Source organism: Mesoplodon bidens (assembly GCF_964165515.1).
Source record: "Mesoplodon bidens genome assembly, chromosome: 10".
NCBI classification, from domain to species: Eukaryota; Metazoa; Chordata; class Mammalia; order Artiodactyla; family Ziphiidae; genus Mesoplodon; species Mesoplodon bidens.
The window spans coordinates 82,157,510-82,279,405 of record NC_138172.1 but is presented as its reverse complement, the minus strand read 5'-3'; the positions used below and the strand labels follow the sequence as shown (position 1 = coordinate 82,279,405).

The window sequence follows — 121,896 nt, the reverse complement described above, 5'->3', positions numbered from 1 at the left end:
AGAGAGCTCTCTGGAGTCTCTTTTATAAGGGCGCTAATACCATCCATGAGGGCCTACCTTCAAGACCTAATCGTCTCCCAAATGCCCCATCATCACATTGGGGATTAGGCTTCAACAGATGAATTTTGGGAAAACACAAACATTCAGTCTGTAGCAAAGAAGCATCTGGCTACAAATGACGTCTGAGTTTGGAGTGGATGAGATTTTTTCAAGGGAAATTCTCAGAGAAGCGAAAAGAAATACAGATATAGATACTTAGGGCACAGGAGGTGAAAAAACAGGCCAGGAGAGAGGAGGAGGGATGACTTGAGGTGTGCGTATAGGTAGAGGGGGAGGAGATAACATGTCCCTGAACCTGGGAAAGTGGGGAATCCAGAGTCAAGGGACAAACATGGGAGGGTTCAGAGAGGCAGCGTACTGTGAAAATGCCATTGGTTTTGGCTCCTGGTAACTTTTGGTCATTGTGTACCGTTTGAAAGAACAATTTCAGTAGAGTTGGGAATGGAAGCGTATTTCAAAGGGTTAAGAAGCAGTGGGTATGAAAGAAAGATATTTCTGACAACAATACACCCTATTCAACAGGGGAAAAGTGAGTAGGTAGTGAGGAAGTGCAAGCTGCAGATGTCAGTTCTTTTTTCACGAAATTGGGTAAGGAAGGCACATGAAACCTGAAACATCCAAAGGAGAACCCATGATTTCCATACTCCATCCCATCCTCATCCCATGTCTCCTATCACAGTGCATGGCTTTCCTTCTTGATTATAAACTTCATGAGCTTCAGTGTTCACACCTGCTGTCTCAGACGATGTCTCAGCAGTATCCTGCATGGAATACAGGATAGGACCCTGTCCTGCAGGTGTACAACTGAAGATACCAAGTCCACCGCTTGTGCCTCCTCCCCCTCCCCAAGAGGTCTCCTGGTTGACCTCAGGATAGGAGAGAGCAACTAGCTCCAGGCAGACTTGAGAGGCTATGGACTTCCTCCCTGGCACTCAGCTTTGGTCAGAATGTTTGTGTGCCCTCCCCTCTCCCCCAGTACATATATTGAAATTCTAATGTGCAATACAATGGTATTAGGAGGTGAGGCCTTTGGGAGGTACTTAGGTCATGAGAGTAGAGCCCTCATGAGTGGGATTAGTGCTCTAATAAAAGAGACCCCACAGAGCTCCCTAGCCCTTTCGGCCAAGTGAGGATACAGTGAGAGGTCTACAACCTGGAAGAGGGCCTGCGCCTGATTGTGCTGGCACCCTGATCTCAGACTTGCAGTAAACTTCTGTTCTTTATGAGCCATCCAGTGATGGTATTTTTGTTATAGCAGCCCGACTCCCACAGCTCTTTGCTCCCTTTGCCTTCCCTACACTGGTACAACACACCAAGTAGGGCTAATCCAAGTTGTCTGCCACCCTTCAGCCTGCAAGCAGGAACAGCTGTGGGCAGCTGGCATCTTTTCCCTGCCCCATGCCACCCTATCCCTGGCCAACTTCTTCAGAATGGTCTGCCTTCTTTCCTCCTGACTTCCTGGAGTTCTGGGGATAGATCCCTGGGTCTGCTTGTAAATCTTCCCTCCTCTCCAAAGTCTTAAGCCCAGTCTGGTAGGGAGTGGAAAAGGTATGCTGGGTAAAGAAATCCCTACCAAGGATGGATCTCAAGGTCTTCCCCAGTAGGATTCCCAGGGAGGCCCCTTACCCCATATTTGTGTTTGTCTCTCTGGTGTCCTGGGAATCTGTCTCCTCTCACTTTTGTCTGTCAGTTTTCTTCTCCCACTTTCCCCACGCCCCCAGAAGGGGAGATGAGGGGAGGTGAAAGGGGAAACCAAAAAAGCAGGGTCTTTGCAAGGCTGCAGTCTTCGGAGTTGCATGTGATAAATCCACTTAATCTATTTAATATTGTCTTTCAGAAATTCACACACACACTCACACACAGATCAGAACAAGGTGAGGACTACCGAGGGGACGGGGAGGGACCGGCTCCCTCCGGACACCGGAAGGTTTGTACCCTAGGTTCCCTTCTGCCCGACCGCCCAGGAGTTGGGATAGGAGGAAGGGAGTATTTACAAAGAACGGGGACGTAATCTTCATCCCAGGGTGAAGGTTCTGAAACCGGTAACCTCCCAAATCTCATTCCAAAAAAATCAAAAGTAGACAGAGGTTCCGGGATTAGCAAGAAAGGAGGCGGGGATGAGGTGGAGGAGAAACGGAACTGTACTCGCAAAAATGGGAGTGAGCGTGGGGGCGTGGCTACCCTGGGGCTCGGCTCTCGCGCCGGGCAAAGGGGAGGGGAGGAGTCTGTCAGTAAGGGGGCGAGGCCTGGCGCCACAAACCCAATCACCGGACTGAATCACCCCGCGGGGAAGAAAAGAAGGCGGAGCCTGCCGACCTGGAGGCGGGGCTTTATCAGAGCCGGGGCGGAGCCTATACAGGAGGCGGGGCTTTAGGGACAAGTTTCCAGGCTGGGGAGCAGTGACCGAGGGAGCTCGGCCAGGGGCGCTGTATTTAGAGGGGGTGGGGGCCTGGAGCGACTGAGGGGCCCGGCATCTGGCCGGAATCCCAGGAAGCGGCGTCCCTGTTAGTGTGGGTTTTGGCGGGGTTCCTGAGGAACTGGATTCGGAGCGTGGCCGCAAGGCGAGAGTTTCCGTAGAGGCCTAGTTTAGGATGTAACCAAGTCCGGTGGCCCCAGAAGCGGGTGTGCAGGGGGCCCGCTGGATCCGCGGCTTGACGGCAAAACGCGCTTGGGAGGTCGAGGGGCGCAGAGTGGGGCCGGGCCGTAGGCGTCCTTACGGATCCCAGTAGTTCTCGTGGTGCTGTGCAGCAATGATGATGACTACGGTGAGGATGGTACAGAGCACCATGGCTGCTATGCCCACGGCCAGGGAGATGAAGGAGAAGTTCCGGGCCTCGCGTGAAGCGATCTCGGCTGACACCATGTCTCCGCGGGCCAAGGCCGTGCGCACCTGCGGGGGAGGGTGGGGGAGAGCAGATCAGAGAGCTGCTACCTCGGCCGCACGCCTCAGCCTCCCTCTAAGGTGCTCCCCAAAACGTCCAGCACTCCCTGGGACTAAGGAAGACCTCGCGAGCCCTACTCTCCATACTCCGCCTCCATTCCCTCCCCCCTCCCCCGCTCCACGCACCTGCACTGCCTTGAAGATGGCAATGATGCCCGTAGGCCAGAAGCAGCAGATGGTGGTCAGCACCGCGATGGGCATGTAGTCATGGGGCGGGCGCCTCGGCTCCAGCAGGGCCAGCCCTGGGCCTTGGGGCGGCGGGGGAAGCGTGGAGGTTACTCCCGTTCCCCCCGGGGTCCCGCCGGCATAGGGCTGTGGAAGGAAGGTTGTGGGGAGAGGACGTCACTCTTACCCTCCTTGAGCCCACCAGCTTTCCACGTCTGGCAGAGAAAGAGGGTTGTTTCCTTCTTTCAAACCTCCTCTGGACTTTTAGGCTGTTTCCCCTGCCAGGCCTTGATCTTGGACTCCAGCTGACCACCAGACCACTCCCTCCCCGCCCCGCCCCATCCCCAGGCTTTTCCTTAGTCTCTCCTCTCCCTTGGCCCCAGAACGCCGCCTGGTCCCCTGGCCCTGTTTCTCTATCCCACCAGCCCCCAGTGTATCCCCAATTCCAGGTCCTGTTCCATCCCCCCCTCCCCCCAGGCCCCTGTCCGCCCCGTACTCACCGCGCCCACCGGGTAGACTGGCACGTAGGCAGTACAAGGCTGCAGCTGTAAGGGGTAACCGGGGGCTACGTAGCCCCCCAGTGGCAGCGTGCCTACCGCTCCAGTGTGCGTGGGCACCACGAAGCCCGGGGCCTGGGCAGTGTGAGCGGGCGCCGGCGGGGGCGGGGCGGCGGCGGCGGGCGGCGGCGGGGGTAGTGGGCCCTCGAAGCGAGTCTCCTGCAGGTAAGGGTCGGGTGGCATGCGGGGCAAGGTAGCGCAGCCGGGTGGGGGTACCCCAGCGGCCGGGCCGGGCGGGACGTGATGCGGAGGCCTCGGCAAGGTGGCGGAGGATGAGGGACCGCGCTGAGCGGCGGCCCCGGAAGCCAGGCCCCCAGCCCCTAAGCGCGGGAGGGTGGCAGTGCCAGACTGGTGGTAGTGGTGGTGGTGGTGATGGTGCGAGGAAGGGGCTGTCTGTGGGGGCGGGGCGGGAGGTTCGGCCGGGGGCTGGGGGGCATTGTAGGGTGGTGGAGAGGTGTGAGGGACTGAGTCGGGGAGGCCTGGGGGCGGTGAGCAGAGGTGTGGGGAGAGATAAGACAGATGAGATAAGGAGGGGCAGGGGGAGACACAGAGGGCCAGGGATGGAGGAAGGTAACGGGAGAGACAGAGAGGAGATGGGTGAGAAGCCATCTCTCATTCTTGGGGCAGCAGAGAGGTTGTATCTAGGCCATCAGCTCCCCCCACCCTGGCCCCGCTTTTCAATCTAGTTTTGAGGTCATAACTCTCTTCCGCTCCTCTCCCTTCTTCAGCAATGGGCACACAGCTTTAACCTGCAGATCCAAACTCATATGCTCCTTGGCTTATGGCTGCCTTTGGGCTAGCCTATGCGAGCTACTCCTGTGTGTGCACGTGTGTAGACATGCAACACTCTGTTAACATGTGCTCAGTTCAACAGTTGTATAAACACATGTAGGATAACATGTTCCTCTCTGCCATTCCCTCAGTGGGGAGGGGGTGCCCTAGTCTCTTTGGGAGTCTCAGTACCACTTTTAGGACAGATTAAAGAAGGGTCCTCTGGATTTTACTCCCCTGGCAACCCCCATCTGATCATCTCTCCATATTTCCCCATTGGATGTCTCCATGCGAGCCAGTGTCATCTGTCCATCTGTCACTTGCAATGATGCTATCCACGCAGTACCTGGCTGATGCTAAGTCACTCTTGTACTTCCCTCACCCTCTCAACCTGCCCCCCTAACCCATGTTGTTGACAAGGGACTGAGGCTGAGACTGGCAGGAGGAAAGGAAGAGAAGGGAGGGATATAAAAAGAGGAGGGGGTTTGGGGGTCGGGGTGTGGAGAGCTGGATACAAGGGGAATGAAACAGAACCAACCGCTAGGGAGGGGTAAGGGAGGGGGTGGGGGGGGAAGAGTCAGGAGACACTGGAGAGGGCTGGAGGTTTTGTTGTTGTTTTCTACCTGACTTTTCGGATGACATGCCTGCTGTCTCGCTGGGACAGGATCCGTGCAACCGGAGTCTGGAGTCAGGGTCCCTGGCTAGCACCGGAGTCTGGGTGCGCAGATTGCGCAGCCGGCAGCAGTGCAGAGATGGAGAGATGAAGACTGTGGCGGCGGGGGGCGGAGGGAAAGCAGGGAGGGGGGGAGCTTAAAGGGACCGAGGCGAGGGAGGGGGAATCCTCCAGACGCATCCCCACTCGGTCTCCGCTTTTGGACTACGTCTCGCCTCCTCTCACCCCGGCATTCAAGCCCCCAGTTTGGGCTCCTTTGGAGTTGTCATGGAAACTGGGAGGCAAGCAAGACCAGGCAAGGCGGGTGGTACTAAGGGAAGGAAGGAGGGAGAAAGAACTCTCTAGAGTCTTCCCCTCCAAGACTGGCCGTAGTGATTATATTGTGGGAGGCAGCGAGCAGATTGAATACCCCAGTTCCCTCTGGATCTTTTTCACCCCAGTCAGGCCTCCCCTCCTCAGCTTCCCTCAGAGTCCCTGTAAGATCTCAGGATCTTCTCCCAAATCCTTTGCTCTTCGTTTTCCCCTCTGTAGGAGAGATGACTGTATGAGAGAGAACCATAAAAACAGAACCAAAAACAAACAAACAACAAAACAAAACAAAATAGAGAGAGAGAGAAAAAACTGTGTGCAGAGTTGAGGCCGGCCATGGCCTGAAAAGTTCCCAGGGTTATGACCTTGACCTGCCACCCTGGCCTGGGATGAATCGGGAGGTAAAGTGAGAGGCTCTGGTCTATAGCAGTTCAGAGGTAGGAGGCCTGTGGTGTGTTGGGGGCTGGGGGGTGCAGTGTAGGGCGAAGAGGAAGCTTGGGGGATATACAGATACATTTCCTCTCCAGGATGAAGGAGCTGAAGCCCGCTGGGAGGAGGGGATGGATCAACTACTCATTGCTGGCAGCTCGGTTTGGGAATACGTGCTTGGTCCTCCTTCCCCCCTTTACTTATCGGGCTTCTTAGAGTTTCCAGGGCCCTCAGTGCTCTCAGATCCATTCCTGAAATCTCACCCACCCACCACCCCCGCCAAGACGCAGCGCCATTGCCTGAGTCGACCTGGGGGCACAGCGGTAACTGCAGTCTTTTTATTTTGCTTATTGTATCTTGGGAGCTTGTACGTGGGGATGGGGGGTGAAGATCAGCAGTCAGCCAAGATTGACCAGAGTTGGGCTTTTTGCAAAAACGTAACTGGGAGTCATTATTACCCATCCCACCCTCCCCCTTTAGACTAGTACTTCTCGGCCCCCGTCTGAGGCAGTCGCTCTCCGGAGCTCTGTCCTTCCCCTCCGACTCCAGGCAGAAACTACAGAGCTGTAAGAGAGGCGCTTGCCAGGGCGATTCCCAGGCCCCAGAGATTTAGATCACAGCCCCATACCGCTCACTTGGCTTCTAAGGCGTTCGCGTTCGCGTGAGCCCCTAACCCCCTACGGCCACCCCATCCTCTACACAGCTCGGGGCGCAAGTTGGTTTTATTGGGAGAGACTTAGACTGGCAAAGACCTTGTGAACAGAGAGAGGAATTCAGAGAAGCTGTGATTTTTTTTTTTTAAATCAAGGGAAACGTCTTTAAATGCTAAGTAAAAGCCCTAACCCAGGCACCTGGGTATCAGTAGGGGTCACAGGTAGAGAGGTGCGGGACCCCTGGAGTTCAGAAGTCCAGACCGGGTGGGAAGGTCTGAGGAAGGAGCCGCCCACAAGGAGCTCCAAGTTCAGGACGGGGTTGTGGAGTCACTCTGGTGGAAAGACTCATCCGAAAGCAAAAGAGCCTGAGTCAGCGCTGCCCTAGGGGCCCTCCGCCCCTGGGGGGCGGGGGTGTGTCACAGATGGGCCCCGGAGTAGAGTAGGGCAGAAGAAACTGGGCCAAGCTGCACTTTTACCTCGAGGGGCCTCGAGGGCTCTCCGTGTCTCTGGAAACAAGGGCACTACAAGCACTTCAGGATGAAGAGTTGTAAGACGCAGATCCGGCGCGGGCGGGAGGGAATGGGTTAGGAGTAGGGTCCGCCTGGGCTACCTTCAGCCCTCTTCAGACGGACGACGAAATGCGAAGGACTGCCTTTCCCCAGTCTGTTCTCCCATCGCCTCCCTGGGGAAAGAGAACTCCGTGTTCCGTTGCGGAGCCGGACGCCTGAATTGGGAAGTAGGGCGAATCAAGGCCGGAAAATGGGACCCTTGGGTCGCTGCTGCCGCAGGGACTGAAGAGGCATTCTCTCAATTCCCAGGACATGTTTGCTGCTTCTGCCTCTCCCCGCCGGTCTAAGTGGATCGCTCCACCTATTTCCTCCCCCGCTCTTTGGGCGCAATGGATTGTTCCATTACCCCTCCAGTCTCGGGCCTGCGTTGCGGGGGACACTGGCACGGTTGGTAGGGAAAGCCCCGGACGTGACGGCTGAGTGCGACCCTGAGCAGCCTCCCCTCTCCCATCCGTCATTCCCCTGCGCGCGTTCTCCTTACACCCTTCCCCTCCCCCACGTGGGTTCCAAGCTGCAGGGAAGTAAACAGCGAGCAGAGCGAGGCTCACGGACCCAGGCCAGGTGGGACTTTGCACTCTCCCGGGGTCCTGCGCTGCTGCTCAGGGGTCTTTCTTGCAAAACCCCTGTCTTGCATGGCTGGGATGATGCATTAGGAAGATGCTGGCCTGGGGACAGAGTCCCCGCTGAGTTGGGGGCGGGGCTTGGGTGAGCGTCAGTGCGTCTACAATGTGGTTGGGGGGTGTGTTTGTGGGGAGAGGACTAGGGTAAAAGTAAAATATTTTGTGACAAGGACCTGGTGTGGGAACGGGCAGGGGAGGCTTGATTGCCGGCGATGTGTTCGGAAGGCAGGGGGTGTTGTCATCTCTCTCACAGGTCCTCATCGCCCCCTTCTCAGGCGGGAGCATGCTGGGGCTCCCGGGGCTGCGGCTCCCCCCGGCGGGGTTCCTGCTCCTGTTGCCATTACTGCTGCTGCTGCTGCTTCCCGCAACCCCCGCGCCCCATCGGGCTTCCTACAAGCCGGTCATCGTGGTGCATGGGCTCTTTGACAGCTCGTACAGCTTCCGCCACCTGCTGGAATACATCAACGAGGTCTGGCGGGGGACCGCCGGTTGTGGGGCGTTGGTGGCGTCTGCAGAGGCTGGGGAAGGAGAATGGGGAACTGAATGCTGGGCCTGCCAACTTCCTCGGGGAGCTGGTGCTGGTGTGGGGAAAGTCTGGGGACGAGAGATCCTTGGTTCTAGCAGGGCACAATAGGCATGTGGGCGCTGGCCAGGGGGCGGTGTGGAGGGGCTTCATCGTCCATCCCCGGTTGGGGCATTGCCCCCTTCCCACAGACACACCCTGGGACTGTGGTGACAGTGCTCGATCTCTTCGATGGGAGAGAGAGTTTGCGGCCCCTGTGGGAACAGGTGCAAGGGTTCCGAGAGGCTGTGGCCCCCATCATGGCAAAGGCCCCTCAAGGGGTGCATCTCATCTGCTACTCGCAGGGTAGGCAACTTCCCCCACCCCAGCTCCTAAGCCCTATCTGAGGCTTGATCCTTATCTGAGGGACACTGCCTAGTGTTCCATTTTTTGAGCCACATTGCTTCAGCCAGAGCCCTGATACTTGAGCCCTCCTTTTCTGACTTTCCTCAGTACCTGGGTCTTATCTCTGTGTGTGTCCTGAGTGGGAGGGAGGCTCCCTGCACTGCTGCCCCTTTCTTTGCCCATTACCCATGGTTCTTGGACAGAAAAGGTAGTGGGACAGTAAAAAGCACCCCACAGTTAGTCGGGACACCCAGTATCGAATTCTGGCTCTGTCACTTACATTACATGGATGTTTTGACACAGGGTGTGTGCCTTCTCTGGGCTTCAGTTTCCTTTAGGTACAGTGTGTGTGGGGGGGTGCGGACGGGGGGCAGTGTTGGCCCGGCTGTCCCTAAGTCCCTGCCCAATGTGGTGTTCTGCCTGCAGGGGGCCTGGTATGCCGGGCACTGCTGTCTGTGATGGATGAACAAAATGTAGATTCTTTCATCTCTCTCTCCTCTCCACAGATGGGACAGTATGGAGGTGAGTGGGCACTGTGGGCTCCATAGGGGGGGACCCTGAGTCTTGAGGGCACAAGCTTGGAGCCACCTGGCACTGCTGTTCTCTTGCCAGACACGGACTATTTGAAGTGGCTGTTCCCCACCTCCATGAGGTCTAACCTCTACCGCATCTGCTATAGCCCCTGGGGCCAGGAATTCTCCATCTGCAACTACTGGCATGGTGAGTAGGACATGCCAAACTGGGGCCTCCATGGAAAGGGCATCCTGGAGGATAGGGCCTGCTGCTCCCACCTCTACCATAACCAACAGCAATGATAATGATAACTTAACAGTTATTGAGCACTTACTATGTGAACAGGCACTGTTCAAAATGCTTTATGTGGATCACCTTATTTGCCTTAGAGAGTATAGCCTGCTGCAGGGGTTGGCCGACTGTATCCTTAAAGGGCCAGATAGTAAATATTTTGAGTTTTGCAGGCCGTACAGTCTCTGTCACAACCACTCAGTTCTGCCACAGTCATGTGAAAGCAGCCATATATCGTATGTAAATGAATGAGTGTGTCTGTGTTGGCAATAAAATTTATTTACAGAAACAAGCAGTGAACTGGGTTTGGCTAATGAGTCATAGTTTGCAAACGCCTGGTATAGTTTTTAAGACCATGGATGCTGCTGGGTCCAGACTGCTTGGGTTTGAAGCCTGGCCCTGCGGCATGACTTTGGGCAAGTTACTCAACCTTCCTGTGACTCAGTTTTCCTCATCTGTATAATGATACAGTACATACCTTATAGGGTGGTTATGAGGATTAAATAAATTAATGAATGTAAGGTACTTTGAACAGTATCTGGCTCATAGTGTTAGAAAAAGGTGTTTGCTATTATGTTTACAATTATCATGGCTACTATTATATTACTATTCACCTTGTCTATTACTTTAGCCTCCTGATTGGTCTTCCAGCCTCTGGTCTTTCCTCTTCTCCCTGCTTCTCTGACAACCTTTCTAACTGCTGTTTGTACCCAGACCCCCACCATGATGACTTGTACCTCAATGCCAGCAGCTTCCTGGCCCTGATCAATGGGGAAAGAGACCATCCCAATGCCACTGGTAAGACCCCAGGCTCCTACCCTGGTCCCATTTTCTGCTTCTCTGACCCGCCGTGTTCCCCTCTCCAACCTGGCCTGACCCCTGTGACTGACTCAGGCTCTCTTCTTCCCACCCTGCAGCTTGGCGGAAGAACTTTCTTCGTGTGGGCCGCCTGGTGCTGATTGGGGGCCCTGATGATGGTGTCATTACCCCCTGGCAGTCCAGGTAATAAGGGACTGTGTGGCCTGAAGATTGGCTAAGGACACCCCAGCCCCCACCAATCTTTATCTCATTTCTAAAACTGGCCTGCTCCTTCCACTGTTCAGTTAATACCCCTACCCTCCACTCATCTTGTCACCCAAGACCAAAACCTGGGAGTCATCTCCTAGCCTCTTATATGTAGCCAGTCACTAAGCCCTGCTGACTCTACTAGGTAGAATCTGCTTGCTCTCCCTCCCTACCAACCCCCCTTTGTAAAAACTTTTAACTTTGAAATATTTACAGATTTGTAGGAAGCTGCCAAGATACTTTAGAGAGGTCCCGTGTATCCTTCACCCAGTTCCCCTCAATGGTTGTATCCTATGTAACTATAGCACAATATCAAAACCAGGAATATGACATCGGTACGTCTGTATAGTTCCATGTGCCATGTCATCACATTTCCTACCACCTCTTTTACGTACCTGGACTTCTGTAATAGCCTCCAGCCTCGTCCCCTCTATCCTATTCCTCAGGAAAATCCATGGCTTCATGGCACTATGTGCCTGCCTTTGATCATCATAAGTGGTCTGAAATGTCACCTGATCTACTTTAGTCACTCAACAAATACTCTGTGTGCCTAGGCACCGTTCTGGGTCCTGGGGATGCAGTAGTAAATGAAAGAGAAGTCCATGGTGTTATGTAGCTTACATTCTTGTGGGGGAGACAGATAATAAATGTCAATCTGTATGCCAGGTGGTGATAAAATAAGGCAGGGGAAGGGATTACAGGATGGCCAGGGCCTATATTAGCTGGTGGCCAGAGAAGTCCTTCTGGAAGAGTTGCCATTTGAGCAGAGACTGAAGGAAGTGAGGGAAAGAGTTGTGCATCAAACTGGGGGAAGAACAACCCAGGGGAGAGGAGTAGCACCTGCAAAGGCCCTGGGGCAGGTCTGAGGAATAAGGAAGCCCATGTGGCTAGAGTGCAGGGAGCTATGGAGAGGGTGGGAGAGGAGGTGAAAGAGGTAGCAGGGAGCCAGTTACGGAGAGCCTTTGTGGGGCAAAGTAAGCACCACGCTTTTTTTCCTGAAATATACACTATATAAAATTTTACTTTTTTTTTTTTTTTTTTTTTTTTTTTGCGGTACGCGGGCCTCTCACTGCTGTGGACTCTCCCGTTGCGGAGCACAGGCTCCGGACGCGCAGACTCAGCGGCCATGGCTCACGGGCCCAGCCGCTCTGCGGCACGTGGGATCTTCCCAGACCGGGGCACGAACCCGTGTCCCCTGCATCAGCAGGCGGACTCTCAACCACTGCACCACCAGGAAAGCCCTTACCATTTTTGAATGTATAGTTCGGTGGCATCAAGTCCATTCACATTCTTGTGTAAGCATCACCACTATTTATCTCCAGAACCTTTTTTTCCTTCCCAAACTGAAACCCCAAACCCTTTACAGAATGGTAACTCCCTCATCCCTGCCGCTCCCTGGCCCCTGGCAACCATGGCCCTTGATTTTTGAAAATTCTGAGTGAGATGGGAACACATTGGAAGGTTTTAAGTGAATGAGTAACATGCCTTATAATAGTTAGAGGTTGGATTTATTTTTATCTCATGTCAAACAATCCTATGAAGATAATAATGGCTCAAGGTTATAGAGCGCCTTTGATGTCCCAAAGCATTATTCTAAGTACTTTTCAAATAAAGCTCATTTAATTCTCACGACAACCCTATAGGGTAATTACTATTATCCTCTTTTGACATATAAGGAAACTTAAGTACAAAGAGATTAAATAACCTGCCTACATTCATAGAGTTAGTAAGTGGTGAAGTCAGGCTGTCTGACTTAACCACAATGTTTTGCTTCCTCTCTACAAAGGAGGTATTCTTATACAGGGCAAAGAAGATAAGCAACATGATCAACCACACACAGTGGGGAGTGTGTGGCAAAGCTGAAGTTTAAATCCAGGTCTTTGTACCCCTACTGCTTTCCTACCCTGTGAAATCCAGCCCTTCAACAAGGCCTCCAGGCCTCCAACTCAGCACCCCCCCGCATCCAGCTGTGCCTTACCTCTGTGCTGCTCTTGCTGTTCCATTTGCCTGGGACAGCCTTCCTTAGTCCAGGGTAATCGCTGGGAAGCCTTTGTTGATGCTCTAAAACTAGGGTAGTAGCCTCTCCTCTTTGCTCCCATAGCCCATATTGGCATTTGTTCAGTTATTTATGGTCTGTGTCCACTCAGTGCCCATGCCAGTTAAATATTCTTAATTTTAAAAAATTTAAGAGCTTTTTTTTTGTTTTGTTTTTGCGGTACGCGGGCCTCTCACTGCTGCGGCCTCTCCCATTGCGGAGCACAGGCTCCGGACACGCAGGCTCAGCGGCCATGGCTCACGGGCCCAGCCGCTCCGTGGCACGTGGGATCTTCCCGGACCGGGGCACGAACCCGTGTCCCCTGCATTGGCAGGCGGACTCTCAACCACTGCGCCACCAGGGAAGCCCAAGAACTTTTTATTTTGAAATAATTTCATACTCAAGAAATTACCAAAGTAGGACAAAGCAATCTTGTATACTCTTCGCCTAGATTTCCCAAATGTTAACATCTTACCGAGCTTACCTTAGCATCCTCTCTCCCTCCCTCTCTCTCTCCATATATATATATATATATATATATATATATATATACACACACACATATATATGTACAGAGTATGTGTGTGAACCATATGAGAGCAGGTTGCATGATATCTCTTCACCCTTGAAAACTTCAGTATGTCAGTGTCTATTTTCTATGTACAGGACATTCTTTTACATATCCACAATACAATGATCAAAATCAGGAAATTAACATTGATACAGTACTCTGTAGACCTCATTCAAATTTTCCCAGTTGTCCTTATAGAAAAAAATCCAGTGCAAGATCCAACCCAGGATCCCGTGTTGCATTTAGTTGTCATGTCTCTTTGGTCTCTCTCTCTTTTTTTTTTTTTTTGCGGTCCGTGGGGCTCTCACTGCCGTGGCCTCTCCCGTTGCGGAGCACAGGCTCCGGACGCGCAGGCTCAGCGGCCATGGCTCACGGGCCCAGCCGCTCCGCGGCGTGTGGGATCTTGCCGGACCGGGCACGAACCCGTGTCCCCTGCATCGGCAGGCGGACTCTCAACCGCTGCGCCACCCGGGGAGCCCTCTTTAGTCTCTTCTAATCTGGAATACTTCCTTGGTCTTTGTACACGACGTTGATATTTTTGAAGCGTATGAGCCAGCTGTTTTATAGAATGTCCCTCAGTTTGGCTTTGTCGGCTATTTCCTCATGATTAGATTCAGATTATGCATTTTTGATGGGAATTCTGCAGAAGTGATGCTGTACCCTCGGTGCATCACCTCATGAGGTACATGATACCCAGTTAAATATTGGTATTTTGAGTGTCCTCCCTGCTGCTTGTGTCCTCGACAGGCCATGAGTTCCTGAAGGACCCTAGCCCACCTTGATTTTCTCCAGCTCTCCTGATAACCTCCCCCTTACCCCCCAATCTTTTTGTAGCTTCTTTGGATTCTATGATGCAAATGAGACGGTCTTGGAGATGGAGGAGCAACTGGTGAGTTCGTTGGAATTACTTGCCCTCTGTGCGCGCACTGTCCCAGCTGTCCGTGGCTCTCTCTGCCACTGACACGGGAGTTGAAAGGTTCACCCTGTGGGGAGGGGGTCTGGGACACCAGCAGGAACTTACTTTGTCCTCCCTATGTCTTTCTACCATGCCCCTTTGCCCACCTTGAAGGTTTATCTGCGGGATTCTTTTGGGTTGAAGACTCTCCTGGCGCGGGGGGCCATAGTGAGGTGTCCAATGGCTGGGATCTCCCACACGGCCTGGCACTCCAACCGTACCCTTTATGAGACCTGCATTGAACCTTGGCTCTCCTGAGGGATCCCTCAGGAACTCCCCAGCCCAGAGACCAAGTGGTAGCCTTGGATGTCAGGCCCTGGTGTGCCCGTCACCACCTCATCGCTCCCCCACTGCCCCCACCAACCAGGGCTCCCAGGGCCCCTTCCTCCGCTCCTCTGTGAAAGGCAAATCCTGGTTTCCGCCATCTCGTGTCCTCTCGTTTGGGGCTCGCTGCGAGCTCCCCCATCCTCTTAAGGCCAAGCTTGGGAAGTGGGAAGCCAGGTTTACTCGTGGCTGCTCCTCGACTCTGGCTGGAGACGCAGAACCCAGCCCCTGCCCACCACAGGGGTCTCCTTCCAGGCCACTCAGGACATTTTTAGCTTCTGTTTTCCCCATGTTCCCTGTTCGTCTGAACTCCCCTGTTGTGAGCCCTCCCAAACCCCAGGAAGGACCACCCATAGAGTGGGGTTCTGAGGCTCCCCTATGGGGACATTTCCGTTCTTGAAGTGTCAGTGTTGGGGAATATCTGTGGCCCATGAGGCCCATCTCAGGTTTGGGGATCCCCCAGTCCCTATGTTCAGTATTGGGGTGCCCTTGGGGAGCTCAGTTTCTTTGAGGCTCCAGCCCCTCTTTTAGCTACCCTTGAATGGGTGTTACCCCTGTATTTATGGAAATAAAGATCCATTTACTCAGTTTGGCTTGACTTATTTCCAGGTGAGGGAGACCTGGCTCCCCAAGGAGGGTGGGGATGGAGAGCCTGAGGCCCGGGGGCCCGGATGCCTGGTCTGGGGTGGGACCCCCTTGGTGTTTCCGCTCTCTCAATGCCCATTCTGTGTGGGTTCCTGATTCTCTGCGGGTTCTTTCCTGCTGAGGACAATTCTCTTCCTGTCCCAGCCTGTGATTGGGGGCTGAGCCCAGGGCTCTAGTGGTTTGGGCCCCAGCCTCATGGGTGGAATGCGCCAGCCACCCCCAGGCTAGACGAGGGGGCTAAGGGTCAGGGTAGGCATTTGTTGTGCCCCTTTTTGACCTTTGTAGGCCAGAGCTGGGTGAGGGGCTGGACAATGAGCCTCCTCTTCCTTGAAAGAAGGAATCTTGGTGGAGACAATAAGGCCCTGTCTGCTCTGGCATGGGGGGCGGTGGCTGACTCAACTTTGCATACCCCCCACCAGGCCCTAACAAATGTCATCAAGAAATGGGGGCAATTTTCCCTTTACTGCCCTGGGCAGTCCCCACCACACCCTTCTTTCTTTCCTCATCTGATCTTGCCTTTTCTCCCATGACTTGACCCCACTTTGTTCTCTGCCAGCTCTGCCTTTTCCTGCCCCTCAGTTCTTCCCTAGTCTGTGTTGGGTTGAAGGGTGGAGGGCAAGGGCCAGGGGTGCTGCTGGTGTTTAAAGCTAGTAGTCTCTGCTGATTTGGGGGAGTTCCAAAAACAGGGGGCCTCATAGGGTTGAGAAGAGACTTCTAAGGGGCCCTTTGCTTGGCTGCGGGGGTGAAGGTAGTGGGATCTGGACCCCACTGAACTGACCAAGCTCCAGCTGTGGAGGAGGCTTGTGGGAGGGGGCAGGAATGGGAGGGCTCTGTCTGGCCCGCCCCTCCTCTCCTTTGCAGCCCGCGCAGCCCGCCCACCAGTCTGAGCTGCTGCTTCTGAGGCTGGTGGCCTGAAGTCTCCAGGAGAGGGGGAAAGACAGGTGGGGAGAGAACGTCAATGGGGAAAGACTGGGGGTCACTCAGAGTCTTAGAGTTGAGTGTGAGTTGGGTGTGTTGTCTGAGTGAGGGGAGTGGGTCCAGGGTGTACGTGGTGGTGTGGGTGCGTGAGGGTAGCAGGAATGTGTTGAAGGTGGGGTTTCCAGGTGTGTGGGTGTGTACAAGGTGTAAAGGGGCGTAATGGTGCACATCTGATATTTTGAAGGTAGGAGGATTAGGATGGAAGAGGGCACGTCAGAGCCAGGAGGGTCATGAGGGGAGGTGGAGGGAGTGTGTCGGGCTGTGAGCTTGTAGGGTGCTGCATGGACCATGATGTGCTAAAGGAAGGGGGGTGTTAGTTAAATGTACCTGCAGGTGTAGACAATCCTGGTGGCTAGTGCAAGCGTGCAAATGAATGTCCTGCCCCACTTAAAGGGCACCAGCAGACTGCTCTTGGAAGGGTTGGAACTGGAGAAGTTAACAGGAGAGGGGAAGGGCCTCCACTAACCTCTTCTTGCCTGCAGCTGGCAGAGTCTGAAGTCAAGGAGAAACATGGGGTCCAGGGCTGAGCTGTGCACTGTCTTAGGCGGACTCTCATTCCTCCTGCTACTGATGACAGGCGAGGGGGCCAAGGGTGGATCCCTCAAAGAGAGGTGATAACAGAGGGGGCAGGGCCAGGGGTGAGGTCTTCATGAAACCTGCTGGGGCTGGGGCTTCACAGGTGGCAAAACAAAGTTTAGAATGGGGGGGAGGCTGTCATTTTTAGGGAGGGTGGGGCCTCAGTGGAGGCTGAAGGGAAGTGGGGCTCCTGGCTCCCCAGGGCCTGGCCCACTCAATGCCTCTCACTTTCCCCCGCATGGGTGCAGTCAGGGGGTCTGCTCCAAGCAGACGCTGGTGGTCCCGCTCCGTTACAACGAGTCCTACAGCCAACCCGTATATAAGCCCTACTTGACTCTCTGCTCTGGAAGGCGTGTCTGCAGCACCTACAGGTGAGGGGTGGGGAGCCTGGGCTCTGGGGTCTCCCAAGAGGAACGAACCCCCCAAACCGGGACCAGGACCCATATGCCAATGTCCAGAGCCCGGCGCTGTGTTCCAGGACCACGTACCATGTGGCTTGGCGGGAGGTGAGGAGGGAGGTGCAGCAGACCCACGCCGTGTGCTGCCAGGGCTGGAAAAAGCGGCATCCCGGGGCGCTCACCTGTGATGAAGGTGAGGCTGGGTCTTCCCAGGCCTCGGGGCAGGTGCGCCCCGCCGGGCTGGAGAGCCAGGCCTTCCGCTCGGTTCTGAACCCCGCTTCCTGCGCCCGCAGCCATCTGCGCCAAGCCCTGCCAGAACGGAGGCGTCTGCGTTCGGCCAGACCAGTGCGAGTGCGCCCCGGGCTGGGGTGGGAAGCACTGTCACGTGGGTGAGTTGCCTCGCCCTCCCTCGGGGTGGCGCCAGGACCTCCCTACCCGCTGTGGCACCCCCCTCCGCCCCGCCCCCCTCAGCCCCCTCCTCTTTCCGGTAACTAGACGTGGATGAATGCAGGGCTGGCGTCACTCTCTGTTCGCACGGATGCCTCAATACAGCCGGCAGCTTCACCTGTGGCTGCCCACAGGGCCTGGTGCTGGGCGCGGACGGGCGCACTTGCGCAGAAGGGGCCCCAGAGCCCCCAACCAGTGCCAGCATCCTCAGCGTGGCCGGTGAGTGGGTGGGTGCGTGGGGCATGCGGGGGGCCGGACCAGAGGCGGGGCCCGGGCAGTGGTCACGCTCGGCTTGGTCCTTTGTCCCAGTTCGGGAGGCTGGACACGGTGAGCGTGCCCTGAGGCGGGAGATTCGCGAGCTGCGAGGGCGCCTGGAGCGGCTGGAGCAGGTGAGTGGAGATGCCTGGGGCCCAGTCTGGGTGGCAGACCCCACCCCCAACACCCTGAGGTGTCTCTTCCTTTGTAGTGGGCCAGTCAGGCTGGGGCCTGGGTCCGAGCAGTGCTGCCCATGCCCCCAGAAGAGCTGCAGCCCGAACAGGTGGCAGAGCTGTGGGGCCGAGGCGACAGGATTGAGTCTCTCAGTGACCAGGTTCTGCTGCTGGAGGAGAGGCTGGGTGCCTGTGAGTCCCCATGCCCCTCGCTGTGGGGACCCCCATCTCCCAACAGCTGCCCTCAGCTCTTGCAGACACCTTTTCCCAACTCAGTTTTCTCTTGTCCAAAATCTCTTCTCCTCCACTCACTCACCCCATACCTTCCCCAGATTTGCGCACTTTACCACCCCTTCTCCCGGTCTGTCTCCAACTTGGTGGTTCCACTCACTGGTGAGTGGGACTGTCAGTCCTTCAGTGTCCAGGGCCCGCTCCAGGCATCCGAGAAGTCCACAGTCAATGTGTCTGCCTGTCTCCTTGTCATTAACCAGGCTCCTGTGAGGACAACAGCCTGGGCCCAGGCCTCAATCGGCGGAGCTAAGGAGCCTCTGCAGAGCCCCTGCCCCACTAATTTATACAGAAACTGGACCCACTAATCCTCTGGGATTGGCCGGCTGGGGAGCTGCAGTTAAGGCTATCTGCCACTAAGGAGCAATGCACAATGGAAACTTTGGAAAGCTGAAGAAAGGAGGAAGGCGGGTTGTCTTGCCTGCCCCTGGGTCTTCCGGCTGGGGCAGAGGCCTGGATGAGAACTGCTTTTTTAACTCCTTAACAAACGCAGCCAGAAAAGTGCCCAGATCTCTCTCAATCTTTATTCTCGGTTTCTTGCTGTTATCCAGATAATTAATAAAAATCAACCACGCAAAACTGGGTCCCACCCTCTCCTTTTGCTCCCAGCCCACCTCCGTGGTTGTGAGCACAGGTCTGGGGTGGGAGGCAGGAAGTGGCTAATGCCACAGGGAGGAAATGAAAACTGGCTCAGAGAGGGGAAGCCTCAAAAGAAAGAGAAATAAATTAAAAGCCCTCCCATCCCCTCCAGCCAGGGTTCAGTTCCTTTCCCCAACTCCCCAGGAGGAAGTGAGTACAGCACCTGATGTCTGCCTCTTCCCCTTGCGTCTGGTTAGAATGGTACAGCAGGGCTGTAGGGGGCTTGGTGGGGCCAGGACCACTGAACAACTATACCCAGGGGATGAGGGGAAGCAGAAATGTGGCACCCAAGAGTGTGCTCAACCCTGGGCACTTGGACAAGGGCAGGGATGAGACCTCTGAGTGACAGAGTCCAGCCCCCACTGACAGGAGGTTCCACGGGAAGGAGGGAGAAGGTGCTGAGGAATGTTTCCAGGATGAGCCTGGGAGAAGTGTTCCAGGCATCAGCTTCCAGCCACAGCGTGAGGAGTCGTCCTCACAAATGGATGAGTCCACTGAATCCGTGGACATGGGAGTGAGAAATTGTTCCACAGAATGGATGAATCCACTGGCCAATGTGGGGTGGAGAGGTAGAGAAGACCACAAAGGAAGAGGGTCCACTGGGGACAGAATGGAGTGTTCCTACCCTTGTGTAGGCTGAACCGCTGAAGATGAGGGGGAGGCAACTGTCCCACAGACAGGATGGCACAGAAGGTGGGGTTCAGAGTGGAGCCCGCACCTAGGCAAGAGACCGTTGGGGAGCGGTGCTGGGAAGGGGGCAGGGAGCGGTGCTGTAACCACATTCACTTCAGAAGTTGAAGATGCCAAAGAAGAGAACAAGTGGGGAGAGGGGAAATGAGGAAGAGGGCTTGGCCCAGCTTCAGGCCCACTGGGCTGGTAGGTGTGGAGACGGTGGGGGGTAGGTGGGAAGGGAGCTCAGAGCTGGGCCTCGCCCACCCCTCCAGGCTTCTTCAGATAGTCACCACCACCCCTGCCATCAGTGGAGATTTCCCGGAAAACGGTGAGCATGGAGTGTCGGACTGTGTCAGCCAGAGCTGGGACGTCATCTGGTGTCAGCCCTTCTGTGGGCACTGGGGGCAGCACCCGTACCTGACATCGCCCTGGGAGGGGGGTGAGCACCATCACGGCCTGGGTACCAGGACTCTGCCCACAGGTGGAGCCTGGTTTCCGAGCTCACCGGATACTTACTCCCCTCCTCAACCTTTCAGTTCTCTGCCGTGGACAGCTCCCCCTCAGCTTACCAGCTGCCACCTGTTCTCTGAGGCCCTCCCACACAAAGCCTTCCCCAGCCCCAGTCCAGACACCTCAGCACCCTGCCAGCCCCACTGTCTGGGTTTAGTGTTCACCGCCGAATGCTCTAACTGCACACACAGGCTTTATCTTTCCGGCTAGACAGTAATGGCCTCTCTTGGAGGGACCAAGTGTTACCCATCTAGCAGGGTATAGGGGGTGCTTAATAAATAATAAATACTTATTGGCTGATGTGGGGTCACATGAGATGATCCTGTGGACATCTCAGTGCTGACGCTGACTGAAGCTCCTGCCCCACGGGGATGTCCCGCTAGCCTCTCCCACAGCCCTTCTGGCCGCCCCCCAACCCCAGATCTGCACGGAGCCCTCACCTGAAGTGAAGCGGCGCTCCTTCTTGCAGTAGAAGTCTTGATAGGAGGACATGACTATGGGAACGATGGGAACCTGAGGGAGAGGAAAAGCGATCAGCCTTCTGAGGCCCCGGGGACCAGCCTCTGCCAGGAGAGGAAGGGGTGGTGGGGGCTTGAGGGTCAGCAGTAGACGGGAAGGAGTAATCACCTGGGCCTGCACTGCGAGGTGGAAGGCGCCACGTTTGAAGGGCAGCATGGAGCCATTGTGGTTTCTCGTGCCCTCGGGAAAAACCCAGACCCGCACCTGGGAAGGAAAGAGAGTCAAGGAAGACGCACATACAGAGGGATCAGAAAATGGCTGTGACGCTCCAATGGGACTTGTGAGGCCTGGTGGCCCTGCACGTCAGTTTGTTTACAACTGTTCTACTCCATAACCCCCGTTTCCCCAGGGTGACTCACATCCTGTGTGAGCAGGGTCTGGGCGACCTCAGACATGACACTGATGGCATCCCCAGTGCGCTTCCGGTCAATGAAGATGACTCCCGCCAGCCAGCAGGCCAGCCCGGCAGAGCCGGCCCACAGCAGCTCGCGCTTGGCAATGGGCACACAGCGGCCTGGCAGCACCTCCATCATCCCTAGGGCAGAGGTGGGGGTGGGGTGAGGATACCTCACCCAGGTCATCACCCAGGGACTAGAGCTAAAAGAAGAGGCAGACCTGGGGGCGAGGGGTAGGGGAAGCCCCAGAAAGTAAGAAAAGGTGACTAAAGGTATATGATCTTGCTTATGAGGGCAGCTCTACCCCAGGCAAAGAGGCCTGCAGAGGGAGCAAGGGGGCAACGCCCCAGATGAGGGAGGGTTGAGGACCTCTAGGGGGAGGAGATCCCAGGGGGGGACTGCAGGAGGATGGGCGTGGCTAGGGGAGGCTGCTCACCAAGCAGGTCGAGGGAGCTCTGGTGGTTGGAGACGACAACGTAGGGCTGTGAAGGAGGGAAGTGGTGCGCCCCTCGTACCTCCACTCGGATCCCGTACAGGTATTTGATGTGGAGCAGCATCAGACGCAAGATCCTGTGGAGGTTCCACATGGCAAGGGGTTCCTGTGGGACCTGCTGACGTCCACCTACAGGCCTCAGCCCCCCTCCCCCGGCCCCTGTCTTCCTGGGCATCTTTGCAGTCTTCTCCGCTTCCTTGTCCCTGGGCTCGCTCAGTGTCTCCTACACACTCAGTGCCCTCCCCAGCCACTGCCTGCTTCTGACCCTAAGGTTCCCTCATCACCCAAAACCCCTTGCCCCTCACTTCATGTTCTCCACGTTGCGTCCTCGCACGGCACACACAGGGATGGCGAGCACAGCCAGGAAGAGGATCCAGCCATTGTAGAAGGCCATCTTGAAGAAGTACTTGGCACTGGGGCTGCAGAACCACAGAGTGGGCAGCAGGAGGGAGAGCAGCAGCAGTAGAGTCCATACCCCTGGCCACAGCTCCATCCTGGTCACCTGCAGGGGACGGGGCGAAGGACAGTGGGCCTGGTTCCTGGACTGGGGGCGGGGCGGGCAAGGTGCAGAAGGGAGGGTTTGGGGGGGCTCTGGGGGCCAGGGCTCCCATTAAAACCTGTCCAGAAAGCCTCTCTCGGATGGGGGCGGTGGGGATGGGAGCTCAGGACTGCTCTCCCACCCCTCTCCCTGAAGGATCCAGATACATTCAGACATGAGACACAAGGTACGGACATCCACAACTCACAGACACATGACAACAACAGGACATTAATAATAGCTAACGCTTGTAGCTGGTAAGGATCTTATAATGGTCTATCCCTCTGCTGTCCAATATGGTAGCCACCAGCCACATATGGCAACTGAGCACTTGAAATGTGGCCTAGTCTGCATTGAGGGGTGCTTAGAGATATAAAATACACATCAGATTTCAAAGACTTTGAATGAAAAACAGAATGTAAAGTATCCCATTAATAATCTTTTATATTGATTACATTGTGAAATTATAACCTTTTGGATATACACTAAAATTAATTTCACCCTGCTACTTTTACCTTTTTTATGTAGCTACCAGAAAGTTAAAAATTACATATGTGGCTTGCATTACAGTTCTGTTGAACAGGGCTGGTCTATATACTATGTTAAGTCCTTAAACATGAAACACACGATTTACGTTTTAAAGGAGACAGACCCAGAAAGGTTAAAAAAACTTACTTGAGGTGATATGACTCCTAAGAGGCACTTCCTAGCTTAAAGCTAAGCAGCTTGTGCTCCTAACCACTTGGTTATGCTGCTGCCTGTACATATACACACAAGTGCACACACAGCACGCAGCAGATACAGTGGAAATGACAAAACACAGACATTCTCCAGGGGCTGACTGGCAAGAATAAAGGCTGTGTCACTAACGCAAACTCAGACACACACAGTCATACAAAGACTGACCTGTTCACACACATACGCAAATTTACAATCACACCCATGACCCATAAAGGATGGTAAATTCATACCCAGTAAAACCCCTCTCCACCCAGGCAGGCTCCCTGTTCCCAGATAAACCCATGCACATACCTCTATCTATTAATCCTGCCTCCACAAACAGGCAAACAAATTCCACCACCCACTTCCCTCCCTCCCAGCAACACTGCAGGCAATGTGGTCAGACATGCAGTGTGTAAGGCGTCACCAAGCGAAAAAAGGAGGGCAGAGAGTAAAAGGGTCATTACACCACCTGCCCTGGGAGAGGAAAGAGCTCAGGAGGAAGAGGCACAGGCATGCGGAATCTGCTCTTCAGGCTCTTCCTCCTTCCTCCACTCTGCCCCATGGTTTGGGGCAGGGTCACAGTTCACACAAATGGTGTTCAGGCAAATTATCTGTCACTTGTATCAAGGCCAAAGGCACGCCCTTCCAATGACAGAAGGGCTGTGCTCCAAGGTAAGTCCATTGCCAAGGGTGAATGTAACAGGTGGTAGAGGAAATGGGACTCTGCCAGCTCTAGGACAATAGGCTTTCTGAGTTGCTTCATCCTACTGCCCCCGCGAGGTGGAACAAGCGCGTCTCCCCTGGACTATCTGCAGCAGGCTCCTAACTCTTCCCCTTCAATCCATCTTCCACATGGCAACCACAGATGTTTCTGTGACACAAACTTGAGCATCCCTCTTGCCCAAAGGCCCTTCTTGACCAGTTAACTTCTGCCTACACCTTTGGCCACATCCCTGCAAACGCCTTTTCGCTCTAGTCAAACTGATTTACTTCAGTTCCTCAGACACACCATTATCTTTCACGCTTCTGTGCCATGAACATGCTGTTCTCTTTGGCTGCAATGTTCTTCACTTGCCTTATACAGCTCAGTGTCACTTTTTGGAGGTCTTCCGGAACCCCTCCAGGCCTGTGTTTTCATTACACTTTTACCTTGATCACTGATTCTCCAAGTGCAGAAAAATAAATTCTTGGACCTCACCCCAGATTATTGAATCAGAACTTCAGGCCGTTGGGCCCATGAACCTGTATACTATTTTAAACAAGCCATCCAGGTGAGTCTGATGTGCACATAAGTTTGAGAACCACCCATCTTGACACTAGACAGGGTGTAACCACTTGAGGTTATCTTTGTTTCCCTCCCTAACGTGTAAGCAGCTTGAGGACAGAGATTGTCTTATTCCCAATGCCCAGGACAGAAGGAAGCAGAGAAGATGCTCAGTAAACATTTGCTGAACAGATTATAAGGCTGTGTACATACCCACATAGCCATAATTAACGAGACAACAGTTCTGAACACCAATCAGATAGCTACCCTCTTGAGGACTATTAACTATGAAAAGAAAAGCCACCAAGAAAGCAATGAACACACCAGGCCTAACAGTAACCTACTCTGGATATACATACACAATACAGGGTCACGGTGAAGGCAGAGTGACATCAATCTAGACAAGATGGCACATACAATCTTGCACACACGAGAAACATACAGAAAGGGGATTAACATGCCACAGGGGAAAAAGATGCCGCTGTCATCAAATACATGCCAACAGTGCAAAGAGCGGGGGACAGATAATGTACATGGCAGAGCTGACGCTGTGCTATGCATTGAGCTCCATGGACACAGACTGTTCACAGGCACCGGATGTAACGTGTATGAAGAGACACAGGCCAGCGGGGTCAGCAAGGTAAGGCATATGGGGATGGTTCTTTAGGGACATGGAGGCCCAGTTACCTTTTTCTCTAATATGTGACATTAAGTGACTCTCTCCAGAGCAGGGATGTCCGAGGATTTATAACCATAATGGAGTGCCAAGTGAGTTAATGAGCATACTGCTCACAAAATATATTGGCAATAAAATTATAAAATAAACAGTATATGTAACCAGAAGCACACAAGCTGTGGACGTGTCACATCAGCACATCATGCGAAGGGGCACACATGTGTGCGGTGTGAACTGGGATTGGGAAAACACATGCAATAAACAGGCCAATCCCATCACAACATGAGTGTGCGCTAGTCGCTAAGCCACGAGATCCCACACACGAAGATGACTGCATATGGTGGGACTATGCACGTAACCTGTGAGCCCAAACAAAATAAGGTATGACCTCTACATGCTAAAGTAAACATGCAAAGTAAACATAAGATGTGCAAGAAACATGAAACCACATAACAGATGCAACAGATGAGAACACACACATGTGAACACATCAAGACTGGACATGAGACACGGACATAAGATATGAGAACAGGCAATTCTGATGGAAGATAACACATCATTTCTCCACAACCCATGGAGAGCACAGGACAAACTGGCGGCACACGAGCCATTAAACACATCAAAGGCACACCCACTCAATGTAGAAAACATGGCCCCCCACAAGGCATCTGTATGTCAGTAAGGGTCGAACACAGCATGGAAGGCCACTGAGAAACAAGAGGTCCTGTGCCTTGAGAGAAACAGGTGTCTCAGGGCATCCCTAGGAAGCAAATTCTGCTGGGGAAAGGAGGGCACTAAACTGCCTTCTGCCTGCCACTACCCCCCAAGGGTCACGTGGGGCCAAAGGGCAAGAAAAGGAACTGGGGAAGGTGTTGGGGCTTTCCTCTCCAAGATTCCCTGTCCACACCCCCATCTCAAGTTCACAGGGTCTCTCTCCATCTCTCCTCCCTCACGTCTCTTCCATCCTTCCTCCCTCTCAGGCCCCCTCTCCTTTCCCCAGCAACCCTCTCCCAAGTCGGCCCGTATCCTTTTCCCACCAAGCCTCTCCACAGCCCACCCTCCCAGACCCAATCTTTCCCCCTCCCCTCCTCCACATCCCTTTTAGCCCCCTCCTCCCTCCTCCTCCCATCCCTTTCCTGCCCCCACCTCAGTGGGGTGGGGGGCCTGGGGGGCTGGCCCCCTCCCCAGCCAGGCTGCGGCAGCGGTGGTGGCGGGTGGCTGTGTCTCTGCCTCAGTCGGGGTGTCGGTGCCAAGGGGGCGACAGGATTTGGGGGTGTCCTAGCCCCGGCCGATGGAGGGGAGGTGAGAGTGGGAGGCTGGGCCCATAGCGGTAGGAATGGTGGGGGGTTGTCCCCCCAGCTCCCTCCCTCCCTCCCTCCCTTTCTGCTGTCTCTCTGAGGGCTGGGGCTGCTGCTGCCGCTATCCCCCGCCACCCCTCCCCACGCCCGCTGGTTTCCGGGGCTGGCCAGGAAGTAGGGGGCGGTGATGGGCGCCCTGTTTCGCCAATCGCCTCCCGGGGACCCAGGCATCTCCTCCCCACATCTTTCAGTCTCCTCTTGCTAGCTCCACCCCACGGGAGCTCAGCTGGACTCCGTCTCGGTCTCTCTGGCCTTTTCTGGCTCCAGCTGCATCTTCTTTTCTCCAACTTCCTTTCAGCACACATGGCTTGCGTGTCCCTTGGTGCTGTATTCCTTCCTTGGCCCGTTCCTCCTCATTCTCCATCAGCTCTCCTCTTATTGTCAACTTGTTTCTTTTCTTCTCCTTAACTCCCACATCTGCTGCTTATTCCCTCCAACTCCAACCCTTTTCCATCTCCCTCTTCCTGTTCCCCCATTCAAGTCCAAATATGTATCAAGCACCTACTATATGCCAAGCTCTGAGTTCTTCACCTCTCTTCTTCTTCTCTCCAGGACTCCATCTCACCCCACCTCACCCTCCAGCCCTCTTGTCTGGTTTCTGCCCTTTGTCCCTGCCACTATCTCCCAGCAGTCCAGCTCCCTCCTCCACTGACCTCCTCCCACCCCCCACCCCTTCCTGGTCTTTGGAGAGACGGGACACTCTCAGGCCCTCTCCCTGCCCGTTTCCTTCTGTGATGTACTTTAACCTCAGTACCTTTTCTTTTCTAGTTTCTTCCTTCTTATCAGTCTCCTTACTCACCCAAGCTGAGACTACCCCTCTCCTCAACATAGAAAAAATGTACTCTTCTTCCAGTGGAATCTGGGCATTAGGGTTGCTTTCTTGAAAAAGATAAGTGAGGAAGAATGCTGATTCCTCTGGGATAAGCATGCCTCCTTAATTCTGTAGTATGTACCTAGCTCTCCCTCCAGCCCCTGCTGCCCTCTCCCCCATACTCCCATCATCCCCTTATCAGGATCATTCCATCACTCCTCCCTTCTTGGTCTCCACTTCTGCCTCTCAATAGGGTTTCCCCCTAAACCTCTACACGCTTCCCGAACACTAACCTCCCCTGCCGTAGGCAGCTCCTAACTTCTCACCGTTCCTCCCTGAGTCACGTGGGACCTTTTATCAGGATGTTGTTGAAGAACCCTCAGCTTGTGTCTGGCCACCAGCCCCACTGGACACCTTTGTCCAGAAAGAGTTTACACGCCCTGAGGAACAAGATGTAAAGAACACTGGTAACGGGAGGACTGTTACCTAGTTCTGCTCCTTGAGCCACAGTGAGGGCCACTGACTGTAGAAAAGGCCCAGACTCGTACGAAAGGCCCAAACTCTGAAGCAGCTTGCCCAAGTCCCAGGGGTCCAGCCCAGGAGGAAGACCCCAGTTCTGCGGGGCACAGTACAAGAAGGAAGGGGCGGGCCTAACCCCTTTCCGCCGCGGGTCGCCTAAAAGGGGGTGGGTCTTGCCTCTTCACCCACTCACAAAGGGGTGGAGCTAGACCTTTTCTGCTCTTAAGGTTTAAAACGGTGTCTAGGGCAACTCTGTTCTACTCTGTGTCACATTAAAAAGGGGATGGGCCTTTACTTCATTTCTGCTTTGTAAATCACCTAAAGAGGGGCGGGCTGAGTCGTCCAGCCGAGGGAGATGGGTTAACACCAGCGCCGCAGATCGATGTTCGCACCATCCAAACGTCGGGCTAATCCCAGTTCTGCTCCCTTCTTCACTAAGAGGGAGGGGCGGACCCAAGTTCTGCTCTTTACGTCACCGAAGGAGGCCGGAGCCATTTTGAACCCTGCGACCCTAGCATTTGTCCTCTTTTCCGAGCTCTTCGCCGTCTTTTCCGACCTCGGCCAATCAGGGGCGAAAAAAACGGCCCAATCAGTCGAGAGACACCGCAGTCGGAGGACCCGGATGAGGCCGAGACAAGGCTTTTGAACACCAAATCCCGCCAATTGTAGAGCAGTCACCATGGCGACAATATAGCGGTGAAGGGGTGGGACCAGAGAAAGCTCAACTCTCATAGGATTGGCCCACCCCTTCCCTCCGCCTACTGCGCACGCGCGCTTTACCTGGCCTCCATTTTCCGTCGAGTTCTAGCCAATTAGTTGCTTAGGAGCTATACGCTCCAAAGTCCAAAGGAATCCGGACGTTCTCTGAAAGGGGAAGTAAAAGAAAGACTGGGGCTTGTAGTGGGCGAGGTCTAAATAGTCTTGAGCCAATTGCTTCTGGCCTTTGGTTATGACTGGCAACTACTCAGACGAATAAAGCCCTCCCTGGCCGGGGCGACAGGACGTATGGAATATCTACCAATCCCATGGCACTGCAAACTGACTATGACTGTATTAGCCAATAGTCATTATGCAAGGGCGGGACCGCGTAAACCTCTTTCCTCCCCCGCCCTTTGGGCCAGTCCTTTCTTTCGATTCTGTGTGATTGGCAGGCACTGAGACCAATAGTGATTAGAAAACCTTGAAGCCTGCCAAAAGATCGTGGGCAGGAGGCGGTTTCTCGTTTGTTGCGGCGTCTGTATGTGTGTTTCGGGGGATTAAGGGGCACGCGGGGGGCAAAGTACCGGCCATGGCAGCAGCGGAGGAGGAGGACGGGGGCCCCGAAGGGCCAAATCGCGAGCGGGGCGGGGCGGGCGCGACCTTCGAATGTAATATATGTCTGGAGACTGCTCGGGAAGCTGTGGTCAGTGTGTGTGGCCACCTGTACTGGTGAGAATCTGAGAGGGGTGCGAAAAGGAGTGGGGCTCTGATTTATACTGGGGAGGCTGGGGGCGGGGGGACCATACAGTCATACAAATAATCGGAGGGCACATTCTCATAGGTGAGGCGTGAGGGGGGTTCTTACGTGTTTTGGGGTATGTGTGGGCGAGAGGGTCACGTCTGTACAGAGGAGAACTGTGGAAAGGAAAGTCAGCAACTAGGAGCCAACCTAGTTGTGTTAAGAGGTGCGTAAAGAGGAAGTGGGGGGCAGGGGGTGGGCACTGCACATCTGTGCAGGCGAGACGCGAGCCACCTTACCCCAGGGAAGGGAGGGGTCTTAGCTGTACAGGTGGGATCGGATTAGACTCAAAGGTTAGGGGAGGCACGCATCAGTTGAGTAGGGCGAGATCTAGGGAAGGTGGGATCACATGCAGGTGAGATATGGCAAGGGGTGGTATGAGAAACTTGGGGACAAGGGCACTGTGGAGGGGCAGCCCCCAAAGGTTAAGGAGTTGTGGAAATAGGGACTTTGTTGGGCATAGGAGAGAGGAAAAGGAGTAGCGGGAGAAGGTGCTGGTAAAGGGGGTTTGGTCTGGGAGTGATGGGGGCAAGGATAGTGCTGGGGCTGAAAGAGGAGACCTGGAAATGGGTGGTTGAACAGGACTGGAAATTAAGTTGAAAGGCAGAGAAGGGAGGGGTGAGGATTTGTGTGTGTGTGTGTGTGTGTGTGTGTGTGTGTGTTTGCTGGGGGAGAGGAGAGAGGAGAGGGTTGAGCATGTGAGGATGGATGTAGCTTTAGGTGTTGGAAGATCAGAGAAGCAGCAAGGCCAAGTTGGCTAGTATGGTGGGGGTTGTGGAAAATATGAAAAGAAACAGCAGGTAACACCTGGTAAGAGGGGGAAAGATGGGGCTCTGAGGTTGGATCTGTGTCTCTCTTTTGTGTAACTGGTTTGACCTTTCTCGTTCCCCTTCCAGTTGGCCCTGTCTCCATCAGGTGCGTACGCAGAGGAGATGAAGAGGGAGATGGGGAGGTCTGAGGAGCTGGAAGACCCTTCTGTGTACTGGAAACCACTACATTTTTTTCCCCCAGTGGCTGGAGGCACGGCCAGAGCGGCAAGAGTGCCCAGTGTGTAAAGCTGGGATCAGCAGAGAAAAGGTTGTCCCCCTTTACGGGCGAGGGAGCCAGAAGCCCCGGGATCCCAGGTGAGAGAGGGGAGGTGATGCTGAGGGAAGGTGGAAGGTTCTGCTTGGGGAGTGGGGTCTGGAAGATGAGGGGCTATTTCCTGCTGATAGTCCCTCTCCTCTTCCTCAGATTGAAAACCCCACCCCGCCCCCAGGGCCAGCGACCCGCTCCAGAGAGCAGAGGGGTGAGTCTTGTCTGATTGTATTCCTTCCTTGCCAAAGACTTGCCCCGTTCCCCACTGACTTTCTTCGTCTCCCTAGGGATTCCAGCCATTTGGCGATACTGGGGGCTTTCACTTCTCATTTGGTGTTGGCGCTTTTCCCTTTGGCTTTTTCACCACCGTCTTCAATACCCACGAGCCATTCCGTCGGGGTACAGGTAAGAGCCTTCCCTCAGCTACTACCAGCGAGCCCTCTGAATCTCCTCAGCCCCGCTTCCAGCCTACGAGTGGATACTTCTTCCACAGCTTTCTTCTCTTCCACAGGTGTGGATCTGGGACAGGGTCACCCGGCCTCCAGCTGGCAGGACTCCCTCTTCCTGTTTCTCGCCGTCTTCTTCTTTTTCTGGCTGCTCAGTATTTGAGCTGTGTCTCCTTCCTGCCCACCTCCAGCCAGAGGAAAATCAGTATTGGGGGTCCCTGCTGACCCTTCCTTACTCCCGGACCCTCCCCTGTAAGCCCTCCATTTTTGTTGGCTAAGGGCAACCCTGGCCACTTTCCAGGAGGGTGTGGGGAGGAGGAGTGACACCTGTGCATGGAACGGGAGAACCTTTGCTCTGAACTCGCTCAGTGGCATCGTAACTCCCAGCTCTGGGAGAGGAGGACGGACTGAAGACAAGGTCTGTCTCCCCTCTCTCCTGATCCTTTGCTTTCCCCCACATTTCTTGATTTGATGTTGAAAGGTGGGCAAGGCCCCTCTGACTCTCCCCCATATTCCCCTTGTTGATTTAATTTAATTTTTCTCTCCCCGCTGTCTAATGTGTGTCCTGACTCTTAAGTGCTTCCTTCCCCTCACTACCTCCTTTATTACAAATTCAATAAACAAGGTGAGATGTATTCACGGGAACTCTGCCTACCTTTGTCCATCCCTCCTTCCTTCCAAGACAGGAGCATTTCTCTCCAACTTCAGTAGATGTCGGTGTGGTGTGGCGAAGCATGGGGGTGAGACCCTCTCCTTCAGGGCTCTCAAGGGTGCAGGGGCTGAGGGCATCACACATACACAAGAGCAACTGTGTCAGGTGTTTACTCATCACTGTTTGTGAGAGGCTCTGGTTGTGGAAGAAAGTTTGGGGAGGTGGGGTAGAGATTATACAGTGGAGAACTGGTCTGGGGCCAGAAAAGAGGGTGGGGGAAAAAAAGGGAGCTGACGGATGGGGTCCGGCTGTGGGCTTCTCAAGGCCGTCCAGCACTGCTTTCTGCCGCCTCAGGCCCTTCGGGCTGATTCAGCTCTGTGCGCTCCTCCTCTTCCTCCTCCTGGTTTTCTGGGGCCTTCCTGGGGAGGAGGATTGGGGAGAATTCTGCACATGGTTCCCAGCACTCCGTCATTTCTCCCCCCACACCCCTCTTTGCTGCCTGGAAGCCCTTAGTCTGAGGTGTCTGGCTTCCTCCACTCACCTCTCCTCTCCTCTGCGTTGCCGCCTTTGCCACATGATGACCCCAATGAGCAGGACGGCTGTCCCCAGGCCTCCCAGGATCCCCAGGACCAGGGCTAGAGTTCCCAGCTCCAGCCCTTCCACAGAGCCTGTAGGGAGACAGGGAGAATTGAGGGCACAGCCCTCACAGTTCCTTTCTTGTTGACCATCCCCTCAGTCATGCTGAGGTCTGTCTGCTTCTCTCTCAGTTTATCCAACCCCTCACCTGCAGTTGGCCCCTCCTTGCCTGTTTCTGGAAAACAAAGAAGGGAAGGCTTCAGTTTGGGAGAAGGCTAGTGGGAGCCCTGGCGGAGCCTTTCCCTTTCTTCAGTTCAGAGGGGAGAGGGGACAGGCTGGGCTGCTCTCTTGGGTTGTGTGGGGCAGAGAAGGCCTGGGTGTGGCTGCACTGAGGGAAGCGTGGGGTGGCTCTCGGGGACAGTGTTAGCATAGGGTAGGGAATTGGAGCCTGCACTGTCCCTCAGCCGCCCCCAGGGTCCCTGGGATTTGGAGAGAGGTCTCCTCACCGATGATGCTGACGCTGACAGCATGGCTCTCCTGGGGCCCATGGCTGGGATGGGTGGCCACACAACTGTAGGTTCCCTGGTCCTCAGGCCCTACGTCAGGGAGGAGCAGCACGGAGCTGGGGGGAAGGGGCAGGGGCATGCCCTGGTGGGGAAAAGGGGACAGGAGACTTTTTTTTTTTTTTTTTTTTTTTGTGGTACGTGGGCCTCTCACCACTGCGGCCTCTCCCGTTGCGGAGCACAGGCTCCGGATGCGCAGGCTCAGCGGCCACGGCTCACGGGCCCAGCCGCTCCGCGGCATGTGGGATCCTCCCAGACTGGGGCACGAACCCGTGTCCCCTGCATCGGCAGGCGGACTCTCAACCACTGCGCCACCAGGGAAGCCCCAACAGGAGACTACTAAAACCCCTGCCAACGCATCCCATGCTGCTGTCTTTGCCTCCACATCATCAGATACCCTTGTACCGCCTCGCCTGCCTCACTCTCCACGAACCCCCTGCCCTCCTGGTTGCCAATGACGTTATCTCACTACCTGCCAGCCCCCTCTCCAGGTCACTCACATCCTTGATCCAGTGGATTTGAGGAGGGGGCTGGGCAGGGGCTTCACAGGTCAAGGTCACGGTACCACCAGGAGCTACTGCTCCACCTTCTGGCTCCACCACCAGCAGGACTTCCTCCAGTGGCACAGGCTCTGGGGGTGGGGAGGGGCATGAGGTTGAGAGTTACACCTGTCTATGGTCCCAGTGGCCACGGGCTTAACCCTCTCCTTCCTGAGGGTCATACCTTCCGACAGGTGCTCACCCAAGTTGGGGCCCTCCCCAGTTCTGCACTCACCCCAGACCCTGAGCTGGATGGGGGCTGTGTGCAGGGCTCGGCGCCGGGGAAGGCCAGGGCTGAAGCTACAGGAGAAGGTGGGGTGGGGAGCTCCTCCCCGGGCTGGGGTCACCATCAGCTCCGAACGGAGTGTGAAAAGCCCTGTCTCAGGGTGTCTCTTGGTCTCTTCCTTCACAGACACTCCTATGGTGGGGGGAGGACAAGGCAAGACATTCCAGGGTGGGTATGGGAGAGCGATCAGAAAGAAGGCAGCTAGGAGGGAAGACGCTGGGACTCACCTTTGCCATCAGGTATCAGGGTTTTCCCATCCAAGTGCCAGCTAAGAGTCCCTGCAGGGTAGCCCCCCTTGGACACACATGTTCCCACCTAGCGAAAAAGTGACCTCATCATCTTTGAAAATAAGAGAATCCATACACATACACAGAGCTACGCTCCCCTCCCATTCTCAGGACCCCTTTCCACATGTCGCCTTTTCTTCTACCTTATCGGGGACACCAGCCATGAGTTCAGAGGCAGGATCAACAATTTCTGGCTTCCCAGGAATCTCTGAAGGAGGGAAAATTCCAATCAGAGGCTGCAGCTTTGAAGATACACCCCGGCTGTGGGAACGGGGGCAGCTGAAGTCAAGTTCTCACATGCCAGGGCCCAGGAGTCAAGGGCTGGGGTAGAAGGCTTTTCCTTAGATGAGAGGTGGGCTGTGAACAAGGCCCTGGAACCCTTACGATAGACTCGGACTCGGTAGTTGGACTTGGTCTCCTTTCCATTACGGCTCATTGCCCGGCACCGGAAAGTCCCCTCATCCTGGATCCCAACGGCCGGCAGGAGGAGGGAGCCGTTGGGGAGGACACGAGCCACGCTATCCCAGGGGCCTCCCTCGGGAGATAGGACCTTCCAAGCTTCTGTCCGGCCTGTGTTCTGGGGACAGAGGAGAGGGGCCTCAACAGTGCAAGCCGTTTGGGAAAGGGCTGATGAGGTAGGGAGGTAGGGAGGTGGGGAGGAGGGGATGCGAAGCGTCATTGGTCTCTCCGGAAGTGGGGAGACAGGAGCCCCACTTACCAGTTTCCATTCCAGCTGCTGGGGTGGTTTCTTGGGGGCCCCCTTACAGTTCAGCACCAGTGGCTTCCCGATCCTGGCTGTGATGTTTTGATCCCCTACTGCTGCCCCTGGGGGACAGCACAATGGAGGGGCAGGAAGGGAGATGGGAGCTAAGAAACCCAGAGCAGGGCGGATGAGGGAGATTGAAAAGCAGTGCCCAGGCTCCTGGAAAGTTGTGGGGAGTTTCGGGGACGGGGCAGAGTGCTTTCTGCGGGGAGGATTGGTGTGGGGGGGGGCAGGGCTCACCCCACAGACTGAGGACCAGCACCCAGGCTCCAGCTGCTGCCCCTGCTGCCATCCTGCTTCCTTCCCAGGCTCCTGGCTGTGTCTGCCCCTTGCTGCTGTGGCCACCACCCTAGGTGGGGCTTGTACCCTCTCCCCTGCCCCCATCTCCCCCGTCTTGTCCCGTCACAGGGAATGCTAGGAATTCATGCCTCTCTCGGACAAGAGTCCTTCAGGTACTGGGAGCAACAGCTGTCACCCCACCCCTGGGCACTGCCAGCCTCTGGGTACAGCCACATCCATGGGGGTGGGGAGTGCATCTCCTAGGGTCTCTCATCCCCTCAGGACCCCCAACCTATTGCACCAGACCACCCAGGGCTACTGGACAACTAAGCGAGGTTGCCAGGCAACAGGGTTCAGGTCTGGCTGTTTCCCATGGAGAGGAGGCAAGGGTGAAACCTGGGGCCTGGGTGGTGAGGGCAAGGCTGGGGAACTCGGCGGGGGGTGGGGGGAACCCGTTTGGGGCTTTATGAGAGAAAAAAAGTTCTCATGTTTTTGAAAAGAATTCTCAACTAAACCCAGGGAAAAAAGAAATTTCTTTATTTAAAACTGCGTTTTTTTTTTCTGTGAAACTACAAGTTTACAAGTGAGGAGAGAACTGCCCCCGGCCCATGCCTCCCGCCCCCACCCATCACACTCCCAACCTGCCCCCCAGTCCTTCCTGGATCTTTGACGGGAGGGGTTCCCTACTGACAGTCTTGTGAAATCCTGAGGATATTTGAGGGGTTCAGATAGTAGGGTTCAGGGCCGAGGGTGGGACAGTGGTGATGTTACCTTCCCTCATACCTGGCTTTTTGCAGCCTCCCTCCTCTCTCTCCCCACCCTCTCGATTTTGGACTGAGAACAACAAAAAAAAAGATACCTCATTTCTGGGGAAACTGAGGGAGATACATACACAAACACCCCAACCCATATTTAACATATTTGGCAATAACCCCCCTCCCCATTCTTCCCCCTCCAATCTGCAAATAGTGGTTTAGAAGAAAGATTTTAGATGTGTCACTCACAGGGGAAGGTGACATTTGCTCAAAATTACTGAGTCTGGCCCTGCCCAAGGGTGGTGGGGAACAGGCTGGCAGAGCAAGCCCTGACTGCTTCCACACCAAACGCAGCAGAAAGCTGCCTGCACGAGCAAAGAACACCTCAGTGACCTTGGAAGCAAAGGAGGACACCTAAGTGATTTCAGGGGGGCAGGCTTGGTGTGCCCTGCTAAATGTACTTCCTGATGAACAGGAGTGGAGGCAGGCAGGCCTCTTCACCAGTTCTATTTGTTCCCCTTTCTCTTATCATGACCCCTTTGGCTATCACCCCTAATGTGGGAAAGCAAGAAATGAAAAAAAAAAAATCAACATATTTATAAAAACATCTACTTCCCCAAACTAAATTAAAAATTAAGAACCACCACCACCACCAAAAATCCCCGAAATAAAAATTAAAAAAAATACAGATGGATCCCAGGGTTAATTTTTCTTTCCTTAAAAAAAAAAGTTCAACCCCAAAGCCCAGTCAACAATTCCCTAAAGTAGCAGAAACTCCCTCCGAGGTAGATATCTGAGTCAGACACTCCCGTCCACCGAGCGATTCTATTGGTTTAAGATGAGCTGCGTATGAGGTAATAAAGCCGTCTGGAGGGGCAGGGGGTGGGGAGGCACAGGGGGCGTGGCCCATGTCCTCTGTCCAGAAGTCATGTCCCCATTTTTGGCATCTCTGGCTGGGCAGGGCTGGCATCTCCACAGATCCCAGAGCAGATAAGTGGGGTGAGGGAAGGAGAGTGGGGGAGCCCAGAGAGAGAGAGAGAGAGAGAAACAGAATAGCTGTATGTGCGTGTATGAGAGAGGAGGAGAGGAAAAATCTGAAAAATAGGATTCTGGGTGCGTGTGTTTCTATGTGAGAGCAAAAGGGGGAGAAAAAAAAAGAAGGAAAAAGGGAAAAAAGGAGGAGACAGACCCCACTCTCCCCTTAAGGGGCCCCATCTTCCCTGCCAAGTAGTCAGCACCCCCAGCACTGAGAGAGTCTGGCCAGGGAGGGGATGACCCCCGTTTGCCCTTCTCTATCTTGTGCTTCTCCTTTGTCTGGGTTTTGTCCTCTGGATGCCTGCGTCCTCTTCAAGAGGTGCCCTGTGAGCCCCTACCCCTGTGGCCCTGAGGGGCGAGATCAGTTGGAAGTGTCAGAATGAACGCTCCCTGGTCCCTCTGTTGGGGATGTCACTGAGGACGGGGTCACAGCCTCCTGCCAGCCACCGTTTGCCTGGAAAAAGAGGCAGACAGTTGGGGTAAGGCTTTAGGAAACCCAGCACAGGGGACAGCGCTGCCAGGGAAAAGGCCCTCCCATCCTGGTGAGAGGTGGAGAGAGGGGCTTCAGGTACTCACCCTCATTTCCCGAGGGCTATACATCTGGCCTCCCCCGAGGTTATCCCCGTAGCCCCCTGGCCCCATCGAGTGTCGGAGTGATTCCACCTGCAGGCAACAAAGGAGGACAGGACACAGTGAGAAGCCTCAAAAGACAAAAAGTCTCATATCCTCAAGTAGGGAAACTGAGTTTGGGAAAGCCCTACTCAAGGCGAGATGGACCACCTGACCTGGGAGGCAGAGTAGGAATCTCCGTTGAGCCCGGGCATCCCCAGAAACATGTCACCGGATCCTGAGAGATTGAAAGAGCCGCCAGAGCCTTGGGGGAGCAGAGGGGGAATTAGGGAGGAGTGGAACAGAGCCTGTGATGGCAGACGGAGACTCATCACAGCTCTCAGTTTTCAAAAAGCCCCCTGAACTAGCTCTCTGGGGGTGGGCCACCACACGCAAATTCTCCACCACACAACACTGCAACACTCGGAAGGAGCAGGCCGTTCCTGAGCCTCCCCTGGCCACTTGCTGGAAGAAAGGTAGAAGTAGCTTCACTAGAGTGGCCTCCGTCCCCTGATATCCCCACCCCATCTCAGCTTGGTCCCTCTCACCCCAGAAGGCCCCCTCTCTGCTATGATCCTGCCTAGATAGGAAGTTGGAACAAAAGCAGGAAGCGTGCAGAACAGCCAGCCAGGGTGGCAGCGGGATCCACCTGCGGAGGAAGGGGGCGTCGGGGAGCTGGTGCGGCTGTGGCCTCCCTGGGTGACTGACACAGCGGTCTTGACGGCATAGATGTTTGCCTCCTCTTGGAACTTTCCAATATTTTTCTTATAGCGAATCCGCTTGTTGCCAAACCAGTTGGAGACCTGTGGGGTGTGGGGCAGAAAGGAGGGTCAGGTGGGAACCTGTCCCTCTGTAAGCACCTTAGTCAACAGGATTGGAGAGCGCTGTGCCCCCAAAGCCCCTCCCCACGCCTCCCCAGGACCTGAGAGACAGTGATCCCGCACTTCTTGGCGAGCTCCTCCTTAGCCTCCTCACTAGGGTATGGGTTACTCAGGTGGGAGTAGAAATACTCATTCAGGACCTCAGTGGCCTGTTTGCTGAAGTTACGGCGTTTTCGTCTACAGAGGAGAGAAGGGGTGGTGAGGAGGATGCTGGTGTCCCGGCAGGGCCACCACGTTGATGAACTCCAGAGAGCACCACTGTCACGGAGTACATAGTGCTGTGCTGTGCAACCTGGCGGCCCAGAGGCTTGGAGAAGAACGTGAAGGGGCTGGGGGCTGGCCTGGGGCCCTGGGCCCCACCTGGCATCCAGGAAGCGGGAACGCAGGATCATGACGGCCTCGCAGGTGCTCTGCTTGAGCTGCATCTGGATGGCGCTGAACTTCCGGTGGATGATGCTCACCATACGCTCCATCTCCTTGGGCGCCACCGGCCGCGTGCGGCTCTGTTCCCTCAGCAGGTTCATGACGTGGGTTGTGAACTCGTTACACGCCTGCAGTGGGGGCCCGTGGCCCGGTGAGGAGGAGCCCCTCGGCCCTGGGATTCCCCTCCCCCTAAGGGCCTCTCCCTCCACCCACTCCAGCTTCCTCTCCTCACCTGCTCATACTTCTCCAGCTCTGAGTGGTAAATGTGGCGGATCTGGGCAAGTTTGCTGCGGTAGTCCGAGTGTTCGATGGAGTTGTCAGGGGACACGCCGCCTCCAGAGGCTGCGGCGGCCGCAGCTGCTGCCGCTGAGCCACCCCCTTTCTCAGGCCCAGCCACACCCTCTGCCAGAAGCATGTTGTCCAAGCGCATCAGCTGTGGGTCCACAGGCTCCTCCTCTTGGGAGCTTCGAATGCTGAGGCCTAGCGTGCAGGCGAGTGGACTTAGGGACTCAGGGACCCCACACCCAGCTCTCAGCCCTCCTGGTGCCTCCTGGAGACCCAAGTCTCCAGGCCTGGGTTCCCTCCCAGGCCCCCCTTAGCAATCTTCCTGACTCACACTTTCCTCAGGGCCCCAAGTTGTCAAACTTGTAGCTCCAGTTCTATAGTGAACAGGGTTCTGTCCCCAGAGTTGAGGAACCAGAAGGGGGGACCCACGTACCAGTTTTCTCCTTGATTTCACACAGGACGCTAAAGAGAGCAGGCTTCATTCGGTGGCAGTTTAGGGCGTGTTTCCTTGGGAGGAATGGGAGAGAAAAGTTGAGAGGCTACAGAAATGGGGGAGTGGGAAAGACAACCACAAAACAACACACCCATGAGGGTAAGAGAGGGGAGCCTGGGAATAAGGGAGGTGGTGGGTAAATCTGTGGCGGGAGAAAGCAGGATTGGAGGCCGAATGGAGTTGGGGGGTTCTTGGGAAGAGCTCAGCTCCCAGAGTGTGGAGACGTGGGGAAGCTGCTTGGCTTTGGCTGGACGGGTGCAGCAGGCTAAAGGCACCATGGCTGGGTGGAGGTTGTGGGAGATGGTCTAGAAGGGTACAGAGGGGATTGGGGGAATGGCTGCAGAAATGAGAGTGACTAGGTAAATTTCAGCGGAAGACAGAAGGAGGCTAGGGAGAAGAGTCAGAGTCTGAGGTGACAGAGGGGGCTAGGGGTGCTGAGCTGAAGTGGGGGTTCAGTATAGAGGTGTGTGAAGGGTCCTGGGACTGAGCAGGCTGGGAGGCTCTGATGCTCCTAGTGTCAGCTGAGCAGGGTCAAAGGGTGAGTGAGGACCCTTGGAGGCTGGGCCATGCATGGAGAGAAGGGGTCGCAGCCCTGGGAAGGGGTGTGGTGTGGAGGCCCCTAGGATGACGGCGGGCTGGAGAGTTAGGGGAGAAGACAGTATAGCTGTTTCTTAGTCTGGGAGCCAGAAGAGGGCTCTGGAGGTGGAAAGATGTTTCAGGGGAGAGTGTGTGTGTGTGTGTGTGGGGGTGTCAGTGAGAGACCGGGGTGGGGGGGGAGTGAGACCACCTAGTGTTCCCCTTTTTGAAGGTTTCAGGGACTGGGGGTGAAAGAAGGTTTGAGAGGGATCACTTATCCTGGGGCTCCTGGGAGTAAGGGGAGGAGAGAAGAGCTGTAGTATCCTGGGGAGGGTCCTGGAGTTGGGGGGCTCCCAGAAGATTCAGAGCTTGTGAATGGGGCTTCTGCTGGGTCTGTGTGGGGACCGGGTTGGGGGCACTCACTTGGCCTGGGCCTCGTCCAGGCTCTGGTCGGTGATGGTCATTATCTGCTGCAGAATGTCCCCGATGTCTTGCTTCCCTCGGCCTCCCGGGACCCCCCCGCTACTCCCACCGGGGTCTCCACCACCGGGAGGTTCGCCAGGGCCCCCAGGCTCCCCACCCACCAATCCAAGGCCCCCCCGGCCCCCGCCTGGAGGGGGCGGCCCCAGCAGCCGCTCGTCCATAGTTGGGGGGGGCCCTGAGGCCCCCTCCCTGCTCCGCCCCTCCCCCCCCGCGCCTGGTTACTTCCCCCCCAAACTCGCTGGGGCCGCTGCTCCCTCCGCCCCAACCCCCGCCCGTCTCCCCCACTCCCGGCTCTCCCGGGGGTTCACCCCGGCCCTGAAGGGAGACCTGGGGTACCGTCTGGGCCCCCCACGGGAGACCCCGGCCCCCGGCGGCGGAGAAAATGGAGCCGGAGAGGGAGAGAGAGAGAGAGAGAGAGAGAGAGCGAGGGAGAGGGGGAGAGAGAGAGAGAGAGAGAGAGAGAGAGAGAGAGAGAGAGAGAGAGAGAGAGGCCCAAGCGGGGGTGTGTGTGAGAGAGAGGGAGGAGGGAGAAGAGAGGAGAGAAGAGGGGGGGAGCGAGGGAGGGAGGCTGGGGGAGGGGAGCCGGAGAGGAAGAGGAGGGGAGAAGGGAGGAGGAGCAGGGAGGAGCTGGGGGCGGAGAGAGACACACAGAAACGGAGGAACGGAGACGACGGGAGGAGGGGAGAGGGGACGAGGGGAGGAGACTAGCCCATGGGGAAAATAAGGGAAGGTCCCAGGGGCTGGACTTCTGTGGCCTCGAAGCGGGGGTGTGTTGGAGGCTGGGGGGCCTTGCCTCTGGGTTCTGAATCCGGGATCTAGCTGATGAGGACTCTGGCCGCTGGAATGCCTGGGTTCACAGCTTAGTTCGTATTTCTTATCCTAATGACTCCCCTCCCTGTTCTACTTAATTAAAACCAGGAGAGGGGGGGCTGGGGGGATAATTAGGGAGGTCTCCAGCCGCTGCTTAATGAGCCAGCAATTAACCAGCCAGGGAGGGAAGCTGGCCTCTGGCCAGACTGGGGAGAGTGGTGGCCTCCGGCCTCACCCTCCTACCCTCCACCCCGCCACCCGAAACACCAGTCTTCAGTCCAGAGGGGAATTACATTTATTCATATAACCAAACATCAGACAGCTCAGAACAGCAGTGGGAAGGGAGGGTGGGCAGGGCTAAATGTCCATTCACAGCCTGTAGGCCCCTCAGTCCAGGGGCTGGGTGTGCCGGTGATGGTGGAAGAACAGTCTTTATGTCTTTGCTGTGCCCTCTCTTCCTTTCTTCTTACTGAGAAGGAGGGTGGAACTGTCTCTCAGGTGAAAACCTTGGGAGATTTGCCTTTCCTCTGGGAAATGAGCCCATTGAGCCTGCCTGGTGGCTTGACTACTGGGGGTGTCCCCACAGTTCAGGACCAAGACTCCCAGCCACTCCCTGAGATCAGAGGAGAGGGTGAGGTGTCCCACTGTGGCTGGGATCCTCTCATGGCCTCAAGCTCCTACATACTTGGTCACGGAGGGAGTTAAATGTCCATCCTACCTTGACTATTCCCAGGGTTTGAGGATTTCACCCGCTCCAGTTCCCAGGAAAGGTGGATGAGGGCGATGAATATTGAGATTTCTGCTGGGACTTCCAGTCTCTGGTGCCCCTGCCTGGCAGGGTTGAGGGCATGCAGTGGGCTGCCCAGCCTCTGAGCCCCAGGAGTGCAGAGGGGCTGGTGGGGCTCAAGTCTCAGCAGGTGTGTGTGGGGGGCTGGGACCTTTGCTCCTCCATTCGACCCCCACCCTGAACTCTCAGCAGCAACTCCAGGAGCTCCTGTCCCCCTGGGGGTAAGGGAGGCTCTGACCGCTGGGCTTCCATCCGCTGGCTCTGGAGGAGGGGAGGGAGGGGAGGTTGTTGGTGAGGTTCTAAGAGGAGCAGGGCTTGAAAGGAGCCAGGGCTGGTGTGAGGGGCATATAGGACACCTGTGATGGGGGTAGGGGGAGTAGGACCTGGTGGGGCGGGGGGGGGCAGGTGCCTGAGGAGAAGGAGGGGTAGGACCCCCAAAGAGAACAGGGGCCAAGAGATCAGGAAGCCTGGGTCTTGCCTCCTGGTGGGAAGGGGATGGGTGTCTCACCTGGTGACTGAGGATGGTGCTGTAGAGCTGTTCTCTGTCCTCAAGAGGCCGGGGCGGGGCTTGGCCTAGGCTTGGACGGTTCTGGGGGGGATGGAAGGTGGCCCTCTGCTCTTCTAGGCGGCGGGACTGGGCCTCAGCCACCAGGTCCAGAAGGAGCTCAGTCTGCAGGGAGAGCAGGGAGGCCGAGCGGGGCCCCAGGGCTGGGGAGAGGAGGGGGAGGGCTCAGAGACCCAGAGAATTTGGCAGACAGCAGTGGTGTGTGTGTGTGTGTGTGTATGGGTGTGTGTGTGGGGGTAAGGGGGTGTGATGGGGAGTCCGGAGGAGGTGGGGAGAGAGCCCATGATGGATTGGGCCTTGGTCATGGGATCAGGAAGGATGTGGGCACCAGGGTCAGGGAGCTCCTTGGGTGGGTGGGGGTACCTGTGTGGCGGGACCCTGGAGGAGGAGGGGACGGAGGAGCAGATCGCCAAGGCCGATTGCTGGTGTTCACAGGGGGCCAGCCATGCTCATCCTGATGGGGGCCCTGATCCTGAGAGACATCCGTTCCAGTCAAGTGGGGGTGGGGTGGGCAGAGGGCTAGGCCAGCAGCCCATTTCCTCTCTCTGCATCTCTGTTCCTGCCTCTGTGCCCAAGCCTGTCCAAGTCCCTTGAGTCCACCATTACTCAGTCTCTGCCTCAGGTCCTCTCACCTCCCTCTCTCCCAATGCCAGCCTCCCCAGCCCAGTGCCGAGCTCACCTGCTCACCATCCTCTTCTTCCTGGGGTCTCTCAGCCTCCATCCCCTGGAGGGGAGAAACCGATGGGGGAGGGGTAGCTGGGATTTGGGAGGAGGGCCGGAACCCTGAGTTCCTGAGGGGAGTAGGGGCTGGCTGAAAGGGGTGGGGGTGAGCCGGGGGCTGGATGCCTGGGTACTGAGCAGGAAGCTGGGTTCCTGGTCAGCACCCCCCCCCCCCGGGCCCCGCCCATCCCTGTCAACTTCCTCCAGTTCTCTTTTCCCACCCAACGGCTTGCTTGACCTCTCTCGCTCCGGGGGAGCACAGAGACTGGAAAAACTCCTCCAGCTGCAGTAGGGATGGGGGTTCAGAGGGGGAAGGACTTTTGGCTTTCTCATCTCCAGAGCCTCAGGAGCCCCCTAACCTCCTGCTCTGTTCCCTCCACCCCCCTCCTCCCCTTCAGTTCTGTCAACACAGGAACTAGCTACAGAGGAAGTGGTTTCACTCCTCAGAATCCCCCCACCCCCCAACTCCTTACCCCAGGTACCTTCCCTAAGAAGGACCTGCCCCCTGCTTCCCAGCTTCCCTCAGACTTATTGGGTCGGGGAGGGGCATGTTTCCAGTGGGAAGCAGAGAACTCAGATCCAAGGATGTCAGGCCCTCAAACGTACATATACCCGCAGTACTGTGTCTAACAAATACGTGCTGAATAGTTATCATTGCCCTATACGTGCTTAGAGTCTATTTAGGGCACAAAATATGCACCAAATGTAGGAGACGCAGGGGAAGATTTCCTCTCGTCATGAAATGGAAAAGGGAGAGGACCAAAACCTGGCTTGGTCTTTGATCAATGCCGGTCAGGCTGGCTGGCACCAAGGTGGGAACAGGACAGAGACATTTGGGACCTCTAAATGGCAGCCTGTCATGTTAGCTGAGTGACTTTGAGCCTGAAATATGATGAAGAGGTCAGGTTCTGCCACTTAATGCTTTGCAATCTTGGGCAAATACAATCTCTGTGCCTCAGTTTCTGAAAGAGTAAAATGGAGGTTTTTTTTAAAAAATAGCGTTGATATGAGGATCAAATATGATAAAGCATTTGGCCCATAGTGAATGCTCATAAATGGTAATTATTATTAGTTTTCAATATGCTTCATGTCTCCGTGTCTCAGGTCTATCGCCATGAAAGAGGTATAACCATATTGCTGAATGGTGGTTAAAGTTTCAGGTGCTCTCTCCACCTCCCTCTACATGAGGCCTCAGGAATCTCCCAAGTGGCTATAAAAAAAAATGCCCTTGGAAGAGGGACAAAGGGTATGCATGGTTTAGTGTGTGTGTGGTTTCTCATTGGGCTACTAGAGACTCTTGCCTTTAGATGATACCCTAAGTTAACATAGGACCCCAAATCTACTTATTCCTGCTCTTAAAAGTATACTCAAAGCTTCCATCCAAATGTTGAACCTAGGGCACAAAATTCTGAAAACACTCTGCAGTCAACCTCGTGTTTTTTCCATTCCCCAACCCCTCCAAAAGATGGTAACACTTCAAATCAGCCTTATTATGGGGTGACAGATTTGGAGTTCTTAGATATAGTGGTGGCTAGAAGAGTGGCACTTCATCCCTGCAGTGGTTTGTTTGGGGGTGGGGTGAGGTGGGGAGAATGCAAGGAGTCATCAGCTGGAGTGACCCTTGGCCCTGCCTTCTGTGCCTACACAGTGCCTGGCACACAGGAGGTGCTCAATAAATATCTGTCAGCCGTTTGTGGGTACTGGGGGTTACAGGCGATAGAGGCTCCCTTTGGGAACAATATACAGGAAAGAGCGTCTTACATTCTGTCTGCAGTTCTTGGTTCAGGGGTACTTCTCCCATCCTACCCCATCCTCCTGTAACACCTCATCCTTATTTTCTGTGAGAGAGGCTGGGCCTGCTTCATCCCAGCACCCCGAACCCTCTTTCCAGGGCTGCAGTTTCTCCACGTGGAAGACGATATGGCATACACCATTTTGGGAGAGACACTACACTCATGACCCCTCACTTTTGAGGCTCAAGGATCTTAAAATCTGGAGGCCTTCCATACCGTTTGTCATTTAATGAGTACTCACTTTTAGAATCCCTCCCTGACATGCAGCCTTTTATTTCTGACCCTCGCCTCCCGCATTTAAGGGTATTACTTGGTGGGCTGGGGGACCCCATGCAACTTGAGGGGATCCCCGCTCAGGGGACGGAGTAAGGCAAGGAGGCGGGATTGGAGTGTTGGAGGCGGGGCCGCAGGCTCCTAGAGCCACCCAATCGCAGGGCCAGTCTACAGCTGAGGCCGCACCCCCGCTCCCGGCCGCGACCCCGGATCCTCCTCGCACTATTGCAGGGTTGGACGGAGGCCCGCGCATGCCTGCAGAAAACCTACGGCCGCGGAGGGGCGGGCCTTCTCCTGCTCCTTTCGATAGGCTTCGGCAGTGCGAATAGGCCCCGCCCCCATGGGCGGCCAAGTCTACGGACAAAGTCCGGGCTTGAGGATAGGCTCCGGCTGACAGCGTCCGGCAGCGCGGCTGAGCCCCGCCCCCACGCGGGGGCACGCTTCCTGATGCAGTCCGCGCGCGCTGCAAGGCGCCGGCGCCGCGGCCCGGCGTGGCTTTGTGACGAGCCTCCGGTGGTCCCGCCCCTTCCAGCAGCGTCAGCAGATCCCAGTGGTTGCGCTGGCGGGCGATGTCCCCGGGCGCTAGCCCGGCTTGGTCCCGCAGCCCTCGGGCGGCTCCCAGCCCCAGCAGCAGCTGGGCTACCTCCATGGCTCCTTCTCGGGCCGCCAGGAACAGCGGCGTCTGCTCCTGCCCGGGAGGAAACAGACGGGGGGGCGGTCAGGGAAGGCCACGCCCACAGGACTGGCCCTCCTACTTGACCGGTGGTCCCTCCCCCTTCAGGTTTTTCGGAGTTCCGGCGCTTTGCACCTCTCCCGCGTCAGCTTAATTGTGGGGGGGCCCGCTACCCGGTCTAACCCTGCCGTCCAGTGCGTCTTTATCGGCTCCGGCCTGGAGAAGGGAGCGGGCGGCCCGGGCGTTGTTCACGGCGGCGGCCCAGTGCAGCGCGGTTTTTCCTAGGGCACCACGTGAGAGGTTGTTACCCCGAGGCTGGGGGCCCGACGCCTGGGTTCCTGTTTCCCACGGATTCTGGACTTGGGGGAAGGGCTCTTCAGCCCGCCGGGTCCCTCAAAGGCGGAAGCGTTGCCCGGGTGACCGCCGGCTTGCAGGAAGCGTTGCCCCAGTGACGTCACCGGCGCGCGGGAGGGACAATGGGGCATTGTTCTGGGGTCGGTGGGACCGGCAGACCACGTCCCTCCCACGAGACCCCCTCCCTTCTCACACTCTTCCCCCATCCTAGTTCCCAGTGGACTAGGGTAGTGTGTGTGTGTGTGTGTGTGTGTGTGTGTGTGTGTGTGTTTGAGGATGATGAGGGAAGACTCACTTGCTGCCTACTGCTACCGCACTGCAGATTTACCGCCTTGACAGCAGGGTGGGAGGGAATGCCCCAGCTTCCAGTTGGTCCCTCTGCTGACCCCCCTTTTTTGCATCTTATCTCACACCCCATTTGCTCACCTTCTTGGATAGCACAACATCAACTTCCCCAGATCCATACCCCATTTATCTCTGGCCCCCACATCTGCTTGGGCTGCAATCAGTTCTTCAACCAGGTCCTCAACAGCTAGCCTGGCGGCCAGCATCAGGGCTGTGGTCCCATCCTCTGTCCGCGCATCTACTGCAGTCTGTCTGCTGCGGAGTAAGAGCTGGGGCGGGGTGGGGTGGGGCGGCAGAGAGGGCCAGTGACCCCTGGTATATCTGGACTGCTAGCTAAGGTCCCTCACACTGTTAACCACCTCCGAATCCATATTCATCATCTGTTCTTGTTTCTCTTTCAGTCCCCAGTCTCACATCACCTTCCTCTCTGCCAAACCCAGAGGATGCTATTGCCCAGCCTCACTTGTAAGTTTGCCTCGTTTCCTTTAGCAACCCCAGTGTGCACTGACCTGGCAAACCTCCCGAGCATCAGCAGCCACAGCGGTGTGAAGGGGGGTGCGCCCTGCCCGGTCTGGCTGGTTGGGGTTGGCTCCTGCCTCAAGGAGGCGGCGGGCAGCGGTTGGCCGGGAGAATCGAGCAGCCAGGTGCAGGGGGGTCTCCCCAGTGCCGACGGTGTGAACCTGGGGACAGGCCCCTCCACCCAGCAGAGGTTCCCAGGGCTCAGGGCTTCCCAGCCATGTCTCCTGATAGGTCCTGGACTCCACTCCCCCACAGCAGACTGCTGACATCAGGGGTGTCACCCCATCTGTGGGTGAGAGACATGAAGAATGGGAGACAACTGGGGAAAGGGGAGAACATGGAGGCTCAGGGAGAATCACAGCTTGAGGTGTCAGGAAGCCCAGCTTGGGTTCTTGATTTTGTGTGGCTTTAGTCAAGTGACTTTCTACTTTATTTTTCTCTGGGCTTTGGTGTCCTCATCTGTAAAAGGAAGCATCAGGCCTTAATACTCTAACGTTCTAGGGCAGTGATTCTCACACTTGAGTCCTGGATCAGACTCACCTGCAGGGCTTGTTAAAACACAGATTCCCCAATATTTTGAATTTCTGAATCAGTAGCTCTGGAGTGGAACCTGAGAATTTATATTTCTAACAATTTCCCTGGTGATGCTGATTCTTCTGTCCTGGGACCACACTTTGAGAATGGCTGTTTGAAGCACTCACTCTAATATTAGTTTCTCCAGTTCTGATATCAAAGGACTTTCTGATTCTAAAAGGGTCAAAGGGAGTTTTCATTTTCTTGGTCTGGGTTGGCTCACGTACCAGGTCCACGGGTGTCCACATCAGGGACATCCATCTCAGAATCCTGGGGAGGAGTCAGCATGGCTGCCTGGGGGAGTTCCTGGCAGTCACTACTCAGAGGCCAGAGCTGGCACTTGGAGGGTGAGGCCATTTCTTCAGCCTTGGGGATCAGAAGAAGGATCAGTGAAGGATGGTTGACTTGTCCCTTCAACCCCTCCATCACTTTAGGACCATTCCTGCCCCAGTGCTTTCACCTGGTCTGCCTCTTCTCCTTCCTTGGGGCCTGAGCACATCACAACTCCATCCTCATCAACTTCTGCCTCTGGTTTCAGTGCCCTGGAAGGGGGTGGGTGGGTAGAAGACCTTCAGCGTCCCTAAGATTTCCAGCAGTCTTCCCACCCCTCTCCCCTTCCCATGTCTTCAACTTCTGCATAGCATCTCTTATTGCTTCTGGTCATAAATATCTCCACAGGAAAGAGTCCCTTCCCTGAGCCCCAGTTCTTTCTCACTCTCACTTGAGGCCGATGCTGTCCTCGCCCAGGGGGGGCCGGCGTCGGCGGGGAACTGGCTGAGTCTGAGACCTTCGAGTGAACCCAGGGGGCAGCCAGAGGGCCCCATGCTCTCGGCGCTTCCGGCGGATGAGCTGGAGGACGAGAAGAGCCCCGAGGGCCAGGAGAAGCACCCCGGCCACGGGCGAGCACAGTACAGGCCAGGGAAGCTGGTTGGCGGGGGGCTCTGGTGGAAGAGACACAGTCAGAAAAAGAGGCCATTCCTGGTGAGGCTGGGTACTCTGGTGAGACCTTTGGACAAGTGCAGTAACCTCTTTTTGCCTCAGTTTCCTCAACTGTAAAATGGGAATAATAACAGTACTTGCCTCGTAGGGGTCGTTGGGAGGATTAAATAAGTTAATACGGTAAAATGCTTAGAGCAAGGCCTGGCACATAGTAAGTGGTATATAAGAGCTATTATTCTTTCATGTGCTATGAATTGTTTGATACGGGGATGGTTGGATACTCTCGGCTTAGTAGAACAGACCAGAACCCAAGGTTTGTGAGTGGCCTGTGATAGAGGTTAGAATAAAGTACCGAGGGAAGTAAAGGAGATTGCAGAGCAAATGGGCCATGAGGAGATCTAGCTGGAGATGAACGTTAACAAAGGTAAGTCTCCACAGAGAACATTTGGGGTTCCAGCGCTTCTGTTTCATTTGACTTCATTGCTGGTTGCTGGCATGAAAGCTGGCCTGGGAGCAAAGTCAGGGGGAATGACGGGGCCACCTACCGGTGCCTGCACGAGGGTGGGCAGCCAGCAGGGGTCCTGGCAGTAGGGGCTCCAGGGCCCCCACTGCGGCCATCGCAGCAAGAAAGCGGAGCAGGAGCCCAGGGTCCCAGGGACAGCGGGATGCAGGATGGTCGGGGCCACAGCGGGACAAGTCCACATCCATCACCACCACAAACCTGCGGGGAAGGCACCTCAGAGACCCCTCAGTTGGTCCCTGGTTCCCTTCCCTCTGCTGGTTAAAAAACTAATGTCTGCCCCCTCTCCCCCGCCTCCCAGCCTTCTTACCCAGTGCTGAGGGAGTCCGTCTCCTTGCCTGTAGGCTGTGTTTGAGGGGCTGCTCTCTCATGGTGAGAGGGATCTGGGGCTCCTCCTAGCTCCTCTTCGGCCTGGGCTCCAGGATAGGGGTACACCATGTTCCTGCCATCACTATCCTTCCTTACCCAGAGCCCTACCCTCAGAGTCAGGGACAGCACCCGGGCCAGGGCAAGCAGCTGCTGGTCCAGGGTTGAGGGGCTCAGCACCACCAACAGGGCCAGGGAGGGCCCCCACTCCGAATCCCCATCTTCGGGCCTGCAGTCGCCCCCATCCCAGCCACATTCTGCAGTGTTGCAGCCCTTCTCACAGTGTCCATTGTGGAAGTGATCACGGCAGTACTGGTCATAGGCTGGACTGTGGGTTGAGGAGACGGGGACTCAGGACCCCAAAAGAAACCTGACTTCCTCATCCCAGAGAGAATTCCTGATATTCCACAGCCTCTGGGGCTCTGGTTGCTAAGTGGGGGCAGCTCTGGAGTAATGGGCTTAGACCCTGGGCGGTAGGTAGTCCAGACACCCTAACGTCTACTGACACCTTTGTTTCCTAACACTGTCCCCACTCTCCACCCTCCCAAACTCCTGTCTCCCTGAAGGGAAGCCCTTTTTCCTCAGGGATGCTGGTTGCTAGGGGAGATACTCCATGGCAACAGGGCTTAGAGAGAGAAGCTTGAGGCCAGAGATCGCACAGCTCTCAGAGGGTAGCTCTGAAAGAGGCAGTGCCCTCTTTCTTGGTCCCCACATTAAATATTCATGCTGCCCCATTCCTCTGGGTTAGAGTCTAGCGTCTTACACCCCTAATTAGCAATGGTTATTAGGGTGGAAACTCCCTGAAGCTTGAGGCTGTGGTCATGCTGTAACTCGAGAGACATCTATGTCCTTCCTTCTGCCCTCACCCTGCCCCCGCCCAGACCGTCAGGGTTTCAGACTCACGTGCAGGCTGGAGGAGTCTCACAGTCATAGCCATCAAACAAACACTCTTCAGAGTCACACTGCGGATGGCACTGCCCATCCCGGAAGAGAAGCCAGCACCGAGAATGGGAGGGGCAGCCCTTCCAGGGGTCTGGGACCCCCAGGGAGCAGTCCCCACCATCCCAATTTCCTCCTGGGCCGCTGCAGCCAGCGTCGCAGGCCCCATCTCCACTTCTGCCCTCGCATCCCTTTGCTCCAGGCCTCTGGCACCGGGGCCCTGGAGAGCTGGGAGGGCAGGAGCATCGAAAGCCTGGGCGCCCCAGCCCAGGGGTCTCTGAGCAGCTGCCATTGTGTAGGCATGGAGAAGGAGGGCCACAGCCTGGAGGAACGGGTGGGGTCAGGCAGTCAGGGCCCCCATAGCCATTGAGGCAGGCACAGCGGGGTGGGAATCCAGGCTTGCGGGAGGGCAGACATAGGCCACCGTGGTGGCAGTGATGGAGACCGCAGGAGGGGGCTCTGTGGCTGCAGGTGGGGCCTTCAAAACCCTGCGGAGAGGAGGAGAGAGATTGTGGGAAGGACCTTGTATTATTCTCCCCACCTTCCCTTAAGATAACCCCTGCATTAAGATAACTCAGAGGGTCCTAGATTCTCATATCTGGAAGGGACCTCAGAGAACATCAAATTCATCATTTTACAGTAGTTGAAACCATGTCCCCCCCTTTTCACACAGTGACGTATTGCATAGTGGGGAGAATGGATGAACCACAGCTGTTCGCAAGAACGTGGGTGAAAGAATGAACATATGTACATGTATAACTGAATCACTTTGCTGTATACCTGAACACAGCATTGTAAATCAGCTATACACCAATTTAAAACAAAACAAAACAAAACATGTGTGAACTGTCATCATGATGTGAGTCCTGGAAGATGAAACTGTTAATAGAGTAATAGTAATTGAACTAATACTATATTATCTTGATCCTTGGAGATAGGATTATGTACTTTCTCTTCTTCTGGAAGGGGAACAGGATACAGGAGGACATAAGTACATGAAAGTTATTATTAATATTGTAATTCTTGTTTTAGGTTCATGGGTGTTAACTTGTAAGGATAATTAAAAGAAGGCAGTACATAAACTAATGTTAGTTTGTACGTTAGTGTATCATGAACCAAGGCTTAAGATTAACCCACTTTTATGCATCTGAGGTCTATAAACAAATACACACATGGAGTTAAAAGAACTTATCCAAGCTCACCCAGCTGGCCTTGGGGACCTTCCCTTAGGCAATGCCCATGATTTCTGAAAGTTCCATTCATGCTCCCACCTGATCCTGCCTTTCCCCATGACTGCTGCTGAGAGCCACTTACCACTGTGGACATGAGATGGCTTTCTCCAATAATTCCCACTCCAGTGCTCCCCCAGGTTCCCGGCTCAGGCATTCTCACCTTACGTCAGCGTTGGGGGCAACAGAGAAAGCAGCTTTGTGGTCACTCACCTGGGGGCAGTGGCAGGTGAATCCTGGGGGTGGTCCTGCTGTGGCCTCACAAGACCCTCCGTGGGAGCAGGGCTGGCTCTGGCACGGGTCTAGCTCCACTTCACACCACTGGCCTGTGGCAGGGGTGGGGTTAAACATAACACTCTGTTTCAGTCGCTGCCTCCTTCCTAGCTCATTTCTGGGAGATGGCCCAGCACTAGCCGCACAGGCAAAGGGGTGGTGGGCATGTTCTCTGGCGTGGGGCGTAGAGGCAGGGGGATGGACCAGGTGACTAGGCTGCCTCATGGGTGGGGGTTGTCTGGGTTTCCATGGTCAATTCAGCTGTGCCCAGAAATGCCCATACCCCCTCTCTCAGACCTTACCTGTGTGTCCAGGCAGACACTGGCAGTAGAAGGCATTGGCCAGAGAGTGGCAGGCTGCAGTGCCTGTGGGGTGACAGGGCTGGTCCAGACACTCATCCACATCCCCCTCACAGCGCAGCCCCACAAAGCCTGGAGGGCAGGCACAGTGGAAGCCTCCAGGTTTGGGGATGCACGTTCCATGGTTGTGACAGGGCTGGGATTGACAAGCATCAGTTTCCTTTGAGCAGTTCTGTCCACTGTAGCCTGGTGTACACTTGTAGGCAAAGAGGGTCAGACAGGGAACCAGTAAATGAGCCCATCCTGGCACTCCAGGGGACCCAGCTCCAGGTAGTCTGCCAGCACCCCACCTTCCAACTCAAAGCATCACTCAGCTCACCATCCATCACAGCCACGTGTAGCTTAACCCTTTTACCTCAACTCCACACGATACACAATTATTTGATAATACGCAACTTAACCACTTCCCAGTCCCAAACAATCTCTTTGATTCATTGCCACTAGATATAGCTCCGTTTTTGAAAAATCCTTCTTCCCCCAGCCACACACCCACTGGGTTCTCTCACGCTTAATTAATTTATAATCATTTATTGAACACCTGCTTTGTGCCAGGCACCTTTTCAGGCTCTAGGAATACAGAGAAAATTAGAACTCATCCCTGCTTCCATGAAATTCTCAGTCAACCAGAGGAGAGACAGCTGGCATTGATTGCATGATTTATATACATAACCTCATAAAACCCTCCTAACAACCCTCTATATGGATCATCTCATTTGAGTCTCACTTTGCAGAAAAGGAAACTGATTCCTTGAAAGATGAGTGACTTGCACAAGCCACACAGCTGGTAGGTGGCAGGGCCGGGATTCGATGCAAGTCTATGACTCCATAACTGATGACCTTAACCATTTTCTAATTATTTCATATCATTTTGCTAGTGAGAGAAGAGTCATTGATGAGGTCTGTATCATGTGCCAAGTTCTCGCAGGAGGAAGGAGCGTATGCAAGAATGGAGTACCAGGAAGTCTTCAGAAAAATGGAGGAAGAGGGATTCACAAAGCATCCGAGGAATGGCCAGAGGGCTGGAAGAAGCAGACGAGGGGCATGTTTGGAAACTTCTGGAGGAGGGAGTTTCATGAAAGAGGAAATAGAGCTGAGTAAAGGGTACACGGGGGTTCACTACTAATCAGTACGCTGCTTTTGTGTATGTTTGAAAACGCTCATAACAAAAAGTTAAAAAATAAAATTTAAAAGTTAAAGAGGGTGGTTAAAGGATCACGCCTTCTATCCAAACTCGTGTTTGTGAGTACGGGGATCAGGCTGCTTGGACTTGAATCCCAGCTTTGCCTTCCTGTCCTGCTCAGTGACCTGAACCACCAAGGTAAGGCCCTGACCCAGTCTGGAGAGAAGTTAGGGACATTCCCCTGAGGCAGACGCCTCCTGGGCACCATCCAGTGGAAGAGGGGTGAGGAAAGCTCCCAGAGAGCCAGTCTGGGGTGTAGGGAAGTCAGCTGCAGTTTTGTGTTGCTGGAGCAGGGTTAGGGGTTGGCGGGGAGAGATGAGGCCTGAGAGGCAGGCAGGGCTGGGTCGCGCCGGGCTTGGGACTTCATTGTGAAAGAGGTGGGCAGCCACTGAAGGGTTTTAAGCAGGAGAGGGACAGGCCAGCTTAATATTTTCAACAGAGCACACTAGTGGTGGAGTAGAGGCTGAAGCTTTAGGAGGACAAGCGTGGAGGCAGGGGTGATAGTTAGGAGGCTGATGCAGGTGTCTGGGCAGAATGCAACGAAGCCCTGGACTAAGGCCGTGGGATGAGGGTGAAGGGGCAAGGACAGAGTTGAGAAATATTTAGGAGGTAAAATAACTTGACTTGGTGGTTGGTTGGATGTGTGGGGTAAATGAAAAGGAAATGCCCTCTCCCCCTCCCCTTTCTGCCCCATGACTGCTGTTTCCCACATCCAGCCCAACTTTGTCTTCCCCCACATCCTCTAGACCCTCTCACCTGGCAGAGATAACCATCAGGTTGGGCCGTGCAGGTGGCCCCGTGCTGGCAGGGCCTGGACTCACAGGGGTTCACCCTCTCCTGGCATATACTGCCTTGGAATCCAGGGGGACAGTGGCAGAAATGGGAGGGGCCGCTGTCGACGCAGATGCCTCCATTCTGGCACAGGGAAGAGATTTCTGTGCCTGGGAAGAGAGTCACACAGGGATTGATAAAGCTAGGTGGGGAGGAAGGATGCTCAGGGGCTCCAGACAATGAGCAGAGAGGTCCATGGAGGGGCCACTAACATTCCTGGGGTGGGTGGAGGCCACTCGGAGCCTGAGGAGTCAGTAACTCTTGACCCTGAAGAGATTAAAACATCAAGTTCCCGACATGGATGGACCTAGAGATTGTCATACTGAGTGAAGTAAGTCAGACAGAGAAAGACAAGTATTGTATGATATTGCTTATATGTGGAATGTAAAGAAAAGGGTACAAATGAACTTATCTACAAAACGGAAATAGATTTACAGATGTAGAAGACAAACTTATGGTTACGAGGGGGTAAGTGGGGGAGGGATAAACTGGGAGACTGGGACTGACATATACACACTACTCTATATAAAATAGATAACTAGGGCTTCCCTGGTGGCTCAGTGGTTAAGAATCCGCCTGCCAGTGCAGGGGACACGGGTTCGAGCCCTGATCCAGGAAGATCCCACATGCCATGGAGCAACTAAGCCTGTGGGCCGCAATTGCGGAGCCTGCGCTCTAGAGCCCACGAGCCACAACTACTGAGCCCACGTGCCACAACTACTGAAGCCCATGTGCCACAACTACTGAAGCCTGCGTGCCTAGAGCCCGTGCTCCACAACAAGAGAAGCCACCGCAATGAGAAGCCCGCTCACCGCAACGAAGAGCAGCCCCCACTCGCCGCAACTAGAGAAAGCCTGCGCGCAGCAACAAAGATTCAATGCAACCAAAAATAAATAATAAATAAATAAATTAATTTAAAAAAATCGATAACTAATAAGGACCTATTGTGTAGCACAGGGAGCTCTACTCAATACTCTGTAATGACCTATATGGGAAAAGAATCTAAAAAAGAGTGGATATATGTATATGTGTAACTGATTCACTTTGCTGTACACCTGAAACTAACACAACACTGTCAATCAACTATACCTCAACTAAAAAAAAAAAAAAAAAATCAAGTTCCTCCTCCTGCCTGTTTTGTCAGAATGGAGAGAAATACCTCTTCTTTGGCTTATCAGGGCATTAGAAGCAACTATATTCTTGGCTTTAAATGTCTCAAGCAAGAAAGAACTCAAGAGAAACTTCAGGTGGGGACACCTGAAGTGGCTTAACTAATGGTCTAAGTCCATCCCCTGGGTTTTGCATCCTCTGATGTTCTCTCACAGTGATTCCCATCAGCCATCCCCTAACCTCACAATAGTCTCTTTCGTAAGTTCTTCTCATAACAAAACTTATTTGAACAAGGAGGGTATTCTTTTACCCAGGGGTTGGTATAACATCCAAGTGAGTGGGGCATGGCGAAGTGTGTTGAGTGTAGTTGGTTAAGCGTGGTTCACTCTAGTTGAGTTATGACGGTAAAGACAGTGCTGAGTTGTTCCACACTGGATCACTGGGTTGTGTCCCTGGTGGTTGTGTTAAACTGGAGCCTGGTGGACTGGGCTGGGTGGTGGTGCTTGTGTTGTGTTGAACGTGGTGCTAGGAGTTGAGTTGTGTTAGGCTGTCCTGGGTGTTGAGCTGCAGCATCAATAACTGGTTGTCTGTGTTGCTTTGACTCTTGGTCCACTGTTTGTCCAAATGTTGTGTGTGGATGTCCTTAGGGGTGGGGTAGAGGAGGACAGTCTTTTGCTCTTCATCTGCTCCATAGTCCTTGGGTCAGTACCTTGGCTCAGAGCAGCCTTCTGGCAGGAGGACAGAGGTAGGTTGCAGAGAGGTCCAGTCCATCCCTGGAGGCACAGACACTGGAAAGAGGGCCCAGTCTGGAGGCAGTGGGAATTGTGTGGACAGGGCTTCTGAGCACATGAGTCCATCAGCGTCTGAGGGTTAGGAGGGAGTGTGAGGCAGGAAACAGCATCAGGTTCCCAGGCCTAGAGATGGTCCCCTGCCAGTGTCTCAAGATCCCTTACCCTGAAAACTCTCTCCTGAATGGTCTGGGACTAGGTCACCCTCCCTGGATTCCTTGCATACCCACATCCCAGAACAGTTGCTGGGATCAGAAATCCTTTCAGTGAACCATACAAATCTCAAGCTAGACCTCAACTCCTAGACTTCCAAACCTCCTTTCACGTGGATACCTCTCCTAAACTTCCTTGCTGCCACCTTTTAATACCGAGGCCCTCTCACTAGAGCTCTCCTGCCCCTCCCTCCTCAGCACACCTGGCTCAGTGCCCCTCACCTGGCAGCTGCCTCCTGTGTAGCCAGGGGGACAGAGGCAGCGGGGACCCTGAGGGCCATCTTGGCAGGTTGCCCTGTTCCTACAGGGGCTGGATAAGAAAGAGAGAGGGCACAGTAGGAGGAAGGCCAGGGCCACAAGGGGAGGGAGTGTGTGATGTGGTGGCAGGCAGCCACTGGGGAGATGGGAAAGTAGGAGGGACGGCAGAGTGAAAGGATGTGGGATGTGGGATGAGAGGCAGCATGGCGCCCCCGAGGAGATGGAGAGGAAGGGTGGGGAGGGCTCCCTCCCCCTCCCTCCCTCCCTCCAGGGGTCTTTGTGCCCTGCTCACCTGTCGGCACAGCTGGGACGGATCCTTCCCTCGCAGCGTGGGCCCTGGAAGCCCGTGGTGCAGAGGCAGGAGAAGGTGCTGGGCCTGTTCACACAGGTGCCCCCATTGAGGCACGGTGCTGGAGAGAGGAGGCTGTGAGGGGTTGGGTTCCTTGCCTGTAACCTGGCCTGTGGCCTCGGTCACCCCACACACGGGGCACCCCCCCCGCCCCCCGCAACTTCCCCACCCAAACAACGGCTCACTGTGTCCAGTTAATTTTTTTAAAAGTGTGGTACAAACATACCCTGACCAGTTTCTCCATCCTCCTGTGGCCCAGCCCCAGGACATGGTGGGCACTCACCAGAGGCACAGTGGTCAATGCTGGTCTGGCAGCGGAGCCCGGCGTGGCTCAGGGGGCAGGTGCAGGAGTAGCCCCCAGGGCTGGGGCTACAGGAACCACCGTTGAGACAGGGCCCTGAGTGACAAGCTGTCACCTCCTCGCTGCAAGTGGGCCCTGAGGGAAGCGGGTGGGTTCTGAGAAAGGGAAGCCTCCTTTTCTCTTCTTTTCCTCCTCTTCCCTTTCCTCCCCTTCCTCACCCCCATCCCCCAACCTCTTTTCTTTTCTCACCACCTCTTACGTCACCCGTGCCCTCTGTAGCCCGGGCCCAGTTCTTTTTTTTTTTTTTTTTTCCGCACCGTGGGGCATGTGGGGTCTGAGTTCCCTGACCAGGGATGGAACCTGCACCCCCTGCAGTGGAAGTGTGGAGTCTTAACCACTGGGCCACCAGGGAAGTCCCAGCCTGTGCCCAGTTCTTCTTGGTGGTGACTGAGACCCAGACCCCCTTGGACACATGTCTCCACTGGCCTTGGCCTTGATTTAGATGGTGGTCAGCCCAGGGTATATACGGTTTAGGGAGCACCTCACCTGTGTAACCTGTGGGGCAGGTGCAGTTGAAGCCAAAGGGCTGGGGGTGGCAGGTCCCTCCGTGGGCACAGGGTGTGGAGATGCAACCCCCCAGCTCTGTGTCACACTCTGGTCCTGTCCAACCCACATCACACACACACGAGGATCTGGTCATAAAAAGAAAGGGGGGTTTTCTCTTCTCCCCTCCCCATTGGTCAGACCCCTATGACTTCTTGTTTGGCCCTGAGACTCTGGCCCCTTTCTCAGCATCTTTGCTCTCAGCATTGTCCCCCTTCTGCCCTACCTGCCCCACTCATTTTCTCCAACTAGATCTATCTGTCTATTTATCTATCTATCGATCTATCTATCTATCTATCTATCGATCCATCCACCCCTTCTATAACTTGTTTATTGTCTATCTTTCCTCATTAGAACCAAAGCTCCATGAGAGTAGATACCTTGTCTCTTTTGTTCTGTGTTGCTCCCCCAATGCCTGGAAACGTATCCACACATAGTAGATGCTCAATAAATATTTGTCTAATGAATGATGAGATGAATTGGTCCTGGGATTTAATACTCTTCTTTCTGCTTTGACCTCCCTAGTCCTCTGTTTTCCCTCTTTATTTATGAACGCTCCCTTCATTGGATAACACTCACCAAACCCTCCCATTGGCTGTGATCTCAGAACTTTGCCATCTTCTTCCTATTCCCCATTGGTCATTTCCTACAGACTCACCCTTCACTGGCTCTTTTCTCCTGCCCTAGCTGAGGAGGACCCAGAGGAGACTATAAATGGAGAGGGCCTGGAAGATGTTACCTCTGGCAGTGCCCATGGTGGCAGGTGCAGTTGTCTTCAGCTGGGGCACAGCCAGGGCTTCCACTGGGGCAGAGGCAGTGGGCCTCTTCCTCCGGATCCTGGCATCTTTGCTTGGGCTGGCACAGGTTGGGGGCACACAGGGGAATTTCACAGAGATGACCTGGGGTGGGGAGGTTGGTCAGAGAGAAAACAGAGTCCCTCCCTGTCCTTGATGGGGCCAAAGGCCGCTTCTTATGCATGACTTGCTCCCTCCCCATGAACCTGTCCTTCAGTGGCTCCCTTATGCCTCAGGATACCAACTTCTTCAGAATGACACATGGGGTCCTGCATGTCATGGCCTTCCTACAATTGCTATGTTTCTGACCCTTGCCCCATTGTAGTCTAAGCTCTGGATGTCCTATACTCCCTTAAGCGGGGTGTGCTTTTCTTCCCTCCGTGCCTTTGCACATGCAGTTATCTTCAGTTAAAACACGCTGCCTAGCATTCTGTCTTGACAAACTCCTACTCAGTCTTTAAGACTCTGTTCAGCCATCCTTTCTCATCTCTAGTCTGGGTTGGCCAGTCCTTTGTGTTCCTACAGGATCCTGTGCATTCCTCTCTCAGAGCACGTCTCTGGGCCATAATCAACTTGTTGGTCTCTCTACAGTAGATTTTTCCTCTCCCGTTGCGGAGCACAGGCTCTGGACGCGCAGGCTCAGCGGCCACGGCTCACGGGCCCAGCCGCTCCGCGGCATGTGGGATCCTCCCGGACCGGGGCACGAACCCGTGTCCCCTGCATCGGCAGGCGGACTCTCAACCACTGCGCCACCAGGGAAGCCCTCTACAGTAGATTTAAATCCACTTGAGGATAGCAACTCTTACTCAACTTTGTGTCTGTGTCTGGCATAGTAGACACTTAATAAATGTTTGCTAAATAAGCAAACGAATGGCTTGCCTTTGAACCTCACCCTCTGCTCCTGTTCCCCAGTCATACCACTCATGTTGGGCCTGATGTGGGTCCTACAGTAACACTCACCCTCAGCTCCTGTACGGTTGTGCAGGTTTTGCACTGCATAAATTTAAGGAATTCCATTCTCATTCTGTTCTCACATCCCAATCCTCAAATGCCCATCAGTGACCTCTACTGTACCCCCAAATGGACTCAAATACCCCTCCAGTTCTTTCCAATGCCTCCCCTGCTGACCTGTGAAGCCAGATGGGCAGAGGCAAAGGAAAGCTCCTGGGAGGTCAAGGCAGCTGGCTCCAGTGGGGCATGGGCCACTCAGACACTCGTCCACCTCCGCCTGACAGCGTGGGCCTTCAAAGCCTATGGCACAGCAGGAGGGTCAGGGACCTGCACGGAAGTCTGCCCTTGCCCTCACTCTCGTCTCCAGTGTTTGAGCCCCAGTTTACCTGGGAGACACTTGCAATGGAATGATCCAGGCTGGTCCAGGCACTGCCCACCATTGGCACAGGGAGAGCTTCTGCACTCGTTGATGTCCTCCTCACACTGGGGGCCCGTGAATCCTGGTGGGGTTGGGAGTGAGAGTGGAGAGATGACCAAGGTCTTTTTTTTTTTTTTTTTCTTTTCTTGACTTTCTCTAGATTTATGAGGGAGTTTGTTACAAATGTTTGAGCTTTACAGGCATGATTTCATGGATTCAAACAAGAAATTAAGAGTTAACTCTGGTATTTAGCCTTCTCTTTACAAATACAGAAATAACATTGCTACAAATTGCAAGGGAGAGAATCTTGTTTCAAATGGTTTGGTTTGGGGTTTTGTCTAAATGTGTCGCTATATAATGAAGGCACCAATATGGGAGCTTCTCCAATAGTGATTTGGATTTCAGGACAAAATAGAGCATAACCTGGTAACTTTAGTCTTTATATAAATAAGGCATAACTGGATATGTGTACTAATGCTGAAAATACATTTTATCAAAAGAATAAATACAGGTCCTGGCCCTTTCCCTTGTTAGGAAAGGTGAACCTGGAGGACTTCCAGAGAAGACACCTGGGACAGGTGGAGATGACAGGAGGGTGATGCATAAAGGTGAAACAGCCACCTGCCAGCCGTGTGACTTTGGGCAAGCTACCCAACCTCTCTAGGCTCCATTTGATTCCCCTGTAAAAGGGAAATGATAATATAAACTACTCATGGTACCACTGAGAGAATTAAATGAGATAATGCCTGAAAAGTACATAGCCAGGTGCCTGGCTTAGAGTAAATATTCAATAAACATCAGTTATTATCATAACAGGGAATAGAGGGATGTCCCGTGAAGCTGGAGAAGGAAGGCCTGGGGCGACTTTCCCTGCATCCATGGTGAACAGTGCCAAGAGCAGCCCGGGATCCCCGGCATGCAGGGGGAGAGTACAGGGGACTCTGCAGGAGGGCTGGAGAGGAGGGATATTTGGGTGACTTGGCAGGACAGAGATGAGGGTGGGCGAGTAAGCAGGGGAAGATTTGGAGGACGTAACAGAAGAGAGTTTGGAGAACAGAGAAGGAGTTGGAGAAATGGGGCGCTCCTCGGTCTGGCCCGAGACAGCTTCAAGAGGCCACGGGCGATTGCCTGGCTGGAACCATGGAGTGGAATCTGCACTCACCGGGCTGGCAGATGCACTGGAAGCCATTGAGCAGGTCGTGGCAGTCAGCCTGGTTCAGGCAAGGGGCAGAGGCGCACTCGTCTGTCTCTACCTCACAGAGCTGCCCTTCTAAGCCTGAGGAGGGGTCAAGGGCGAGGCTCAGCCAGGCCAGCCTTGCCTTAGCTGCTCACCCCTTCTGCCCAGGAGGCCAGGGTTCTAGAACCAGCCCTGTCCCTGACCTGCCCTGTGTCCCAGCAGGCAGCCCCTCCCAGGGGGCCGTCTGCGTGTGGGTTGGAGAGATGAACCCGAGGCCCTGCTGCTCTGCTGTGTTTGGCTTTGCCCCCCTCAGGTGTGAAAGCTCAGGGAGCAGGGCACCTGCCAGGACATGTGGGAGGGCTCCGGGGAAGTGCCTTTTGGGGCCATTCCTCTGTGCACAGAAGGCAGGGCTCACCCGGGAGGGCTGATCAGCCTGGAGGTCCTCGAGGTACCAATGTGACAAATGCACATCTGCTTGGAGGTGATTCACTCCTCTTGTTCTACCTGGGCAGACCTCTGGGCCAGGGAGACCAGGGATCCCCAAGGTGGGGATTTGAAGGGTGTCTGGGGACCTGTGTCACTCGCATACTTGTCCTGCTTCTTTGACCTCCTCCTGGTCTCCACTGTCTCACCCTGAACTGAAGCTGGATCAGACTCTGGACCTCGGCTGCCTCCCTCTTCTTGCCTGGGGAACCTGCCTCTGAAGCTCCTTGAGATCTACAACCTTGTCCCTTGGATTAGTGGAGAGTTTTCTCAGCATTTTTCTTTGGATGCTTCTCAGCTTAGGAAGGCTGTGTAGTATAGTGGGTAAAACTATCAAAGCTTTGGGGTTGAATCCTGGCTCTGCCACTTACTAGCTGGGCAACCTTCAACAAGTCACTTAACCTCTCTGTGCCTCAGTGTCTTCATTTATAAAATGGGCATAGTAATGCTGACTTCATAGGGTTATTGTAAAGATTAGACAATGCATGTAAGACGCTCAGGCACAAAGTAAGCTGTTATTTTTCTGGTTTTATTCAGCTCCCTGATATTGGCTCTATCACTGTCTCCCTGGGGAGATGTTTACCCCCCTTAACACTAACTTGTAGGTAGGTGCAGCCTTGCAGCATTCCTTTCCCGTTGTACCAAATTCAAGCACACAGACCCTTTGGGATTTTAAAGGTTTACTCTCAGTCTCTACAGGGGAGAGATTCTGTAATTAGGAGGAACATTCTGGGTTGGCATAAGCAGAGGCTGCAGCATGAAAAGTTTATTAACTGCTGATCTGCTCTCCCTTGATGGGCCTCTGTGTACAGCGGACCCGTTTGTGTACCCTGCGGTGTCTATGAAATGAATGCAGAGTTGAGCAGTGCACAGCCTCACTACCGTCTCTGGCAGTCCTTCTCCCAGGGGCCGTCGGTTTCCCAGAGTTTTCATCTGGGCGGTGAGGAGAGGAGGAGAAGCGTTCTTTGCTATCTGACCCCAACCGGCCTGAGGCTATCTGTGCTCTAGAGGGGTCACGTCCAATGGATTCGGGATTAGTCTCCCGTCTCCTCTACTTGAGGGCCCACTCAGCTGGTACCTGGTGGGCAGAGGCACTGGAAGGTGGCGAGCAAGTCCAGGCAGGTGCTGCCAGGGTGGCAGGGCTGTGACAGGCACTCATTGTGATCGGCCTCGCAGCGGGATCCCGTGTAGCCAGGGGGACAGAGGCAGTCAAAGGAGCCGGGCGTGTTGAGGCAGGAGCCGCCGTGTTCACAGGGACTGGGGCCTTGCTGGGCTAGGAGGAGAGAAGATCTGGGAGTCCACAGGGGTCAGTGGTGGAAGGGCGAGGAGGCCAGAGTGGCAGGGAAGGTGTGGGGACCCTGTTTGTGGCTGAAGAGATCAAAGTGGGGAAAGGGATTGTGGCTTTAAAATGGAGGAGGACTAAATGGGGCCTCGAGGGCTGAGGATTGGTGAGAAGACCGTGTAAGGCAGAGATGCCAAAAATGGACAAATTCAGGAAAAAAAGATGTTTATTTATTTACGTGGCCACCGTGTGGCTTGCGGGATCTGTTTCCCAACCAGGGATCGAACCCAGGCCCTTGGCAGTGAAAGTGCGGAGTCTTAACCACTGGACCGCCAGGGAATCCCCAAGATGTTTACATTTTTAATTTGGAAAACAATTTGCCTGTTTCCCTCTTCAGTGTAGAGGCTGTCTGGGGGCTCAGAGAGGGTCTCATGTGGAGGTGCCTCACCCATCTGACACTCGTCCAGGTCCTGGTGGCAAGTGGGCCCTGTGTAGCCAGGCTGACACACGCAGAATGTGGAGCCCCTCAGGGGGTTGGTGTTGCACTGGGCTTCCCGGTGGCACGGCTGGCTCAGACACATGTCCTCCATGTGGCACAGGAGGCCTGGAGGGCAGGGTGGAGGCGAGGCTCTCAGAGGCCGCTTGAAGCTCCCAGCTGCCCTCCTGGTGCTTCTGTCACGTACCATCTCCACCTCCCACCTCCCGCCTCCCTGTACCCTGTGTCACACCTGTGCGGCCAGGTGGGCAGAGGCAGGAGAAGGAGCCCACACGGTCGATGCAGGTGGATCCTGGGGCACAGGTGGCGGCAACACAGTCATCCAGGTTCTCCTCGCAGCTCGTGCCCCCCCAGCCGCTCACACACACACAATGGAAGCTGCCAGCTGAGTTCTGGCAGGTACCCCCGTTTCTGCAGCGAGGGGGACCCTGAACCTCACATTCGTCCACATCTTCAGAGCAATCCCAGCCTGCCAAGGGGAAGGGGACAGGTGCTGGAGCTGGGGGCCCTGTGAGGGGTGGAGAACAGGGGCTGACCATCTGGGCCACTGGTGCCATCAACTTGGCTGAAACGACTCACCTGCCCAGGCCTCTGGGCAGAGGCAGGTGTAGGTGCCCAGCCCATCCTGACAGGTGCCCCCATTCTGACACTGGTGCCCGACACAGTCATCTGGATTCACTTCACAGCTTGGGCCTGTGAAACCTGACAGGGTCATGCAATCAGCTGAGGGAAGGGGACCCATGGGAGACAACCTCCGTGCCCAGAGAGAGGGGCTGCAGGAAGACCCCTGTGAGGACATACCTGGGGGACACAGGCAGAGGTGGAAGGTGGAGTCTCTCCCTGGAACCACTTGACAGGTGCCCCCATTGGGACAGCCCCTGGGGGGGCAGGGTCCTGGCCAGAGCTCACAGCGTGGACCCCCCCACCCAGCAGGGCAGAGGCACTGGAAGGACCCCAGGGTGTTATGGCAGGAGGTGCCCTTGGGACAGGGTCCTGGGTCCAGGAAACACTCGTTGACATCGCGTTCGCAGGTATGGCCCTCAAAGCCAGGTGGGCAGCGGCACTGGATCTGGGGGTATGTGGCCAGACACACCCCTCCGTTGACGCAGGGGTTGGCTGAGCAGAAGTCCCGGAGCTGGCAGTGCTCACCTGAGGCAGAGGACAGGGGGTGCATTTTCCTAGCACTGCACAAATTCCAGCTCCTCTGAGATGACCCAGCTCTCACTCTGGATTATCTCCGTGTCGAATTTCCATATTTTCTTCCCTTCCCTCCCATACCGTCTCTGCCCTATTCCGTCACCCTCACTTTTATCATTCTTTGGGAGGGTTGTATCTGGAGTGACCACGTTTTTCAAGCTGAAAGCTGAACATGTAGCTGTTGGTGGGAGTACTGTGAATCAGCCCTGCTTGGGAAAATCTGGGACCTAGGGTTCCTTTAGTGGTGACCTTGGTGGTGAATTAGAAAGCATGCAGCCTCTGCAAACAGGAGACTTAACCCCTTGCCTTGCCCCGGCCAGCTGTGTGCCCTCGGGCAGTCGTCTTGCCTCTCTTATCCTGATTTCCTGATCTTTAGTGGGTGTAATGGTCCGGATAACGGTAAAGAGACTCACTTCACAGCCGTGTGCACCAGTGGGAATGGTGGCGGTGGCGGCAGTGGTGCTGGTACTGAGCTAAGTAAGCACTCCCTGAGCATCACCCCCTTTCTTCCCCACAACAACCTTATGAAGTGCGGACATCGGCTGACAACCGAGCACCCAGACAGCTTAAATATCTTATGCAAGGTCACATGTCTAGTCAGTGGCAGAGCTGGCAATGGACCCGAGGAGGGGGCCGCCCAGAGCCCCTGCTCTGAAGCACAAGGCATGGCAAGTTGCCACTGACCATCCTTCTTGTTGTCACATACGCTGGTCTCTCACACCCAGTCTCAGGCCCAGTTTCCTCAGAATTTCATCAGTTAAAAAATCTCCATGTCCTGGGCCCACCCCAGATGCACTAGGGCATGCTCTGTGGGACAGGGCATTGGTACTTTTAAGGCTTCCCAGGTGACTGCTGTGCCTCCCCAAGTTTGAGAATCTTTGTCTCTAGTGCATCCCCTCCTGGATGCACCCACATCCCAAGCACTTTCTGACCTCATGGCTTTTGCTGCCTGGTCCAGCCCTCCCCATCCTGGCGAGGTGTTATGGAACCTTTCTCTCCAGGGCCTCGCAGCTCTGTCCAGGCACCCCGACCACTTCCTCATGGTAGCACACCCTGCCCATCACATGTCCTGCTCTGTCGCTCCAGGGCTGCACCCGCTCCCCGTCACACTGCCCACAAACTGCAGTCTTCCCAGGTGACAGTGTGGGTTTCCACCACTCAGAATAGAAGCCATTCAGGTGCTCAGAATGCAGAGTCTTGGAAGTCCCCTGCTGTGCTAGGCATTAACCCTCTAGCTAGTGGACCGAGGGGAGGTTGAGGGGCTGGGAAAGCGGTCAGGGTGGTGTGCGAAGGGGGCTGTGGCAGTAGCTATTTACCAGCTGGCTTGGAAGTACCTCAACATCTTAGCAATCAGTACTATCCTGTCGGTGAATGTCAATCTTGGGTAAATGGTTCACCAAGAATTGGCTTGTTGATTCCCTCGGCCTCTCTCCTCAAAGGGCTCGCAGTCTCTCAGGCTCTAGTTCCATCATTCCTACCCCACAGCCCAGCCCGTTGCTCCTGCCTGTCTCCCTTCCTCGCCGCCCCCAACAGGGCTCACCTGTCCATCCCGGCATGCAGGAGCACTGGGGGCGGCCCGAGGCCTGGATGTGGCAGCGGCCCATTTTGGAACAGAAGGAAGAACAGGGGTCCCTGAGCTGGGCCTGGCACCTCTCACCAGTGAAGCCAGAGGGGCAGGTGCAGAAGAAGCTGGGGGCCAAGGGAGAGGGAGGGCTGGGGGAGCTGGGAAGGGTGGGAAGCAGGGCTTGACAGCTGCCTCCATTCTGGCAGAGCTGGGCATCCTGGCAGGGGTCCGGAAACTGGCATGTCTCACCCAGGAAGCCAGGGGCACACCTGGGCAGGGGAGGAGACAGGAGAGCTTACTTCCTGGCCCTCTGCTTTCTCTCCTCCCTCCCTCCTTTGCCTTCATTTGTTTCCCTTCATCTGCTTCACCTCCTCCGTTTCTCCTTTCTTCCCATTTCTCCCCGTCCCCTCCCCTACTCCCCTTCCCAGTCTCCCACTCCCACAAGGTACACTCACTGGCAGGTGCCTTGCCCCTGAGATAGGCTCAGGCAGGTGCCTCCGTTGGCACAGGGTTCTGGGAAACTCCCGCACTGCAGCCCTAGAGATGGAGATGAGGATGAGATGGGAGCAGGGAGCATTACGCTCCACTTTTCCTCCCCTGGATGCTCCGGAGGGACCTGCCTGCAGCAGCCCCACACAGGTGCTCTGAACCACCATTGCCTTGATACTCCTGTTCCTAGTCCCCACGTGGTGCTCACTCCCCAGCCCCCTAGATCCCAGGCCTCTCAGTTACTAATCCCCACCCCTCCTTTCCTGTTTATTCTCTGGCCTCCCAAGTCCAGCTTCAGGCTCCATCCCTCGGAAGCAAGACAACAGGGATAAGGAGGGGGGGCTGAGGGGACTCCTGGGAGGCGAATGGCTGAAGCATTGAAGGGATTTCCTCCCGGAAGGGCCCAGCATTGAGCCATGGGGGGGGGGGTGGGTGGGTGGGGACAGCTGGACCTAGAAAGGGACTTGGTGGGCCCTTGACCTTCCCGCGTCTCCATCTCCTGTTCCCTGTCATCTCTTCCCCTAGCAGGTGGTCCCTCTTTTCCCTCTCTTCCTCCTAAACGTGACTGTAAGAGCACGCTGTCCCCCAGTTCCGGGGCCAACTTGGTTCTCCCTGGGGGTGAGCACCTTCTCGCCCATCCCCCCCTACCGTCACCACCCCTGGCACGGGGCCCATAGCCTGGGTCTGTGTAGCTGCAGGGGCAGAGTTGTCTCTCCCTGCCGGCAGTCCCATTTGGGGGCTGAGAATCTTCTCCATCCAGTGTCGCCTCAAAGCATGGGGCTTGACCCTCTGTCCCCAGCCCACTGGACATCCTCCTAAGGAAGGTGGGTCCCCTCACTTCTCCCACCCCACGCCTCACCTCTGGTCCGGACGACTGACCGACACAGCAGCAGCAGCAGCAGCAGCAGCAGCAGCAGCAGTGAAGGGGGCTGCATTCCAGAGCCCCTGCACAAGCCCAGATCCCCCCCTGCCTCTTCCAGTGGGACCCTCAGAGCCCTCACTGAGGCAATAACCACCCACTCTGCTCCCACGGCCCCTTCTTCCTCCTCTTCGGCCTGCTGCGAGCCTCACGTCTGAGCTGTTTCCTGAGTCACACAATGTCCTGGACACCCTAGTGATGGGGCGGGGGGCGGAGTGGAAGAACATTGAGGGGGATGAGGGAGGGGCCTTCTGTCCCTGACAACCCCTGGGGAGGTGGCGAGGAAGAAGGACAGTGTGGCTGGAGTGCAAGTGATAGAAGGGGGAACGGGGCCCCTGGGAGCGGTCCCAGTCCTGTTGTTGTTGTGGTCTCTCCTTTCTAGAGGTGGGAACTGCAAGGTGGCTGCCCTATGCCCTGGGGGCGGGGTGGGGTCAGGACCTGGAAACAGAGGTGTGGGGTGATGAGAGATCTCCTATTCCTCTTGCATGGGGAGGATGCTTGTTTGGCGAGGTCAGTACAGATGCTTCTCAGAGAATCTGCACGCTTCCACCCACTCATCTTGGCAGAAGGAACACAGGGGACTTCTGGGTCTACCCTTGGCCCTTGCTGGGCTGTTAGTTTTCTCCTTCTGGGAAATGGGGAAGATGCTGGGCTGGTTTGGGGGGAAATCTAGGCCTTCTTTTGGAGGGGAACGTGTAAGATCGTCATCAGTGATAAACGAGCATTGTCTCCACTAAATTTTGCAGTCTGGATTATCCATAGCAAACACTGCATTTGTGTGGGTTCCTCTCCTCCCATGTCCCCCTCCCTCCACCGCAGAGGTCCCTGGGATGCAAGGAATGCCAGTCATTGAATTAAAAATTGGAGTAAATAAAATCACAAAAGAGAATGCAGGGCCCTGACTCCTTCAACCTTCTTGAGTCAACCCAGGACAGCTTTGGGGTCAGCCACATACCCAGTTCCTCTAGCAGCTCAGAGAACTGAGAGTCCAGGGTGGTTAGAGGTGTCATCAGCAGCTGTGCACAGCCCCAGCATTGAGGCACTCACAGCCCAGCCTGGTGCACCCTGAGTACCTTTCCACGCCAATAAGTATACTTTGCCAGCACAATTTTTTAAAATTACTAACTTTTTATTTTGAAATAATTTAAAACTCACAGAAAAGAGGCAAGAATACTAAAAATTATTCCAGGATATTCTTCACTCAGATTCACCAATTGATATCATTTGACCACATTTGCTTTATCATTATTTTTCTAAATACACATTAGTATTTTTTTCTGAACCATTTGAGAGTAAGTTGCACACAATATATCCCTTTCCTCATAAATACATCGGTGTGAATTTCTTAAGAACAGGAACCTTCTTTTTTTTTTTAGAGATGTTATTTTTATTTTTTCTAAAGGTTTATTAATTAATTAATTAATTAATTAATTTTTTTGCCTGCGTTGGGTCTTCGTTGCTGCACACGAGCTTCCTCTAGTTGCGGCAAGCGGGTCTTTCTCTTCCTTGCAGTGTGCGGGCTTCTCATTGTGGTGACTTCTCTTGTTGCAGAGCATGAGCTCTAGAGCGCAGGCTCAGTAGTTGTGGCGCACGGGCTTAGTTGCTCCGCGGCAAGTGGGATCTTCCTGGACCAGGGCTCAAACTCGTGTCCCCTGCGTTGGCAGGTGAATTCTTAACCACTGCAGCACCAGGGAAGCCCCAAGAACCTTCTTTTACGTAACCACAGTACAGCCATCAAAATCAGGAAACTTAGAGTGATACAGTACTATTAGCTAATCTACAGTCCATGCTCAAAATTTGCCAATTGCCTCATAATGTCCTTTATAAAGCTTTTTGTCTTGGTCCTGAATCTAATCTAGGATTATGCATTGCATTTATTTGTCATGTCTTTTCAGTCGCCTTTATTTTAACAAGATAAAAGGATACAGTTCCTTAGATTTTGTCTTTCATTATACTGATAGTTTTGAAGGATACAGTTCAGTTACTTTGCAGACTGTTCCTAAATTTAGGTATGTCTGCTATTTCTTCAGTTTATGCATTTCTGACCAGGAATACCACAGAAGTGATGTTGTGTCCTCTGTACAACACACCAGGAGACACGTGAGCCAATATCATTCTTTTTTTTTTTTTAATTAATTAATTATTTTATTTTTGGCTGCATTGGGTCTTTGTTGCTACGTATGGGCTAAGCGGGGGTTACTCTTTGTTGTGGTGCGTGGGCTTCTCATTGTGGTGGCTTCTCTTGTTGCGGAGCATGGGCTCTAGGCGTGCGGGCTTCAGTAGTTGTGGCTCGTGGGCTCTAGAGCACAGGCTCAGTAATTGTGACCCACGGGCTTAGTTGCTCTATGGCATGTGAGATCTTCCCGGAGCAGGGCTCGAACCCGTGTCCCCTGCATTGGCAGGCAAACTCTTAACCACTGCACCACCAGGGAAGTCGGAGCTAGCTTCATTCTTAATGGTTGCCTAGTATTCCACTGTTTGGTGAACTCTAGTTCACTGAAACCCGTTTCCTATCGTAGGGCGGCACTTAGGTGGCTCTCAATCTTTAAAAATATGAGAAACTATGCTGCAATAAATATTCTTGAACTTACATACTTGAGTGGTTGTCTAGTTATTTCCTTAGGCTAAATTCCTAGAAGAGAATACTGAGCCAAAGGGTCAAAGGATAGACTTAAAAATTTTTTTGGCTTTGAGAAGAATTAGGACATATATCTACTTGTAAGTCTCCTCCATTTTTCAATATGACATATTTTAAACATTCACTGTAGTTAAATACACAGTGTCTAGCACTAGTTACATCTTTCTAAAACTACAGTCATTTGTGACCACCCACACCATACCTGCACACCACAAGTACTATAATTTGTTTTATATATTTAAACAGTCTACTCCCTGTTTTTTTTTTTTTTTTTTTTTGGCTTTGCTGCGCAGCTTCTGGGATCTTAATTCCCTGACCAGGGATCGAACCCGGGCCCTCGGCAGTGAAAGCGCCGAGTCCTAACAACTGGACCACCAGGGCATTCCACCCATTTTTAAACTTAGATTTTAAAGGGAATCTTTTTCTGTCTGATTGTAAATAGAGAGTAGGCATCAAAAAACTTCAGTGAAAGCAAAACAATGTTAGTAAATTCCAGACTGATTCTCTTCCCTGCAGAAGGAGGCTCCAAGTGAGGATAGACTTTAAAGCTTTTGGTACCTAAGTGTCATTCTCCAGAAAGCAGCGCAGGACTTTATATTCTTGGTCGTAGTGTCTGCACATGCCCTTACTCTCACCAACCCTGAGAATCAGGGTTGCCATCTTCCTGACCTCACACTTTTTGTGGAAAAGTAGGCTGGGGCACTAGGCTGGGACTTGAGAGAAAGAAGAGGAAATGGTAACGGAGACAGAGAAGGAGTGGTTAGGTAGCAGGGGAATCCAGAGAGTGGTGGGCAGAAACTGAGTTTAAGGACAATGTCAGGAAGGTGCAGAACCCACTTTGTGCCTTATCTCTGCCGAAGATCTTGGGTCAGACAATGACTTCTTACACATAACACCAAATGCACAAGCAACAAAATAAATTGGACTTCATCAAAGTTAAAAACATTTGCTCTCCAAATGGCACCTCAAGAAGGTGAAAAGACAAGCAACAAAATGAGAGCAAATATTTGAAAATCATATATCAGATAAAGGACTAGTATCCAGAATATATAAAGGAGTCATAACTTGGGACTTCCCTGGTGGCACAGTGGTTAGGAGTCTGCCTGCCAATGCAGGGGACACAGGTTCGAGCCCTGGTCCGGGAAGATCCCACATACCGCGGAGCAACTAAGCCTGTGCACCACAACTACTGAGCCTATGCTCTCCAGCCCGTGAACCACAACTACTGAGACTGTGTGCCACAACTACTGAAGCCCGCGCACCTAGAGTCCATGCTCTGCAACAAGAGAAACCACAGCAATGAGAGGCCCGTGCACCTCAGCGAAGAGTAGGTCCCACTCTCCGCAACTATAGAAAGCCCGCATGCAGCAACGAAAACCCAATGCAGCCAAAAATAAATAAATAAAAATTAAATTAAAAAAAGAACTCTTATAACTCAATAGTGACCATTTAAAAATGGGTTACAGTCCCATAAATCTCTGAACCTCTGCTCATTTTTTAGTCTATTTTCTCTCAGTTGCCAAGATTGAGTAATTTCTGTTCATCTACCTCGTACCTCACTGAATCTTTCCTCTGTCTTCTCCACTTTCCTGTTAAGTCAATCCATTGAGTTTTAAATTTTGATTATTGTATTTTTAAGTTCTAAAGTTTCTGTTTGGTTCTTCTTTATAACTTCTATTTCTTTGCTAAGACTATTAATTTTTTCATCTGTTTCAAGAAAATTTTTCCTAGGGACTTCCCTGGTGGTCCAGTGGCTAAGACTCCACGCTCCCAATACAGGGGGCCGGTTTCGATCCCTGGTCAGGGAACTAGATCCTACATGCTGCAACTAAGAGTTTGCATGCCTCAACTAAAGATCCTGCATGCTGCAACTAAAAAGATTCCACATGCCACAACTAAAGATCCCGCATGCCACAACGAAGATGCTGCATGCCGCAACGAAGATGCTGCATGCCGCAACTAAGACCCAATGTAGCCAAGTAAATATATAAATAAGTAAATAAATATTAAAAATAAGAGAGAGAGGTTGTCCTTTCTTGTTGCAGCATTCTTTTTTTTTTTTTTTTTTTGCCCTCCACACCCCTGTTGCTGTGCTCTCCTCCGCTACTCCGAAGCTTTCCCCCTCTGCCACCTGCAGTCTCCGCCCGCGAAGGGGCTTCTAGTGTGTGGAAACCTTTCCTCCTTCACGGCTCCCTCCCACTGGTGCAGGTCCCGTCCCTATCCTTTTGTCACTGTTTATCCTTTTTTCTTTTGTCCTACCCAGGTATGTGGGGAGTTTCTTGCCTTTTGGGGGGTCTGAGGTCTTCTGTCAGCGTTCATAAGGTGTTCTGTAGGAGTTGTTCCACGTGTAGATGAATGTTGCAGCATTCTTAATACTTGTCTGTTGTAAATATGTGTCATATATTCCAACATTTAGGTCATCTTGAGTGTTGGTGTCTGCTGAGTGTCTTTTCTTATTCAGTTTGAGATTTTCCTGGTTCTTGGTATAAGTGCTTTTCTATTGTATCCTAGACATTTTGGGTATTACGTGAGGAGACTCTGGATTTTATCTAAATCTATTTTAACAGATATCCTCTGATGCTGTGCCAGTGGGGGAAAGAGGGTGCCGCCTCATTGTTGTCAGGTGGAGGTAGAAGCCCAGTTTCCTCACTTGGCTTCTGTTGACATCTTGTTAGTGCTGGATAGGGTTGGGAGTTCAGGCTCCCTGCTAGGCCTCTTCTAACACACATTTGCTGGGAGAGTGTGAAACACATTATTACTGCTTCCATTTGCTTTCCAGTGACATTGTGATGGAGAGCTGAAAGTCCCAGGTAAAATTCCAGCTCACCAACAGGGAATAAACCTACCTAAGGGGGTAAAAGACCTGTACACAGAAAACTATAAGACACTGATGACAAGAAATTGAAGATGACACAAATAAATGGAAAGATATACTGTTCTCATGGATTGGAAGAATTAGTTGTTAAAATGACCATACTCCCAAGGCAACCTACAGATTGCAATCTCTATCAGAATACCAATGGCATTTTTCACAGAACTAGAAAAAATAATTCTAAAAGTTGTAGAGAGACACAAAAGATCCCGAATATTCAAAACAATCTTGAGAAGGAGGAACAAGCTGGAGGTATCATAATCCTTGATTTCAGACTATAAGACAAAGTTACAGTAATCAAAACATAATGGGGCTTCCCTGGTGGCGCAGTGGTTGAGAGTCTGCCTACCGATGCAGGGGACACGGGTTCGTGCCCTGGTCCGGGAAGATCCCACATGCCGCGGAGCGGCTGGGCCCGTGAGCCATGGCCGCTGAGCCTGCGCGTCCGGAGCCTGTGCTCCGCAACGGGAGAGGCCACAACAAAGAGAGGCCCGCGTACCGCAAAAAAAAAAAACCAAACAAAACAAAACATAATGGTACTGGCACAAAAACAGACACATAGATCAATGGAACAGCATAGAGACACCAGAAATAAACCTATGCTTATGTGATCAATTAACCTATGACAGAGGGGTGGAATAGGGAGGGTGGGATGGAGGGAGATGCAAGAGGGAAGAGATATGGGAACATATGTATATGTATAACTGATTCACTTTGTTATAAAGCAGAAATTAACACACCATTGTAAAGCAATTATACTCCAATAAAGATGTAAAAAAAATTAACCTATGACAAAGGAGGAAAGAACATACAATGGGGAAAAGGCAGTTTCTTCAATGAACTGGGAATAAGATGACACAGGAGTTACTGTTAATGCTGTGATCTGGACATTGTGATTATGTCAGAATATTTACTATTTTTTAGAATAGTATACTGAAGTTTGTGGGGGTAAAATGACAAAATGACCAGGATTTGCTTTAAAATACTTCAGGGAAAAAAGAGGGATGGATAAAGCAAAAGTGACAAAGTTGAAAATTCTAGAATCTGGGTATGAAGAGTTGATTATATTGTTTTTATCTATTTTTATGTTAGAAAAATTTTCATAATTATAAAAAGGAACCAGATTAGAAAGAACCCAGATACCGAAAAGGTAGTTTTCAAACTAGCAGCATTGGCATCACCTGGGAGCAGGAATATCAGACTTAGCAAATAACAGTACAGGATGCTGAGTAAAATTTGAATTTCAGATAAACAATAAATAATTTTTAGTATGAGTATGTATGTTCTAGGCAATATTTTACTTACACTAAAAAATTGTGAAAATAGTTTGGCAGGTTTTTTTTTAAATAAAATTAAACATGTAATTACGACCCAGAAATTGCACTCCTGGGCATTTATTCCAGAGAAATGGAGACTTACTTACACTCACACAAAAACCTGTATAAGAATGTTTATAGCAGGACTTCCCTGGTGGTCCAATGGTAAAGAATCTGCCTTCCAATGCAGGGGATGCGGGCTCGATCCCTGGTCGGGGAACTAGTTTTCCACATGCTGCCGGGCAGCTAAGTCCGCGTGCCAGAACTACTGAGCTTGTGCGCCTCAAGTAGAGAACCCATGGGCCGCAAACTACAGATTCCACGTGCTCTGGAGCCTGCGCACCACAACTAGAGAAGAGAAAACCCCGCTCACCACAGCTAGAGAGAAGCCTGCGCACCACAAGGAAGAGCCTGCACGGTGCAACAAATGATCCCGCATGCCTCAACGAAGATCCCGCGTGCTGCAACAAAGACCCAACGCAGTCATAAATAAATAAAATAAATAAATTAAAAAAAAGAAATACATTATTAAAAAAAATCTAGTAGGAGGGAGAAGTGGGTGAGAGTAAATATGGTTGAAGCTGGGAGATGGGTAAGTGGCTATTTATTATACTGTCATCTTTATACTATTCTGTCTACTTTTTACATGTTTAAAATATTTTATAACAAAGGTAAAATACAGCAATCCAATACAATGATATAAATCTGATTTAAAAACTTCAAAAGGCTCTCCATCTCTCTGAGGACAAAAACTTCAGGCCATGAGGTGTAGAAAGCCCTCATCTTTGTGCCCGGGGCACACCCAGACCAGCTAAGTCTGAATCTCTGTGGGTGGAAGCTTCAGCAGTGGTCCCCAAAGTGTGGTCCTCAGCCCAGCAGTATCAGCATCACCTTGAAACTTGTTAGAAATGCACATTCTTGGGCTCTGCCCCAGACCTGCTGAATCAGAACCTCTGGGGCTGGAGTCCAGCAACCCGTTTTTTCAAAAACTCTCCAGGTGATTTGGTTGCTGATGCAGAGCTGGAGGGTCCAAGAGTCAGGCCTGAGGAAGCTGACGGAGGTGGTCTTGAAGGACAAGCTGGTGAAGGAAGCGCAGGTCTGGGGTCCACAGATCCCGGGAGAGAGACTAAGGTCATGGCCCCGAACCCTCTGCTCTCACCTTTGTCAGTGTGGATGGTGGGACCAGTGGGGCTGACTGGCTTGTGCTCTCTTCAGAGAAGGAGGCTGTGTGTGCACAGAACTGTGGTGGGTTGGGGATCCCCACGGCCAAACATGCTGGGAAAAAGAAGAGCGCCTTCGTCCCCGTGAAGGTTTATAGAGTGCTAATGAGACACCTCAGGGTGATGGCTCTCACACCGGGTCCTAGAGCAATGAGCTGAAGGCCAGGGTTTGAACCTGAGTCTCCTGATTCCATGCCCAGGGCTGCTCCTCTCTGCATTCTTGTGCTCGTCTACTGGATCCCATTATTAGTACCCTCTACATCTTGTGTTCTGGTTTCAAGGGGAGTGGGATGGGGGTTCATACGTCTGGGGACCTTAGATTTTTTAAAAACAACTCTAGGTTCACTCCACCCATCTTTTAATTTGACTTCTTTAATTTATTATTTTTTTATAAGTCTTTCCCACAGACAGATGTTTCCTTGCTGGTCTCCCCTTGGCTCTGGCCCCCACCTCTTTTTTCCATTTCTCCGTTTTGGATGACTAAGTCTCACCTATGGAGACCACCTCTCTCTGGGGCATTGAGCCCTCCACAGAGGAGGTGGGAGTAGTGGAGAGACCCCTTCTCCCCAAAGGAGTGCTCTAGGCTGGACGTGGGCAGAGGTTTTCTGAATCTTGCTCCTCTGGGTGCAGGAGCTCCTTGGATGCATTTGAAGCCCGAGGACCCTCCCCTTCTGTGACTTGGAAGATTGGGGAACCCCTAGGAAGGTTCTAGAAAACTTCTCACCCTCACTCCCACCCTATCCTTTGGTGAATGTGACCTGGCACCCACTCCCTGGGGGAAAGGCCTCTTTTTTTTTTGCGGTACGCGGGCCTCTCACTATTGTGGCCTCTCCTGTTGCGGAGCACAGGGTCCGGACGCGCAGGCTCAGCGGCCATGGCTCACGGGCCCAGCCGCTCCGTGGCATTTGGGATCCTCCCAGACCGGGGCACGAGCCCGTGTCCCCTGCATCAGCAGGCGGACTGTCAACCACTGCGCCACCAGGGAAGCCCCGTATGTCCAAGTCTTGGTTGTGGGAAGGGAGGAGCAGGCTGACCCCTTCCTGCCAGGAGGTGGAAGTGTGGCTCTTCAGAAGCAGTGGCGGAGCCTGGCCCCTGGGAGAGGAGCTGCATACCTGTGCTGGGTGCAGCTCCAGGGAGACACGGGACCCTCACCCTGCAGTGAAGAAGGCAAACGGGAAAGACCAAGGCCGGGGAAGGCCGGGTCACCTTGGGGCGAGGCAGCCTGCTCTCCTGCATTTTTAGCCAAGGAGAAGGTATCACTTCCGAGGAGGGCAGGGATAGAGTGGGAAATGGTGACCAGGGGCAGTGGACAACTTGAACCTCTGGATGTGAACTAGAATTTTCTAGTACCCCTTTGGGTCTCCTATCTGATACCTGATAGCAGGGGGCTGAGGCACTGGGCTTCCCTGAGCAGGCAGGTGGGGCAGGTGACAGAGGGACACCTGCAGAGAGAAATGGGGAAGAGCTTGGGAGTTCACTGGAGTCAGCTGTTTGGGGAAAGGAGTATGTCCATATCTTTGCGGGGGGAGGGTTGTCTTCTGGCAGAAGCAATAGGTGGGTCACCTGGGAAGGTGCTTGTGGTAGAGACATCAGGGTGGCAATTCTCATGTTACCCCCTCCCCCAGGCCCCTTTGCCCTTTGTTGTGTTACTCTCCGTCTGCACCCCCCACCCCCCCAATCCTTTCTCACTTTTCCCTGCCCTGCTTTGTAACCTGGGAGACTGACCTCCTTGGATTGATCACTGGGAGGGGGATGAGGGAGGGGGGACTTGCTGGCGGCGTCTCATTGGGTTTGGCTAGTGGGAGGCACGAGGGGGAGACCTGCTGTGGAAGGAGAGAGGATGGGATGCTTCTCTCACATTCCTTCCCTGTCAGTGTTAGGGTCCTCCCCTTGTCCCCTCAGGTCTGGGGTGTGTGTGTGTGTGTGTGTGTGTGTGTGTGTGTGTGTGTGTATGGGGTAAAGGCTCCCCAGTGCCTCAGAATCCCCTGCTGTTCCCTTCACCCAGTCCTCACCCATATAAATAGCCCCCTCTTCACAGCTCTGTCCTGGAACCCTCTCAGTGGAATTCTGCTTCCCACGGGGACCCTCCATCCCTCATCCTTCTCTTCTCCTCCCTGTCCTCACAGGGGCTGGACGAGAGCTGAGTTTCTCACGGGCTGGGGGCGCTGGGTGAGGGTGGGGTGGGGAGGCCCTGCCCCCTCGCTCAGGACTGTGCTCTTCCTCAGCCCAAGCTGGAGGGTAGAGTCTTCAGCTTCACCCTCATCTTCCAGCCGCCTGGGATTCAGCCTTCAACTCCTCCCTCTACCTTTGAAACCCTGGTTCCAGCTCTCTGAGTCAATGCCTTCTCAGCAAGGAAGACGTCTCCTTAGAGAGGTCAGCCTCCGACCAGCCATTTTCAGCTTCGTTCCAGGAATTCAGAATTTCCCCAGGGGAGCCAAAGCTGAAACTGAGGGCACTTCTCCGGCAACTCTGCCCAGGGCCTCCCTTAGCTGTGTTTTATCTTTGGTGTACCTGAGGGGTCTCTTGTTTTGTGATTTTCTCCACTTCTTCTATCCTGTCAGGTGGCCAGGCTGTGAGGCTGCCTGAAGCAAGAGACTTTCTTTTTCTTCCCGAGATGCTGTCAATAAATGCCCACTGAACCAGTGAGTGTAGGGAGTGTGTCCTATAACCTTTGAGTACGGATGCCAGGAGAGGTGAAAGGGGCGGGGGCAGGTGGAGGAGGAAAGCTTTTGATTTGGGGGAAATGGCAGAGCCAAGGCTGGGCCTTTTGCAAAGTCAGGATGTGTGTGTGTGTGTGTGTGTGTGTGTGTGTGTGTGTGTGTGTTAGTGGGGAGGGGTCCATGAAGTGGGAGATCCTCACCTTCTCAGGCTTCAGGGAGCAATGCGATTGGGGAGCATCGTGGGATAGACGAGTGAGTGGGGACTGGGTTGGACGGAGATGCTGACATTTTCCCAGCACTGCCCTGTGAGAACTCAGTTTTGTTCTTAAAACGAACACTATTTTATTAAAAATAAATAAATACAATAAAAATAATAGATAAAATGAATAAGAGCTAACTCTTCAGTAAGTCAGTAAATATTTGAATTAAGTCCCCCCACCCCAGGACACTCCCTGGTGTCCCTTCCTGTCCTAACTACCCTTTAGCGAGGCAGGGAACCCATCTGACTTCTGCCACCACAGACGCATTTGCCTGTGCTTTAACTTCGTATATCAGGGATCCTGTAGCGTGCAGTCTTTTGTGTCTGGTTTCCTGTGTCCCGGTCCACTTTTCTAAGATTCCTTGTCTGCTTCTGCATTCCTTCCCGCAGTGTCTCCACCCGGGAAGCGCTCTGCCAGTCCACCCCGCTGGCCACAAGGGGGCAGCAGAACCCGGTGGAATCTGGGCTCACCCAGCGGGGCAGCCCTTCTCTTGGCCCCTGGGCTCCTCCTCCCACCCAGGTAGCATCCTCTTTCTGGGCTGCCTCCTAGGCAGCTGCTGCAGATGGTCCTGCTGCTTCCCTCTCTGACACCTGCTGCTTTAGAGAGGATTTCTGGACTGGAAGTTTGGAGCTTGGGTCTCCAGCCTCTTTGGATCACCCACTCCTTCTGGTAATGTATTTTGAACATGCAGCTATCAAATACACACAAATGTTGTACAGATTATAAAAAGAAACACAAGTAACACATGAAAAGAGATAAAACTAAAGCATTTATAACAGAACTTCGAATATTTCTTCTGCCTCCCCTCCTGCCCCCAGATCCCTGGAGCACCCCTGGGGCTGGTTCACCCCTACCTGGTGGCCCCTGTTTAGAGCTCAGTTGAGTTTTTTTTTTTTTTTTTTTTCGGTACGCGGGCCTCTCACTGTTGTGGCCTCTCCCGTTGCGGAGCACAGGCTCCAGACGCGCAGGCTCAGCGGCCATGGCTCACGGTCCCAGCCACTCCGCGGCATGTGGGATCTTCCTGGACCGGGGCACGAACCCGTGTCCCCTGCATCGGCAGGCGGACTCTCAACCACTGCGCCACCAGGGAAGCCCCTCTTATTATCTTTTGTTTATTCATTAATGTAATAAAATTTATTACATTTTCCATAAGAATGTCTTTCTCCCCAGTCTCCCTCCTTTACCTTTATACATTTCAGGGCTTGGGCGGGAGTGATGCCTCTTCATGTCCCCAGGAATCTCAGGCTTCGGAAGCAGAGTGGATTGTCTACTCAGAGGGTGGTGGGGTAGGTGCTATGGTCCAGGTGGGCTCTGCAGCCAACCTCTGGGTGGGCCCGGGCAGCACCCACTCTTGGGAATGAGTAAGGGGCCTAAGGAAGTCTGTGAGCCACCTTTGGTTGGATATTTCAGTTTTGGAGATGACAGCCTATTCTGGGAGGGGCTGTCCTTCCTCAGCAGAGGGGCAGAAGTGCAGGTTCAGAGGAAGGTCATGGCCCCAGCTGTGCCCTTGGGGCTCTGCTCAGCAGGCTTCCAGGGCAGAGCTTAGCCCACTAGCCAGGGTCATTGTGGTTAGAGAAGGAGGGAAACACTTTAACGTTGAAATAAAATCATTGCCTCCTGTGTGTGTGTGTGTGTGTGTCTGTGTGTGTGTTTCTAGTTTTCAAAAAAATAAGTATCAAAGGAGTTGTTTAAACTTTTCCTACAGTGTAAATTAATCCAGTGAACACTTCAACTTAACAGTGTCAAGTAAAATAAGCGTTACCAGATTTCATGTCTAAGAAAAAAGGGGATTAATTCTTTCCATCCACTGTGACATTTTAAAAATTAATTTTTATTGGAGTATATTTACTTTACAATGTTGTGTTAGTTTCTTGCTGTACAGCAAAGTGAATCAGTCATATGTATACATATATCCACTCTTTTTTAGACTTCCTTCCCATTTAGGTCACCACAGAGTAATGAGTGGAGTTCCCTGTGCTATACAGTAGGTTCTCATTAGTTATCTATTTTGAACATAGTAGTGTATATACATCAGTCCCTATCTCCCAGTTCATCTCACCCCGACTTCCCTTCTTGGTAAGCATAAACTTGTTCTCTACATCTGTGACTCTATATCTGCTTTGCAAATAAGTTCATCTCTACCATTTTTCTAGATTCTACATATAAGCGATATTATACGATATTTGTTTTTCTCTTTCTGACTTACTTCACTCTGTATGACAATCTCTAGGTCCATCCACGTCTCTGCAAATGGCACCATTTCATTCCTTTTTATGGCTGAGTAATATTCCATTGTATACATGTACCACATCTTCTTTATCCATTCATCTGTTGATGGACATTTAGGTTGCTTCCATGTCTTGGCTATTGTAAATAGTGCTGCAATGAACATTGGGGTACATGTATCCTTTCGGACTATGTTTTTCTCCGGATATGTGCCTAGGAGTGGGATTGCTGGATCATACAGTAATTCTATTTTTAGTTTTTTAAGGAACCTCCATACTGTTCTCCATAGTGGCTGTACCAATTTACATTCCCAGCAACAGTGTAAGAGGGTTGCCTTTTCTCCACACCCTCTCCAGCATTTATTGTTTGTAGATTTTTTGATGATGGCCATTCTGAGCAGTGTGAGGTGATACCTCATTGTAGTTTTTTTTTTGTTTTTTGTTTGTTTGTTTGTTTGTTTTTGTGGTACGCGGGTCTCTCACTGCTGTGGCCTCTCCCGTTGTGGAGCACAGGCTCCGGACGCGCAGGCTCAGCGGCCATGGCTCACGGGCCCAGCCGCTCCACGGCATGTTAGATCTTCCCGGACCAGGGCACGAACCCGTGTCCCCTGCATCGGCAGGCGGCCTCTCAACCACTGCGCCACCAGGGAAGCCCTGTTTGTATATTTTGGAGATTAATCCCTTGTCAGTTGCTTCATTTGCAAATATTTTCTCCCATTCTGAGGGTTGTCTTTTCATCTTGTTTATGGTTTCCTTTGCTGTGCAAAAGCTTTTAAGTTTCATTAGGTCCCACTTGTTTATTTTTGTTTTTATTTTCATTACTCTAGGCAGTGGGTTGAAAAAGATCTTGCTGTGATTTATGCACTGTAACATTTTAAGAATCACAGTTCATTTTACATCACCATTGTTTTATGGCTTAGGTAGGTGTTTATCTGAAAGTCTTTTGAAAGCACTTGAAGCAAATAAAAGATAAGAGGTACTACATGGCTGTTAAAGAAGAAAGTAAAATATTAACCCCATTAGCATTAGGATAATTTATACTTTGAGAAAGAAAAATCATTTGTGGCTAGTGAGCAGTCTTTCTTGTTGAAGCAGCTGGAACATGACCCTGATGTCTGGGAGAGGGCAGTGAAGTATGTTGCTTGATATCCATCTTGCCAGTGTGTTCCAGTGTCTTTCCAGTGTGCTTCCAGAAAATCTTCCCTGTACTTTGTCATCCCTACTGCTCTTCCCCTCCCAGTATGGAATCAAAGGGCTGGCATTCAGGGTGAGATAAGCTGTCTGGCCAGATCATCTTGTGGCATTACGGAGTCCAAGGTCCCTTTTTGCTCCTGCTCCCTGTGGAGTTGTGCGTGGAGCTGGGGGCTGGGCTGGGCTGGGTTTGAGGGCTGGAGGTGGTGGGCCGGGCAGCCTCCCTGCATCTCTATCCCCCCCTCCTCTGTGAGGGGCCTGGACTAAGTGTCCTCAGTGACAGGGCCCTTGTCTTACTTCATGTCTGTGTGCATGTGTGAAAATGATGTGGCATAAATTCGATTTGTGTGGCTCAGTTCCTGGCACTTAGTAGGTATTCAGTAAAATTTGGTTTTCATAAAATTCCTCTAATGTTTCTCAGGCCTGGACAAATCTCCTTGTGGGGAAGGGATTGGTGGAGGTAGTGGGGGGTGAAGGTTAGGCAGACCCGGAGGCTAATATTTGTTCTCATCTAATTAGGTACTTTTGTGTTAATGTGGATTTTCCAAATATTCCCGAGTGTAAGTAGATATTAGCAAAAATGGGATTTTGGGGGATGACAGAGTGGGCTGTATTCGGGTATATCCAGAAGTTCTGGGTAACAGCTCACGCCAGACTTCGGGCAGAAACCACGCATCCCAGGCATCAGCGGGTCGGTCAGTCCTTGTTTCATGAAGACAAATATAACAGGCCGTTCAGAACAACCCAGAGTGAACACAGGTTGAGAGAGATTTGCTGGGTGTGTGGTTGTCAGTCTGAGATTTGATTTCCTCGACTGTAGAATGAGGATAATAATGACAACCAGCAGGCAGAAGTGAGGTGTGAGAGACACTAGGAAAGTCACTTTACTGTGAACCCCTGACACGGGGCAGGCTTGAGGAAGCATCAGAAGTGGTTGAAGCTGATGTTTCTGGCCAGGACTGTACTCAGTGATGCGTTTATTTCTGGAGTCGATAAGAAAAAAGAGGAGCAGATGGTGTGGCTCTTGCATCTGTCCAGGGGCTGACTTTCAGGGTTAACAGTCTTTGTGTTTCTGTGGACTAAAATGTTTTCTGAAAATGGGCGAGGCTGAGTAGCCCATGTGCTGCTGAAGAGACTCCTGAAAATGAGCTCAAGTAATGTTTATTGAGTGTTTACTACGTGCTGGGCAGGTGAACAGGACACACAGTGGCTCCTCTCCTGGATGCCCCAGACATTCCTCACCTGAGCACAGGTCAGGGCTGTGGAGGAGACAGGGTGCCACCCAAACCCCAGAAGCATGTGTATGGGGCCCACAATGGGGATCAGGAAGTCAGCAAAGGGTCCCCCGAGCAAGGTCATTTTAGGTGAGAGCTGGACAGTGAGGAGTTTGGGGGAGGAGGGGGAGGGCAGGAGCATTCAGTGGCTGGTGAGGAGGTCCTCGGCTGGGAAGACTCGGAAAACTGGAGGATCTCACTTGAGGCCAGTAAGGCAGCACCTGGGAGAACCACGGGATGAGGTCAGAGAGGATGTTGGAGGCCTGGGAGCCACAGAGGAGAGGTTAAGCAGGGAGGTCCCTTGAGGGGTGAGCCAGAGAGTTGACAAGAGACGATGTGAGAGGATCATGACCTTGGCAGGCAACTGACCTGGAGGAGGTGAGGCTGGAGGTGGAGTGGGGAGACCCATGAGGAGACCACTGCTTGAGCCAGCTGAGAAATGAGGGTGGCTTGGAAGTCGGTGCTGGCTGTTGACGTGAGTTTGTGAAAAATCTTGAACTTTTTGGAAGTAGACTGGGTGGGAGAGTGGGGTATGAAGAATGCCTCTCAAGTTTCTGGCAGAGAAAACTGGGTGAACACAGGTGTCCTTTACTCAGTAAGGAAACTGCAGGTAAGGGAGGGGCAGGAGAGGATGAACCAGTCTCCCTGGTTTTTCTTTGGAGACCTGCCCATTCAGCATGGGCAGGGCCAGGGTCCTGGAGCTGGCCGTGGAAGCTCCTGAGGCCTGGGGTTAACCCCTGGGCTGCCAGGTTGTGGGGAGCTCCTGGGTCATCTGTTGGGGAAGGAGAGAAAACAGCCACACTGGGGGCTGTGTTCCGGTGCAGTTTACCAGCTGACATTGATCATCTCAGCAGCGAGCCCCTGGTGCACACAGACCAGGCAGGGGGCCAGCGAGTACTCTTGGCTGTGCCACACACATAGTACCCACTCCCGAAGTTAGGAGCCACCCAGGAGTGCAGCACTTGTCCAAATTATGGTTATCGAGTCTGTGAGTCTATCTGTCCCCCTCAGGGTGGTTTCAGCTTACTTGTATCTACTCTCTTTTGTTGCTCTGATCATGCTGTTTCCTTCTTGATCACTGGGTGACTGTCCAGAGGACAGGGCGGAGTCTGCTGGGATTGCTTTTTCCAAGTTTCACTTTCAGATAGTGGAAGGAACCAGAGAAAGGTAGACTCAGCTGTCTGGGATCGTTTCGGCGGGGTCCCCATGGTCTGGTCTCTGAAGACACACCTGTGCCGGACTCTGCTGCTTCTCCAGTCTCCTGGGAGCCGCCTGCCCCTCAGACGTGAGGAACTCAGATTTGGATCTGGAATTAGGGTTTGGGGCTCAGAGTGACCAACTTCAGGTGCAAATTTTGAGGGCAGATTTGGGGTCTGCTGGGATCCCTGAACCTTCTCCCGCTGCTGAGTTGAGAGACGCTTCAGAAGCCCCAGCCTTTCAAAGCAGGTAGGTTGGTTTTGAAGACACCTGTGGGCCAAGAAGAGAAAGCAGGGAGCAGCTGGCTGTGAGAAGGATGGGCAGGAGGTGGGGCTGGGGGCAGGGGTGGGTGGCGCTCGATGACGGTGTGGTTCTAGGAAGACCCAGGACAACTGCGGTGAGGGGTGTACCTTCCTTCCTTTATTTTAATGTTGTATCTCTGGCACTTACTAGTAATAGGCCCCGTTCTAATTACATATAGTGACTCTAGAAATATAAATTCATGTGATTCTCATGAAAACTTTGGCATCTAGATGCTGTTAACATGCACATTTTGTAGATGAGGAAACAGGCAGAGAAGGTTGAGAAACTTGGATACGGTCTTCACACAGACAGTGCCCCAGCTTTCGGGGACCCAGCAGCCAGCCCCAAGAATCTGTCCTTCCCAGGACCCTAAGCTGCCTCATCCCCCACCCTGAACACTGCGTCATTTCTCTGACCAGGATTCATTTATCTCCTTGGCTGCTGTGTTTCCACTGGGATCTTCTACCCCAATGCAGAAATGTTCTTCAAAGACAGTGAGGATGAGGATTAACCTGTCAGTGGGGATGGACTGGGCACCTGGGTGCAGGACCATGTCTTGGTCCCTCTCAGGACAGGGCTGGGTGGGATTGAAGTTCAGGTCAACTGAACAAGCAACAGAGGCAGCACAGGGTACCTGTGATGGACCCACAGTGTCCTTGAGGAGGACGTAGTTTTTCTCTGAGGCTTCTCAGTGATTCCTGGTCACTCTGGGGGCCACAGAAAGACAACAAGTGACAGCTGGCCTGTCCTCCGTGGTGAGGGGCCTGAGTATGGGTCTCTGTCCCGGGGCCTCACCGGTGGTCGTGAATAATGGGGAGATGGAGGACGTTTCCACCACGGGGCCCCTGGTGCTGACAAAGGAAGCACCTGGTTTTCTGGGCAGAGTGGGTTGTGCTGCAGGTGCCATTGGGGTGGGAAGGGAAGGACTGTGTTTTTCCCAAGCAAACTTAGTGGTTGTCTAGCCCCACAGAGGCTTGCTCCAGGGGTGGGAAGCTCCAGACCCAGGGCTTTCTCGGTGTCAGGGTTGTGGGAGGTCACGCCCTCACCAGCATAGTGACCCAGCAGGGGGCTCTGCTCCTGGGGGCGCTGTTGCTGGCCCTGAGCCCTGCCTCCCCTCTGGGGCCCCAGCGCTCCGGGCCGGCCCGGCCTCCTGCCCCGTCTCCCCAGCTGAGGACATGGAGGATCTCTCCAGCTGCTGTGCGCTCTGCCGCCTCACCTCCCTGCTCCTCCTCATCCAGCTGCCCACTGGGGGGTCAGCAGGTGAGTGTGCCCCACCCCTCGTCCTGTGTCCTCGTGGGTGAGTGGATCCCCGGGAGCTGGGCTGGTTCAGCTCCACCAACCGTCAGGAGTTAGTTGCTATTTGAGGAGTCCCTTCTCTAGAAAAATCATGATGCTTTTCCCCAACCAGTAATTGTTATTAAATATTTAACAAGAGTCTCTAAACCATAAAATAAGGGTAAGGGACCTTGACAGTTGTTCAGTTATGAACGTATGATGTTTTAAAATGTCAACTGTCAAAAATATGACCATACTTTTCCACTTAACTTTTGTTTCCCAGCTTTATTGGTATTGAAGTTCTTATTCATCCATTACTTCATTTCATTCTATATATATTTATAAGGTGTTGACTACGTGTTAGGTGCTATACTTGAATAAAACAGAGAGAATCCCTGTCTTTTTAGAACTTACACTCTAGCAGGAGGCCATGATTAATAAATGCAAGAAATAGCTATATTAGTCAGTTTGTTAAAAGAGATGAGAAGAGGACTTCCCTGGTGGCGCAGTGGTTAAGAACGTGCCTGCCAATGCAGGGGACACGGGTTTAATTCCTGGTCCGAAAAGATCCCACATGCCGCGGAGCAACTCGGCCTGTCCACCACAGCTACTGAGCCTGTGCTCTGGAGCCCGCGAGTCACAACTACTGAAGCCCCCGTGCCTAGAACCCGTGCTCCGCAATAAGAGAAGCCACCGCAATGAGAAGCCCGCGCACATCAATGAAGGGTAGCCCCTGCTTGCCGCAACTAGAGAAAGCCTGTGCTCAGCAACAAAGACCCGACACAGCCAAAAATAAACCAAAAAAAAAAAAGAGTTGAGAAGACGGGGGCAGTGAAGCCATGTGCGGGGGTCGGGGGGAGTCAGGGGTGTGGAGGTGGGAAGCGGGCAGCAGCGTGTTCAGTGAGGTGGTCAGTGAAGACAAGGAGATGAGAGCAAAGACCTGGAGGAGGGTGTGAGCCTGTGAGGGGTCCCTTGGAAGGATGGTTTCTGCAGGAGAGAACAGCAAAGCTGTCCGTGTGCCTGGGATGTTCAAGGGACTGTGGAGGGAGTGTTGGCTGGAACAGTGTGAGCGAGAGGGAGAGATGCAGCAGTTGGGGTCAGAGAGACCCTGGGGGTCATCCCCACAGGGCCTGTGGTCCACTGGGGGGATGAGAAGCCATGGCAAGGGTTTGAGCAGAGTAAGGACCTGGTTTCCAGGTTGAAGAGCTGCAGACATGGGACTGGGGAGAGGAAGACACAGGGAGGGAGTCTACTGTCATCCTCCAGGTGAGACACGATGGTGACTCAGACCAAGTCTGAGCAGCTCAGGAGTGAGAAGTCGTTCTTTGGAGATCCGGCGGGGCTGTGCTGCAGGAGGGTCATGTCGTGGCCCATCCACGAGGCCTCAGAAGGCCAATGGTTCTGAGAAGATATCGGTGGGGTGAATATGGGCTCCTGTGGGTGACGAGAGTAAAGGCAGGTTTTTAATGAAAATAACATTTGCGTCTAGTTTTTAGTGCACTTGTAGTTCAGCTGAGGAGAAAGTCATGAGCACAAATAATTAAGTTAGGGGTGTCAGTGGGGATGTTTCTGGGTGTGGCTGAGTGATCAAGGAGTTCTGTCCTAGGCCACAGGTGTTCTCTTTGGTCAGGGTTCAGTCCTGTCCAAGAGGGGCCAGGATAGAGCTATGGTTCTCAAAGTAAGGTCCCTGGAACATCACTATCAGCATCTCGGGGAATTCTTTTTTTTTGAGGTGCACGGGCCCCTCACTGTTGTGGCCTCTCCCGTTGCGGAGCACAGGCTCCGGACGCACAGGCTCAGCGGCCATGGCTCACGGGCCCAGCCGCTCCGCGGCATGTGGGATCCTCCCGGACCGGAGCACGAACCTGTGTCCCCTGCATCGTCAGGCGGACCCTCAACCACTGCGCCACCAGGGAAGCCCTCGGGGAATTCTTTAGAAATGCAGATCCTTGGGCCCACCCCAGACCTACTGAATCAGAAGCTCAGGGCGGGGGTGAGGGGTAGCACTGCGTGTTTTACAAGCCCTCTTGCTGATTTTGCTGCATATACTGAAGGTTGCCAACCACTGACTTAGAGTTTTCCATGAAAGAGTGTGAAAACAGCAGTACAGATGGATGAAGGATTCTCTGTGACATCACTTCTGGGTCATAAAATTGTGATCAGAGTGTCTTGTGGAGATTCAGAATTATCACAGCTCAATCCCTCAGGCCGTGATGGCTCATGTTATCCAACACCTGTCCCCAGCCTGCCCGGGCCTTCCCACCAGACTGTATGTGTTTCCTGCCCTCACTCTGTGCCTCTCTTCCTTTCTCACTCCTATGTCTGTGTCCACAGAGGGGTTCTTCGTGACTGGCCCCTCGGATCCCATTGTGGCAGTGCTGGGCGGAGACACCGTGCTGCCCTGTCGTGTGTTGCCACCCACAAGTGCAGAAGACATGGAGCTGAGGTGGTTCCGCTCCAAGTTTTCAGAAGCCGTGTTCATCTATCAAAACCGAGTCGAGCAGAATGAGGGGCAGATGGCTCGTTACGTAGGGCGGACCTCGCTGGTGAGCGACTTCCTTGCCCGGGGGGAGGCTGCCGTACGCATCCAGAAGGTCCAGGTTTCAGACACTGGGCTGTACACCTGCTTCTTCAGAAAGGGAGACTTCTACGAAGAGGCGAGTTTGGAGCTGAAGGTGGCAGGTTGGTGACTTGAGTTATGTTTTTGACCTGGAATATTGGAGCTGGGAGGAACTTCAGGGACCATGTAAATCAGCCCCTCATTTTCCAGATGAACAGGAGGCTCATCCACTCATTCCATTATTCAGAACAAATATATCGAAAGCCTACTCTGTGCCACATCCTATTTTGGGCACCTGGGATACATCAGTGAACCAAACAATGTTCCCTGCTCTGTGGAGTTTATATTCTAGAGGCAATCCATAAATACTAGATAACTAGGTTATAGAGGATGTTAGGAAGTGGTAAGTATTTAGGATAAGAGGCCAGGGAAGAAGTGGAAGGGGACCAGGGGTGAGGAGGGCTTCAGTGTTGCATGGGGCCTCAGGTTGGGCTTTTTTGACAATTTGAGCAGAAGCTCAAAGGAAGAAGGAATTTAGCCATGTGGATATCCGTGGGACCAAGAGTTTCCAGCAGAGGAAACACCCGGCGTGAAACCCTGAGGTAGGAGTGTGGCTGGTGTGTTCTGAGCACACAAGCCAGCACTCGTGTTTGATAAGATGAGTGAATGGGAGGGGGGTAAGAGGTGACGATAATGGAACGAAGAGATGTTCCTGGCTGAGGGTGCACAGAGAAGGGGTTGGTTAATGCTCTCTGGGGCAATCAGGTGGAGTTCACAGGTAATACACACTGGAGCAGGCACTTGCATTCACCAGACCAGGCTCCAAAAAGCCCTTGATGCTGATGGGCTGGACCATGAGAAGGCAGGGGCCACAGAGAGCATGGTGATGGCAGTTACTAGCAGTTAATCAAAGGGTCCTTGGGGCTGGAGTGTGTGGTCCCTGAGGGCCATAGGTAGTGGGAATTGGGGGGGAGAGGAGAGGAGTTTGTGGGGGGAAGGCAAATTCGAGATCATAGAAGAGTTTGCATGCTGTGCTATGGGGTGTTGATGGATTGCTGAGGAAATTTTAAACAGAGCAGTGCCTGGAACGTTCCCCTTGTCAGCTGTGAGGAGGATGGATGAAAGGTGAGCCAGGCTGCAGGCATGGATGCAGTGATGAGGTCAAGAGGATGACCTCACATAGAGGCAATGGGATCACATAGAGTGATGGGGGGGATCAGACATGAGTGAGGTTTAGAAAGCCGACCCAACTGAGTGAGTGGATTTGGGGACACAGTTTGGAGGGGAAGAGGGGACTGCAGAAGCTCCCAGGGTTTTGCCTTGGCTGTTTGTTGTTTAGTGGTAGGAATATTGAAAATTTTGTATGTCGACTGAAGAAACACACACAACCTAAGAGCTGTGAGCTGAGTTTGATTCAGGGTCTTACTGAGGGCTATATAATCTGGGAAACAGTCTCTCAGTAGCTCTGAGAAACTGCTCCAAAGAGGTAGGAGGAGAAGCCAGCTTATACAGGATTTTGGCTATGAAATGTGTGCAGACAAGCATACATATCGGTGAAAGTTTACTGCTAATCACGAGGATCAGACACCTCAGTTAATGATTTTAGTGCTTTTCTATGTATGGGAAGATGCAAGAACCTGGGTTCATTACATTTTTTTTCCCTGAGATATCTCTAACTATCTAAGGGGCCTGTTTTTCCAAAGCACAGAGTGCCTTATCCTATTTTTTTGTCCTGAATTCCTTTTGGGGTATACGGTCAGTGATTGGCTACAGTGCTAATGACTTGATCCTTGTAGAATGGCGTGGTGGGCAACATTCTTTGTTTTACACGTGTTATCTGTTGCCATGATAATGCTGTGTAACAAACAGCCACAAAAATCACAGTGGCATATAATAATAACCATTTATTTAATTCAGGCGTGAAGGGAGTACAGCAAATCTGGACTGTATTTGACTAATCTTACCTGGGATTTTTTATACATCTTTGGTGATGTTGGGGAAATACAATTAAAAACAAAATATCCCAAACCAGAAATTGTCTTCACAAAGTTAGTAGAGAAAGAATACAGTGTTATTACTGAATGGGCATTAAACCAGAGTGGGATACACATCACAGGCCATCTACTAAGAGATCACAAAGACAGAGAGAAAGCGCCCCCTTTTATAAAGTCAAGCAGATACAACCCATTACACACATGTTTTCAAGGTCAACAGTAACTAAGCCTCAGGTCAGAGGACTTCATAGCACCATCTGTCGCATGGTTCACCCTCAATTTTCCTGGTAATTGAGGTGACCATCTATGTTAGCTAATTGGCTTTATCCAGAGGAAAAACAAATTCTTATGCCTTTATGACAGAAGGTGGTTTTACAGCTTGGAGTTCAGTGTCCACTGAAGTCTGGCTCCTACCCTTCCACAGGGAAGGCGAAAGTTGGGTGCTATCTCCCTTAACGTTTCTATTTCAAAGAGATGGCTCCCAGGTCCTAGAGAAAGGCATTCGTGGTTCCCAAAGCTGGCAGGAGTCCTATGTAGTTTTCAAAAAGGATTTATATACATTTCAAAGTGGAGGGGGTGATTTCCCTGGCGGTCCAGAGGTTAGGACTCCGCCCTTCAAATGGAGGGGCTGCGGGTTCGATCCTGGGTTGGTGAACTAGGATCCCACATGCCGCGTGGCGTGTAGCCAAAAAATTAAAAATCGAAAAAAAAAAAGGAAGTGGGGAGAAAATACCTACAATTACAGGTTTTCTAAAGCAAGTGTTCTAAGAAAAAGGATGGGAGGGGAATCTCTTCCTTTATTTTCAATGCGGAGAATGATGCCTCTTAATTTTAATTCTTATTTGTCCTTACAGTCAGCTGAGGAGGTCACCATGAGGACCTATGCTGGGTTTGTTCAACTGGGTATTGGTTGATCTAGGAAAGCTTCAGCTGGCAAGGCTGCACCAGACCAAACATGTCCTCCCTGTGGCAGAGGGTAGCCCAATGGCACGAGGATGTTACAACCTCTGCTTGAGTCACATGGCCTAGTCTCTCACTGGCTAATTGAGTCACCTGACCCGGCCCAGAGGCAGAGTGTGAAGGCCTCAAAAAGTGTGTGGCCGAGGGCCAGCTGGATATAAAGACGGAGTGAAGATTTGGGAATCTTTTTACAATCAATCCATCACAGATGGGGCAAAATCATGTATTCAGTTCTGGAATTTTAAGTTTGAAGTGTATGTGAGGAATCCTGGTGGAAATAACCCATTGGATGTGGATGTACAGAAGGGGAGTTCAGGGGACAGGGTTGTCACCTGACCTAATTTTGGTGGTGATTTTCAAAGAGAGGCAGTGGGTGTGGAAGCCAATGCCCTGGGAGAGTGTGTGAGGTGAGGAGAGTCGAGGATAAGGATGGGACCTGGGACCACATTCCTCCTGTTTCCACTCGGCGTCAGCCCTTGCACCTGCATGACTGGGGAGAAGATCCTCAGCCCTCTGAGCCCCCGGAGGTCCCCACACCCCTTCCTTGTGTTCCCCGTGGCAGGGCGGCTGCCTTTCTCCCTGCAGGGAACAGCCTGCCCCAGAGCCCCAGAATGCAAGGCGAAGGGCTCCCACTGGAGTTGTGCACACGTAGGCACTGCTGGGGTCCCCAGGACCCAGGCGGCCCCCCTGGGCTCTACATCTTGCCTCCCGCAGGTGTGGGCTCTGCCCCTCAGGTGCGCATCACAGGGCCCGAGAAGGATGGCGTCCGTGTGGTGTGCACGGCCTCAGGGTGGTTCCCGAAGCCCCAGGTGCAGTGGAGAGGCCTCAGCGGAGAGAAGTTCCTGGCGTTCTCCGAGGCCCACACCCAGGACGCTGAAGGGCTGTTCAGCGTGGAAGTGGCTCTGGTGGTGAGAGACAGCTCTGCAGGGAACGTGACCTGCTCCGTCCTCAACACTGTCCTGGGCCAGGAGAAGGCCATGGCTATTTTCATCACAGGTCAGCGCTGCTCCCTGCTTCCCGCAGGGCTGGGGGAGAGGCTGGGCGTTCCTGAGTGTGCTGGGCTTGGGTGTCCTGGGTGGTGGCCCTGAGGGGGCCTCTGGCCGGGCCGCAGAGCCCTTCTTCCCCCAGGCCTCTCCCTGGAAGCTGGCTTTCTCAGTGAGCCTGACTGTGCTGATGGCCCTGCTCCTTGGGGCTGGATATTACACCACGAGAGAACATTCCAGGAAGTTGCTGGTGATGCGAGAAAAGGAGAATCTGCGCATGGTGAAGGAGCTGGACCGGTGGACAAAGCAAGAGGTGCTGAAGGACACAGGTAAGGCAGGACAGTGGCCAGGGCTGGAGAGCATGGCAGCCGCGCTGAGATGGATGACCGACCACAGGGCCTGCCTGAGTCCAGGGCTCCAGGGAAATCCGAGCTCAGGGCAGGTGGCTGGGGAGACCCAGGGTGGATGGCTGGAGCCAGGGAGGCCCCGATGGGTCTGGGGTTGGAACCTTCTCCAGGTTACACACAGAGAGGTGGCATTTTGTGGACTCTTTTTCTTAGGGATGGGAGCTCATGCTTCTTCTGCACTCTCTTTCAGCTGAACTCCAGACAGAACTCGGTAAGTTCTGCTTTTCCCCCTGAGCTCTCTGCATCCCCATCAGAGGAGACATTCTGCTTCTTAGTTCACCTGCTTCCTGTGTGTTGCCTTTCAGACTGGAGGAAATCCGCTTACCTGGCTGGTGAGTGACTCTCCTGATGTCCTTGGGTTTCCTGTCCTCCTGTGACAAGGCGTCCCTCTCCTTGCTTTTGTCCAGACACAGCCGTGTGGACCCCCTCCCTGGGGCGGAAGTGGAGGCTGCTGGGAGGCAGAACCCAGCTGCAAGGGCTCTCCCAGATCCGGGCTGCTGATTCCCACCCAGTGCTTGGGAACCTGGGTGTGACGGTGACCCCAGGGTCCATCATGCACCCTGGGTCTTATTCCAGCCTTGACTGACCCACCATATTGATAGTTTTCTAGCCTTGAATGCCCCTGGTTTTCAGACAGTACCTGGAAGCAAAAGTCATGTGCTCTGAGATTGCATTAAAGGAGCTATCCAAATCAGCGGGGTGATTCAGTTTAGGAGTGTGACCTCCTGTCTCCACCCCAAAACAGCATCCAAGGAGGGTCTGTTCCCTCTAGTCTCTTTGGGTGATGATCAAAAAGTTATGGGGGCATAGCTGGGCTGACCATGTATGGGAATATGATGGGAAGGGCTGTCAATGCCCCAGAATAGTGATGTTTATCTCTAGAAATATTTCATCTGAGAAATATTAGCCACTTTTACCCCAGAACTCATCTCACATTCCTGTCCTTAAATAGTTCCCATTTCAAGTTATTTCCCAAATATACCTTTGCCAGAAAAAAACTGAATATGATGATGCTTTCTTAAAATTATAGAATAATTTATATTGTATTCCCTAAAATGTTTTCACACATAGTAGAAAACATTTTGATCCTTCGTGGCAAAAGTCAATGTAGGTAGAATAAGAATTTTTGAGGTTTTTGAGGCACAGAACAGCTAAGTGACTTGCCAAACATCACACAGCAGCAGCGGGACAGTGGTGTAAGTCAGCCTGTAATGTAGGGCTCCTGACCTGTGGTCCAGGGAAATTCCCACAACACCTGCTGTCTGCACATAGCAGGGGGTCACCTCGCCTCAGCCTCTCCACGACCGTAGTTAGTCTCACCTGCAGAGCAGGGGGGAGGCACAGGCCAGTGGATTCACAGCAAGCAGGCTTGTTCTGGCTGAGGTCTCACCAGCGTGTGTTCCCTTTCAGCCTGGAGGAAGGCCCAGCTGTATGCAGGTAAGTGGTTCTGAGTTCCTGTAGCGTCCCCTCCCCAACCTGGACTCTTCCCTCTTCTCCATCAGGGGACACATGAGGGTGCGGTTGATGTCCCTGGCCTCCTTGTCACTTTTGTAGCCTCCATCCAGAGACCGCAGGGACTCCTCCTTGGAACACAGATCTGCCTCCATTCCGGCCTGTCCTCTGCTGCAGGGCACTGTCAGGGTTAGCAGCGCCCTCCCCAAGCCCCTGGCCCAACTGGAACTGCTCACTGGTGCGGTGACCTTGGAGAGGTCAGGTGTGAGGAGGGACAGCAGCAGGGAACGACTGTGTGGATCAGGAATCGCTCATCTCTGGAAGATTTCAGACATCATGCTTGCCTGCTTAGGACTCAGGTCTTCCCAAGGGGGCCCTCGGTTCTTGATCCCTCTTGCTCCAAAATTCCTACCCCTTTTGGCTCTAGTTTTGGTTTTCCTGCTTCTTCCTGGTCCTCTGGGATATTGGTCTTCTCTCTGCTTCCTCATGCTCTGACTCCCTGTCCAAACTCAGTTTCTTCCTCCAAGCCTCCTTGGTTGCTGAGGAATTAGTTGCTCTAGGGCAGGTGTTCTGGATCTGGGGTCCAGAACTTCTGGGATGTTGATGGACTCCTGGGGTGAGGGTCTGTGAAAGATCTGAAATCATATGAAAAATCCTGTGTATATGTTTGTGTAATAGGAACAAAAATGTAACAACCATTATGTCTCCTTTTTGGAGAACTCTGTGTTCGCTGATAGGCTCGTTCCTGGTTAGGTGTATTAGGGGCAATGTGTGAAGAAACATAGAGGAGTCACAACTGTTTCCCAGAGAAAGGGTGTGGAGCAAATCAAGGAAGACAAGACCAGAAGGAGGAAGAGAGGAGGAGATGAGGAGGAAGTAGTGTATCTGAGATTTGTCTTATAGAGATTGGGGTTGCTTGTAGTGGTGGAAGAGAGACCACAAGGCACAACCATGGTGGTTTGAGTTGGGGAGCACACAGAGGGTGTGCAAGTTATTTGGGTGCATGAAGGGTAATCAACTCCTTGATACCGCTTTGAGAAATTTCAGTCAAGACACATTTATTTTTAAGCCATGTTGAGGTAACCCTCTAATTGAGTTTGCCTCTGATAATGAGACCATCTCAATCTTCCCGTAGTGGTCAGGGCAGGAGTGTGGTATGGGGCATCCTAGTGCAATGTAAGGTTGTCCCAAGGACCCTTTAGCTTTGGGGTGAGTTAAAGATCTATACCCTCAAAGCCTGTGTAACACGCCCTTTCCCTGCTTGGAATGTTTTTGTTTACAGTCAGGAATATAGATCGTGAGAGACAGAGAGGGGTAAACCAAGGGGTGAAGAAAGCATGAGGACTGAGGATCTCATCTTAGGGATTCTTACTGATTCTCCCTGGGATTTATATGTTAAACATGAAGATCAGAGAGTCCTGTTTTACCATCTCCCCCTTACCTGCTAGATTAAAGAGCATGTGTTTTAATGTACATCTTGTACACCCTTCTGTTTTGCAAGGACAAATCCCATTACACTAGAATCAACGTTTTCATATTGACAGGTTCATAGTGTGAGGTGGACAAATGTTTGATCTCTTTTTATTCATAGAATTGGAAAAACAATTTGTAATTTCATGATTTGCTGTGGAAATTAAGTGAAGAATAGCATCACACTCGATACATTGTGGAGTCTCACAATTAAATGCCAACTCTCTTTTCTGCTCCTCCCCCTTCTTCTTGTTAATCTCTATCACTTGTGATACAGAAATTTATAGCTGGGTGTCAACTAGTGTCTTGGTGAAGAACAAGTAAATTAAAGTTCATTTTTTTTTCTCAAAGGGTCACATGGGCCAGGCCAGGTTTTGTGATCTTATTTCCATCAACCAAACCAACAGAGACGGAAATGCCAATTTCTGCATGAACCTGTATTACGTGGGGATGGTGGTCACAAATTTGCACCCCAAATGTGCACGGAAATGTCCTTTACTTACTTCTACAAATGTTCTAATGTTGTTCCCGCGTCTTCACCCTGTTGGAGGCAACAGCTCTCCCAGTGCAGACATTTCAGGGTCCCATGACTCATATAGGCTCTGCTTTGGGTGGCGGCAAGCTTCCTTTCTTCTTCCCAAAAGGGAGTATGGAGGTTGGACGAGATTGTGTGGCCTTGGGTCAGTGGAGAAAGGGGTCCCTCTGCTCTTCCTTAGTCATATCAGGCCATCACCCTGGAGGGACTAGCCTGACCTGGTCCTTAAGATCCTTGGTCTGGGGTCAGCTGAGGAGCGGCAGGTCCTGTCTAGCTAGTTAGGCGCTGTTGTTTCCCGCCTACCCTTGACCCCATCCCAAGGTTTTTAATACATCCATAAAGTTCCCTTTACCACAACGTATTTACACATTTTGGGGTGTAGAACATGGACATCTTTGGGGGCCTCTCACTGAGGTTCTCCTAGAAGCTTACAACCTCTCTGGGCAGCTATAGGGGGAAGCAGATGACTAGATCCAGTATTTTGGGTTCTCCCTCACATATAGGGATGTTTTTGCTTCACTAACCCTGTGAAAAGGGGGAAGAGAATTTATTAGTGTCTTTCCTCTTACTGAATGTGTGACTTTCTCACTTTGAACATCTGTCTCCCTTCCTTGGAACCTTTCCGCTGCCTCCTAACTGGGCAAGATTTCTCTGATGCTGTATCCCGAATTCGCTGCGCTAATGGTTTATAGTCATCCTTTGAGTTCAGTTAAGCAAAGTTGTACTCTCTCTACCGCTGGCTTAGAGATAACCTGCACATTCAGCTCAATTAATTCTTTTTTTTTAAAATTATGCCATATTTTACTTCATAAAAATAAAATGCTTCCCTCATCAAAACACCATAATACAACAACAAAATACAAAGAAAAATGGCAAAAAGGAAGAATACTTGCCCTGGATGTGATATACAAAGGCTTAAAATGCTAAATAGACAAAGACCTAGTGTAAGTCAGTATAAAATTACCCCCCCCCCACACTGGAACTGGCACAAACATGCAATTCATAAAAGAAGAAATTCCAAATCAATAAACACATGAACAAACATATATCTTCACTACCTATCAAAAGATGGGATGAAAAGGTAGTTTATAACTGATGAAAGGAAATAATTAAGTACAACGTTCTAGAGGGAAACTTGACATTCCTTGTCATAAGCTCTGTTTTTTATTTTTTATTTTTATTGGGGTATAGTTGTTTTACAATGTATGTTAGTTTCTACTGTGGCTCAATTAACTCTTTTTTTAAAATTCATTAATTTATGTTTGGCTGTGTTGGTTCTTGGTCTCTGTGTGCAGGCTTTAGTTGCAGCGAGCAGGTGCTACTCTTCCTTTCGGTGTGCGGGCTTCTCATTGCAGTGCCTTCTCTTATTGCCGAGCCCAGGCTCTAGGTGCGCGGGCTTTGTTAGTTGTGGAACGTGGGCTCAGTAGTCGTGGCTCGCGGGCTCAGTATTTGTGACTCGCGGGTTCTAGAGCACAGGCTCAGTAGTTGTGGTGCACGGGCTTAGTTGCTCCGCGGCATGTGGGATCGTCCTGGACCAGGGCTCAAACCTGTGTCCCCTGCATTGGCAGGCAGGTCCTTAACCACTGTGCCACCAGGGAAGCCCCTCAATTAATTCTTGATAATTACATGAAAGCCTTGGAAATTTTGATATCCCCAACTGTTTCTCCAGAAAACCTAGTTTTCAGGATGGATGAGTGGCTAGGGACTTCAGAAAGCTTTACTTTATAGTGAAATCTGGGCATTGACCTTTACGTTCAAATTGATATCAAGCCTCTCAATCCCTCAGTATTAAGGTCTATGGCTTGGCCTTCAAGGGAGGCTGAAGCATGATGGTTCTGTGTGTGTGTGTGTGAGAGAGAGAGAGAGAGAGAGAGGGAGAGAGAGAGAGAGAAAGAAAAGAAATACATGCATCAGTTGAAAGTTTCCAAAACATTTTCCTTTATAACTCTCACATCAGTATGCTTCAGAAGACTAAGCACTGACCCTGATATGTACAGTCTCTGCAAACCCCTGATATGAAACGTGTGGTTCTCTTGTAGATTGGCGGAAGGAGAAGTTCCAGGCCTGTGAGTGACTTCGTGTTCTTTCTGGATGTTCCTACTGCTGGCCCCATGGCCCCTCCTTCAGTTCTCAGTGGTGATGCAGATGCTGGCACCATCAATGGTGGTGGGGCGTTGTGGTGCTGATAGTCACATAGGTGGGGCTGGTGGGTGTGACTGATATTGGATGCTAAATAGATATTTTTCAGTCTTTGAAGTCCAGGCTGGTCCTCAGGGCCCTGTGACATATGTAACTCTGAAATTAGTCTTGTGGATCCTTTTCCTGCTTGGAAGGCTGTGAACTTGAGTCACAAGTTTCTAATCTAGGGGGGCTTAGCCTTCTCCCCATGCAGCTGAGAGTCCAGGTTGGGGGGTGGTTGTGTGCTCTTATTATGGGGCAGGGGAGGGCCTTGCATGATAGGCAACTTTCTCTGCAGGGCCTGTCACTCTGGATCCAGGATCTGCCCATTCAAACCTTGTCTTCTCTCATGAAAACACGACTGTGGCCTTGAAGGACACCAGTGTGAACGTAGAAGACACCTCGAGCGTATTGGGCTTTGAGAGCATCACATCAGGGTGCTGTTACTGGGAGGTGGACATCAGGGATGGAGACCGAAGCTCTGAGTGGGCTCTGGGGGTCTGTAGGGAAGGTGTGAACAGGAACGAATGGTATGTAGAATCCCCAGACAAGGGGTTCTGGGTTGTGGGGCAGTTTGAAAGTGGATATTGTGCCTGTACTGCACCTCAGGCTCGGCTATCCCTCAGACAGGTTCTCCACAGGGTAGGGGTGTTCCTGGACCACAAGGAAGGGGATGTCTCCTTCTACAACATGACTGATGGCTCCCACATTTTCTCCTTCCCCCGGGCTTCCTTCTTTGGGACCATCTTTCCATACTTCATGATCAAGTCAGGAGATGTGTCCCTGACCGTCTGTTCCAAGGAGGGATGGTCTGAGGGGCACCGTGTGCCCCATAACAGTTTTTTTCTGGAGGAGCCTGTGAGCCTCCCAGGGGAGGGGTTCAGCTCAGGCTCTGGTGCTAATGCTCCGCCAGTGGCTGAGTCTCCATTACTCCCCTGCCAACCAGAGGCTGTGTCCCCATAGGGCCCGTCACTGTCCTGGACCCCTCGCTGTGGGTCTTCATGGAGCTGCAGACTCCATGTTACAGAGGCTGCTGCGGTGAGTCCTGGATGGCTGGGAGTCTTGCCCTGTTGCTGTGGAGGCTGACTCCTGGGTGTGTGGTTATAAGAATCATCAGCTCCTGCCTTGTGCTCAGGGAGCAGATTATAAAAGCTGACTCTGAGCGCGTTTTGGGGTAGCCTGAATTTTACTATGGGAAGTTGTTTTTCTTTCGGTAATGAAAAATATTTCATGAGGTTTTTATACTGTTTGGATGTGATAGATTGAATTACTCTGCAGAATAAAGTGGTGTTTACTTTATCCAATTTGAGTTTGTGCCGAAGAACCCAGAGGCTGATGGTTGGTCCCCAGATCTGTTTTGGGATATCTGTACTATTAAGCCAGAAAAGGTGGTCATCCAAAAATTTCCAGGGAAATGGGTGGCTGATGGACTTCTAAGAAGTCTAGTATTTTATTTTATGTGTTTCATATTCTGAGATGGATAAAACACACCCATTTTTCCAACCCTCAGTAAATTTCTGTTACCTGTGAAAAACTTGTGTTGTGTTCATTTAAGGAATCAAGGAGAAGGATCTGGGTTTTTCATTTCTGTCAACAGCAGATGGAAATAAAAGAATTGCTATCCAAATTAAGATGTAAATGAAGAAGAGGATTTTCACGGGCAGGGCGAATTGTAGAAAGCTTTGACCATGAGCATGGAGCCGGTTATCAATGTATTGCCTCTCAGTACTTCCAAGTCCAATGGTAAAGGTTAATGGAAAACCACAGCAAATGAAAGGAAGCAGGACTATTAAGGACCCAGACCTTTGGGAATGAAGTTGTGGTCACTCGACCCAGTAGAGAATCTGACCTGTGGTTCTGGGTGAGAAGATAGAGAGTAGGAAGTGGAAGAAGGCAGTCATGGATATTGATCTACCCTGTGATCAATCACAGAAAGAGGACTTTGATAGCTTTGCATATTTTCTCTCTCTTGTCATGTGTATGTGTGCGTGTGTGTGCTGATTTCTATTTATTATCCATTTTCTTCCTCTTTCTTCTTCTTACCCTTGTGCTTTTATTCAAGTTGTTGGAGGTTATGTTTGTAATACAGTCTTCAGGTAACAGAAGAGTCAAAGGTATTGTGATTGCATTTGAGGAGCAGTGTGGATCCAATGTCTGGGACTGTCTGTCTCCTCATTTGGGGGAAAGGGTGAGAACGTCTTACCTTGCAAGGCTAGCTTTGTCTTGATGGGTAAGAAGGCAGAGCTGTGGTGCTGTTACATGGAAGTTCAATTGTGTATAAAATGGTGTGTGTGGAAGCTGAGTGGCCAAAGGTGCAGGGTCTGCCTCAGCCCTAGAGGTAGTGTGTTTTCCCCGTATCTGCTATTTCTGTATTCCTTAGAGCTTTCTTTCCCTTCTTTATAAGCTAACTACCTTTTGGTAGTTAATAGTTCTTCATCTCAATTTTCCCCTTTCAAATGACTGATGTGGTTTTTGTCTCCTGACTGGACTCTGATATAAACATCTCAACTGCAGTGTGGCATAGAGGAGGGCCCTGCCCTGCACCCAGTTCGTGGGAAAGAGTAGTTGAGGCATTGACAGATTCATTATAATGGTTTCCCCAGCACTGAAGTCACACAAATGGACTCTTTGGGGTCCTCATGTGGATTTTAAGTATTCTGTATGTTAATATATTTTCTGTTATATTTATCCCCACTTCCATTTATCTTATACCTTTATGACACTATATTACTTTTGGATGAGCTATGGGCATATTTCCTTTGAAATAGAGAGAAAAAGAAGATGTTCGTGTGATACGAATTATCCACACAACAGAGGAGTAATCTTTTTAAACAAGGGGACCAGCTGCCTAAGTATTTCCAGAAAGAATGATTAAGGTCATCAGTATGGTAGAGCTTTGTCAGAATTGACTGATATAAATGTTATGTAGATGTATAATTTTGTTGTCAGTTTTTTTGAAGTTTATATTGGTCAAAGTTGCAAAGTGCTTTTCTGTGCCTTTTATTATGTTGTTTAGGAAAACAGTTAATTAAACAGAAAGGGTTGTTTTTCGTGGCTAATTTTTTAAAAAATAAATTATTTATTTGTTTTTGGCAGCGTTGGGTCTTCGTTGCTGCATGCGGGCTTTCTCTAGTTGAGGCTAATGGGGGCTACTTTTTGTTGTGATGCACAGGCTTCTCACTGCGGTGGCTTCTCTTGTTGTGGAGCACGGGCTCTAGGCCACGTGGGCTTCCGTAGTTGTGGCACACAGGCTCAGTAGTTGTGGCTCACAGGCTCTAGAGCTCAGGCTCAGTAGTTGTGGTGCATGGGCTTAGATGCTCTGCGGCATGTGGGATCTTCCCGGACCAGGGCTCGAACCTGTGTCCCCTGCATTGGCAGGCGGATTCTTAACCACTGCTTCACTAGGGAAGTTCCCCCTTCCCCATTTTATTAGCTTGCTCATCCACACAGCTGAGTACTGTCCAGCATCTATTTAATCAAAGAGTTCTTGGCTGGCATTTCCATTGCCTCATTCTCTCTATTTGATTTGATTCTTGCCTATCACCCTCTACACTCACCTGTCTGACACTGTGTAGTCTCAGTGAAGACTGTATGTGATGGAGTGCGGAGTTCTTTAGTCAGAGTTAGAGGAGTCCCCAGAAGGAAGGTCAGGGTGTTTCCTCATGAGGCCACATCCCCAAATGACTTCTGCTTCCCCTTATTGAGACCCCCTGTGTGTCCTCCCACCACACAAAGCTCTGTGGGGAAAAACTCTCCCTCTCAGGTTCGGCTCAGACTGGATATCTCTTCCTCCGCACTGGGGGAGTTCCCTGGCTTATCTTTCAATTCCATGGAGTCCCACCTTCTTTCCTCTTTTCTTTCTCTCTTTTTCTTCCTCTAATTTTCCATACCACATGGCTTTTCCCATGGAGGTGGAGGGATGCTGTAATAATCCTGTGTTGATCAAGATTATCACCCATGTGTCAGGTAAAATCATCCTCTCAGGTACCACCAGAGACATGAATCCCACATCTGGGAATGACTGGGAATACTGCCACTCAGTACTTTACAAAAGCTCCTCTGAGAGGAGCGCTGTGATGAAGGGCACACACCTATCTGGTCCTCTATACACTTACGTCTGATCAAGCCAGGTTAGTAGAAAGGTAGGTCCCTGGTCCACTTCCTCTCATTCTGTCTGGAGATTGTTCCTGTGACCTGGCTTTTGGCATTTGCCCTGGTCCACACCAGGGAATGTCATAAAGGATGACCTGACTGGACTTATGGCTGGGCTTAGTGTAGGGATTTTTAAAGGTACCTTTCTCAACCTATTAACTGGTATGTCCTCTTTCTGAGGAACCCCTAGGGTTTCTCTGGCCTCAGAGTTTGGAAGCAATGGCTGAATATCATAGGAATGCAAAGCAGTTCAGCTATGAATTTTCTGCAAAAGAAAAGAAAAAAGAACCAAGCAGAACAAGGCAGCAATGTAAATGGAAAACTATTTCACTTGACTCAGGACATGTCAACCTTCGTTTGAGTGTGAAAAGGGAGATGTTAACTCTTGTTTGCTAATGAGACCTCTGTTCCCCAGGGTATCTCACCATTTGAGCCTGTTCAAGCACTGAGTGTGATTTCAATGTTTAAAATGCATTTTTTCACTTACTGCAACCCTGTTTATAATATTATGTTCATTATTGTGAAATTATACATTCACCTGTTTACTTTATGCATACGGTAGTCCAAACCTAGCCATGGAGCTGTACTTGATGAGTAATATAAAGGATTTTCAAGGGTTGTTTTGACCATGCATAAGTTTTACCTTCCTGAGAACCAAACTCTTTGTGTAAGATGGGGCTACATACTACTGGCATTTCTATGGAGAAACAAATTTATTTTTTAATCTTACTGTCTCCTCTGAACTCCTTCTCTGGTTCATTGCTACTTATTAAGTTGATCCTCAGGCTCTCTCTCCAGTCTAAATGGGATGCATTCATTATTCGGTCTCACAGAATCCCTTTCCTTAATTTTGGAGCAGTTATTTCAATTTCTAGTTAATCCTACTTAATTGATTGATGCCCAAGTCTCTTCTAGAGTATAAGTCCCATAAGGTATATGCATCCCCAAAGCCTGGGGTTTCAATGCCTTTTATATCATGGCTGTATTTGTTGAATGAATATAATTGATCATGTTTCCCTCCTTGCATTCACTGCTAGAAGTTCAGGTCCATTTGTGGCTTATATATTTCTAATAATTGTGCATTTTGGATATAGACTCTCTTGATTTTTATTTTACATTTTAATTCTTGTTTTTCATTTTTCTTAATTTCATTTCTTTAGTATTGTATTGTTGTTTTGAAAGAATTTTTAAAGAGCTGTTCAAAATTGTTGTTTAGAATAAAGTAGCATATAAATAAATATGTAAACATACAACCAAACAAATATGAATGAAATAACTCATCTAGCTGAGGAATGGGACTTTCCTGATCACAGCGTTCTCCTTGTCACTTTCTCCTTTTTGGCTTTTGCAATGTCAAACCCTTCCACTCAACTGTCTCAATCATTTCTTTTTCCTTGCAGACGCTCCTTATACTGGCTTTTAAAATGTTTGTTTCCTAGGATTCAGTCCTAGATTCTCTTCTCTTTTCCTCCTAAATATTATTTCCCATCTATGCCTTAGAAATCAGCTCTCATCCGCATATTCATGACCTCCATATCTACATCTCCTGTTCAATCTCTTTCTTGAACTACAGAACTGCATTTCTATTTAACTTCTAGTCACCTGAGGTGTCATATGGCCCAAGATATTGCTTTTGTTTTTCATTAAAAGAGGAGGTAAATTGATTGGCAAATAATTTCCCAATTACATTTTATTTGTTTATTTATTTTTGAATTTTATTTTATTTTTTTAATACAGCAGGTTCTTATTAATCTATTTTATACATATTGGTGTATATATGTCAATCTCAATCTCCCAATTCATCCCCCCCCCACCGCTTTCCCCCTTGGTGTCCATACGTTTGTGCTCTACATCTGTGTCTCTATTTCTGCCTTGCAAACTGGTTCATCTGTACCATTTTTCTAGATTCCACATACATACGTTAATGTATGATATTTTTCTCTTTCTGACTTACTTCACTCCGTATGACAGTCTCTAGATCCATCCATGTCTCAACAAATGATCCAATTTCGTTCCATTTTATGGCTGAGTAATATTCCATTGTATAAATGTACCACATCTTCTTTATCCATTCTACTGTCTATGGGCATTTAGGTTGCTTCCATGACCTGGCTATTGTAAATAGTGCTGCAATGAACATTGGAGTGCATGTGTCTTTTTGAATTATGGTTTTCTCCCAGTAGTGGGATTGCTGGGTCATAGTGTAATTCTAGTTTTAGTTTTTTAAGGAACTTCCATACTGTTCTCCATAGTGGCTGTATCAATTTACATTCCCACCAACAGTGCAAGAGGGTGCCCTTTTCTCCACACCCTCTCCAGCATTTGTTGTTTGTAGGTTTTTCTGATGATGCCCATTCTAACCGGTGTGAGGTGATACCTCATTGTGGTTTTGATTTGCATTTCTCTAATAATTAGTGATGTTGAGCAGCTTTTCATGTGCCTGTTGGACACCTGTATGTCTTCTTTGGAGAAATGTCTATTTAGGTTTTCTGCCCATTTTTTGATTGCATTGCTTGTTTTTTTAATATTGAGCTGCATGAGCTGTTTATATGTTTTGGAGATTAATTGTCCATTGATTCGTTTGCAAATATTTTCTCCCATTCTGAGGGTTGTCTTTTCATCTTATTTATAGATTCCTTGGCTGTGCAAAAGCTTTTAAGTTTCACTAGGTCCCATATTTTTCTTTTTATTTTTATTTCCATTTCTCTAGGAGGTGGGTCAAAAAAATCTTGCTGTGATTTACGTCAAAGAGTGTTCTTCGTATTTTTTCCTCTAAGAGTTTTATAGTGTCTGGTCTTACATTTAGGTCTTTAATCCATTTTGAGTTTATTTTTGTGTATGGTGTTAGGGAGTGTTGTAATTTCGTTCTTTCATATGTAGCTGTCCAGTTTTCCCAGCACCGCTTATTGAAGTGCTGTGTTTTCTCTGTTGTATATACTTGCCTCCTTTGTCATAGATTAGTTGACCATAGGTGCATGGGTTTATCTCTGGGGTTTCTATCCTGTTCCACTGATCTATATTTCTGTTTTTGTGTCAGTACCATACTGTCTTGATTACTGCAGCTTTATAGTATAGTCTGAAGTCAGGGAGTCTGGTTCCTCCAGCTCCATTTTTTTTTTTTCCCTCAAGATTGCTTTGGCTATTTGGGGTCTTTTGTGTCTCCATAGAAATTTTAAGTTTTTTGTTCTAGTTCTGTAAAAAATGCCATTAGTAATTTGATAGGGATTGCATTGAATCTGTAGATTGCTTTGGGTAATATAGTCATTGTCACAATACTGATTCTTCCAATCCACAAACATGGTATATCTCTCCATCTGTTTGTGTCATCTTTGATTTCTTTCATCAGTGTCTTACAGTTTTCTGAGTACAGGTCTTTTACCTCCTTAGGTAGGTTTATTCCTAGGTATTTTATTCTTTTTGTTGCAATGGTGAATGGGATTGTTTCCTTAATTTCTCTTTCTGATCTTTCATTGTTAGTGTATAGGAATGCAAGAGATTTCTGTGCATTAATTTTGTATCCTGCAACTTTACCAAATTCATTGATTAGCTCTAGTAGTTTTCTGGTGGCATCTTTAGGATTCTTTATGTATAGTATGTCATCTGCAAACAGTGACAATTTTACTTCTTCTTTGCTGGTTTGGATTCATTTTATTTCTTTTTCTATTCTGATTGCCATGGCTAGGACTTCCAAAATTATGTTGGATAATAGTGGCAAGAGTGGACATCCGGGCTTCCCTGGTGGCGCAGTGGTTGAGAATCTGCCTGCCAATGCAGGGGACACAGGTTCGAGCCTTGGTCTGGGAAGATCCCACATGCCGCGGAGCAACTAGCCCCGTGAGCCACAATTACTGAGCCTGCGCGTCTGGAGCCTGTGCTCCGCAACGAGAGAGGCCGCGATAGTGAGAGGCCCGCGCACCGCGATGAGGAGGGGCCCCCGCTTGCCGCAACTACAGAAAGCCCTGGCACAGAAACGAAGAGCCAACACAGCCATAAATAAATAAATAAATAAATAAATAAAATTTTAAAAAAAAAGAGTGGACATCCTTGTCTTGTTCCTGATCACAGAGGAAATGGTTTCAGTTTTTCACCATTAAGAATGAGATTTGCTGTGGGTTTGTTGTATATGGCCTTTATTATGTTGAGGTAGGTTCCCTCTATGCCCACTTTCTGGAGAGTTTTTATCATAAATGGGTGTTGAATTTTGTCAAAAGCTTTTTCTGCATCTATTGAGATGATCATATGGTTTTTATTCTTCAGTTTGTTAATACAGTGTGTCACATTGATTGATTTGTCTATATTGAAGAATCCTTGCATCCCTGGGATAAATCCCACTTGATCATGGTGTATGATCCTTTTAATGTGTTGTTGGATTCTGTTTGCTAGTATTTTGTTGGGGATTTTTGCATCTATATTCATCAGTGATATTGGTCTGTAATTTTCTTTTTTGTAGTATCTTTTTCTGGTCTTGGTATCAGGGTATGGTGGCCTCATAGAATGAGTTTGGGAGTGTTCCTCCCTCGGCTATATTTTGGAAGAGTTTGAGAAGGATAGGTGTTAGGTTTTCTCTCAATGTTTGATAGAATTCACCTGTGAAGCCATCTGGTTCTGGGCTATTGTTTGTTGGAAGATTTAAAATCACAGTTTCAATTTCAGTGCTTGTGATTGGTCTGTTTATATTTTCTGTTTTTTCCTGATTCAGTCTCAGAAGTTTGTGCTTTTCTAAGAATTTGTCCATTTCTTCCAGGTTGTCAATTTTATTTGCATATAGTTGCTTGTAGTAATCTCTCATGACCCTTTCTCTTTTTTCATTTCTAATTCTTTTGATTTGAGTCTTCTCCTTTTTTTTTCTGGTTGAGTCTGGCTGATGCTTCATCACTTTTGTTTATATTCTCAAAGAACCAGCTTTTAATTTTATTGATCTTTGCTATTGTTTCCTTCATTTCTTTTTCATTTATTTCTGATCTGATCTTTATGATTTCTTTCCTCCTGCTAACTTTGGTTTTTTTTTGTTGTTGTTCTTCTTTCTCTAATTGCTTTAGGTGTAAAGTTAGATTGTTTATGTGAAATGTTTCTTGTTTCTTGAGGTAGGATTGTACTCGTATAAACTCCCCTCTTAGAACTGCTTTTGCTGCATCCCATAGGTATTGGGTGGTCGTGTTTTCATTGTCATTTGTTTCTAGATATTTTTTGATTTCCTCTTTGATTTCATCAGTGATCTCTTGGTTATTTAGAAGTGAATTGTTTAGTTTCCATGTGTTTGTATTTTTTTACAGTTCTTTTCCCCTGTAATTGATGTCTAGTCTCATAGTGTTGTGGTTGGAAAAGATACTTTATACGATTACAATTTTCTTAAATTTATCAAGGCTTGATTTGTGACCCAAGATATGATCTGTCCTTGAGAATGTTCCATGAGCACTTGAGAAGAAACTGTATTCTGTTGTTTTTGGATGGAATGTCTTATAAATATCAATTAAGTCCATCTGGCTTATTGTGTCATTTAAAGCTTGTGTTCCCTTATTTATTTTCATTTTGGATGTTCTGTCCATTCGTGAAAGTGGGGTGTTAAAGTCCCCTACTATGATTGTGTTACTGTCAATTTCCCCTTTTGTGGCTGTTAGCATTTGCCTTATGTATGGTGGTCCTATGTTGGGTGCATAAATATTTCCGATTGTTATATCTTCTTCTTGGATTGATCCCTTGATCATTATGTAGTGTCCTTCTTTGTCTCTTGTAATAGCTTTATTTTAAAGTCTATTTTGTCAGATATGAGAATTGTCACTCCAGCTTTCTTTTGATTTCCATTTGCATGGAATATCTTTTTCCAGACCTTCACTTTCAGTCTGTATGTGTCCCTAGGTCTGAAATGGGTCTTTTGTAGACAGCATATATACGGGTCTTGTTTTTTGTATTCCTTCAGCCAGTCTATGTCTTTTGGTTGGAGCATTTAATCAATTTACATTTAAGGTATTTATCGATATTTATGTTCCTATTATCATTTTCTTAATTGTTTTGGGTTTGTTTTTGTTGGTCTTTTTCTTCTCTTGTGTTTACTGCCTAGAGAAGTTCCTTTAGCATTTGTTGTAAAGCTGGTTTGGTGGTGTTGAATTCTCTTAGCTTCTGCTCGTCTGTAAATGTTTTAATTTCTCTGTTGAATCTGAATGAGATCCTTGCTGGATAAAGTAATGATTGTTGTAGGTTTTTCCCTTTCATCACTTTAAATATGTCCTGCCACTTCCTTCTGGCTTGCAGAGTTTCTGCTGAAAGATCAGCTGTTAACCTTATGGGGATTCCCTTGTATGTTATTTGTTGCTTTTCCTTTGCTGCATTTAATATTTTTTCTTTGTATTTCTTTTTGATAGTTTGATCAATATGGGTCTTGGCGTGTTTCTCCTTGGATTCATCCTATATGAGACTCTCTGCACTTCCTGGTCTTGATTGACTGTTTCCTTTCCCATATTAAGGAAGTTTTCAACTATAATCTCTTCAAATATTTTCTCAGTCCATTTCTTTTTCTCTTCTTCTTCTGGGACCCCTATAATTTAAATGTTGGTGCATTTAATGTTGTCCCAGAGGTCTCTGAGACTGTCCTCAATTCTTTTCATTCTTTTTTCTTTATTCTGTTCTGTGGTAGTTATTTCCACTGTTTTATCATCCAGGTCACTTATCCGTTCTTCTGCCTTAGTTATTCTGCTATTTATTCCTTCTAGAGAATTTTAAATTTCATTTATTGTGTTGTTCACCACTGTTTGTTTTCTCTTTAGTTCTTCTAGGTCCTTATTAAACGTTTCTTATATTTTCTCAATTCTATTTCCAAGATTTTGGATCATCTTTACTATCATTACTCAGAATTCTTTTTCAGGTATACTGCCTATCTCCTCTTCATTTGTTTGGTCTGGTGGGTTTTTACCTTGTTCCTTCATCTTCTGCATATTTCTCTGTCTTCTCATTTTGTTTAACTTACTGTGTTTGGGTTCTCCTTCTCTCAAGTTGCAGGGTCATAGTTCCTCTTACTTCTGTTGTCTGTCCCCACTGGGTGAGGTTGGTCCAGTGGCTTGTGTAGGTTTTCTTGTGTGCGGGGGACTGTTGCCTGTGTTTTGGTGGGTGGAACTAGATCTTGTCCCTCTGATTGGCAAGGCTGCATCTGGTGGTGTGAGTTTGAGGGTCTGTGAGCTTAGTATGAATTTAGGCAGCCTGTCTGCTAATGGATGAGGTTGTGCTCCTGTCTTGCTAGTTGTTTGGTGTGAGGCATCCAGGACTGGAGCTTGCTGGCCATTGGGTGGAGCCAGGTCTTAGTGTTGAGATGGAGACCTCTTGGAGAGTTCTCACTGATTAATATTCCATCAGGCTGGGAGTTCTCTAGTGGTCCTACATCCTGGACTCAGCTCTCCCACCTCGGTGGCTCAGGCCTGACCCTCAGCCTGAGCATCAAGACTCCACAAGCCGTATGGTGCAGAAGAAAAGGAAGAAGAGAAAAACAAGCAATGAGAATAAGGTGGTAGTAGATTTGGAAGTTAAAAGAAAGTGGAATTTTTAATAAAATTGATTGCAAAATAAGGGAATGCAAATGGCTGGCGATGCATAGGAGCATTACAAGATAGTACTGGTGTCCAAAAGTTGATAGGTGACTTCACAGGTATAAAAGAAACAATCTACTAATTTCTGTGAGTTGTTATAGCATGATAAGTTGCCAGTATAAGAAATGGATAATTAGATCAATTCATATTTGGAATTTTGCTGGGTCGATGTGACAGGACAATGACACCAGGATTTTCATTTATTAGTAACAGAATACTTGAAATGAATAGCTATGGCACCTAAATAGGAAAGAGTATGAAGTGAAGTTAGGAGTGACTGATGAATTAGAAGAAATAAAGAGGCCTAATGAGACTGGCACACTGGAGGTGTAGGAGGAGCTAACTGATCAAGTACAGGACTCTGTGCCTCTAGGGTCACCTGCATATTCAATTGTGTATGTAATTTGCTGTCAAACATAAAGAGAGAGTGCACCAGTAACGGTAAGAATCAATCACACAAATATCCAACATATGATTAAAGATATAAAAGTTTATGTATCACAGAAAAGATTCTAGAATTGGGCAATAGAGTAGCTCCATGAAGTTTTCAAAAACCCATGTTCATTTTAATTTCTCCACCATCCATGTCATATTACATGTCATGTATGTTTTTGAGTTCTACCCATCAGGACATATTACAGCCAACAGAAAAAGTAAAGAAGAATAGAAAGGCACAATTTTCCTTTAAGGATACATGCTTATAATTTAGCTAATAATACGGAATAATCATCTATTCACATTCAGTAGAGGAGTCTAGGAAGTCTAATATTTATATGAGGCTGTCATAGGAAAGGATAATAATAAGGATCTATAACTGAAGAAGAAGGGATAATTGATATGAAGGGCAATCATAAGTCTGTGCCCAGAGCTTCATCTAGCGAATGAACAGTAAGGAGTAGGAAAAAATCTATTTATATCTCACTTGGTGAGAATTGTGATCTTCATTGGGGATCAAAGTAATCATTTCTCATGGAGGGGTAAGCATATGAATTACAACACCAGTACATTCTCTATCACCTGGATGGATAGTTAGGGGGCCTGAGTCAGCGGACCAAAGTCTGAAAAGTGGTCTTAGGACACCACAGAATGTGTTCTGTGGAAAGGTGAAAATGTGGGATCCGTCTGTCATATTGTAGAAGGATACATCTCCAGCCTCATAATCCAGGAATAACCCCACGCTAAGGGGTTTTTCTCTTAGAGTAAGAAGGGTTTCTGGGGAGGTGAGGGCCCAGTACTCCCTCTTGTAGAGTCTAATGGCACAGAAACCATTCTGTGGGGACATTGTGACCCTCCCATTCCTTGTTACATTATCTCTACAAACTCCCAGGTCCCAGGAACACGCGTCCCCAACCTCCACCTCCCAGTAGTATCTCCCTGAGTTAATGTGCAGTTGACCTAGCACACAGGGAATGGAGTTGAATCTCTGTGTGGAGCACGGTAGATCTTGACATCTTTCTTGCCAAGTAACTCGTCTCCCATTTTCAGACAGGAGGAGGGCAGGATGAGCAGTGGCTGCATCTAGGGTCACATTTACTGCAAAGACAAATGGACCATCATGTTTCTGGGAAGGGTCTCAGCAGACCTGGGCCAGAGGGTTCCCATTCTGTGAGGACTCCTCTGGCCCTGGGTAGATCCAGCTCACTTCTACCCAACAATCCTCCAGACCATTCCACAAAGAGCAAGGTCCCTCATGGATCATCACATACTCACCAACTTTGAATTCTTCTTTCCTCCAATCTACAAGGAACAAGTGAATATGAGAACCTACCATCTGCAAAATAAAGCTGTCCATCTGTCCAAAACACTATGAGTATAAATTCCCTAGGATTAATATAAGAATAATAACAACCAAAGAAAATACTCTTCATAAGTTAAACTTATTTTTTTTACAATCTACTAAATTATGTCTGACTTGAGACCTGACCCGTTCCTATGCCCTCTAATTTGACATTCTTGGAGGATAAATATCTGTAATCTATTTAGGATGTTTGAGAGGAAATAGGGAACATGGTGTGTCCGACGAAATAACATTTTTCAAGTTAGTTTCCTCAGATTTTAGCCGATGAAAACCACTTTATATATAATGTAAGATGCAATTAAAAAACAAAAAATCTGCTCAGATTTAACCTTTCAAACATATTATTATCTGTTATAACATTGTGTAATCTAAGGAGTTCATGTTATGTATGCTTTGGAGTTTTTTTGATTTTCAGTATATTGCTTTACACACAGCAGATGTTCCTTTAAAATATATTTGATAATAGGATTTTCTTCATCAGAGTCCATGTCACTCACCAGGATATAATGGTACATTCCTCCAGGCTGCAAAAGAACAAAATAGGAAACCCTTTACTTTTTTTCCTTCCCTGGTTTCTCTTACTATATTTTCCATTTCCCCCTGTCTTTATCCCATTTCTTCTTTTGAATCCCTTGGACTTCCTCTTTCTATCCTGTGTTATATTCATATTCTGTTTTTTTCAAACATGATAATAATAAAAGTGGTCACATGTAGGAAAGGTAGAAATATAGAAGCAACAAAAGATAGGAGGGACAATGGGGCAGTGTGAGAGGAAGATTAAATAAAGAAAAGAAGGAAGGAAGCAAGAAAGGAGGAAAAACATGCTGAATCCCTCGTCATTTACCTTTCAAAGAGAATTCACTGAAATTACAGAAATTTAAAAGAAGATAATGCTAGAAATGCTTCTTTGCCGACTACAGACATTTTTATTTTATTTCCACATCCTAACCCACTGCACTAGAGGCAGGACCCAAGATAAACACAAGAATGGAGCTTTCTGAGAGATAAGCATTACTCACCGTCCTTGAATTGAGCCCTCCTCCTATCTGAGAGACAATACACAAACACACATATAGGAGACAGGATTTCTTAACATCACAAGGAAGATGCAATTAAAGCTACATATCTGCCAATGTTTGTGTCTGCATATTGATCAAATAATGCCCATTTCAAAAATAATGACAGAAATCTCTAAAGTTCATTCCATATGAAACATTTACTAGAGTATTAAGAATACGATCTGATATATAGGGACATGAGAATATAAATAATTCTTATAAAGGGAAAGTAAAAATAATGTAGGAATATCTTAGAAAATAGCTTTAGACTTTAGAGATACATTATTAATGAAGTTTACTTGAGTCAAAAATGGGATACAAAAGACCCTGAAGGATGAACAATTTGTTGAATGATTGAATTAATTAAAGTAACTATGAAAGAAGAGTAATACCTATGGTTGGAAACAAAAATAACAAGGCAAAATCAAGAAAAATATCTATATACCTTGGTCAGTTGTGAATATGGTCCCTAGATGTTCCCTAGCAAATCTCAAGATTACATTTGATATCGGTAATATACAATGTGTGTAAAAGTCCATCAGGAGGAACTTATCTCACTCACCAGGTTTGGAGTCTGAACACTTCTCCTAAGAACTGGGACAATATCATGTACAGAACAATGGACAATCCATCTCCAAGGACATGTTCGAGAACCCAAGTTAAAGAAAACTTTCTATTTAATGGAAGAACCGCACTCTTTTTAGCCTAATCCCGTTCATTTTGACAAGCTTATGATGAAATTATGGTAATCATCTGAAGATAGACGCCTAAGAATATATCAAAGGAAGGAAAGGAAACAAAGAAAATATTTTTCTCGGAATAATATCACTAAAAGAATGTCAGAAAAACCATTACCAATTTCGTTCTGCAGAACTTCTGAAAAGTAAAATGAAAAAAACTGAAGTAAGTGTCAAGGAAAAACAACACAGAAATTTAAAATGAGCTGAAAATTGCCAGTTCACAGAAAATTGGTAGGCTGAATGTAATTAGAAAAAAAAAGAACAAAAATAAGGAAAAATGAATCCCATTTCTATCTTAGAAAAGTGAGAAAAAGGAATGAATTTCATAATTGACTGAATAGAAGAAGAATGGTGATGATGTGGACAAAAAACAAGTAGGATTTTATCTGGTACATATTTCTTTTACGCATAATTTTAAGGATATAAGAATTCAAAATTTAGATCAAAATATATACTTAATATAATAATCTTATAATAAATGTTATCTTGGTTGTAGTGTACTGAAATAAATTTTTTAAATTTTTCAAATCTTTCTGGATGTATCAGATTAAGCAAGATGTCTTTAAGTGAAAACATCATTTGTATAATTAGGGTAAACCTGTATAAGTCCTGAAAAAATCTTTTTAGAAAATGTCACAACCATTGAGAAAGTGAATGACTGTAATAAGTCAGGGTACAATGCTTTTGTAAGGCTGATGGTTTCTAATTCTTTACACTTAACAAAATTGCAGTCATATTCAATTTAGTTGTCAACTGAAGGACTTTCAAAATTAGCTTTGAAAGCTTGTACTCTCTGATTTTATCATCTACTGCAGAAAGTCAAAGAATTGAGTGACTTGGCTCTAACCAAATTCTTTCCATTCCTATTAACTTACATAATTGAATGTTTTCTAGAAAATATATATAGAATAGAAACCATCTACCTATCAGCTTCATGCCTTTCATCTCATCAACTTCTTAATGAAACTGTGGCAAGTCCCTGCAAGATAGAAGCCAGTCTTTATAGGGAAGGCATGGTATGAAGTGAAAAAAGAAGGAAAGGAAAAGTAGAGAAGGTAGGGAAACAGAAATGGACAGAATTAAAATGGGAGAAGTCCAACACCAAAATATTGGGGTGGAACTAGTAGATATGCAGGAGAAAGGCATGCCAACAAAAGGCATATAGACGAAAAGTCAGGCAATGTTAAATGTTGAACCAATCATTTTAAAGAGGATCAAGAGTAATGGGATATCAGAAATTTTACCAAGTTTTTTCCGAAGTTCTTCTGAAAAAAAAAAAAAAGATAAGTGTAAATGTCATAGGAAAGAACTACAAAGAGAATTCAAATTCACTGGAAAATTCATATTTACAATGAACCCTTTCCAGTTTCAGATACACACACACACACACTTATTGGCTCAGAGGTCAGTATTGTCCAGAGATATTCTACAGTAAATGAAAAAAGGGGAAATGGAGTTAATATAATTAATTGACAAGTTTTTTTAGGAATTAATATTCTGGTGGTTAATTTGTAAAAATATTCTCGATCTCTTTGGCAATATTTAGGCTCCTATTGTCCTGTTTGTTAGCTTTAGTATGGTCATGGCTGCTTTTACATGTATCATCATTGCGATAGCTACATTGTATAAAGTTGCCACAAACACTGCATAAGGGAATATTGAAACACTGTTGGTATAGGTAGTACACTGTCAAGTTTCTGGGTGCCCCTTTTCACAACGTTCTTGCCATGGATTAATTCACAACCTTGTTGTGTTTGAGTTTCTGTTTCAACTTATGCGTGAATGAAACTTATCTTAACCAAATCACATGGGTGCTGAATCCAGGAGAGAGAAAGGAATGGGTTCTCTGAGAGAATTCTGTTTCTCACCCATCACACTTTTATTGTGCCTCCTCCTCTCTGAGAGAAAATGTCTAAACACACATATGTGAGACAGGTTTTCTGAACGTTATAAAGAAGCTGCAACTAAAGCTCTACTTCTAATGGTTTTTTCTGCAACATTTTCAAGCCACGTCCATTCCGTAATTAAAGAGGCAGATCTCTAAAATCTATTCCGCTGAAAACATCACTACAATTTAAAGAACATCATTTAATATGTAGGGATGCGAAGGTTTAAATAATTTTTGTGTTACGATACTGAAGAGTGGTGTAGAAATATCTTAGAATATAGCCTTAGACTTTTTTTTTTTTTTTTTTTTTTTTTTTTTTTGCGGTACACGGGCCTCCCACTGCTGCGACCTCTCCCGTTGCGGAGCACAGGCTGAGGACGCGCAGGCTCAGCGGCCATGGCTCCCGGGCCCAGCTGCTCCGCGGCACGCGGGATCCTCCCGAACCGGGAACGAACCCGCGTCCCCTGCATCGGCAGGCGGACCCCCAACCACTGCACCACCAGGGAAGCCCAGCCTTAGACTTTTGAGCCATGTTATCAATGAGATTTACTTGAGTAACTATATATATATATATATATATATATATATATATATATATATATATATATATATATATATATATATATATATATATATATATATATCTCGATCCCAAAGGAACAGCAATTTGGTGAATTAATAATCAAACGGGTAAAAATGAAAGAAGGGTGAGAACTATGGTTGGAAATTGAAAATAATTAGGCAGAATCATGCAAAAATATCTATATACACTAGATCATTTGAGAATATTGTCAAGGGAAGTAGAATAGCAAGATTATACTTGACTACAGTACGTTCAGAGTGTTTAAAAGGCCAATGGAAGAAAGAACTTAACTCAGAAACTTTGAAGTCTGATCCCCTCCCTTAAAAATTAGGATATTTTCATGTGACTAGCAATGGGAACTCCAATTCAGAGACCATGTTGGAGAACCCAAGATAAAGGAAATTTTCTAGACGATATTTGAATAGAAAAGCACATTCTTCTTAACCTGATCATCTTCATCTCACCAACCTTAAAATGAAATTGTGCTAAACATCAGGAAAATAGAAGAAGCCTAAGAATACATAGCCAATGAAGGGTAGAGAATGCAAAAATGTGAAGGGAGTGAGTGAGAAGGGATATCGATATGGGAGAATTCCAGGAAGCAAAAAAGAAATGCACAGAGTAATTGAAATTCACAAAAACAAGGAGCAAAGGTAAGGGTGGGTAAAGAGTTAAAGATTCAGGAAATGACAAGACAAACATCATTTCTTTGAAACTCATCACTAAAGGAAAATCAGTCTGAGGAAATTTACCAATTTCTTCCTGAAGTTCTTCTCAAACAAAAAAAGGTAAAAGGTTTTGTGTATAGAGAGGAAAATAAAAACAAAAAATTAACATGAGTTGAAAATTGTCAATGCTATGTAAATTGGTAGGACAAATACAATGATAAAAACAGTAAAAAACAAACATTGAAAATTGGCAAAGGAGCACATGTTTGTCATGAAAAGGAAGAAAAAAATAAATGAATTTTATCAGATGACTGAATAATGGGTGAATGTTGAAGGGGTGTCAGAGAGACCAACTAGAATTTTATCCCATACATACTTCTTTATGGATAACTTTAGGTATTTAGAAAATTCAAAGTTTTAGCTAAATATACATTTAATAAAATAAAGTAATTTTGTAACAAATATTATCTTGGTAGTAGTGTATCAGAATTGATATTTTACTTTTACCAATTTTTTACAGGTATGTTAGACTAAGCAAGGTGTCTTTACAATTTGTACAAGTAGTAGTCAATCTATAAATCCTGCAACGTCTTTCTTGTAGGTGTTAAAGTCATTGAGAAAGAGAATTACTATAATGTGTGCACACAAATCTTTGTGCAAGTTTTGATGGTTTCTAATTCTTGGCATTTATCAAACTTGCAATATAACTGAACTTTCAATAGATAGAAGTTTAAAAATTATCTTTGGTACACACTCTTTTTATTTTAACATTTTCCTCAAAAAGAAGTTCAAAGAATTGAGTGACATTGTTCTAACCCCAATTTTTCCATTTCTATGAACATATAGAAGGACCCAATTTCTTGGGACATATGTCTCTTATAAACAAAAAAGAAAATAAAGGAAATAAAATTGATGCTGAAATTGGTTTGGGGAAATACAATAAAATATGAGTTAATGGTGCTAAAGAAATCTGTGAAATTTCTGAGTATGATAGAAATGTATCTTCATGTACTTTTTTTTTTGCGGTACGTGGGCCTCTCACTGTTGTGGCATCTCCCGTTGCGGAGCACAGGCTCCGGACGCACAGGCTCAGCGGCCACGGCTCACCGGCCCAGCCGCTCCGCGGCATGTGGGATCTTCCCGGACCAGGGCACGAACCCGTGTCCCCTGCATCGGCAGGCGGACTCTCAACCATTGCGCCAAGAGGGAAGCCCTCTTCGTGTACTTTTTAATTGATCAAGCTATGTATAAAATAAAACAGTGAATGCTGGGAAAGGCAGTCCTTGTGCACAGAATATCAACTCCTGCTCAGCCACATAAGAACAGTACTTGGGACTGGAACACTTCCTTACCGAGGATCAAAGAGCCCACACAGCCTGTGCTGGGCTTACTACCTCTATGGGAATATCTTTTCCTATTTCAGGCTCAGTGAATTCTCTTTTGTCTCTACTTAAAGCATGTTCATTATATGGTACTTAGCCAACCCCACTTTTATACCTGTTTTCTGAGGAGAGGGGATGGGTCCTTCCACTGCAGCACAAAAGGGGTGCATGTAGACAAATTACCCCCTGTCAGCCAACAGGTGAGACTTGCTGGCCATCAGGGACCAGCAAACAATACTGAAGCTGATCTTTGTCTATTCTCTGTATAAGTTCCATTGTTCCATGCAGTGCTTGAGTGCTTTGAATTCTTGGTGATTCTGATACCAAAATGCAGTGGGCAGAAGTGTTTGGAGTCTTCCCCTGGGATTGATACTCAATGCTCCATACCTTACTCCCTTGGGATTGATAACTGATGCCCTGAACTTTGCTAGACAGTGACAGTTTTTTCTTGAAATATCTATATGAAAATTCGTTAAAAATCTTAAGATGCAAGCTTGTGAGGTCAAGTTTAAATTGTGTAAAACAGTTTAGACTATTGTTTTCCAAAAAAATTTTAAAGGTAACACAAGTAAAACATTTGACAAATGTTGCTTTACATTTTCTTATTCTTTCTGTTTCATAAAGGTGACTTTAGGCTGCATTTAAATCCCTTCAAAATTTCCACTTAATTTTCAGAAGATTGGCTCATATTCTTGAGTTCACAGATTATTTTTAAGGCAGAAAGTTGCATGTGGATTTTCCTACAGCTTATCAGCATTGAGCTTTAATATTTATGTATATCGGCATTGTCTTACTTTTTTAAAGAAAAGTCTTTATTTTTGGTGTTAATCCTGCATGACTCTTTCCCACCCCACCTCCCCTTCTTGCATTATTTAACACCTCACTCACTTATTAGTCCTCATCTCTATCTCTCAAGTTTTAGACATCCTTCAATTACATAGTTTCTAGTCCAACTTTCCTCATAAAAATTTTAGGTCATTATTACCTTTTTCCATTCCAAGAAGGAAAACCTAATTATTTCTAAATTAAACAACATAAAAGAAAGAAAAATGAAGCATTACATGACATGTGAATTGGTTTCAGAATCAAATGACCTAACTCTCTTTTAGGACAACATTTATCCATCTGTTTATAAAAATACTATTATTCACAATTCTGTTATTAATAAGATTTTCTTGACAGAAATTATTTGTCTACATAGATTCAAAGGCCAGGAAAAGCTGTAGAGGTAATAATGAGGGAAATTGAAATACAAAATAGAACTGCAAACTTTAGTTGGAAAGAGAAAACAATGAAGCAAGTCATATAAAAATATGACCACCTAGAGGGGTGGGACAGGGAGGGTGGGAGGGAGGGAGACGCAAGAGGGAAGAGATATGAGAACATATGTATAGGTATAACTGATTCACTTTGTTATAAAGCAGAAACTAACACACCATTGTAAAGCAATTATACTCCAATAAAGATGTTAAAATATATATATATATATATATATATGTATTGTGGAGTTGAGGAAGATATTCAAAAGACAGTTAATGAAAAATGCACAAGAATCAGATGAAACAAAGACTATGCATACAGATTGTAATGAGTTAATAATATTTGCTTCTTAATACACTTATCTGAAAAAGAAAGGAAGAACCAATTCATTCAAAAGGAAAGAGCAATATTAGGAAGGGGGAGAAAAAAACTTGAAACTCTTCTACAGTTTTTTCTCTGGTGCAAAATTACCTACATTTCTGAGCACTGGAAACATAAATTTCCAAGACTCTCTTCACCAACTATAAGTAATTCTGGTTTGTATCTCCTGCTTGCTATGACTACATTTTTGTCCTTATTTTAAGAAAATAAAGTGAAGAGAAATGGATTAAGGTTTTCTCTGGAATAGCCAATGCCAATTATTCATCTTGCTTGGATCTTCTATCATTTTGAAAATAATATGCAAATATATATATATATATATTTATACCTATGTATATATATGACAGGTCATTCAAAAATTATGAGTAAGCGTGCAGTAATAGCACTCATTCACCAATAATTGTATTTTAGCTTTACTCATATCATGTGTGCTATATAACTTAAGGTGATATATTCCTAAATTCTAATCCCTGTGAAAATACAAGTAAAACTGAATATTCCCTCTATACTCACTTTCTGGAAAATTTTTTTAAAATCATAAATTGAATACTCACTTTCTGGAGAGTTTTTTTTTGAATCATAAATTGAATTTTGTCAAAAGCTTTTTCTACATCTATTGAGATGATCATATAATTTTTTCCTTCATTTTGTTAATATGATGTATCATATTGATTGATTTGCAGTTGATGGACCATCCTTTCATTACTGGGATAAATTCCATTTGATCATAATATATAATACTTTAATGTATTATTGAAATTGGTTTGCTAATATTTTGTTGTGGATTTTTGTATCTATGTTCATTAGGGGTATTACCCTATAATTTTTTTTTTTTCTGCTGGTGTCCTTGTGTGGTTTTGGTATCAGGGTAATGGTGTCCGCATAAAATGAGTTTGGAAATGTTCCCTTCCTCTTCTGCTTTTTTGGATGATTCTTTTTATCTCTGTGGTATCAGTTGTAATATCTCTTTTATTTCCAATTTTATTTCTTTCAATCTTCTCTCTCTCTCTCTCTCCCTCCTCCTCCATCAGTCTAACTAAAGGTTTGTCTATTTTGTTTACCTTTTCAAAAAAGCTCTTACTGGGGCTTCCTTGGTGGCGCAGTGGTTGAGAGTCCGCCTGCCGATGCAGGGGACACGGGTTCGTGCCCCAGTCCGGGAAGATCCCACATGCCGCGGAGCGGCTGGGCCCGTGAGCCATGGCCGCTGAGCCTGTGCGTCCGGAGCCTGTGCTCCGCAACGGGAGAGGCCACAACAGTGAGAGGCCCGTGTATCGCAAAAAAAAAAAAAAAAAGCTCTTACTTTCATTAATCCTTATTATTGTCTTTTAGTCTGTATTTTATTTATTTCCATTCTGATCTTTGTTATTTCCTTCCACTATTTGGCCTTTGTTTTTTCTTCTTTTTCTAGTTCCTTGAGGTATAAAGTTACATTGCTCATTTGAGATTTCTTTTGTTTTTATTCTTGAGGTAAGCGTTTATCTCTATGAAGTTACCTCTTAGAACTTCAACTGCTGCATTTCATATGTTTTGGTATGTTGTATTTCCATTTTTATTTGTCTCAAGATATTTTTAATTTCTATTTTGATTTCTTCTCCATTGGTTGTTCAGCAAATGTTGTTTAATCTCCACCTATTTGTAATTTTTCCAGTTTCCTTTATGTAATTGATTTCTAGTTTCATACCATTATGGTCAGAAAAGATGCTCAATATTATTTTAATTTTCCTAAATTTATTAAGACTTGTTTGTGGCTGTGATATAGCCTACAGAATGTTCCATATGCACTTGAGAACAGTGTATATTCTGCTACTTTTGGATGGAATGTTCTGTAAATGTCTGTTAAGTCAATCAGGTCTAACATGTCATTTAAGTCCAATATTTTCTTATTGATTTTCTGTCTGGATGATACATCTATGTATGAAAATGGATATTTAAGTCCCCTACTATTATTGTATTCTTGTCTCTTTCATCCTTTAGGGCTTTTATTATTTGCTTTACATATTTAGGTGCCCTAATGTTGGATGTATAAATATATTATTCTAAGCACTTGACATATGTAAACTAGTTTAATCCTCACAAAAGACACCATTAATTATCCCCATTTTGCAGATGAGGAAACTGAGGCACTCTGACATTGCTCAAGATTGCACAGTAGGTGGTCCGCTGGTATGTGAGCCAAAGAAGCTGGTTCCCAAGTCCGTGCACTAAACCTCCA

The 121,896-nt window shown here is 50.1% G+C and overlaps 10 protein-coding genes across 22 annotated transcripts; 4 read left to right on the top strand and 6 right to left on the bottom strand.

The window, feature by feature from the left end:
- Positions 1 to 2,773: 2,773 nt before the first annotated feature.
- PRRT1 (proline rich transmembrane protein 1) lies at positions 2,774 to 5,191 on the bottom strand (the record flags this gene model as incomplete). The annotated part of the gene is made up of 4 exons (XM_081246895.1): positions 5,118 to 5,191; positions 3,667 to 4,202; positions 3,128 to 3,313; positions 2,774 to 2,950 (listed from the first exon to the last, which is right to left on the bottom strand). Exons 1-4 carry the CDS (start codon positions 5,134 to 5,136, stop codon positions 2,774 to 2,776), a joined length of 918 nt encoding a protein of 305 aa, XP_081103021.1. The 5' UTR covers positions 5,137 to 5,191.
- Positions 5,192 to 6,689: 1,498 nt separating this feature from the next.
- PPT2 (palmitoyl-protein thioesterase 2) lies at positions 6,690 to 14,997 on the top strand. Of its 4 annotated transcripts, none has more exons than XM_081245146.1 (10): positions 6,690 to 7,105; positions 7,377 to 7,514; positions 8,001 to 8,216; positions 8,462 to 8,615; positions 9,081 to 9,176; positions 9,267 to 9,374; positions 10,173 to 10,256; positions 10,376 to 10,460; positions 13,964 to 14,018; positions 14,199 to 14,997. In XM_081245146.1, the coding sequence occupies exons 2-10, from the start codon at positions 7,380 to 7,382 to the stop codon at positions 14,340 to 14,342; spliced, it is 1,077 nt and encodes a 358-aa protein (XP_081101272.1). In that variant the 5' UTR covers positions 6,690 to 7,105; positions 7,377 to 7,379; the 3' UTR covers positions 14,343 to 14,997. The 4 variants fall into 4 exon arrangements, with proteins under 4 accessions (XP_081101272.1, XP_081101275.1, XP_081101274.1 ...); XM_081245149.1 differs by having other exon boundaries at positions 7,002 to 7,105; positions 7,377 to 7,518; XM_081245148.1 differs by lacking the exon at positions 6,690 to 7,105 and having other exon boundaries at positions 7,426 to 7,688; positions 8,023 to 8,216.
- Positions 14,998 to 15,084: 87 nt separating this feature from the next.
- On the top strand, positions 15,085 to 18,747 carry EGFL8 (EGF like domain multiple 8). 4 transcript variants are annotated; one of them, XM_081245143.1, is made up of 8 exons: positions 15,085 to 16,642; positions 16,856 to 16,978; positions 17,086 to 17,198; positions 17,299 to 17,394; positions 17,501 to 17,671; positions 17,762 to 17,841; positions 17,919 to 18,072; positions 18,372 to 18,747. In XM_081245143.1, exons 1-8 carry the CDS (start codon positions 16,542 to 16,544, stop codon positions 18,419 to 18,421), a joined length of 888 nt encoding a protein of 295 aa, XP_081101269.1. In that variant the 5' UTR covers positions 15,085 to 16,541; the 3' UTR covers positions 18,422 to 18,747. The 4 variants fall into 4 exon arrangements, with proteins under 4 accessions (XP_081101269.1, XP_081101270.1, XP_081101267.1 ...); XM_081245144.1 differs by lacking the exon at positions 17,919 to 18,072; XM_081245141.1 differs by having other exon boundaries at positions 17,919 to 18,747.
- Positions 18,674 to 26,485, bottom strand: AGPAT1 (1-acylglycerol-3-phosphate O-acyltransferase 1). 2 transcript variants are annotated; one of them, XM_081245151.1, is made up of 7 exons: positions 26,461 to 26,485; positions 21,702 to 21,898; positions 21,340 to 21,473; positions 20,868 to 21,043; positions 20,617 to 20,712; positions 20,430 to 20,502; positions 18,674 to 19,907 (listed from the first exon to the last, which is right to left on the bottom strand). In XM_081245151.1, exons 2-7 carry the CDS (start codon positions 21,887 to 21,889, stop codon positions 19,723 to 19,725), a joined length of 852 nt encoding a protein of 283 aa, XP_081101277.1. In that variant the 5' UTR covers positions 21,890 to 21,898; positions 26,461 to 26,485; the 3' UTR covers positions 18,674 to 19,722. The 2 variants fall into 2 exon arrangements, with proteins under 2 accessions (XP_081101277.1, XP_081101276.1); XM_081245150.1 differs by lacking the exon at positions 26,461 to 26,485 and adding an exon at positions 25,744 to 26,022.
- A 2,047-nt stretch (positions 26,486 to 28,532) lies between these two features.
- RNF5 (ring finger protein 5) lies at positions 28,533 to 30,941 on the top strand. Of its 3 annotated transcripts, none has more exons than XM_081246274.1 (6): positions 28,533 to 28,713; positions 29,680 to 29,698; positions 29,795 to 29,907; positions 30,042 to 30,071; positions 30,148 to 30,265; positions 30,372 to 30,941. In XM_081246274.1, exons 1-6 carry the CDS (start codon positions 28,574 to 28,576, stop codon positions 30,582 to 30,584), a joined length of 633 nt encoding a protein of 210 aa, XP_081102400.1. In that variant the 5' UTR covers positions 28,533 to 28,573; the 3' UTR covers positions 30,585 to 30,941. The 3 variants fall into 3 exon arrangements, with proteins under 3 accessions (XP_081102400.1, XP_081102401.1, XP_081102402.1); XM_081246275.1 differs by having other exon boundaries at positions 28,540 to 28,713; positions 30,017 to 30,071; positions 30,372 to 30,585; XM_081246276.1 differs by lacking the exon at positions 28,533 to 28,713 and adding an exon at positions 28,833 to 28,949 and having other exon boundaries at positions 29,998 to 30,071; positions 30,372 to 30,585.
- Positions 30,942 to 31,112: 171 nt separating this feature from the next.
- Positions 31,113 to 34,358, bottom strand: AGER (advanced glycosylation end-product specific receptor). 2 transcript variants are annotated; one of them, XM_081246767.1, is made up of 11 exons: positions 34,213 to 34,358; positions 33,928 to 34,034; positions 33,594 to 33,786; positions 33,353 to 33,417; positions 33,150 to 33,237; positions 32,872 to 33,054; positions 32,598 to 32,728; positions 32,041 to 32,182; positions 31,743 to 31,769; positions 31,500 to 31,626; positions 31,113 to 31,377 (listed from the first exon to the last, which is right to left on the bottom strand). In XM_081246767.1, exons 1-11 carry the CDS (start codon positions 34,262 to 34,264, stop codon positions 31,278 to 31,280), a joined length of 1,215 nt encoding a protein of 404 aa, XP_081102893.1. In that variant the 5' UTR covers positions 34,265 to 34,358; the 3' UTR covers positions 31,113 to 31,277. The 2 variants fall into 2 exon arrangements, with proteins under 2 accessions (XP_081102893.1, XP_081102892.1); XM_081246766.1 differs by lacking the exon at positions 31,743 to 31,769 and having other exon boundaries at positions 34,213 to 34,279.
- A 1,480-nt stretch (positions 34,359 to 35,838) lies between these two features.
- Positions 35,839 to 39,967, bottom strand: PBX2 (PBX homeobox 2). 2 transcript variants are annotated; one of them, XM_081246764.1, is made up of 9 exons: positions 39,732 to 39,967; positions 38,673 to 38,746; positions 38,187 to 38,434; positions 37,892 to 38,082; positions 37,573 to 37,708; positions 37,300 to 37,453; positions 36,827 to 36,915; positions 36,618 to 36,704; positions 35,839 to 36,495 (listed from the first exon to the last, which is right to left on the bottom strand). In XM_081246764.1, exons 1-9 carry the CDS (start codon positions 39,950 to 39,952, stop codon positions 36,403 to 36,405), a joined length of 1,293 nt encoding a protein of 430 aa, XP_081102890.1. In that variant the 5' UTR covers positions 39,953 to 39,967; the 3' UTR covers positions 35,839 to 36,402. The 2 variants fall into 2 exon arrangements, with proteins under 2 accessions (XP_081102890.1, XP_081102891.1); XM_081246765.1 differs by lacking the exon at positions 36,827 to 36,915.
- Positions 39,968 to 40,878: 911 nt separating this feature from the next.
- On the bottom strand, positions 40,879 to 43,140 carry GPSM3 (G protein signaling modulator 3). Its single transcript, XM_081247652.1, has 4 exons — positions 42,633 to 43,140; positions 42,317 to 42,425; positions 41,897 to 42,096; positions 40,879 to 41,649 (listed from the first exon to the last, which is right to left on the bottom strand). The coding sequence occupies exons 1-4, from the start codon at positions 42,672 to 42,674 to the stop codon at positions 41,512 to 41,514; spliced, it is 489 nt and encodes a 162-aa protein (XP_081103778.1). The 5' UTR covers positions 42,675 to 43,140; the 3' UTR covers positions 40,879 to 41,511.
- Positions 43,141 to 44,214: 1,074 nt separating this feature from the next.
- On the bottom strand, positions 44,215 to 67,364 carry NOTCH4 (notch receptor 4). 2 transcript variants are annotated; one of them, XM_081247002.1, is made up of 30 exons: positions 67,171 to 67,364; positions 66,278 to 66,359; positions 65,799 to 66,091; positions 63,863 to 64,210; positions 63,641 to 63,763; positions 63,294 to 63,530; positions 63,014 to 63,169; positions 62,362 to 62,556; positions 60,786 to 60,899; positions 59,592 to 59,705; positions 59,383 to 59,505; positions 58,200 to 58,359; positions 57,404 to 57,549; positions 56,840 to 56,992; positions 56,500 to 56,617; positions 56,172 to 56,259; positions 55,659 to 55,812; positions 53,765 to 53,949; positions 51,772 to 52,024; positions 51,410 to 51,522; positions 49,932 to 50,455; positions 48,973 to 49,356; positions 48,688 to 48,863; positions 47,925 to 48,144; positions 47,664 to 47,745; positions 47,431 to 47,569; positions 46,621 to 46,916; positions 46,233 to 46,380; positions 45,596 to 45,693; positions 44,215 to 45,427 (listed from the first exon to the last, which is right to left on the bottom strand). In XM_081247002.1, the coding sequence occupies exons 1-30, from the start codon at positions 67,244 to 67,246 to the stop codon at positions 44,738 to 44,740; spliced, it is 5,988 nt and encodes a 1,995-aa protein (XP_081103128.1). In that variant the 5' UTR covers positions 67,247 to 67,364; the 3' UTR covers positions 44,215 to 44,737. The 2 variants fall into 2 exon arrangements, with proteins under 2 accessions (XP_081103128.1, XP_081103129.1); XM_081247003.1 differs by lacking the exon at positions 63,863 to 64,210 and having other exon boundaries at positions 44,216 to 45,427.
- Positions 67,365 to 85,561: 18,197 nt separating this feature from the next.
- On the top strand, positions 85,562 to 99,163 carry LOC308624313 (butyrophilin subfamily 1 member A1-like; the record flags this gene model as incomplete). Its single annotated transcript, XM_081247402.1, has 9 exons — positions 85,562 to 85,646; positions 87,996 to 88,343; positions 91,890 to 92,171; positions 92,287 to 92,487; positions 92,756 to 92,776; positions 92,871 to 92,897; positions 93,976 to 94,002; positions 98,062 to 98,088; positions 98,499 to 99,163. The coding sequence occupies 9 exons, from the start codon at positions 85,562 to 85,564 to the stop codon at positions 99,161 to 99,163; spliced, it is 1,683 nt and encodes a 560-aa protein (XP_081103528.1).
- Positions 99,164 to 121,896: the final 22,733 nt, after the last annotated feature.

Excerpts from the sequence above, each read along its gene's own strand:
- PPT2 (XM_081245146.1), top strand. The coding sequence starts at position 7,380 with ATGTTTGCTGCTTCTGCCTCTCCCCGCCGGTCTAAGTGGATCGCTCCA. Across the intron at positions 8,217-8,461 it reads TGCTGGAATACATCAACGAG|ACACACCCTGGGACTGTGGT; the intron begins GTCTGGCGGGGG and ends CCCTTCCCACAG. Across the intron at positions 10,461-13,963 it reads ATTACCCCCTGGCAGTCCAG|CTTCTTTGGATTCTATGATG; the intron begins GTAATAAGGGAC and ends ATCTTTTTGTAG.
- EGFL8 (XM_081245141.1), top strand. The coding sequence starts at position 16,542 with ATGGGGTCCAGGGCTGAGCTGTGCACTGTCTTAGGCGGACTCTCATTC. Across the intron at positions 16,979-17,085 it reads CGTGTCTGCAGCACCTACAG|GACCACGTACCATGTGGCTT; the intron begins GTGAGGGGTGGG and ends GCTGTGTTCCAG. Across the intron at positions 17,842-17,918 it reads GCCTGGAGCGGCTGGAGCAG|TGGGCCAGTCAGGCTGGGGC; the intron begins GTGAGTGGAGAT and ends CTTCCTTTGTAG.
- AGPAT1 (XM_081245151.1), bottom strand. The coding sequence starts at position 21,889 with ATGGAGCTGTGGCCAGGGGTATGGACTCTACTGCTGCTGCTCTCCCTC. Across the intron at positions 21,474-21,701 it reads CGCAACGTGGAGAACATGAA|GATCTTGCGTCTGATGCTGC; the intron begins GTGAGGGGCAAG and ends GAACCTCCACAG. Across the intron at positions 20,713-20,867 it reads AGACCCTGCTCACACAGGAT|GTGCGGGTCTGGGTTTTTCC; the intron begins GTGAGTCACCCT and ends TTTCCTTCCCAG.
- RNF5 (XM_081246274.1), top strand. The coding sequence starts at position 28,574 with ATGGCAGCAGCGGAGGAGGAGGACGGGGGCCCCGAAGGGCCAAATCGC. Across the intron at positions 29,908-30,041 it reads CAGAAGCCCCGGGATCCCAG|GGCCAGCGACCCGCTCCAGA; the intron begins GTGAGAGAGGGG and ends CCCCGCCCCCAG. Across the intron at positions 30,072-30,147 it reads CCGCTCCAGAGAGCAGAGGG|GGATTCCAGCCATTTGGCGA; the intron begins GTGAGTCTTGTC and ends TCGTCTCCCTAG.
- AGER (XM_081246767.1), bottom strand. The coding sequence starts at position 34,264 with ATGGCAGCAGGGGCAGCAGCTGGAGCCTGGGTGCTGGTCCTCAGTCTG. Across the intron at positions 33,787-33,927 it reads AGCAGCTGGAATGGAAACTG|AACACAGGCCGGACAGAAGC; the intron begins GTAAGTGGGGCT and ends CTCTGTCCCCAG. Across the intron at positions 31,378-31,499 it reads CAACGCAGAGGAGAGGAGAG|GAAGGCCCCAGAAAACCAGG; the intron begins GTGAGTGGAGGA and ends CCTCCTCCCCAG.
- PBX2 (XM_081246764.1), bottom strand. The coding sequence starts at position 39,952 with ATGGACGAGCGGCTGCTGGGGCCGCCCCCTCCAGGCGGGGGCCGGGGG. Across the intron at positions 37,454-37,572 it reads GCGGGATCACTGTCTCTCAG|GTCTCCAACTGGTTTGGCAA; the intron begins GTCCTGGGGAGG and ends CACACCCCACAG. Across the intron at positions 36,916-37,299 it reads GACGCCCCCTTCCTCCGCAG|GCTCTGGCGGCTCTTTCAAT; the intron begins GTGGATCCCGCT and ends TGCTCCCCCAAG.
- GPSM3 (XM_081247652.1), bottom strand. The coding sequence starts at position 42,674 with ATGGAGGCTGAGAGACCCCAGGAAGAAGAGGATGGTGAGCAG. Across the intron at positions 42,097-42,316 it reads TCCAGGGTCCCGCCACACAG|CCCTGGGGCCCCGCTCGGCC; the intron begins GTACCCCCACCC and ends TCCTCTCCCCAG. Across the intron at positions 41,650-41,896 it reads GCACCATCCTCAGTCACCAG|AGCCAGCGGATGGAAGCCCA; the intron begins GTGAGACACCCA and ends CCCCTCCTCCAG.
- NOTCH4 (XM_081247002.1), bottom strand. The coding sequence starts at position 67,246 with ATGCAGCCCCCTTCACTGCTGCTGCTGCTGCTGCTGCTGCTGCTGCTG. Across the intron at positions 56,993-57,403 it reads CTGCCCCACAGGTTACACAG|GGCCCACTTGCAGCGAGGAG; the intron begins GTGAGGTGCTCC and ends CGCTTCCCTCAG. Across the intron at positions 49,357-49,931 it reads GAGACTCCTCCAGCCTGCAC|TCCAGCCTATGACCAGTACT; the intron begins GTGAGTCTGAAA and ends CTCAACCCACAG.